The 143,822-nt window shown below is 44.4% G+C and overlaps 1 long non-coding RNA gene across 1 annotated transcript; it reads right to left on the bottom strand.

Moving 5' to 3' along the window:
• Positions 1-42,771: 42,771 nt before the first annotated feature.
• LOC135186433 (uncharacterized) lies at positions 42,772-108,055 on the bottom strand. Its single transcript, XR_010306861.1, has 4 exons — positions 107,912-108,055; positions 103,107-103,282; positions 44,460-44,585; positions 42,772-42,900 (listed from the first exon to the last, which is right to left on the bottom strand). It is a non-coding gene; the product is annotated as an uncharacterized LOC135186433 (long non-coding RNA).
• Between the last annotated feature and the right edge of the window lie 35,767 nt (positions 108,056-143,822).

The raw sequence follows: 143,822 nt of genomic DNA, 5'->3' as shown, positions 1-143,822 counted from the left end.
AATTATTGGTCCTCTTTTTGCACAGGTGGAAATAACTGTCAAAACATACAAAAGCAAACCCCCAAATTCAGCTCTGTGTAAGATAAAAGTCACTCCTGGTAAGTTTCTTGTTCGTGTTGCTATTCAAAAAAACAAACCACAAACACACAACTCCCCCAAGCTCCCAAATAAACAAAAACAAGAAGAGAAAACCAACCAACCAAACGAAAAACAACCCAACCAGCAACAAAACACCAAAAGAAAATCCCAATAAAAATAAATAAAACAGCAACACCTCTCCAAAAACAAACAATCAAACCCAAAACCAAACCCCACAGCAAAAGGGGTAAGGATGATATTGTGGGAGATGGCAGGTGAGAAAGTGCTGTAGGTCTGTGGCCAGAAACCTGTTTCATTTATTTGATTGTTTTTAACTCAAGCAGCAAGCTGTGACAGGCAAACTGGCCTGATGAGGCACAGAGGAATTTCAGGTGCTGTCCTGGCAGCTGAAGAGCAGCACAGCACTAGTGGGAAAACCAGCAAGGAAACACAAAAGGGTGGTGTAAAAGCGAGTGCTAAACAGATTTTTCAACCAGTGAGTCTGCTCTGGTGAGGCAGCTTTTGAGGCTCCATCTCAGCCTCAGTGAGAGCTGCTGCACTAGGACAGCAGCGAAACGAGACTGGTAATTATCACTGGCGCTTTTACAAGCGAGGAGCTTACAGTGCTCATGTGATAGCAAGTGCTGGTTGTGCACTGAGCAGTTTTCTCTGGAAGCCTTGGCTTTGTTTTCCCTTAGTCCTGAGAACAAAAAAGAAATGTTGCAAGGGAAGTGCAGAGCGAACCCAAAAAGAACAATGGAATTGTGCTTGATTTGTTTAAATCCGAAATCAAGGTTACTCAGAAGTACTACAGCTTTTATTTGTTTTATTGTTGTTGGGTTTTTGTTTGGATTTTTTTCTTGGGTTTTGGGGGATTTTTTATTTTTTAAGGTTGCTTTCAAGATTTTTTGGCAACATCTTTCTTTTCATTTGATGGTCCTGTCATCCCAGAACTGTATATGTTACTGATCCTGCCTGTATTCAAAGCTGTTATTAAGTGGAGTCTTTTAGATTTTAGAGAAATGATAATGGTTCCAAAGATGACAGAAAGTGGCAGCTGGTGACAAAAAACCCCCTTGATAAGACGACAACAGTAAATCAAACTACTGCCACTTTTTCGTTTCATGTTTGTTAATACCACCTCGCCTTTTGAAGTTTAAAGCAAGGTTCAAAAGAGCCAGGTGCTGAATCATAATATTAAAGCAAGTAAGGAGCTCCATGAAAGAGAGGAGATCTGAGAGGGGAAAGCAACAAACACGGCTTTCAACTGCCTTTTGTCGGCCTTTCTGCAGATGTCACCAGTTGTTATCCCCAGCAGAGGCTTCAAGCTTGTAGCAGTGCCTCTGGCTGATTCCAACTCAACGTTTCAAGTGTCAATCAAAAAGGAAGGACGCAGCTTAGGTCCTGGTCATTGTCCTGTGAAAAAAGCCAAGCATTTAACATTGATTTAGCTCCCTCAATATACAAAGATAGAACCAGCTTTGTGCAGTAAAAGGGCCTTTGGCAAGGTTGCTTGTAGAGCAATTCCATCGCATCCGATGCTCCTTGGTTTAGCTGTCACACTGCAGTGTCTGGAGTCCTATGAAAAGTTATTCAGGAATGAGTGAGCAAATTAAAAAGAAATAGCATGCTCTCCTAAATAGCAATGCAAGCTATAGAAAGTGCTCTTAATGTCATTTAGCCCTGAAAAGCATTTTTAATAGAAGTATTTTGTGCTTTTAAATGCCTTTTTAACAAGGAGAATAAGATGTTTCAGGACAAGAGGGGGGCCCTTGTGAAACCCATCTCCATTGGATTGGATAAGCAATTGTACTCACAAAGTGTCTTTGGTCAAGTGTTTGCTTATCTTGTTTCCAAGCCACTTACATTCAACTCCATCCACACATTGCATTATCCTTCCATATGGATATACAGAATGACCCCAAACCCAGTGAGAGCAAAAGGGCCCTGCCTGACTGAGAGATTCCCCTCACTCTGGCTTTCCCATCTTCTCTCATGCCAAATTCCTGCCCATTTCTCATAATTTTCTTAAAAACACCTTGGCAATTATTTCCTTCTCAGCCACTGCATTCCTCACCAGCTCTTGCAGGCACTGCCAGTTGCTTGGCACAGAGGTGGAAATGACAACTTAGTCGGTGGCCACACTTGGACTGTTTCAGCAGGTGGCAGGCAGTTTGTGCAGAATGTGGTAGAAACCACATCTTCATCTTTGGCATTGGAATGGGCTGCCCAGGAAAGTGGTGGAGTCACTGTCCCTGAAGGTGTTGAGGAAAAGACTGGATGAGGCACTTAGTGCCATGGTCTAGTTGATTGTCTAGGGCTGGGTGCTAGGTTGGACTGGATGATCTTGGAGGTCTCTTCCAACCTGGTTAATTCTATGATTCTATGAAATGCACTTTCTTTAAGTGTTCCAGAGAGGCCCAGCTTGCACAAGGTAAAACTTGATGGACCACCTCTGGTGAACGACACTCAAAGTCCTGGTGATACATTTTTTTAAGCACTTTTGTTGCACCTTTCTGGTCCCTTGGAGAATAAAAATAAAAGAAATCTCTGCAACAGCATCAGCTTCCTTGTTTTCCATTCCCCAATATGATCAAGCTTTTATTTCCCTTCTCACCCACAATAGCTGATTTCTCTTATGCCTCCACAACCTGTTCACTCCCAGCCCTCTTGCTCTTGATGTGGATGTGTTTTTAAAGATCACGTAAGTGAGCCACTCATTCTCCTTGCGCGTCGGAACAAAACGAGTGCCAGGAGGAGTTTTCTGTGAGCAAGTAGAATGAAGCACACCACAAAGCAGTTTCAAAACTTTTTGAATAGCAGAGCCACACAACACATCCTTGGAGGTCATGAGATAATGCGTTCAGGTTCTTCAGTGCAGTGAGTGTAATGTTTCTGGTTGTCATTGTATCCATTGGAAATGATGGCTCCTGGTCACCACGAGTTAGTGGATGCAAACAGCACGCTGTGTCGCAGCAGCCTCGCTAATGCAGCAACCATTGTACAGCCAGACATTCCTGCCTTGCCCATGAAGAGTAATTGCCTAAGTGTTTAATTGGGGAAAAAAACAGTACAGTCCTGGGAGTGTCAGGGATGTAGCTCTTATGAATCAACTCATAATTTCATTTATATAAGGAATCATTTTTTTTTCCTTCTATAATCACAAAATATCATCTTGCTTAAGTGCCTGTTATTGCCATTGTGCTGCTTTGAGGCTAATGGGAATATTTTGCTGAGAGAAATTAAATCCTTAGCTGTGAGAAGAAAGGAAAAAAAAAAACACCAAAAAGTGTCTTATATCCCTCATTCTTCTGCTGAGAAATGCAACTAGTCAAAATATAGATAAGACACTCACTGCTCACACATTGCTCAGTTCCTTCTTTCTAGTGGTCTGGTCTCTGTGGTTGCCTCTGCCTTAACTTTTTAATCTGACCTAACCCTTTTTTTTTTTTTGCCTTTAATCTCCTTGTCATCTTTTTTGACATCTCACCTCAGATCTCTCCAGATTTATCACATAAAATATATGTGGGTTGATCTGGTTATTTCTGAAGGGAGGGAAAGAAGGAGGGGAGAGGAGGTTTGGGTCGGGAGCCCTCCTGGCAATCTGATTGTTCTGGGAGGGCTGTTGTGTTTCTGTATTACTCTGGGGAGGGACTTTTTAGGTTATCAGGGAGTGACAGGACTAGGGGGAATGGAACAAAGCTGGAGGCAGGGAGATTGAAACTGGATGTGAGGAGGCAGTTCTTGAGCATGAGAGTGGTGAGAGCCTGGAATGGGTTGCCCAGGGAGGTGGTTGAGGCCCCATCCCTGGAGGTGTTTAAGGCCAGGCTGGATGAGGCTGTGGCCAGCCTGATGTAGGGTAGGGTGTTCCTGCCCATGGCAGGGGGGTTGGAACTAGATGATCCTTGTGGTCCCTTCCAACCCTGACTGATTCTATGATTCTTTTAACTTGTGTATAACCATATATATTTGTGTGTATAGATGCTTGTAAATTGTGCTAAGCTGTACAGATAAAGCTTCATTCCTCAACTTCCAGCTGAGTCTAGTTTGGGTGACTTCATAGCTGTAGGGGGTGGGTAACTTCCAAACCATCACAGGCATTGTTAAGGGCTGTGGCACAGAGAAATCAAGTTTGGTTTGTTTTTATTTTAGGTAGTGGAAAGCTGTATTCTGTTTCTTCATTAGCAAAACCTCAGCATGCATAGTCAATACTGAGCATTTTCACATGCCTGTCTTGTACAAATACTGTCTTTGGTCTAGTGATTTTTATCCAACTTCACTGATTGCAGACTGCACAATCTAAATTACAGACATTGTTGTCTTCTTCATTTGTCAGGCAAGAGTTTTGTGATGTTGCCTCCAGTCAACGTTTCCCAGAGCTGATGCAACTACAGGAAATATCAATACATTGGTTTGCAACTATTGTCAGTGTCTCTAGTGACCATTATGGCCCAACCTTGGATGTTATTTACTCAGCTAACAGAAGTCTTCAATCCCAGATTGAGCCATCTTTGTAATTAAATCTGTTTAGTATTCCAAAATTAATAGCCAAACCAGGAGGGACTCTCTCTTGATGGGTACTTCTGACAGCTATGCCCACTTACTCAATATGTCTCAGAGTAAGTGTTGCTTCTCAAAGCAATGAGCCTCTAGCTTCAGGCACCTGCCCTAATTCCAGTACCAAGACTGTCTGTTCTCAGCCCTTGTCCATTTACCATGGCAAAATTACCCAAGACAACCTTTCCAGGTCTATCTCTGTTTATCTGTTACACAGCACATGCCAAAGCAGAGAAGTATATTTGCTAGGAGAGGTAGATCACTGGGTCCCTGTCTAACAGCCACCTAACTGGGGATAGGATATCATGACAGAGGCACATAAACTGTGACTGGAGGAGACCTTAGGAAGTCTCTAGTCCAGCCCATCACTGAAAGTGAGACCATGCCCAACACTGCACTGGGTCGTGAGCTCTCTTAAAAGGTTCAAGAAGTTACTTTGCATTGAGTAATTAGTTATATAGCAGGCCAGAGAGGAGTGGGGAATCCCAGGACAACCCTGCCTGGTCTAAAGGATACACATGTTCCATAGCTTCACTAGTGCAAAGAGGATCAACCATTGGAGGACCCTCTAATGATATAGATGAGGGAAATCTTTGCAGAGTGAGAAGTAATGAGCAGAACACATCTACCTGCAAGCTTTCAGGCTCACAAATCCCAGTTCAAATTCAATACCAGACCTGAAGAAGGGATTGTGTCTGTCTTTCTCCAGCATGTTTTCTCTTTTACCAACTGAAATCATTCAGTGAATGAGACTGCATTTACAGAGTGCTTTTACTGCTTTGAAACACTATTGCCATCTGATTCTTTATACTGATCATCTCTATCAGATATATCCCATATGGCCATCATCAGCAAGCCACTGGTTGCACAGCATATGAAATATGTACATATATATGTATATATATACACACACACTCATATGCTTGTCCCATAGTCCCACTAGCTTCGTAGTTTTTGAAATAGAATCCATTTTCATTGTCCTTCTGCCTGCCAACATGCTGCCACTGGTACATTACTCCTCCATTCCTCTCTGACTTGTTTTTTTTCCTTGCTCATGCAAGAAGTCATCATTTTAACTAACAAGCTTACAGCTCTTAATGCTCTATGTAAGTGCAATAATCTTAAGTAAATTTCTCAGAGAGCTAATGTGATTCTGCTCACTCTTTCTTGTATGGCAGAATTAAATCCCAGTCAACCTTCTCCCTGAAGGTTCACTGGGTTTGCAGTTTGCTGTGTTACTTTCTCTGCCTAGGGCCACCGATACTGGATTGGTGCTCGCCTGCCGCTGGTCATCAGGTTGCAATTTCAATATTTGGGGATTCTTTTAATTTGCCTCCTGAAATTTATCCTTTTAAAGTTCAGACTAGTGGGTTTTTAAAAGGACTTCTCTAGAACCACAAGTATAAGAGAAACGTTCTTTTCTAAACAAATGAGTGAATGAAAGTTGCACTCTCCAGATATTCATAGACATGTAAAGTAAAAAGCACCATAGAAAGATGCTCACTGAAATTAAAGTGCATCTAAGGCTGCAATTCTGATAGCAAGTCTCTATCACGGAAAAGTACATGCATGTGAAATCTTTGTATAACATGAGAGCCCTTGACAAGCTGCATGGGTGGGCAGAGGCCAATGGCATGAGATTTAACAAGCTGAACAGGAGCCAGCAGAGTGCCCAGGTGGCCAAGAAGCCAATGGCATCCTGGCCTGGATCAGAAATGGATCCTGACCAGCAGGACAAGGGAGGTTATTCTGCCCCCATACTCAGCACTGGTCAGGCCACACCTTGAGTGCTGTGTCCAGTTCTGGGCTCCTCAATTCAAGAGAGATGTTGACATACTGGAAGGTGTCCACAGGAGGGAGCCAAAGCTGGTGAGGGGCCTGGAGCACAGCCCTATGAGGAGAGGCTGAGGGAGCTGGGGGTGTGCAACCTGCAGAAGAGGAGGCTCAGGGGTGACCTCCTACCTGAAGGGAGGTTGTAGCCAGGTGGGGTTGGTCTCTTCTTCCAGAAAACCAGCATCAGAGCAAGGGGACACAGTCTCAAGTTGTGCCAGGGGAGGTCTAGGCTGGATGTTAGGAGAAAGATGTTGTCAGAGAGAGTGATTGGCATTGGAATGGGCTGCCCAGGGAGGTGGTGGAGTCAATGTCCCTGGAGGTGTTCAAGCAAAGCCTGGCTGAGGCACTTAGTGCCACAATCTGGTTGATTGGCTAGGGCTGGGTGGTTGGATTTGATGGTCTTGGAGGTCTCTTCCAAAGTGATTGATTCTGTGATGCTATGGTGTATGAAGTCATACACACATGTGTGCCATATGTCAGATGTTAATTTTGCCTTTAAAAATATTAAGAAAAAGCCCAAATATTTTATCTTTAGTATAACACTAATAATTAAAGTAACATTAAGTATATCATAAATAAAATTATTACATGCTTTATTCAATTTTCACAGTATCACAGTATCACCAAGGTTGGAAGAGACCTCACAGACCATCAAGTCCAACCCTTTACCACAGAGCTCAAGGCTAGACCATGGCACCAAGTCTATTTTATTTTCTTGTTTTATTTTCATTTTCATTCTGATTACCAACAAAGTTTTCTCTGCATGTGAAAGGTGCCACAATGTGGCAAACTCTAAAGTGTGCTGAGATGTGTGTGATAGTCACACCTGCAGGAACAACAAACTATATTAATCACTGGCATTCCAAGTTCAGTTCAGCTGAGGATCTCTTCCCCAGTCTGTTTATTATTAGATTAAATGGACAAGAATATACTCATTTTCTGCTGAACTTTTTCATGACCTTGTTCTTTCTTCCTTTCCTTCATAGAATCATAGAATCATAGAATCAACCAGGTTGGAAGAGACCTCCAAGATCATCCAGTCCAACCTAGCACCCAGCCCTATCCAGTGAACTAGACCATGGCACTAAGTGCCTCATCCAGTCTTTTCTTGAACACCCCCAGGGACGGTGCCTCCACCACCTCCACCACCTCCCTGGGCAGCCCATTCCAATGGGAAATCACTCTCTCTGTGAAGAACTTCTTCCTAACATCCAGCCTATACCTACCCTGGCACAACTTGAGACTGTGTCCCCTTGTTCTATTGCTGGTTGCCTGGGAGAAGAGGCCACCCCCCACCTGGCTACAATGCCCCTTCAGGTAGTTGTAGACAGTAATAATTCCATTCCTCATACCCCATCCAAAATTTGTGCTGCAGAAATTCAATGTCCCTGCAGCTTTTTTCTGCCCCTTTCCCCCCCCCCTTCACTTGTATCTCAATTGCAAAGCCAACTAGATTTCATCATGGCTTATATGCTCTTCCACTTGCTATCTGTAATCACAGTCATTGTGAAACTCAAAGCTAAGTCAAGAATTGTTGCCTTTTTATGGCTGCCTCTTTTATATATGTTGTGTTGGAGAGCGGTCGTTACTGCTTTTTTTGTCATTATTTCTGGGCTTCACTCCATTAGCCAGTGAACAGGCCTTCTCTCATTGCCTCCCTTCAGTAAATACTGTAACATTCAGCTCCCTTTCAGGCCTGTGCTTTTAAAGAAAATCTTTGTACAATTAAAGATATGAAATTGCTAAATACAAGGCTGCATTCATTGTTCTCCCTTTTTAAAGGTTTAATCACACTTAATGGCTCTCTTGAAAACTTGAATTTTCCATGTTGATGGTTTTACCCCACTGAAAGAGTTTGCTAATATACTTTTCAAGTGTTTTCTCCTTAAATGAGCTATTCAAGAAGTTCTGTGCAGATTAAGATTGAGGAAGGATATATTCAGAAACAATTATGAAAAAGGCCTAGGGCTATCCAGTGGCAGAGCTTCATGAGCTCAGCAGCAGTCAGGAATAGAAAAAGAGAAAACAGTCCTGTCCAGCTTGGGTGGACACATCTTGAAATGTTTTGTGTTCCTCTTCTTTCAGACCAGTCTCAGACCAACTGTTCTTCCATCTTGGACCCTCCCAAGATGCAGCCCCTGGTTGCCACATGATGAGCATTGACAGTGGCATGAACTAGGCTGAGTGCAGAGCCCAGAGAAGCAGTAACGCAGGTCCTGTGTGTCTCTTTCCAGCCACAACCACTGCCGTGTTCTCTGAGAGCATCCCTCTGATGAGCTAGTAGCCACAGTGCTGCCCACTCAGAGGTGGAGCAATGTTCTTATGAAGAGGAGAAACATATCTGTGCTCAGTCTGAAGCCATCAACTTTCTGCCTGTGACTGACCAGCCAAAAGTATAGTCACTCCTACGAGACACAGACTGGACATCCATGTGCTCTATGACTTTGAAGTTTTGCTTTGGCTGTTCATCACATCTAGGAAAGGGCACAAGCCCTGGTAATCCTCTGGAAACTTCCAAACACAGCATCCCATTTACTCAGCAGCACAAATTCCTTTTTTTTCACCTGATGTTTCTGTCTTGATAGTCAAAGCCATGCAGGGTATTGGACTTTGCTTCCTGAGATATCTCATCTCCTTCCACCAACATGACCTCCCATGACATTTGACAAGAACAATTTGAACTATGAACCAAGAGGGGAAGTTTGTGAGCTTATGCAATGTAATTCTCACAGCTCCTGGAGCTGGACTCCATTATTTGCTTTTATCCTTTCTGATCTTCATTGGTCTCAATGTATCCAGAAATAAATGTGCACTTCCTTTGTTCCATACCTGTTTTCCCCCCAAAGTTTAAAGCAAACTGAGATTCCCAATCCCATTCACTTACACACAAAACCTTAAACAGAACAAGCACAAACCTTATAGTTCACTTTACAAGCTGTGGCAGAAGTAGAGAGACAAAGAACAAAATAATCTCTGCTTTTTTTTTGTTGTTTCTATGTCTAAATATTTGGCTGCCACTCAGCTACTTTGGTAATGGGGACAATATAAGTAGGTAGATGCAGGTCTAGTCAGATGAAGACTATAAATTAAATGTAGCAGGAGTATATTTCATCATGTCTGTCTCAGGGCTGATACCATAACATAAATTCTGAGATACTTCAGAATAGATAGATGAGATGTGCCACTCTCCACTTAAATATTTTGGGTTTGCTTCCAATAAAGTTAATGGAATTAGGATCAGCTCTTTATTGCTCCCATGCTATCAGTGAGTTTTCACTTCCCATCAAGCAATTCATGTTTTGTATTACATTGATACAAAAGCCTCCTTCTGCTCATCTCCAAGACAGCAGGTTTCAAGTTATTGGTGGGAGCACTCTTAGGGTATTAATGCTTTAAATTGAAGATCCCAGGCTTGGTTCACATGGCTCAGAGCCACCCACTTGGCCTCATTGTGAGCTCTCTGTCCTTACTGTATCTTGTGCAAGAGCACTTAGTTCTCAAGTGCTCTTCGGCTGGGGAGACAGAGGAGCACAGACAACTTCACATCATCTTCCAACTCTTTGTTGCAGTCCTAGGTTTGTCTGGAGCCCCTTCAGGCTCTGCTCACACAAAGTTTATTTGTGGCATCTTCGGGGCAGCTCTGCATTGGGCTCAGTTAAAACCATGGAGCAGCTACTCTCACTGTAGCAGCAAGAGATGCAGCAAGGACACACCACCACCACCAGGTATGCTCCATGATTACAGTTATTATATGAAACCATTTAAAATGATGTTGCTTCACTTGCACTCTTAGACCATTTGTATTTGTTCAGATTTGGAACAGGATTGCCCAGCAGAAGGCCTAATGGGATGGAGGCAGAAGTTCCCAGCCAGGACAGAGACCTAAGGCAAAAGTGGGCTGTCTGATCACCTGCCGTTCATGGCTTCAGTTTCTCTAATATCCCTCTCACTGGTGATGAAGTAGAATTTTCAGCTCAGGTATCCAAGTTGCTGTGATTTTAGAGACCTGCCAGTCATATGAACCTGAATAGTAAATGCTGCACACCTCTGCATTGCTTCAGGACATGTTAGATAAAACCAAATAGCTAGGGAGGATCGATGAGATCAGCTGGTGCACCTAACTGGTTATTACAGAGTGTGGTTTCTACATTTATGATGAGCCATTCCTGGAAGATTCGTATTCAAAACAGCAGCAAATAGCAAATATGAACTATCATTTTAATTGTAAACTATGTGAATGGAGAAAAAGGGATAGTCAGGCACTAGAGATTTCAGTACATGCCACCTTCTGCTACATTTGCACATCACCTGGTACCTGAAGTGATCCTACTTGGTCACTGGAACTGGCCACAAAAGTCCCAAAGTACATGGCCCTCTTTCACTCCAAACAAGCACATGTTTCAGAAGGTCAGTAATTTCAAACGCGTTGCTGAAGCCAGCTGCCAGATTTGCAATGGAGAGGTGAGATAGGACTGGAGGTGAGTGGCAAAACCCAGGTCTGGAACCTTTTCCCTCAGAGATGTTTAACAGGCACATTATTCTGTCAGGTTTCTTATGACTGCACTAACACTCTCTTCCTGATTCGTCTTGGAGTTGGCATTGCCAAGCGGTGCTTTGCCTTGTGTTCTGGTCCTGGTCCTGGCTTTCTTGTAGGCACTGCGCTGGAAAACTCAGCCCTTTGTCACCTCAAACCCACCAGGAACGTCACACGAGGACGTCTTTAAAAGCCATGTGATGTTCACTCAGTTTGTTTTCTTAAACACAGAGTGTCTCCAAAGTTACTGATTAATTACACCCAGTGCAAGGAGAACTATTGATTTCCCATGTCTGCTCCTGACCCTTTAAGATATAACAATGCAAATACATTGCTTAAAGAGAATATTTGTTTGTTCCTTGTACCTGTTAATATGTGACTTCAACACACACAAGAAAAAAACAACAAGCAGGTTTTGCTGGTTTTGTTTTGATCAACTCTGGCACGTTTGGCATTTCACAGAAGCAATATGCTAACATGCTACCCCTCATATCACACTCCACCTTTTCTGCTATACGCTCCATGGCTCTCCAGCACTGCCAGAGCTCACACAGACTGGTGAACCTGCAACTTTGCTGGCAATGTTTATTTTCAGAAGACAAATATTGTGCCAGCGTTAACTTCAATTAGGAGACTTATTTGACAATCTGACTACTCCATCTGATGCCTCAAGGGCAAATTTCAGCACTTTATGAAAGATGTTAGCCAAAGACTGATCTATATGAATAAAATATAGGGGAGAGAAGTTGTAATGAACATTTGAAAACAAGACTATCAAGAATTAATTGCAAACATTTCCATGCAAATATAAAGGTTTTGGTTTATATTTGTGATGACAATGTATTTGTGAAGGCCAGTGCATTCAGGAGTGCTGCCACACCAGCCGTTAACTCACCCTGCTCTGCCTCTCTATTACAAGCATCTCAGGCAGGTACAATCAGGAGCAGTGTGGCCAGCAGGACAAGGGAGGTTATTCCGCCCCCGTACTCAGCACTGGTCAGGCCACACCTGTGCTGTGTCCAGTTCTGGGCTCCTCAATTCAAGAGAGATGTTGAGATGCTGGAACGTGTCCAGAGAAGGGCGAGGAAGCTGTTGAGGGGCCTGGAGCACAGCCCTGTGAGGAGAGGCTGAGGGAGCTGGGGGTGTGCAGCCTGCAGAAGAGGAGGCTCAGGGCAGAGCTCATTGCTGTCTATAACTACCTGAAGGGAGGCTGTAGCCAGGTGGGGGTTGGTCTCTTCGGCCAGGCACCCAGCAACAGAAGAAGGGGACGCAGTCTGAAGTTGTGCCAGGGGAGGTCTAGGCTGGATATTAGGAGGAAGTTCTCGACAGAGAGAGTGATTGGCATTGGAATGGGCTGCCCAGGGAGGTGGTGGAGTCACCGTTCTGGGAGGTGTTCAACAAAAGCCTGTCTGAGGCACTTAGTGCCTTGGTCTGGTTGATCGTCTAGGGCTGGTTGATAGGTTGGCCTGGCTGATCTTGGAGGTCTCTTCCAACCTGCTTGATTCTATGATTCAATACAGTGTGTATCCCCCCACAGAGGGTTGATCCTGCAGCCCTGTGGCAAGGCATTCTTCCTGTCGGGTACCCTGCAGCAAGGCTCTGCTTTGCCACATCTCCACGGGTTCGCTCTGCGTTTACCACTTTTATTCATGTCTAATAATTTGATAAACTTATTTTGTGTCGTGTTTTGATTGCTTAATGCTGTTTTACTTGCAAAACATTTCCAGAGCATTTAAAAAGCTCCTGTGTTATTCCCTGAGAAAAAACTCCTATTGGAGGGAAACTCATCTGCTGCAGAGCCTGCACAAGTCCTCGCACCACTCAGGAGCGCAAATGGAGCTACATTTGACTCTCTTACAGCTCTTGTTCAGATAAAGCTCCAGATGACTTCAGTGGGAGGCTTGCTTGAGCAGGGACTGTTCTGTCTGCTCCTCACTGCTGTTGCAAGGTCATGGGGGAAAAGGTAGTGTCAGAGCACAAGAAAATATTTTCACATTGAGTGACCTGGTCTAGTGGGAGGTGTCCCAGCCTATGGCAGGGAGTTGGAACTGGATGATCCTTGAGGTCCCTTCCAACCTAAGCTGGATGTTAGGAGGAAGTTCTTCACAGAGAGAGTGATTGGCATTGGAATGGGCTGCCCAGGGAGGTGGTGGAATCACTGTCCCAGGAGGTGTTCAAGCAAAGCCTGGCTAAGGCACTTAGTGCCATGGTCTGGTAGATTGGCTAGGGCTGGGTGCTAGGTTGGAGCGGATGATCTTGGAAGTGTCTTCCAACCTGGTTGATTCTGTGATTTTAAACCATTCCATGATTCTGTGATTTTGATGAGGCCACAAAAGCTGGAATACTTTTCTGAACCAGTTTCATAGTAATTGAGAGCTGGGAATGATTCTCATGAGCGTTCAGCCCTGTATAAATGATTCAAAAAAAACATATAACCTTGCTATGTACATCTTAATTATCATCTCTAGTGCTTTATAGTAAAGATTCAATCCCCTATAACTCCTGCAAGGTCATGCTAATACCCTAGTTCTGATCCTTAGATGGTGGGACCCTGTGCACTGGTTTTCAGGCAGGTTCTATTTGCATTTGACTCTGCTCACCCTCCCTTATTTGACAGCCAAGCATGAATGTTTTTTTCTATAGACTTTAATTCAAAGGTCTCTCTGAGTACAGCAGCTGGGAATGTTCTGTTGGAATGACTTTCTGGGAGAGGGGGGATATGCCTTTTATAAAATCAGGGTATCTTTTAACAGGAAAATTTCAATTTTGTCAGAAATTTCTGAGTCTCTGTTAGGAAAAATCAAACTGATGGCTCTGTGGCTGCTTGGCTGGAAGGCCCCTGTCGATTTTGTTGTCGTCTGCAGGGAGAGAGCAAAATTGACAATAGTCTTCCAGGCAGGCAGCTGGGGAGATGCAGCAGGTCTGGAAGAGGGAGGAGGGGAGGTTGAGTGCCCTGGCGCTCTGCCGGCCCTGCAGCCCAGCTGCCTCCCCAGCAGCCAGGCTAGGGGGAAGGCAAGGAGGAGGAGGAGAAGGAGGAGGAGAAGCAGGCAGAGGGTGGCCAGCCTGCAGCAGCCTGCCTAAGAGGCTCCTGCCTCTCTTCCTTTTCGGCAGGCAGCTGGCAAGCCCCAAGAAATTCCAGTTTGCTTGCCTTGAAAGAGATTTTTGGTTGCTTTCTGCACATCATCTCCAAGGCGGGGGGGAATTAATTAAACCCAAAATCTAAAATCTCACAGTCTGAGGGCAGAAGGCAGAGGAATAATTTCAAAATCATTTTTTTTCCATGGGAAGGAATTTCTGTCATTCAGTCATCTCTACCTTATACTTGGTATTATACTGGGAGGAAAAAGAAATAAAAACAATTATATTTTTTTCCATAATCCATACATTGTTTAAAAGTACAGTGCAGGAAAGAAATGTATGTGTGTGGAGAGAAAGAGATGTGCATGTGTGGAGAAAAAGAAGTGTGCATGTGTGGAGAAAAAGAAGTGTGCATGTGTGGAGAAAAAGAAATGTCGTGTGTGGAGAAAAAGAAATGTATGTGTGTGGAGAAAAAGAAATGTCATGTGTGTGGAGAAAAAGAAATGCATATGTGAGGAGAAAAAGAAGTGTGCATGTGTGGAGAAAAAGAAATGTCATGTGTGGAGAAAAAGAAATGTATGTGTGTGGAGAAAAAGAAATGTATGTGTGTGGAGAAAAAGAAATGCATATGTGAGGAGAAAAAGAAGTGTGCATGTGTGGAGAAAAAGAAATGTCATGTGTGTGGAGAAAAAGAAATGCATATGTGAGGAGAAAAAGAAGTGTGCATGTGTGGAGAAAAAGAAATGTCATGTGTGGAGAAAAAGAAATGTATGTGTGTGGAGAAAAAGAAATGTATGTGTGTGGAGAAAAAGAAATGTATGTGTGTGGAGAAAAAGAAATGTATGTGTGTGGAGAAAAAGAAATGTATGTGTGTGGAGAAAAAGAAATGCACATGTGTGGAGAAAAAGAAATGTGCATGAGTGGAGAAAAAGAAGTGTGCATGTGTGGAGAAAAAAGTGTGCATGTGTGGAGAAAAAGAAATGCACATGTGTGGAGAAAAAGAAGTGTGCATGTGTGGAGAAAAAGAAGTGTGCATGTGTGGAGAAAAAGAAGTGTGCATGTGTGGAGAAAAAGAAGTGCACATGTGAGGAGAAAAAGAAATGCACATGTGTGGAGAAAAAGAAATGCGCATGTGTGGAGAAAAAGAAGTGTGCATGTGTGGAGAAAAAGAAGTGTGCATGTGTGGAGAAAAAGAAGTGTGCATGTGTGGAGAAAAAGAAGTGCACATGTGAGGAGAAAAAGAAATGCACATGTGTGGAGAAAAAGAAATGCGCATGTGTGGAGAAAAAGAAGTGTGCATGTGTGGAGAAAAAGAAGTGTGCATGTGTGGAGAAAAAGAAGTGTGCATGTGTGGAGAAAAAGAAGTGCACATGTGAGGAGAAAAAGAAATGCACGTGTGGAGAAGGCCAGCAAAAGAGCAACGTTAGTCACACTTAAAGAGGGATTTGGAGAGGTACACGGTGAGGGTAAATACCTCCTTTTGTGCTTCAAAGTGACTGGTGAGAGTGGCGATCCCGCTGACCCGCAACTCGGTGTCTTTGCCCACAGTTAGGTAATAACCAGAGAAAGAGTTGTCGACCAAATTCTGTAGAACCAAAACGTAAGCACAGCTGGGATTGACAAGCTGAAGCACAGCTGGGATTGACAAGCTGCAGCCTGATGCAGTTTGGAATGGCTAACAAATCCTAAAATTCAAGGATTTTTAGGGAATCAGCCATAGACCTTTAAGTAAAAGCCAGTGAGTGTGTTTTGCTATAACATAAATCATAAACCAGAAGCCGAGCTCCTTGCAGGCTGCTTTGCAGGCTGTGAAGCCCCTTCTATTGTGTATTTGTATGTATTTCTGCAGGCTTCTGAATGTGTTCAAGTTGTTTTCTGCTCCAGTCATGCTGACGAACGGCAGTACAGGCTGTAGCTATAATGACGGGAGGAAAACATATAGCCACTTCCTGACTCTGAGAAGTATTTAGCCCCGGTAATGAGTTCTGGAGGGCATCCTTTGAGATGTCACACGCAAACACACACAAAAGCACTCTCGTTGTTGCAAGACTCATTATTCTTATGATCCCAAGCAGATTTATGTGAAAGAGAAAGACCAAGAGTCATGAAAGCCTTGAATAATTGCGTTCAGTAAATCAGATAGATAAAGTATTTCAGCGAGCACCGTGGAAGGAAAAGCAAACAAACAAACAAACCAACGACACAAAACAAAGAAACAAAAGGTAAGTTCAATTATATTCCTCTACATTCCAACGACTCATCTATGGCTATCCTATAGACACCGTTCGGTACACGCAGGATATCGGCTTTGATAAACCACTGAAAGGTAATGGCATCGACAGTGAGCAACATCAGTAGATGTTAATTGTAGTCCCTCTGTTAGTATTTTATCTGGTAGGCTGTTCAAATAATTTATTAATGCTAACAAAGACAAGTGATTCGGAGGCTGCCTATTTTTTATTTCTTAGGAGTCATTTTATTTGATAATGACATTAAATATTAGAAACTATAACAGCTGGTGTGTTTATCCTTACTTGAGTGTATTAACCTCTTTAGCCCTTTTTTCCAGAAGAAGGATTCAGCATTACAGATTTGACTGTCAGCTGCAGTGCCTGGCGGCCCGTTGGATTGGCACCCTGACAGAATCGAAAGTCCAGTGCTGCAAGTAAACATGGATGACATTGCAGATAGATAGAACTGGCTGACTTGAGGCACCTGCAGCTGTTTGCACCAGAATAAAAGCAAAGGTTGTGGTCACTGGAGTGGAAAAACACTGAATTTACCTCTAGTTATTTTGCCTGGGAATTCTGCCGCACCCCCAACCCCCCCCCCCCCCCCAGCCCCTCCTTTTATTTTTTTCCCTGGTTGTACATTTTGGAACCTTTCCACTAAAAGCACATTAGGCTGAAATACCTAAGTGTAAAAAAAAAATCCACTAGACACCAGAGGGGTTTATAACATATTTCTGTGCCTCCTTTCTTACATTCATTGAACAGTTCCCCCACTAGTTTCTGCCTGGTAACGACTAGTGCTTTGCTGATGCAAATACTGGGTTGCAGAGGGATGCAAACATTGAGTAGCCAGAAACAATTCTCAACAGCTGATTTTTCAAATGTTGAATAGGCAGAAACACTTCTTAGCAGATGATTTTTGGGTTTTGTTGTTTTTTTAAAACATGGCAGTCACAAGGACTGCCACAAGTGCAGGAAAACAGCAACCCAAACCATTTTGTTGTGTGAAAAAGCTCTTGATCTCTTAAGTGCTCCTGCTTCCCAGGACGGATCCCCAAAGTCTTAGAGGTAAGGAAGAAAGCACAGGAACTCGGTAGCTGCTCTCACTGGTGTGCTGTGATTGATCAGCATGGCAAACTCGTAGCCAGAATATGCATTTCTGTAGCATTGAAGAATCTTGGCATGCTTTACAAAGAGCATTTAATTGCCATAATCCTCAGTTAAGGTATTATATCTAGTTCACCGATAGATAAACTGATGCACAAAGAGCTTAGGGGACTTGCCCAAGGTCACGCTCTGAGTCAGTGGTGAGCCAGTGACAAAGATGTGACTCTGGGTGGCCAGCTCGAACAGTGGGGGCAATGCCTTGCCTGCTTTGCCCAGCCCCAGCAGCATAGCCTCTCCCTCTGGAGTGAAGATCAGCAGCTGGACCAACAAACGAGTGGGAGAGGGGAGGGTAGATAGGTATGACAGAAATGAGGTGTTTGATGGCTGGGCTTTTCCCCTATGCCACCTGCATCCCTTTATAACATCAGATCATTTACATTTTTAAAGGAAGTGTATTCTTTTTCATCACAGGCCACTGGTGAGCCTAACGCTATCTTTTGTGTGGCACCCCCACTAACAGAGGTGGTGGAGTATCAATCACAGCTTTCCCTGGGGTCATACCTTACTATGCTGGCTCTTGATCAGAAAGCAGCAGATGGTTATTTACAAACAAAATAATCAAGACCTCAAGAAGATTGTGTGGTGCTTTTTTCCCTCTCTAAATGCTCCTACAGATGAGGGCAAAATAAGGTGAAGAGTTGCTCGTGTCCTCTTCTGCCAGCTTTCAAGGACACCGCCTGTCCTACCAGCACCTTTACATTCATTATGAGTTAAATCTGCCAAAGAAATACATGGCACCTGACAGAGTAGAGCTGCCTTAGATTATTTGGTGGCTCTCACAAGAACCTGGCACTCAAACCACAATGTGAATTAGTGCTAGATTATCATGCAGGAATATTGTGATCTATCTGCCACGCACTTACGTTTGCAATCAGTTCTTTACAAGCGATGCAGAGAGTGCCTTTGAATCTTTTTCAGTAGCCATGGTCACCCTCCTTCTTCATTTAGTGTTAAGTGTTATTCATTTACCACTAAAAAATGAACAAAAGAGAAGAAAGCAGGTGCTCTAAGTTTACTTTACAGCCAGCTGTCAGGAAGACACATTTTGCCTTCTGTTTTTTCTTTTTCCTTGTGGGTTGTTTGGGTTTCTTTTTGGTGGCACATAAAGGGGATTTATTGAAAGTGTTTGGGGGGGGAAAATATGAAGCATACATTCAATCAGTCTTTCCTGTGATCAATAAGGTTACTGAAGCAGAAAAAAATATCATGAGTCCTCACGGAATTTGAATCCCTCTTTGCTTCCTTTTATGTGTACTTAGGCAGAAAATCATCATGGAAAGCAAAAGTTGGGAAGCAAGGCTTAGCTAGAACTTGCAGGTTGGGTTTTGTTTTGAATTTACCAGGTAGCATTTGACCGACTGTTTGCTGAGTGTCAGGAGAAAGCACAAGCCTTTAGTACAGGCAGGATAATTTGTACTCACAGAGGTGTGAGTTCCTTGTGTTTCAGGCAGAGAAAACTCACTGGTGAAGCATTACTGATCTTGCTTTCAGAAGATACTGAGCCACAGTCATAGAATCATAGAATCATCCTGGTTGGAAGAGACCTCCAAGATCATCCAGGCCAACCTAGCACCCAGCCCTAGACAATCAACCAGACCATGGCACTAAGTGCCTCATCCAGGCTTTGCTTCAACACCTGCAGGGGACTGTTCTGTATTGTATTTGGGGTTTTTATGGTGTTGGTTGGTGTGATGGTTGGGTGTTTGGTTTGTTTGTTTGGTTTGGTTTTTGATCTGGATGATGATAGAATTGAGACAGGGAAAATAAAGCACATTGCCAAAATCACATATACTTTAATGGCTTTCCTGTTCACTTAACCCCACATCAACAATGTGACCTTTCTAGCCTGAACTATGAACTCCCAGGGTGTGGAGGCCAAAAGCAGGGTGGATCTGGCCTTGCTCCAGTGCCTATCACACAAAGGAAACCATGGGACATTTTGTGGGGTATTTTTGAAAACACTGGGTATCTTTTTCAAGACTCTTGTGCCCTAATTATATGGAAGTTGGCAATAGATGTGGTAACCAGTCAGCATCCGCCTCCAACAGAACTAACATACAATTAGCACTCGGGCAGTGACTGTTACTCAAGCTCTGTCTGCTCTAATCATGTTTCTTCAACACATCCTATATTTTTATCTCGTGTTCATTTACAGGATATTTACACACTCAAAGTCTGTAACATCTTTGTCCTATAAGGCAGAGAATTCTAATTGTTCTTAGTGGGAAGAAGATTCAGGAATTGCAAGAGACATAAGGGGAAAAAACCATAAAGATGTTCTAGCATTGGATGACCTAGAGGCAGATATTGTCAGTCCAGAACAGAAAAAATCAGTCTTCTCTGACCTCTTGTACAATGCAGGCCACTTAACCTCCTCAAATCAGTGCATTTTAAGTAGAGTGAATCACAGAATCATAGAATGGTTTAGGTTGGAAGGGCACTCAAGGATCATCCAGTTCTAACCCCCTGCCATAGGCAGGGACACCTCTCACTAGAACAGATGGCTAAAGGCCTCATCCAACCTGGCCTTGAACACCTCCAGGAAGGTTGTGGATCACAACCTCCCTGGGCAACCTGTGCCACTGTCTCACCACCCTCACTGCAAAGAACCCTTCCTTAACATCTAGTTTGAATCTCCCCTCTGCCACTTTAAACCCATTCCCCCTTGTCCTGTCATTACAAGACCTTGTCAATAGTCCCTCCCCAGCCTTCCTGTAGGCCCCTTTCAGATACTGGAAGGTCACTATAAGGTCTCCTCGAAGTCTTCTCTTCTCCAGGTGCAGAGCCCCAACTCTTGTAGCCTGTCCTCATGGCAGAGCTGCTGCAGCCCTCTGAGCATCTCTGTGGCCTCCTCTGGACTGGCTGCAACAGTTTGGTGTCCTTCCTGTGCTGGGGGCTCCAGAACTGCACACAGTACTCCGGGTGGGGTCTGAGGAGAGCAGAGCCAAGGGGCAGAATCCCCTCCCTTGCCCTGCTGGCCACACTGCTCTTGCTGCAGCCCAGCACACAGTTGCTGTGTGGGCTGCACTCACACTGTGGGCTCATGTTGAGCTTTTTGTCACCCCAGACACTCAGGTCCTTTTCCTCAGGGCTGCTGTCAGCCTGGAATTGTACTTGGTATTGCACCAGCCCAGGTACAGGACCTTACACTTGGTGTTGTTGAATTTCATGCTATTGGCCTGTGTCCACCTCTCTGGCCTGTGCAGGTCCCTCTGGATGCCATTCCTTCCCTTTCAGAAGAACATTGCAGCTTGATTTTAAAGTTTGCAGTGCCATAAAAAGTGCCACAACCCTTAATAATTTGCTCCAAAGGCTAATTATGGTCTCTGGGGGGAAAAAAAAAAGTGCACCTGACTTTTAATCTGAGTTTGTACCTGTAAACCTTCTAACATTCAGATCTTGTTATTTAACAGACTGAAGAGCCTTCATTTTAAAAATTACATTCCCTGTGGAGGCAATTAGTGTGGGATTATCTTGTTTCATTTTAAGCATGCAAAAATGAAGCTTCTTGTCTCTTCTTCTCTTCTTTGGGGATACTTCTGTAATCATCTGCGAGAAACATGTACTAGCAGAAGGCAGCCATTCATTGTAGCTATCTCCATACTAGATTAGTCACTCAGCAGAGAGAACTTTTGCATTGAATGAGAAGGGTTGACAAAGCAGTAAGCCTAGATTGTATTCCTATCTTTTAGATGTAGTAAGTTGGGCAAAATCAATCCCATCGTTCTGAACTTCAGTCAGCCCACTTTATTAGTCCTGCTCATCACATGAGTCTTCAGTTTCCTGGGAGAAACATTCAGTTCATTGAGCTCTTCATGATAAGCCATCTCCTCTTGGGAGTCTTCACCCAGTGCTTTTCAGATTATCAATATGTCCCTTGAACTGGGATTCACAATGGAACCCCATATGCCCAAAGGGGTGACACTGACGCCAACCTCAGCAGTAATATAAACCCACCCTGCTCACACCAGACATTCCCTGCTATACATTTAATAGTGGCTTTCTGTGGGCTCTGCACTGCCTTTCTCTGGACACACTCCAGCATGTCCACATCCTTCTTGTAATGGGGGCTCCAGAACTGGATGCAGTACTCCAGGTCTCACCAGAGCACAGTAGAGGGGGAGAATCACCTCCCTCCACCTGCTGGCCACACTTCTCCTGATGCAGCCCAGGATCCGTTTTGCCCTCCGGGCTGCAAGTGCACACTGCTGGCTCATGTTGAGCTTCTGGTCCACCAGCACCCTCAAGTCCCTCTCCTCAGGGCCACTCTCCAGCCAGTCGCTGCTCAGCCTGCACTTGTGCTTGGGGTTGCCTCGACCCAGATGCAGGACCTTGCACTTGGTCTTGCTGAACCTCATGATGTTGGCTTGTGCCCACCTCTGCAGCCTGTCCAGGTCCCTCTGGATGGATCCCTTCTCTCCAGCCTGTCTGCTGCACCACACAGCTTGGTGTCATCAGCAAACTTGCTGAGGGTGCACTCAATGCCTCTGTTCATGTCACCAACAAAGATGTTGAACAAGACTGGTCCCAGGACTGATCCCTGAGGGACTCTGCTAGTCACTGGTGTCCACTTGGACACGGACCCATTGGCAGCCACTCTTTGGATGCAGCCATCAAGCAAATTGATTTTAAATACAAATAGTTGAAATCGTTACAAATGTTAAACCCTGTTGGATCCAGAACCATTCTCTGCAGGACTCCAGTGGAGACACAGCTGGAGTTTCCAGCATTCACAATTACATATTGAGATGTACCAGTTAGCTTTTTTTTCTTCTTTCTTTTATTTTTTTCATCCATGTGATGTCTGCTGCAATGAATTTCAAGTGTTGTCCTCTCTTAATCAAAATGTCAGGTGGTACCAAATCAAAAGCCTTACAGAAATCTAGGTACATTGCACCAGTGCTATTACCTTTCTCAGCCAAGCTTGTAATCCCATAAAAATGATATCAAGCCACTTTGACAAGATCTATTTTCCATAAACGCATGTTGAAAGGCATTAATTATATTACCTTCTTTTAATTCCTTATTAATCAAGTCTCATATCAGCTGTTCCACTGTTTTGCCTAGGATCAATGTCAGGTTGACAGGCCTATAATTACTCAAGTCATCCCATTTAACCTTTTTAAATGTTGGCTCTATATAAGCTTTCTTCAAGCCTTCTGGAACCTCCCCAGGGCACCAAGTTGTTTTTTTTTTTAGAGTCATCATTAATGGCTCAGAGAGCTCCTTTGCCAGATCTTTTAAAATCCTTGGTTAGCTTCTGCAGCCTCTGTTATGACTCTATGTCATTATTGTCAGAAAAAGGTCTGGAAGCTCCACTAGACACTTACTGCATCTTGCAGTACCCAATGCCCCAGAAAACCAAGCTGCTTAAAGAAAGGAAAACAGAGAAATACTAATCCATTTTTCCCACTCTCTGCCCCTGGTCACATTAAATATTGTTTATTCACATGAGAGCATATAAATTCACATGAGCACTTGCCACATAGCCCTGCCTTGATTAAAGCCATTGCATAACCCCTCGAGCTCATGAAAAGTGGTAGTCACTTTCAAGGGGTGTCACGATTTTTTTCCAAGAAGCATGTTGTGGCAGACAGAGCCAAAGGCTTTGCTGAAGCCCAGGTAGACTACATCCACAGCCTGCCCCATATTCACCAGGCAGGTAACCTGATCATAAACGGAGCTCGGGTTGGTCAGGCAGGACCTGCCCTTCCTAAACCCATGCTGGCTGGACCTGATCCCTGGGCCATCCTGTAGGTGCTTTGTGATGACACTCAAATGCAGCATTGCACAGGTGAGGCTAATTTCATCAGAGCACCCCAGCAGTCTGACTAGATCAGTGATGTTTGCAATACATGATTTTCCTAACTACCACAAGAAAGAAAAGAGACAGGGTTATGCATATATAAAGTACTGTCTGAGAGAACAGCAAATAGCAGAACACTGAAAAAAAATCATATGGGCAATCTCTTTAAGTACTGAAATATTCCAAATATTCAGTTGTAGAACACATTTCCCAAACACTACAACTCACAAAAGGGGCCTTGCAATATCATCAGTAGAGGCCATTGCATTATCTTGATAAGAGAATTGGTGCTTTGGTGCCATTCACATAAAAATACCAGAGCAGAAGTGAATCTTGCTGTAAAGTTTCAATGTCCATGTTTACATCCACTTTCTTTACTAATAATTCATAACCCAAAAAGCTCTCTTGGGCTGCATCCAAAGCAGCATTGCCAGCAGATCCAGAGAGGTGATTCTGCCACTTGTCTCTGCTCTGTGAGACGTCTCCTGGGGTACTGGGTCCAGCTTTGGAGCCCTCAGTACAGGAAGGACATGGAGCTGATGGAGGAAGTCCAGAGGAGGGCCACAAAAATGATCAGGGGGTTAGAGCACCTCTGCTACAATGACAGGCTGAAGGAGCTGGGGATGTTCAGCCTGGAGTAGAGAATCATAGAGTCAGTCAGAGTTGGAAGGGACCACAAGGATTATCCAGTTCCAACCCCCCTACCATAGGCAAGGACACCTCACACTAGATCAGACTGTCCAGAGCCTCATCCAGCCTGGCATTAAACACCTCCAGGGATGAGGCTTCCACCACCTCCCTGGGCAACCCATTCCAAGCTCTCACCATCCTCATGATGAAGAACCTCTTTGTAACATTCAGTCTGAATCTACCCATTTCTAGGTTTGTTCCATTTCCCCCAGTCCTATCACTATCTGACAGCCTAAAAAGTCCTCCCCAGCTTTCTTGTAGGCTCCCTTATGATGTTGAAAGGCCACAATAAGGTCACCTTGGAACCTTCTCCTCTCCAGACTGGACAACCTCAACTCCCTCAGTCTCTCCTCATAGGAGATGTGCTCTAGTCCTCTGATCATCCTCATTTTGCTTCTTTGGAAGCATCTCCATACCCCTCTTGTAATATCATATCACAGAGTATCATAGAATCAACCAGGTTGGAAGAGACCTCCAAGATCATCCAGTCCAACCTATCCAGGTGGGGTCTCTCAAGTGCAGAGTAGAAGGGGAGGATCACTTCACTGGACCTGCTGCCCACACTTCTTGGATTCTGGTTGGCTTTCTGGGCTGCAAGACCACACTGATGGCTCATATTCATTTCATGGTTACCCAGGCAGACCATCTTCAGACAGACTAAAGAGTAGGCATTTCTGTGCTTCCATTCCCTGTGAGCTGGTGGACCCTGTGGCAGGCAGCAGGGGTGCACTCCGTTCGAAGTGTGCACGCCTGATTTAACTTTGCCAGTGGTTTAGCTGAGTTCTGCACTGAGGTTTTTGTGTGAGCAAGTAATAAAATGCACGGACAGCTTTCCACAGAAACATTTTCTGAGTTACTTGCATACTATCTGAATTCTCCACATGTTCATTCTAACAGGTGAAGCCCCCAAAGTTTTTGTTTCCGTTCGTTTTGGTATTTTGTTCTGGCATCCCTGAGATTAGTTAATGAATTAATTATTTTCTAAATGGCCCTGTGCCAGTCAAGCCTGTAGCCAGGAAGTGTGAAGGTAGGGTCCCTTGAAAAGCCAACCAAAGTAATTAGACCCAGTTCATGTGTGTGTGTGTGTGTGTGTATGTATACACAGCCGTGTACTTAGCATCTGGGTTGATGAAAAGCTCAACATGAGCCTGCAGTGTGAGTGCAGCCCAGACAGCAACTGTGTGCTGGGCTGCAGCAAGAGCAGTGTGGGCAGCAGGGCAAGGGAGGGGATTCTGCTCCCTTGTTCTGCTCTCCTCAGACCCCACCTAGAGTACTGTGTGCAGTTCTGGAGCCCCCAGCACAAGAAGGACTTGGAACTGTTGGAGCCAGTCCAGAGGAGGGCCACAAGGATGCTCAGAGGGCTGCAGCAGCTCTGCTCTGAGGACAGGCTACAAGAGTTGGGGCTCTGCAGCCTGGAGAAGAGAAGGCTCCTAGGAGACCTTCTAGTGACCTTCCAGTATCAGGAAGACTGGGGAGGGACTATTTACAAGGTCTTGTAATGACAGGACAAGGGGGAATGTGCTTAAAGTGGCAGAGGGGAGATTCAAACTACATATTAGGAAAGGGTTCTTTGCAGTGAGGGTGGTGAGACACTGGCACAGGTTGCCCAGGGAGGTTGTGGCTGCTCCCTCCCTGGAGGTGTTGAAGGCCAGGCTGGAAGAGGCCTTGAGTGACCTGTTCCAGTGGGAGGTGTCCCTGCCTATGGCAGGGAGTTGGAACCAGGTGATCCTTGATTTCCCTCACAACCTAAACTATTCTATGATTCTATATAGGTGGATATGCCTATATCTACCACTCTGGGACATGGTTTAATGGCTGTGATGGTATTAGGCACTTTGCCTTCTTGAACTTCATGCAATCAGCTTTGGAACATTTGTCTAACCAATATGTGTGTGCATGTGTAGAATATTTCAGTTGTTATTATTGATATTATTATTGTTGCTACTATTGATACTCCCCCAAAATATGGAAGTGTGAAACTACCACAGGAATTTTAAAAATCTTTAAATAAATTACTATTTCAGTGTCAGATCTTTCCAGATGGAATAGGTTTTTAATTGTAAAGGTGTGGTAAGTGAAAGAGAATAAGAATAAACTGACTGTACTGTTACAGAATCACAGAATGTCAGGGGCTGAAAGGAACCTCCAAAGCTCATCCAGTCCAACCCCCCTGCCAGAGCAGGATCTCCTATACCAGATCACACAGGAACACATCCAGGTGGGTTCTGAGTATCTCCAGAAAGAGAGACTCCACAACTCCCCTGGGCAGCCTGTTCCAGTGTTCTGTCACCCTCACAGGGAAAAAAATCTTCCTCATGTTTACATGAAACTTCCTCTGCCTCAACTTCCACCCATTGCCCCTTGTGCTGTCATTGGGCATCACCCAGCAGAGCCTGGCTCCAGCCTCCTGGCACTCACCTTTACATACACATAAATATTGATGAAGTCACCTCTCAGTCTTCTCTTTTCCAAGCAGCACAGCCCCAGCTCCCTCAGGCTCTCCTTGTAACAGAGATGTTCCATTCCCTTCATCATCTTTGTGGCTCTGTGCTACAAGAGGCACCCCCTTAGCTAGAGGCTCTGGTTGCCTGAGGATCAAGATCATCCACAGATGGCTGCCTCACTGAAAGTGCTGCAGCTGAAACAATCATCACCAAAGGTGGAACTTCCTTCTCCCTTGCAGGTTTGTTCACATGGTGATGAGCAGAAGTGAGCAAGTGGATTAATCAATAAACTGCATATATCTGACACTCTTAAATAGACTGATGTAGTAAAATTAAAACTCTAAGTTCTATGTTTAATACAGCATATATTTAACTTACAGGAAAGTCACTGTTGGAGGGAAAAATGACCATGGAGACAGTTAAAAAGGTATGAATGGGAGTAGCAATGACCTAAGCTGAATTCTTACCAGCAGTTACACCTATACAAACACCTATATATTATAAATTGGGGGATTTTCCTTGGTATCCATATTAGGTAGTTTGCCATTTTCCCAGGGCTGTTTTCATCATAATTGGAGGCAAAATACCTAGCTAGATAAACTATAGATTCATCAAAAGTATTTCCTGTGTGATAAATTTCCACTGTTTACCCAGTACCACAGTGATAACAGTATAGTGAGAAGGCTCCAAAGTGACCTTATTGTGGCCTTCTACTATCTTAAAGTGGCCTACAAGAAAGCTGGGAAGAGACTTTTCAGGATGTCAGATAGTGATAAGACTGGGGGGGAATGGAACAAAGCTAGAAATGGGTAGATTCAGACTGGATGTTCTTCAGCATGAGGGTGGTGAGAGCCTAGAATAGGTTGCCCAGGGAGGTGGTGGAAACCTCATCCCTGGAGGTGTTTAATGCCAGTCTGGATGAGGCTCTGGACAACCTGATCTAATGTAAGGTGTCTCTGGCATTGGCAGAGGGGCTGGAACTAGATGAACCTTGTGGTCCCTTCCAACCCTGACTGACTCTATGATCGTATAGTTCATACCTACCTGTTAACCAAGCCGAAGCTGTGCAGTAGTAATGCCTCCCCTGTCAAAAGAGCTTTGTTAACACCATTGGAGCAATCGGCTTTACCTAGGAGGCAATTGCTACCCTGAGCTAAACCAGACAAAGCTTCAATGCTGGCACTTTCTTGTTTACAGACTGCATCAGTCACAAATAAAAGTTGCCTTTTTGAAAGCTTTGGCAATTCACACACGTGGAAGAACAGTCACAAATCATAAATGTCACACCTTTGTCATCAGGATTTGAGGAAACCTGCAGGGGTCCTGTTTGGATGCAAATCCCAGTAGCCACACCTCCTGTGATTCACATCAAAACAACTTGAAAAAGGGTTTGATTTTGGCAGCTACTGTCAAGGCAAAACTTCCTTTCAACTCTTGCCATCCTAGTTTGTGCAAGGCTCTGTGTCTTCTGTACAGAGTTTTTACCTTCTGTCCTCCTGCACCTAAGTCTTTGCAACCTAAGAGGTAAATTGAAAGTCAGTGATAAGTGTTTTTTTCCAAGGTGAGCAGGTACCTTTACTGATCTCCAGTAACTGCTAGCACCTTGTGACTTACTGACAAAGTTTGCCTTGTCCCACTAACACCTCAGACAAATAAGATCAAAGAGTCATAGAATCCACCAGGTTGGAAGAGACCTCCATGCACAGCCAGTCCAACCACCCAGCCCTAGACAATCAACCAGACCAGGGCACTAAGTGCCTCAGCCAGGCACTTCAACACCTCCAAGGACGGTGACTCCACCACTTCCTGGGCAGCCCATTCCAATGCCAATCACACTTTTTCTGGGAAGAACTTCCTCCTAACATCCAGCCTACACCTCCCCTGGCACAACTTGAGACTGTGTCCCCTTGTTCTGTTGCTGGTTGACTGGCAGAAGAGATCAACCCCATCTGGCTACAGCCTCCCTTCAGGTAGTTGTAGATGGCAATGAGGTCTGCCCTGAGCCTCCTCTTCTGCAGGCTGCACACCCCCAGCTCCCTCAGCTTTTTCTCACAGGGCTGTGCTCCAGGCCCCTCACCAGCTTTGTCGTCCATCTCTGGGTGCTGCATTTGCCTTTTGTCAGGGCTAATCTATTTTTTTTAAACCTGATTGATATATTGTAGGGTTGATGGGAAGAGCCATGGTAGCAGCCCCGGTGAGTGAAATTCTCCTCAGCTGACAAGCCTGGCTCATTCACACTCCTGCCACTTCTCCATGTAGTCCCAGAGTTGCTCTCAGCATGGTGGGAAGGGCAGGAGCCAGAAGAGCACCACTTCAAACTAAATCACGCATCTCTGTCCCAACAGGGAATTAACAGCACAGGTCTAGGACTGAGTCTGACTCCCACAATGAGCTGTGTGAGACATCCTCCCACAGATGCTGAGTGCCCTCACCCAGCAGGGCTCTGTGCGTATCACCTCATGGCACCAGATAGCAGAGGGAGCTGGGTGAACCGTAGAGGTCTTGATGGGACTCTCAAGGAAATTAGTGCTGGGGAAATTCAGTATGACACAGGAGCCTCCCCAAAACACTCCCACCCCCTGCCAAACACCCACCTCGCTGCAGGTTGTATATTCCTCCTCCCAAAGCAAACAACACGTTAAAGCAAGCAAGTTGACTTCAAGTTTCCTCCTCTGCTATTTTCCTTCTGTCCTTCGGGCTGGCACTGCTCAGCCTCCACATTCAAGCGCTATGCGTTTCCTCTGGAGCACATTTAAGGAACACAGAAATGATCATTTAAGTGCACACTTGACTTATCTATCCTTAAGAACACAAAATAGACCTAGGGGAAAAAAAAAAAGACGGTGTCTGTATGCTCATTAAAACACTTTCAGCCCAGGGCAAGGATTTGATCAAAAGGATTCCTGCCAATGGAAGGGCATGCTGGAGCCATTGTAAGAAGTTGTGTGCGAGTGTCTGCCTTCCTTTCCTTTTCTTTCTTGTGCCCTGTCCCTTCCACTGCCATCTCCAATCTCTTTTCTTCCAGCTGGGGGAACAGAAGAGATTTTACTTCCTTGATGACAATTGTGTCCTTTGAGCAGCCAAAGCAAAAGGCACTTTGAGTTCAAATGAGACTGTGACTTAAACCAATATTAGCCAAGACCAACACATGTTTATTGTAATGTAAGTAACCTTCATTCTGATCAGCAGGTTTTCCTCACCCCACTGCAGTTTTACTCATTGCCTCTTTCATTCTTCCAAAATGAATAAATGAAATGGCTGCACATTTTTATTCACAGCAGTGGGTTTCAGAACTTCAAATCAGAGAGGCGTTTTGATTTTAGATATAAACTCCAGAGGAAACAGTTTCAACCAGAACTTTCATATCCTTTTTTTTTTTTAACCAGTTTAAGGTAACATCAAAACTCACCTTCCCCAAAAAATGAAACCTCACAGCATTCTTTTAATTCAAATTAAATAAAGTGTCATCCCTGTGTCCTCTTCCTTCATATTTAGAGGGAAAGAAAACTATCCTGCCCATACTTTAATGGTTTTGTCTGCAAATCCTAAATGTTCTGCTGCTGCAAATTTCAAATGATCTTATACAGCTAAAGTCTCTTTGGTGTCAGCAGCCGCCCAGGTAGCAACACAACCACGAGAACGCTGCTGATCAGAACAATGAATGCCTGATCTACAGATGTCATATCAAGGTAGAAATCTTGATGAGCATTGTAGTGGCATTACAAAGTGGATTACACATGCTGTATCTGGGTCAGAGAAGGAGTTATTTCAGTGTGGTCAACAAAGTGCTTCTGAACAAACTTATTTTTCTCCATTTCGAGAGATATGCTTTTGTTCGCTACTTCGTCTTGCATCTATTAGCAATATTCTCTCTGTACTCCTATATCAGGTTGCAAGCAAAGTTAAAAGGAAGGCAAAATATCCCTCTGCCTGGGGTTATGCAATTTCAGAGGCGAGCTCCAGCTCCCTGCTCTACTTTCCTTCATGACTGAGGTGCCAGCTGCTGCTTCCCAGGCACTTATTTAAGTGTTAACATCACTTCAGAGAGGTTTTTGCATGGTATGCTCGAAGTGTCTGTCCCTGTCTTCATTCTCCTCCAGTGAGAGGATACAATCAGGAGTTTCATGCTTTCTGGTTGTGTTTGGTGTCAAGGAAACAAATATAGCAAGGTTATAAGGTCCTCAAATACTCCAGCCCAGGAGCAGTTTTAAGTACTGAAACACTTGATTTTGGATGTGTGGGCAAAGATCTCACTGTACAGCACAAAACATGACTCACCTTCAACTATCTTTCCCAGAAATGGACAACAAGCCAAAGGCTAAGGTACCTTATCTACAGGGCAGACAGATGAAGTTGTCCTGTGCAGGGAATGTGACATTTCAGAGCTGTTAGTTTGCAGTACTGTGGGTAGGAGATGTATTATTTTCCTTCTGTCTGTATGAACCTCTTTTCTTGTCTTAATTTGGACAGTTTTTCACTTTTAATTTTTACAATATTTAATGCAGACACAATGTAGCTATTGACAGCTGGTATCTCGTGTTTCCAAATACAGTACTGCTGCTAACAAAATCAGAAAGCCTGCCTGTCCCTGCCAGCTGTGCTGGGGCTCCCAATGCCAGCAGCTCTGCAGTTCTCAGCATGCATTCTGAGCCTCCTGGCTTCCCAGCCCTCCTCTGAAGCAGGGCAAGTGTCTTGTGTCTAGCCTTGTGCATGCTGAAACAATTCCAACAAGGTCACCCTTGTGCTGGAAAGAGTGGCTCTGCTAAGCATGTTTGCCCCTCCCTTGAGCTCCTTACCTAGACCTCAAGCTAGGGATGTAACTTAGGGATGCACTAGGAATTACATCAGATAATCCAGCGACTTCCATTAAGGGCTCTGAAACTTATTCCAAGTTTTAAATGTGTTGAGGTGGAACCTCAAGTTGCAGCACAAGAGGTTCTACCTCAACACAGAGGGGAACTTTTTTACTGTAAGGGTCACAGAGCACTGGCACAGGCTCCCCAGACAGGTTGTGGAGTCTCCTCAGGAGACTTTCAAGGCCTGTCTGGATGCATTCCTCTGTGATCTGTACTAGATTGTGTGGTCCAGCTCTGGCAGGGGGGCTGGACCCAGTGATCTCCTTGGGTCCCTTCCAATCCCTAATATCCCGTGAGCCTGTGAAATACTTGGAGAAATCTAGTTTCATGACCAAGTGTTACAGTGAGCTCAGTTACATCTACTTTCATAGGGGTCATCCCCACCAAAACAGCTAGCCTGAAACAGCAAAGGCAGATCTCAAATTGAAGCATTGGCATAAACTCTGAATCTCTTAAAACTAAAAGTAGATATATGACTATATATATAACAATATTGAGAAAAAGTGGTTTGCTTATCCAACCTAATTACCAAACTAATCCCAGCCCTCCTCTGAAGCAGGAGAGGTATCTTGTGTCTGGTCTTGTGCATGCTGAAACAATTGCAGCAAGGTCACCAGAGAGTGATACCCTTGCGCTCTGCAAGGCATGTTTGGGCCCCTTGAGCTCCTTACCTAGACCTTAAGCCAGGGATGTAATTTAGGGATGCACTAGGAGTCACATCAGATGATCCAATGGCTTCCATTAAAAGGCTTTGAAACTTATTCCAAGTTTTAAATACTGAGAGAAAGCTATCTTCATGATCAAGCATTACAGTGAGCTCAGTTATATCTACTTTCATAGGGGTCCTCCCCACCACAACAGCTAGCCTGAAACAGCAAAGGCAGATCTCAAATTGAAGCACTGATATAAACTCTGAATCTCTTAAAACTCATGGTAGATATATGACTACATATATAAATATTGAGGAAAAAGTGGTTTGCTTATCCAACCTACTTATCAAACTAATCCCAGCCCTCCTCTAAAGCAGAACAGGCATTCTGTGTCTAGCTAGTTTCATGATCAAGCATTATAGTGAGCTCAGTTATATTTACTTTCATAGGGGTCCTCCCCACCACAACAGCTAGCCTGAAACAGCAAAGGCAGATCTCAAATTGAGGCATTGATATAAACTCTGAATCCCTTAAAACTCAAAGTAGATATGTTACTACATACACAAGTATTGAGAAAAAGTGGTTTACTTATCCAACCTAATTATCAGACAAATCTAATTGCACAATTTCTATTTGGGTTGGTATGTTTGTTGGTTTGGTTTGATTTTTTGTTTGATTTTAGTTGTTTGGTTGTTTTTTTTTTTCTATTTGGTTTTAGGTTTTTTCGTTGTTGTTGGATGGTGATGGGGGGGTTGGTTTGTGGTTGTTGTTTGTTTGTTTGTTTGTTTGTTTTGTTAAAGAAAAAAAAATCAGAGGGCACCTGCTTTGAAGCATTGGGAATCTTAACATCACAGATTCATACATTTCCATAACAGCCAAAAGTAAGGTAACTGAAAGCTGTAATTATCAAGACTAATCATTCCTGACTGAGAAATATGGACTTGAAAAAAAAAGGGAAAAAAAAAATCACAAACTATAGAAATCATCAAGTAAAGAAAAAAACTGTTCCAGAGTGTAAACACCTGAAAGCAAGCAAAAGTGTTTCTTTTCCCAACTGCTATTTTACGTATCAAAATCTCTGAACTCCTAAGATTTGCCATGTGAAATCCTATGATGGTCTAAAGAAACCTTTGCTATAGTTGTTTCTCCATGATGACTGTGTATTAAAGCAGAGTATTGGTATATGGATCAGATACCTATCACCCAGCCCTATCCAGTCAACTAGACCATGGCACTAAGTGTTAGGTTGGACTGGATGGTCTTGGAGGTCTCTTCCAACCTCGTTGATTCTATGATCCTATGATTCTATAACTATTCCATCATCTGAGCTTTAACTTTGACCTTAAATAACTTGTTTAAGGAGGGAAACCAAAGCCACCCTACCACCACCACTTATGTTTTAACAAAGCTTTACCACATATATAAACAAATGGCACAATTTGTTTCCATTAGGAAGATAAGCTTTCTTCAAAGCAGTTCGCTGTTTAAGGCTTTAAATTTTGCCAGCACTTGCACAAGGTTGCAACAAACCTTGACTTATTTACAGAGAGATGCTGAGTGCAGATAAAACCACTTAATAATCCACCAGTTCTTGCTAAACACATATTCCTTCCATGCCCCCTCTGCAAACAGGTATGGCAGCACTCTTCTTCAGCATATTCTTCAATTACTTAGACCTCCTTTTATTTTCCTAGAAGCTCTTTGAACTAAAGGCTTTCCAAACCAGTTCAATGAATAGGGCTCATTTCTTTTCTGAACAAAACAATACTGAAAGCGTTTAGGGTTGAAAACATCTATTTTGATGGTAACGATGGAAAAGAGAACAATGACAGCATAAACAGACCAAAAGTTTGATTTCCTTTGGTTTGTTGCCCCATTCAAGAAAAGGAGCCAGGTGGACTCTCAGATTTTTTTAAAACCTAGGTTAGATTTGCAGCAACAACAACAGCAAACAACTGCCTTGAATGCCCAAAGCGTTAAGGAGTAAATATTCCCAGCAACAGAAATATCTGATCTCTGCTTGTCTGAGTGCATTCTAGCTTCTCTGTTTGATGAGGTCTCCTCTCAGTCTCCTCTTCTCTAAGCAGTACAGCCCCAGCTCCCTTAGGCTCTCCCCATAAGAGAGATGTTTCTTTCCCTTAATCATCTTTGTGGCTCTGTGCTGGACTCTCTCAAGCAGTTCTATGCCCCTCTTGAACTGGAGGGCCCAGAACTGGACACAGTACTCCAGATGCGGCCTCAGCAGGGCAGAGTAGAAGGGCAGGAGAACCTCTGTTGGCCTACTAGCCACAGCTCTTCTAATATACCCCAGAATGGCATTGGCCCTCCTGGCCACAAGAGCACATTGCTGGCTTATGGTAAACCCCTCAGCTAGGACTCCAGGTCCTTTTCCCTTTCACTGCTTTCAGACAGCTCAGTCCTCAACCTATACTGCTCCCTGGGGTTGTTCTTTCCCAGGTGCCAGACTCTACACTTGCCCTTGTCGAATTTCATTCCATGTCTCCCTGCCCAACCCTCCAGCCTGTCCAAGTCTGGCTGAATGGCAGCACAGCCTTCTGGTGTCTCAGCCACTCCACCCAGTTTGGTGTCATCAGCAAACTTGCTGACAGTGCCCTCTGTGCCCTCATCCAGGTCACTGATGAATACACTGAACAGAATTGGTGGCAGCACTGACCTCTGTGGGTCTGTTTGCTTCTTGAATGGCATGAGATTGGTTTTGTTGTTTTAAAAAATGCCCAGTGTTCATTTCTTCTTAGCATTTCATTTCATTTCATGTAGTTCTCAAGCAGCTCTGTAGTATGTCTCTCCTCTCTCCTTAGAAATGTGCAACTAAAAGTTGTCTTTTGAACCATGTCATGGGCCCTTCGAAGTCAAAGGAAAGTCTCTGTGTGCCTCTGTCAACCTCTTATTCCAGTACTCACTATGCCTTTCCTAGTGGCAGTTGCACATCACTGCCTCAGCTATTTCAGTCATGCCACACTTCCACCATAAATGTGTCACTCTGCACCTGGACACTGCCTCTGCCCTGAGGACAACGGTGCTGTCCAGTCAGCAAAGGAGGAATCACCCTCCACCTCCCTCATTCTCCCTTCCCTGGAGAATTAAAGGTGATAACCACTTACAAAGACATCTGGGAGGTAAAATGGTTTTGACTTGTATAGTTTGAAGACTCCCAGCTTAAATAAAGTGTGCATTCCCCATGTGTGCCAGGTGACCCTGTGACCTGGCAGGTAAGGCACAACTCTGAATCCAAAAGACTTTCCACCTCGTTATTAACCCTGCAGGAAAGGTGTGAGCACTTGGAGCATTAGTCATCACACACTGTACAATAGATTCCTCTCCCCATTTACTGCCCTGATCATTTCCCAGGGGAAAAGCATCTCTCTCCCCACTTGAAGTAAAACTGAACAGGATGAGCCCTGTTTTTTTTCCCCCCCTTCAAGCTGCTAGCAGTGAAAGGAAAGCAATCAGCGGGGTCTGTTTGCAGACACAGTTTGAGAAAATCCCCCTCTTCCCCTCCCGCAGGCTCCACGCACACAAGGGCTGCACGGGAAACAACAAACACTGCTTTAGTCATTCCCTCCGTGCTGCCAGCTGCTGAGGGTTTGCATAAGAACCACCCTTGGACTTCAGATTGTTTCTTAAAACACCTCTCACCCCAAATCTTTCAGCAAACATGCACTGGACCAGTGCCTGTGAGGCTGGTCAAATGCCTCTTGCTGGTGTGCCCTGTCACCTTCCCCACCATCATCAGCCCAGCAGGCTTGCATCTCTCACTCCACCAGCATACAGCACACCTAGCACCTGATAGAGACTGTATTTTTGAAGCCTTCTGACTGTACTGAAGTTGTGCAGATCCGAGGCAGAAGCTCAGGCTTAGCTGTATCTTTTGTGATGAAATACTTCAGTGATGGTGGCATCTAACAATTTCAGCTACAGATCAAGGCCTGTGTGGCATTGTAGGGCCAAGTAAGACAGCTTTGCCCCCTGGAAAGAGCCAACAAGTCAGGCAGGAAACAACTCACACATGAAAAAAAAGAAAGTGGGCAGGGTGAGCCAATAGCAGAGCCCCAACTCTTGTAGCCTGTCCTCATAGCAGAGCTACTGCAGCCCTCTGAGCATCTTTGTGGCCTCCTCTGGGCTGGCTGCAACAGTTTGGTGTCCTTGTGTTGAGAACTCCAGAACTGCACACAGTACTCCAGGTGGGGTGTGAAGAGAGAATCAGCCCAGATAACAGGACTGTTGGAAACCATTTCAGACAAAATCAAAACGATCCCAATTTTCTGTAGCTGATGCAGTTACTCTGCTCCCTCTGAACATCCTACTGTACCAAAGACCTTTACTTTCTGCCTTACTCTTAAGTTGACTGTGTCAACTTTGTAGCCCTCAACCCACAGGAAGTTAGCTTGACAAAGGAAGGCAAGATAAAGAATGATGACACTTGAATATGGGTCTCCAGGCTGAAAACTCTCTGCCAGGTTTGTGTATTCTGTAAGCATTGCCCCAGGACAATTTTCTAGGTCTAACACGATGAACTCTATTGTGAGGCTTTGCAGCCTAACTTTTTTGGTTTTCCACTTTGGGATTTGGTCTCTGCCTTATATCTCTTCATTGCTGCTCTTTCCCTACCTACCTATCTCTACACATAAGCCGAGAAAGTAGATAGAATTTGGCATACAAGTAGAGGTAGGGCACATGGAAATACACAGGGTGAGCTACCCCCTAATACTGAAAACCACGATTTTGCTAGTGTACTAAAACCAGAGTGCCTAATACATTGGACAAAAGGCTATTTTCACAGCATTCACTCCAAATTTACAAATGCTCATCTTTGTAACCACCCATGATGATGAAGGCAATGAGAACTAAATGCATATTCCAAAGCGTGAGGCAGGGTCCTAAATATAACTCCTCTGACATTACACACTGATGTCTTTCAATACCCACAGAAATGAGGCAGCTGTTCAAGCTAATATTGCTTATGTGTGAACAAGCTTTCCACGCTGTATTTTCCAATTCACTGTGTTTTCCAATTCTCTTATTCTGATAATTCACATGAATTTGAGAAATAGCCTTTGACTTAGTTGCAACTACCACTGCATTTGGAACCATTAATGCTCAGTAGGCTTTTCTCTGTGTAGACCATCAGCTACTGATACATTTTCAAGAACACTCTTGACAATACTCAATCAGAAAACAGAATCATTTTGTACTGTGTGTTCGTATATATAGATGTGTGTCATATATGTATGCCTTGGATGCTCTCTATTTTGCTTCATATTAATCAGTGAGTGACAAAAGGGGAAAGATTTGATAGCAAACTCTTTCTTCAACTTCTTTCAACTGAATGATCTTGTCAGAGCAATGCCTTTCATCAGCACTAACGCTATTGATAGGTATTGAAATAGAAGGCAAGGGACCAACCCAGACAACCAGAAGCCCAGTGGATATGACAGTAATGAAGGAGCTAGGAGACACCAGTCTGAGTCCCTGTTTTTCTTAATATAATCAGGGGCCTGGCATCCTACAACCTAAACAGTTGCTCTGATACTGCAGGCTGAGTGTGAGCTTCCTCTGTCCCCTTCTAGATGCATTCAATCTGGGCTTCTACATCTGAGCTCATCATCCATGCCACCTTATGGTTGCTGGAGAGAAGCAGGAATCTTTAGCACATGTTATTTAAGCTGTAAGTATGACTCTTGCTCTCCATCAGCTGCAAGTGGAGCCAGAGGGAGTGAATCAGATGGAGAAGCCTGCCCTGCACAACCTGCAGCTGAGGAAGGACCCTACTGACCGCTCAATTAACTCTATGAAATGAAACAGTTTGCAAAGGAAAGACAGATAAGATCATTCCACCACATATAGGTATGGTCACTTCCCTGGCTAGGGACTGCCTTTCCCAGGTGCTCACATCAAAAGATGCATGGCCAGCAGATCGAGTGAGGTGATTCTGCCACTTTGCTCTGGTGAGGTCTGCAGCCCTCAGTATAGGAAGGACGTGGACCTGATGGAGCAGGTCCAGAGGAAGCCCATGAAAATTAGCAGGGGATTGGGAGCACCTCTGCTACAAAGACAGGCTGAGGGAGCTGGGGGTGTTCAGCCTCAGGAGGAGGAGCCTGCAGAGAGACGTAATAGCAGCATCCTAGTACCTAGTACAAGAAGGATGGAGTAGGACTGTTTACAAAGGCCTGTGTAGATAAGACAAGGGGTGATAGCTTCAAACTAGAGAAAAGCAGATTAAGACTGGATGTTAGGAACAGGTTCTTTACCATGAGGGTGGTGCGAGACTGGAAGAGGTTGCTTGGAGGAATGGTTGGAGATACTCAAAGTGAGGTTCGACAGGGGTCTGGGCAGCCTGGTCTAATTGAGGGTGCCCCTGCTGACTGCAGAAGGGGTTGGACTAGAAGACCTTTGAAGGTCCCTTCCAACCCAGACCATTCTATGATTCTATGACTGATCCAAAATCATCTGCCCTTCTCTGCAGTGCGCAGGCCACTTTCCCAATATGAATGTTCTGTGCAATGCCATGTCCTAGCCTGCTCCCCTTCTTGACTTTCTTGCACTAATCCGAGGTCAGTGATACACTTCATATCTGGCAGCCCACTCATTAGTAAGCCCACACCAGACTATGGGCTCGTATTTTGGTTCTCACTGAATTTTTCAGGTTGCAGTTAAACACACTAACTTCCACAGGCTTCACAGGTCAGCCTACGTTGGGAACAATCAGGTACTGCCAAACCATTTCCCGTGACTGCCAAAAAGTGCAATATTTTCCATGCTAGGGGACTGTTATATCACCTGTGATGGTTAGTGGATTTTATTACTTATCAAGCAAAGTACTTTTTCCTCATCTACTGCTGCTAAAAGAGGAGAAATAGCTCATCTCTTCCTTAATACAGTGCTGCTAGTCCAAAAACTCTTTCCTTCTCACCTTCTGGGACTTTTGCCACCGAGACACCTATTTCTTCAGACTACTCATGCCATAAGAAATAGAAGGCTATGCTTTAGAAGCTCTGGAGCATTAACCGATATACCTGAGAGGGACAAGGTGTAAAGGTATTATAATAGCTGCCAGAGATAACCACATAAATTAGAGTGGTGTCATGGCTGCTCTAAAATATGCAGGTGTTCATGACCCCCTCTGAACTCTCCATTAGCCAAGGATCATTGCAGCTATTAGCCTCTGCTGCTGTATTCTTTCTCTAGGCTGAACTAGGATGAATTTCAATTGCGGCTCCATTCCGTTCCCTTCCCTCTTTATGGCTTCTTTCAAGAAATGCCTCCTATCACATTTCAAACACACTACAATATTCCAGTCAAATTTCACTGGGACAACTTTCAGTTGCTTAATTCCTTTTTTCTTCTGCCTGAAGTGTTTGTGTCGCCTCCTCGTGAGCATTTGCTTTGTAGTGATAGGTGGTGTCACTGGATCCTAACTACTCCCTAACTTCAACTTAATCGATCAGACTTGGCACATTTCCTAGAAGTAGGACCTGAGTAGCCTTAGACTAAGCAAGCTCAGACGTTTAGCTGGCCATGGGAGATGGCAATCTTGCATTACTTCTGAAAACCCATTCCTCCCCTTCGCTCCTGCATCGCGGCTGTCCCAATCAATAGCTGAGTAATTAAAATCCCTTGTGATCAATGTTCTTGTTGTTTTACAGACTGCTCTTATCTGTAAAGACATTTCCCAACCTAATTTTTTTTTTTTTTTTTGGCCTGGCCTAGAGGGTCTGTAGCAACATCCAGAAATAACATGACTGCATTTATTGCCCTTCTTCAGCTTCTGCCCAAAACAGTTTCTGCTCTGATAGGCAAGACGTTTGTAGTGTTTCCTGCTCTGGTGATGGATATATACTGCTGTCTCTGCTGTGGCTGAAGAACACAGCCTGTTCTCTTCAATAAGCTTTGCACCTTCCTACTCTGTTTCCAGTCCCTTCTAGCTCACACGTTCACTTAGCCTTGAAAAATGAACTTATTCACTTATTAATATGCTCATAGTGTATGTATAGAAGATATTTTCTCCTCCTATCATTGCTTTTCATTCTCATTATCTCCTACAATGACAACCAGAAAATACATTGCTGAGAGATCCATGCATTCCCTCTTTTAAATTCTTCTCCTCCTACACCACTAATCTAAAAAAATAGCTAGATCATTTCTTTATTAGTGGACAATCTGTTTGTTCCCATAGGGTTAGGAGCAATACAGGCCATCTCTCCTTTGCTGTTTTGTTTTCTCTCTCTTGTAGTTTACAATTCCCCAGCCCTCTTGCATCTCCACCCCTCCAGATCTATTCACTTATTTTTGGTAAAATTAACAACTTACATACTGGAAAACACCATTATGCTGCTTTCTTCTTCCAATTGCTAGCTAAGGGGTGTAAGACTTTTGCAATACCTGCATATCTTCTTTCTACACAGAATAGAATCATAGAATCAACCAGGTTGGAAGAGATCTCCAAGATCATCCAGGCCAACCTAGCACCCAGCCCTAGCCAATCAACCAGACCATGGCACTAAGTGCCCCAGCCAGGCTTTGCTTCAACACCTCCAGGGACAGCCACTCCACCACCTACCTCCCTGGGCAGCCCATTCCAATGCTAATCACTCTCTCTGCCAACAACTTCCTCCTAACATCCAGCCCAGACCTCTCCTGGCACAACTTGAGACTCTGTCTTCTTCTGTTGATAGTTACCTGACAGAAGACACCAATCCCACCTGGCCACAACCTCCCTTCAGGCAGTTGTAGACAGCAATGAGCTCTGCCCTGAGCCTCCTCTTCTGCAGGCTGCACACCCCCAGCTCCCTCAGCCTCTCCTCCCAGGGCTGTGCTTCAGGCTCCTCACCAGCTTTATCGTCCTTCTCTGGACACATTCCACTACCTCAACATCTCTCTTGAATTGAGGAGCCCAGAACTGGATACAGTACTCAAGATATGGCCTGACCAGTGCTGAGTACAAGGGGAGAATAACCTCCCATCATTTATAAAAACCAACATCCATCATGCCTGACTTTTTTTTTTTAGAGCTGTTTTATCTTTCATAGCCTAATGACTGAAAAAAAAAATCCCCTGCCCCTTCCCTTGGAAGCATTTGACTTGCGTGCATTTGTGCATGGATTTTGTGTTTTAACCAGCAGCCACTATCTGCAACATCAACTCTGCCATCAACACTTCTCTGATCTAATTTTGCTGCAGATTTCCCCACGCTTATTGCATCATTTTGTGAGATCCTGTCTTCTGAATCATTAAAACTCTGGAAAATGTACTGGACACTGGCACAACTCCCCTGTTATTACACTTATTTCTTCCTTTACTACCTCTTCTCAGTTACTCAGTCACTGCTTTTTATATACTCCTGCTTCTGCTGGAATAGAGCTGAGTCTGCTGCACAAGGCTGTTCTTCCATTGCACTCATCCTGCAACTCACAGCTGGTTCTCCTCCTCCTCTGTCACTCCTTCGGAGTATGAAACCAGCCATCTGTCATCAGTGAACCTCTCATATTCATTGATCTTCCTCAGCACATCAACCTGTCTTTGTAATTCCACTCTCTAGTTTCTGAGTGATACAGCTAACTGGCAGCACATGCACACACACAGAGTATTGTTTTGTCATTGCCCATCCCCACGTTCAGAACTGACATCAGCTGAAAAAAAAAGATCTCTTTAGCTTTTGGTTTCTGAAGCCAGGGTAAGCAGAGGATTGTTACAACTCAGTTACAGACAAAAATGCACATTATTTTACTAAATAATGAAGAAGCAAGAACTCAAAACTAGGGTGAAAGATCCCTGTTATTGAGGAGGTGCATTTGTGTGTAGCACAGAGTCAAGAACTGCAGCTGCTAGAGAAGGTGCTGCAACAGATTACAGAGCTCCTTTTCCCCTCTAGCACAGGGCAGGGTACAGAAACAGATTCTCAGACTGCATCATGTTTGAAGGGACTCTGTCTGACTGATGCAGACCCCTTCCTTTTCAACACCTTGCCCAACTCCTTTTCTAGCTAAACCTGTGGCTGTTTTTCTTGCTCTTTAATTGCAAACTCTTGGCCTGTATTTGCACAGGACTAGCACAGCAGGACCTGCCTCATGGTTAGTGCTAGTAGCCACAATGGTGTGAGAAACCTCAGCAATAACAATACTCATACTCAATTACTGTGAGGTCAGACCTCCCATAATGTAATTAAAAGCAGGAGGAGCTACTACTGGTTTGTGCTTCACAGAGTTTTGGGTTTGTGGTTTTCCTAATAGGTAATGCTTAGATCCTGACTGTCCTTATTCCACTAATTCAACTCCATACTGTTTGTGATGGGCTAGGAACTTACACACACACAGAGCGACTATTGGAGTTTACCAGACTAGCTCAGATGGCTTGGAAGTAAGGTGAAGCTATATTTACAGCATGTCTAAGTTTACAAGCATATATACACAATACATTTCCAAGTATTGACAATTACAGACAAATTAGGAAAAATAATACAGAAATCCAAACTCCCACAAGGACAGAGGGAACTGCCCAGAAAGGGCTCAAAGCTATATCTTCTTTCTCCCTCTACTTTCCCAGATAGACAAACAAAACAACCAGCAAAGCTTATGTTGTTTTCTGTTAGCCAAGATTAGTAGAAAAGTGGAGTTAAGAGGCAGCAAATAGATCCAGCATCACAGACCAGAGTAGGACAACGTGCTGACATGTTGGCTTTTTATCCCTTTCAGCGAACCAATGAATAACACAGACTTCATCACTATTTTCTTCTCACAACCAATGATCTAATTTCTCTCATTAAAATATGCCAATCAGCCTCAAACTGTTCAATATGGAAATAAAGTTAGATGGAAGTTGTATCTAGGCATTCAGGTTTCTTTTATTCTTAAAGAGTGTGATGAAGTCCTCTGTTTCGTGTGTTCAGCTCTGCTGAACTTGGTCAGACATTAGGATGAGAATGACTTCTGATTCTGGGCAGCAATGAGGAGATCTATGTTCTGAAAACAGAAACCCATGAAAACATAATCCAATGTCTTTCATCTGCCGCTCACAGAATCACAGCATCAACCAGGTTGGAAGAGACCTCCGAGATCATCCAGTCCAACCTAGCACCCAGCCCTGGCCAATCAACTAGACCAGGGGTCCTCAAGCTTTTCAAACAGGGGGCTGGTCACTGTCCCTCAGACACTGTCCCTCAGACACTGTCGGAGGCCAGACTATAGTTTGTTGGGGGCTGGATTGTAGTTCGGTTCCAGCCCAGTCCCAGTGGGTACCTGAGAGGCCAGAGAGCAGATGCAGTGGCAGGATGGATTGAGGACCCTGGAGGGCCCTATCTGGCCTGTGGGCTGTAGTTTGAGGACCTCTGAACAAGACCATGGCACTAAGTGCCTCAGCCAAGATTTTCTTCAACACCTCCAGGGACAGCAACTCCACCACCTCCCTGGGCAGCCCATTCCAATGCCAATCACTCTCTCTGGAAAGAATTTCCTCCTAACAGCCAGCCTAGACCTTCCTGTCATAACTTGTGTCTGCATCCCCTTCTTCTGTTGCTGGTTGCCTGGGAGAAGAGACCAACCCCACCTGGCTACAGCCTCCCTTCAGGTAGTTGTAGACAGCAATGAGCTCTGCCCTGAGCCTTCTCTTCTGCAGGCTGCACACCCCCAGCTCCCTCAGCCTCTTCTCACAGGGCTGTGCTCCAGGCTCCTCACCAGCTTTGGTGCCCTTCTCTGGACTAAATCACACTTCTGTCTAGAGTTTTCTCTACAATAATTGATGACATCACATTAATAAAACCCACAGAGGCAACGCAGCTACTTCAAACTTCAGGGACCTGTTAACAATCATTGCGAAGTTCTTCTGTGTCAACCTGCCTGCTGCATGTGAACATTCCATCCCTCTGTGAAAAATCCCTGTGACATTTTGGCAGAAGATATTTATTGCACAGAAGCATTGGCTGGTTGTTATTTAAACCTTAGATATCTTGTCTGATTAGGGTTTTTTTTTCCCCCTCAAAATGCCAAAACTGATTAAAACATATGATCAACTAATCTCTGTCAAATTCCATCATTATGCTAACAGGCCTTTGCAGTTGTGTAATGGGGAAAAAAAAAAGGGGGGGGGGGGGGGGGAGGGGAATATTCTAATACCCAAAGGCCTTGTTCTGCACATCTATGCCTCCTCTTACTTTCTTTTGAACCCTGGCTCTAACTGGTAGCCATGAACTTGCTAACTCACCTGCAGAAACTAGAAGAAAAAACTGAGCCCTTGAGGAACATAATGCTTTGACACAATTCAATTTACAAAGTACAGAGAGAAACTCTTGCTTCTGTGGATGAAGTTGTGAGGAAAAGCAGCCTCTCCAGTCGGGCATTCAAGCCCTCTTCATGGCCAGGGCTTTGGCCAAAGGTCCTTCTCTCTTTTGTCTTTTCTCCAGGGCTACTTCACTATGTTTCTCCTCTGTCACACTACACTCTCATCATCTGCAAAGCACCCAGATCCTTACACTTGCAACCAGAAAATGCTTTGGACTGCTTGGATTCAAGTTGATTGCCTTTACCTGAAGCCTAATTCCTTAGGTGAAGTCTTCTGTTGTCTTCATCTGTCTCTCTTCTCAAGAAAGTCTATGTAACACCAGTGATAGGGAGCCAGCAAGCCCATTTGCTTTAATGAGGTCAGCAATTGCCTGCAGATGAAAGACAACATGATTGCAGCCATTAGCACATTCCAGCATGACAAACACATATTATAAGTGAATGTTTTAGCAAAAAATGCTGGATTGACATTTTTGCCAAGTGAGGTTCTCTCTTGACCTGTAAAGTCAATCCTACACACGCGTTTGGTACACTTTGTGCTTGCCACCTACTCAGGCATTGGGCAGCCCCTGTGGTCAGTTTATGGCATCCTGCCTTGGGCTGCCTGTCTTTGTGCCTGTGCACCTCTCTCTGGGTGGGAAACTGAAAAAGAAAAGATTGTTTTCAAGAAAATATTTTTTCTGAACTTGTTCACCAGACCCCCATAAAAACTGTGACTTTCATTTGCCACTCAGAGAGTCATAGAACCAAGCAGGTTGGAAGAGACCTCCAAGATCAGCCAGTCCAACCTAGCACCCAGCTCTAGACAATCAACCAGACCATGGCACTCAGTGCTTCATCCAGGCTTTTCTTCAACACCTCCAGGGACGGCGACTCCACCACCTCCCTGGGCAGCCCATTCCAATGCCAAACACTCTCTCTGCCAACAACTTCCTCCTAACATCCAGCCTAGACCTCCCCTTGCACAGCTTGAGACTGTGTCCCCTTGTTCTGTTGCTGGTTGGCTGAGAGAAGAGACCAACCCCATCTGGCTACAGCCTCCGTTCAGGTAGTTGTAGACAGCAATTGTTGTAGGCTAAATTCAAATGACAATTTCCTCCTCCTCAGCTGATTGCTTGTTAAAAATAAATCTTTCTTGTTTCCAAAGTTCTCTTCTCACTTTGAAGACCAAGAGCTTCTGACTTTTCCCACAGTTTTTCTGCTAAGGAATCAGCTCCTGAGCAGTCATGCAATTTGACTGACCAAGATTGCTCCATGCCTAGGCATGGTGACACTCAGGCAGTAAGAGAGCTCTTGCAACAAAACATGAATGGTAAAAAAACCCCACTCATTCATGACCAGAAGTGTTAGAGGTAATGTGAGAATAGATTTCACACAAGAGCACAATGACAGCACAGTCACCATGTGTGTCACCCACAGAAACATAACCCATGTCCCATATCCATATCTAATCTTTCCTGCATGCATGAGTTGAACCCAGAGTTCTGAAGGAACTGGCTGATACACTTGGAAAGTCACTCACCATGATATTTGTAAAGTCCTGGCAGTCAGGCTCCTGAAGATGGGAAGAAAGGAAATATTACATTCACTTTTTTAAAAGGTAGAAGAGAGGACCTTGGAAATTACTGACCTGTCAGGCCTCTGTGTCCTGGGAGATCATGGAACAGATCCTCCTAGAAGCTGTACTAAAGCTCATGAAGGGCAGGGAAGTGACTCAAGACAGCCAGCAGGGCTGCACCAAGGGAAGATCCTGCCTAAACAATGTAGTAGCTTTCTATGATGGTGTTACTACATCACTGGACAAGAGAAGAACAGCAAATGTTATCTATCTGGACTTTGGCAAAGCCTTAAACACAGTCCCTCATAACATCCTTCTCTCTGAACTGGAGAGATATGGATTTGATGGACAGACTGTCCAGTCAGTAAGGAATTGCTTGGATGATCACATTCAAAGGGTCAACAGCTCAATATCCAGATGGAAATGAGTAAGAAGTGGTGTTCCTCAAGAGTCTGTTTTGGGACCAGTGCTGTTCATTATCTTCGCCAATGATATAGACAGCCAGATTGTGTGCACCCTCAGCAAGTTTGCAGATGATAACAAGTGAAGTGGTGTAGTTGATAAGACTGAAGGACAGGATGACATCCAGAGGGACCTGGACAGGCTGGAGAAGTGGGCTGGGTTGAGGAGAATCTCATGAGGTTCAATAAGGCAAAGTGCAAGGTCCTTCACCTAGGTTGGGGCAATCCTCAATATCAACACAGGCTAGGGGATGATGAAATTGAGCTCAGCCCTGTGGAAAAAGAATTGGGAGTATTGGTGGATGAGAAGCTGGACATGAGTCAACGATGCTCACTTGCAACCCAGAAGATAAATGACATCCTGGGCTGCACCAAAAGAAGCATGATGAGCAGATCAAGAGAGATGATTCTGGCACTCTACTCTGGTGAGACCTTGCCTGGAGTACTGTGTCCATCTAGGGAACCCTCAACACATTCAAGATCAGACTTGACATGGCCCTTGGCAGCCTGATCTAGTTGGAGGTGTTCCTAGTCATTGCAGAAGGATTGGACAAAATGACCTTTGAGAGTCCCAATGCAATGCACTCAGTGAACTGCTCTCATCAAAATAAACAAACATCTCAGAACGGCTATGATCAGTCCAAACAAAGTTTCCTAAGCTCTTGTTAGACCTATGTTGGATTTTCTGCTGAGATCAACAGCAGATGCTCAATTAATTTGCCTAATGTAGGCAGTTGACACCATAAGAGATGCTGTAAGGTGGCCACTACTGCTCTAGAAGGTGTGGGTCTCTCACAGGCTGACCATCATGGCAGCTGTCCCTAAGCTGGTACTGCAGTTAAACACAGATGTCTCTAATGGCAGGATAAGACTGGGTTTGAGCAACTCAATTTTTCCTCTGTGTTCTAATGCCTGTTGAGGCACAATCCATCTGTGGGGGAGGGGACATTTTCACCTTTCGTCTCTAGGCTCAGATATGTACTGTGGCAATGAGCACGTGAGGAAAACCAGAGGGAGATGTGCTGTAACAAGCTGTGCCAAGGGCTCTTTCACAACTCACAAGCCAAGCAAAAATGAACAAGAGATTTGGGAACCGATTCTTTTCTATCGCTGCAATTCGCTCACTTCCTCAAAGGCTGAGCATGCTACAAATTGAGCCAGCTCTAGCACCATGAATACTTGTTTGGCTCAAGACCAGCCAGCACAGAGTGAAGTAGGGCCTTCTGCTAACTGGGGACAAGAGCATCTCTGTATTGCTCCCATGTTTACAGAGAACAACCTCACTTCTGAGTGTGTCTCGCCTGGGATTGTACTCATTTTTCTGCCACATTAGAGCAAACATACTGGAAGGCCACTACAAGGTCTCTTCAAAGTCTTCCCTTCTCCAGGCTGAAGAGCCCCAACTCTTGTAGCCTGTTCTTATAGCAGAGCTGCTGCAGCCCTCTGAGCATCTTCATGTCTCTCAACTGGACTGCCTCAAGTAGTTTCATGTCTCAAATAGTTTCATGTCTCTTCCAACCTGGTTGATTCTGTGATTCTGTGTGGGCTGTGGTTGGTGGAGGTAGCCAAAGCTGGGAAGAGCTGATGGGCAGAACAGTTTGATGAACAATTTAAATGCTTTTTTCTGTTTTGTTGTAGTGTAGCAACCTTAAGCTCAGTCATTGACCTTTTTTAGTGTGCAATGGCATACATATATTAAAGATAGGGAGCTGCACATCTAGTTCTGCCTTAATTAAATATCCTGTTGTAGAATATTATAGAATCAAACAATCAACCAGGTTGGAAGAGACCTCCAAGATCATTCAGTCCAACCTAGCACCCAGCCCTAGCCAATCAACTACACCATGGAACTAAGTGCCCCATCCAGTCTTCTCTTGAACAGCTCCAGGGATGGCAATTTCATTTTCACACATAAAGATTAAACCACATAACCTATGTGGATGCCAGAGACCTCAAAAAAAGAATCTCTGTAAACCTTGATGTGAATGCTAAATTGGGCTGAAAACTTCCACTCCAGAATTAAGGACCCACTTTCCCTGTTAACTTGCTTTTCCCCCAGTCAGAGAGTTTTGAGTTTGCTCCAGACAATGCCTTTTCTGGAAGGCTAAAATATGTGATGACATTCTTACCCTGATTCAAAAAGTTGTCCAGAAAGAGAGTGTGACAGGACACAAACTGGATAACAATGAATTTTCAAACAGTGGGAAAGAAAACCCCTTTGGTATTGCAGATTGCAGTCATTTGAGGATTTGTTTTACTGCAACAAATGCAGTAAAACAGAGTGGAGAGAGAGAAAAACCTAAGCAGAGAAATCAGGTTGGTGTATGAAAGATGGGACCTCATAATCTCCATCTGCTTGTGGTGCCTTGAACATATATATTCTAGTTTCCAGAAATGTATGCTAACCAGTGGGCTGTAAAGCAGGACAGGACACTGGGAATATTCTGTTACAGCTTTTTTCACCACGTGGGGAAGACTTTGGTGTTCACTTGGCTGGAGGAATAGAAAACCATAACTCAGAAATTCTCTGACCACATCAGAGTCCTAGCCAGTGTCTTAGAAAAAATAAAGCAGGATGGGACTCAGGGAATAGCTTCTCCTGTTTAAATTCAACACAATATGCATGAATAAGAGCTGAGGTGACCACTCAGAAGGCCACCTTATAGTGGTCTTCCAGTATCTGAATGGGACCTACAGGAAGGCTGGGGAGGGACTATTGACAAGGTCTTGTAATGACAGGACAATGGGGAATGGGTTTAAACTGGCAGAGGGGAGATTCAAACTAGATGTTAGGAAAGGGTTCTTTGCAGTGAGGGTGGTGAGACACTGGCACAGGTTGCCCAGGGAGGTTGTGGCTTCTTCTTCCCTGGAGGTGTTCAAGGCCAGGTTGGATGAAGCCTTGAGCAGCCTGTTCTAGTGGGAGGTGTCCCTACCTATGGCAGGGGTTTGGAACTGCATGATCCTTGAGGTCCCTTCCAACCTAAACCATTCTGTGATTCTATGTTTCTCTGATTTTATTTAGGATTAGATCTGAAGTGGTTGCTTTTATGGGAGTGAAAGAATGTGAACAGAGAATGAAAGGAAAGTGAGTTAGAAGTAAGTACTTAAGACTCTCAGAAAAACAATGCAGTAGGAGCAGATATAGTCATAACAGAAAGTATGAGAAAACAGCCAAAAAAGGCTCCAATGCTGCTTTGGATGACAGAAATTGCAAAGGACTCTCCCTACAGAAAACTGTACGTGCCAATCTCTTTAGCACTCCCAACTTACAGCTAACGTGGGTCATCAGCAGCCAATCCATTTTTGGACAAATCATGATGGAATTCCAAAGCTATGTGTAGGAGGAGCAGGTCTGAGCAAGGCTTATGTGTTAATCATCATTGTGACAAAAGGCATCTATGTGATCTTTAACACTTGGACACAGGCTCCATGTGACATGGTGGACGTTACAGAGAGATGATGAGTGTGACTCTTATTTCGTTATCCATGTGCTCATGTGAATGGAGAAGCAGTTCATGCAGCCATCTGCTCTCACTGTGCAGTCATGCAACAGGGTTTTTTTCAGATCTCTGTCTTCTGACTTGCCCTCTGTCTAATTTTCTGTCTTGTTTGAACTAAGAAGGACAAATGAGTGGAAAGAAATGTTCGCTTTCATCTGGCAGCTCAGAGTACCACAGGAGTGTATTTATATGGGTATCAGCTAAGGATCAATTTACAAGCATGAAATGGGACAGAGCAGCCTTAGAGCATCTCCAAAAGGGCTGAAGAGGTTTATTTTTGCTTCCCTCCCTTTTCACCTTCACTCTTATCTTGGCATATATGCTTAAAGAGGAGTCAAAAATAGTGATAAACCCAGGGTGTATGCAAGCTCTTCAAAGCAGCAAACTGATACAAAGCAATCCATATTTTGACTGCATTAATCCTGTCAGTCTTTCACCTCATGATAAATAATAAGTAGATAATGTCTCTTATCACATCTCTTGCCTTTGTTTTGCAGCTAAAACCTACTCAGGTCTCCAGTTCCTGCATATAAAGGAGCTTGCACACTGTCTTCCACAACAAGCTCCTAGCAAAGCTGGCAGCTCATGACTTGGACAAATTCACTCTGGTATGGGTCAAGAACTGGCTGGAGGTTATTCTTCCCCTGTACTGAGCACTGGTTGGGCCACATCTTGAGTGCTGTGTCCAGGCCCCTCAATTCAACAGAGATGTTGAGGTACTGTAACGTGTCCAGAGAAGGGCGATGAAGCTGGTGAGGGGCCTGGAGCACAGCCCTGTGAGGAGAGGCTGAGGGAGCTGGGAGTGTGCAGCCTGCAGAAGAGGAGGCTCAGTGCAGACCTCATTGCTGTCTACAACTACCAGAAGGGAGGTTGTAGCCAGCTGGGGGGCAGTCTCTTCTCCCAGGCAAACAGCAGCAGAAGAGGAGGACACAGTCTCAAGTTGTGCCAGGGGAGGTGTAGGCTGGATGTTAGGAGGAAGTTCTTCCCAGAGAGAGTGATTGGCATTGGAATGGGCTGCCCAGGGAGGTGGTGGAGTCACTGTCCCTGTATGTGTTCAAGAAAAGCCTGGCTGGGGCACTTAGTGCCATGGTCTAGTTGATTCTGTAGGGTTGGGTGCTAGGTTGGACTGGATGATCTTTGAGATCTCTTCCAACCTGGCTGATTCTATGATTCCATTCCAAGAAACCTGATCTGAAGGCATAGATTTGTGCAAAAAGATTAGCTAGATGTAGACCCTATGGTGTCTCCAGGAGCTCCTCTCAATCTATATACTTTCCATGCTGGATAGACAACTCACTAATGACCTATATGCCAATCGTTTTAAGGAGAGGAAAGGACAGGCTCAGGGATGAAAAGAGACAACTAGAGAGTTATAATTCATGTTTTCATAGAGCTTTTAGACTGGGATGCTCCTGAAATTCATTTGTAAAACCATGTGAACTTTCTCACTGAAGGAATATCAGCAGTGATACCATTGTGGGAGAAAGAAAAGATCTCAAGCTTTGAAAATACGACCCTAAGTGCTTTGCTTTATACTATTCAAGTGGATTTGAAACTTGGCAAAATGAGTTTGTCCCTACTTAAAACCACAGATTAGATAAGTATGAAAATATTTTCTCTTCTAAGTTATCAGCTATTGGCTTCTTTTTTAATTAGATTCAAGTAATGTAACAAAGGGCAATTTCCATAACATTTATGCTAACCATTTTTTACATTTTACACTACAAAATTATTCTGACTTTTTATCAGGACATGTACAGCATGCACATTGCCTTGATGCTGATTCCTCTGAGAGAGCAGCAAAACAGAGGTACCTGTTAGCTGCTTTGTATCTTGTCTTCAGAAGGCTACTCAGAAAGACACCATCTTGGACACCATAATCTTAAACACAGCTCTGTAGGCTTTTGCTGATAAGTTGTGCTGGGGGAGGAATAGACTTGATATGAGGAGGAAGTTCTTCACAGAGAAAGTGATTTGCCACTGGAAGGGCTGCCCAGGGAGGTGGTGGATTCACTATCCCTGGAGGTGTTGAAGAAAAGCTTGGATGAGGCACTTAGTGCCATGGTCTAGTTGATTGTCTAGGGCTGCGTGCTCTTGGAGGTCTCTTCCAACCTGTTTGATTGTATGATTCCATGGTTCTATTCTATGAAATAATTTGATTTCTGAGAATGTGTGACTGCATTGTATCAGTTTCTACTTCTTAGCCTGGCACTTATTTAATTGTAGACACACTTTGCTCTGGATTGTTCAAAGTGAGTAGATAGCTGATCCTAAGACTCATACCAGTTTTCTTTACTAGGAAACTATTACAAAGAATGATGAAGACCAACCACCAGTTGTGCAAGCCCTGAGTTGTTTCCTGTCTTCTCCCAATACTTGAATCAGTTCTGGGCTCCTCAAGAGAGATGTTGAGATACTGGAACTTGTCCAGAGGAGGGCAACAAAACTGGTGAGGGGTCTGGAGCACAGCCCTGTGAGGAGAGGCTGAGGGAGCTGGGGGTGTGCAGCCTGCAGAAGAGGAGGCTCAGGGTAGAGCTCATTGATCTCTACAACTACCTGAAGGGAGGTTGTAGCCAGGTGGGAGTTGGTCTCTTCTCCCAGGCAAGCAGCAACAGAACAGGGGGACACAGTCTCAAGTTGTGCTAGGAGAGGTTTAGGCTGGATGCTAGGAGGAAGTTTTTGACAGAGAGAGTGATTTGCATTGGAATGAGCTGCCCAGAGAGGTGGTGGAGTCACCATCCCTGTAGGTGTTCAAGAAAAGCCTGGATGGGGCACTGAGTGCCATGGTCTGGTTGATTGTCCAGGGCTGGGTGCTAGGTTGGACTGGATGATCTTGGAGGTCTCTTCCAACCTGACTGATTCTATGATTCTATAATTCCCACTAAGTCTGAATGAGTGTTGGCTGGTATTTCACAGATGGAGCTTTATTCCATTCACCAGAGAACTTTAACTTAGCAGGGAATGCTTAGTGAAAACATTCATGGCATTCATTTTCAGGGGCAACATTTGAAACTAAAGAAATTATATCCTTGAAATAAAAGGAAAAGTGAGGAGTGGTTTATATCATTATTTAGTGAAATGTAACAGAAAAAAACTAAGCATGAAATATTTATAAATTCTGCTTTGAAGCCCCCTATAAAACTGTGACTGAGTTTCTGTAAAATGAATATGCAGTCCATGGTTTCAAAGCTTACTGTATCAGGTTCTCAAGGTCTTTTAAAACAATTCGTTTTTACTTCAGACATGAAAAGACAGAATGAGTGTAAGAAGTCTAAGAGAAAGCTCAATTCTTTACATTTCAGGTTACTGTTTAAGTTTACTCTATTTTATTGATCATTTCTTTGCTAATTCTAAAACCTACTGCTCACATCTGATGTCAAGCACTAGAAAAAGTTAATTTAGGCTGTATTTAAGGAAGTAATGTATTTTTTAAAAACACATATCAGGAATTTAGGAGAAATCCTACAGTTTAAAATTAAAGCATCTAGAACACATTGCTCAACTTTGTAGTATCACATAATCAACCAGGTTGGAAGAGACCTCCAAGATCAGCCAGTCCAACCTAGCACCCAGCCCTAGCCAGTCAACCAGACCATGGCACTAAGTGCCTCATCCTCATCAACAGTCTTTTTTTGAACTTTCATGGACAATGACTCCACCACCTCCCTGGGCAGCCCATTCCAATGCCAATCACTCTCTCTGCCAACAACTTCCTCCTAACATCCAGCCTACACCTCCCCTGGCACAACTTGAGACTCTGTCCCCTTGTTCTGTTGCTGGTTGCCTGGCAGAAGATCCCAACCCCACCGGGCTACAGCCTCCCTTCAGGTAGCTGTAGGCAGTAATGAGGTCACCCCTGAACATCCTCTTCTGCAGGCTGCACACCCCCAGCTCCCTCAGCCTCTCCTCACAGGGCTGTGCTCCAGGCCCCTCACCAGCTTTGGCGCCCTCCTGTGGACACCTTCCAGTATCACATCTCCTCTCTTGAATTGAGGGGCCCAGAACTGGATACAGCACTCAAGGTGTGGCCTGACCAGTGCTGAGTACAGGGGCAGAATAACCTCCCTTGTCCTACTGGCCACACTGTTCCTGAGCCAGGCCAGGATGCCATTGGCTCTCCTGCCCACCTGGGCACACTGCTGCCTCATGTTCAGCTACTATCTACCAGCATCCCCAGGTCCCTTTTAGACTGGCTGCTCTCAGCCACTCTGTCCCCAGCATGGTTGCTGCTTAGGGTTATTGTGGCCAAAAAAAAATTAGAAATAACACTATCCAGAAGATACCTTCTCAAGAATCTTCTGATCTCAAATGTTATTTTTATTGTTGTTAAAGTTGAACCCATTATAAATGTCTCCTCCATGACACAAAGGACCGTGTCTCCACTCAGCCTGAATCAGTGGCAATAGGCTTGTTAAAATCAAAATGTTTTATGTCAGGCCTGTTAAAAGTAATGAAAAAAAAAACCAACTCCAAAACAAGAAAAAAATGCAAATTTGAGACAAAATCTCCCATTGCTGAATTTTCAAAGCAAATCCAATCTACTGCAGGACAAATCACCACTTTTCCACAGTATAGAGGGATTTTCTTTCTGAAGGGATATTAAACTCCTCAAATGTTGTGCCCTATCTGAAGCCCTGAGCTCCTCTGTTCACAGCAGAACATCTGAGAAGCAGTAGTTCTTTGTTTGACAGAAACTAAATCCTCAGCAAACTGGGGATGCTCATCCTCCCTTCTCAGAGTTTGCTTAGAAGCTTTAAGGTGTTTTTCTGCTACTGACTTTGTTTGTTTCCGTCTCAGAGACGTTGATTTATTTTTCCATTCTCTGAAAGGAATGGCAGTGAACATGGCTGGAGGTTTTTTTCTACTTAGATATTGCCTTATTACACCAAGACAACTCTGAGCACCAGCCTCATCAATTAATATCAGCACCACCCTGAGAATGGTGTTTGCTAAGAAACTGTTGCTACAGAACAAGCAAAATGAGGACAAAACATTGGGCCAAATGCTAGGAGAGGCAGAGGGGAGCCAGGATCTGTGGATCCTGGCCCAGGGAGCACAGACGGGGGAGTGCTGTCTCCCTGGCATACTCCCCTCCTCTGCAGAACCACTCCCCCACCCTGAGCTTTGGGCTCTATACCTGGGTAGGAGGGGCTGTGCCAGGATGCCAATCACAGACCATATGGAGCCTTCCTCCATGTGCAAACTAGCACAGCTGAACACTGATTCAGCTAGGGCTGTGAAACCACATCTCAAAAGAGCTCTGTGGTACTTTGGAGCATTCCTGTGTCTAACCAGGGGTGAGGAAGTCTTGGAAGAGACCCTTAGAAACAGCTCCATGAAACAGCAGCCCTCCTTATATTTAATAAATGTGACAGGAAATACCAAGCTCACCTTCCCGGGTAGCACACACATTGGGTACCCTGCAAGCTTTAATTGCTGCTGCTGAAGTGCTGCTGAACCAACAGCATTTGGAGAGAAAAATCAGAATTTTCTGTGACATTTGCCACAGTGTTTTTCTTCATCTGGATGGATGGATGGCCACATCTTGAGTATTGTGTTCAGTTTTAGGCACCACAATACAAGAGTGATGTGGAGGTGCTGGAGCAGATTCAGAGAAGGGCAATGAAGCTGGGGAAGGGCCTGGAGAATAAATCTTATGAAGAGTGACTGAGGGAGCTGGGGATGGTTACTTTGAAAAAGAGGAGGCTGAAGGGAGACCTCAATGCTGTCTACAACTACCTGAAGGGACATTGTGGTGAGGCTGCTGCTGATCTCTTCTTACAGGTAGTTGGAGACAGAACAAGAAGGAATACCCTCAAGATGAGACTGGGGAGGTTTAGATTGGATATTAGGGAAAAGTTTTTCCTGGAGAGAGTGGTCAGGGACTGGAATGATCTGCCCAGGGAGGTGGTGAAGTCACCCAGCCTGCATGTATTGAAGGGTCATTTGGACGTGGTTCTTAGGGCTGTGGTTTAAGGTGAATCTTGTAGAGTAGGGTTCTAGGTTGGACTTGGTGATGGGGAGGGGCTTTGCCAACATGAATTATGTGATTTCCAGCCTGTGATTCTGTGATTGTTTCATTACTAAACTGAATCAAAAGGTTCCTCACCACAGCAAAGCAAACATGAAGAAAGATACTACCTGTCTCTAAAAGGTGGTGCCAGTTTATGCATGTTTCTGTGATTCTGTGATTTCTGCAAAGAGGAGAGGTTGATCAAGGGACTGTCTTTTCTTTTTATTAGCACACAGGCATACATGTATGCATGACTCTGTCTATCTTTCATCTGTCTATTTATTTTGCTTTCTCTGTGGTCCCATATTCTTGCAGCAATCCCACTCTAAGTGCTGTCTTCCTGACCTTTAGCACTTGGTTTTCTTGATCTCCATGAGTAGCAACCCAAGGTATCTTTTTTATGCCATCTGTAGCAGTGAATAGCAAAGAGAAAACTATGTGCTTTGACCAGTGAGGCATAAATGCCTTTTTGGGCCATAATCATGAGTGTGTGTGTGTGTGTGTGTGATGACAATCAACTGCTCATGGAGGGCTTTACAGACTAACTAGCAAGGCTGAAAAAAATAAACATGAATGGAGAGGGGAGGAGGGAAAACAAAGGCTAAAAAGGCAGGAGAAAAATATTTCTTTAAGATTCCACAGAAAGATACAACTCACTTCTTACCTCCCAATTCAGTGCTCTGTATATCTTAGCACACAGGCTTGGCTGCTTTGCTGCTACAACACACCACTTATCGTGCACTTCAAAGCTGAGAACAGTATTTTCTTTGCTACTTTACACAATCCCATAAACAGGAATCTCTCTGTCTGAATGTAAAAACTATCACCAGGCATGCAGTTGACCCAACTCTGCCCAGATGTTGCAGCGTGGTTGCAAACTCTATGTCAGCTGTTCTTTCTGCTGCTCACCATGCAGCCAGCCTGTTCATCTGGCCATATGGAAGATCCATGGGAAAAAAAATAGAGAGAGAGAGGAAGAAAAGCTATTTGTGCTTTGGTATTGAAAGTAGGAATAATACAGCCTTCAAGATTTAATGGGTACTCAAGCTGGCTTACAAATAACCTGCTTTGTCTGCATTATTTTGTCTATGTCTTCCCTTATGAAAAACAAAGAATGGAAAATAAAGATCAAAGATTGCAAATGCAGCTTTGTTTTTGAAGCCAAAATGCTTTTCTCCCTTCAAACAATAGGAAAGGCTTCTACGGATGGGCTTCAGGCTCACAGTGCACCTTGGCCTGTTGGAGCAAATGAAAGCTCCCCAAGAAGTTTATCAACCCTCCATGCCTTTCCACATCCTCTGCTTTCCCCACAGACATGGAGGACAACAACACCTGAGGTTCTGTCCTCCTCCTACTGGAGGTTATCCTGCCAGCCTGCAGGCAAAGCCTTCTGCACAGCAGAAATAGCAGTGGTTCCTCAGGGAGGTACACAGATTTTGAGAAATCAAGATTTTCTGTTATTTAGGATAAGGTGGAAGCTCTCAGTGTGATTCCAGACGTGACTGAAGCCAAGAGGAGTTCTGAAGTGGCAGCTAAAGCTTTTCATCACACTACACTATGCAGTACAACATAGGTCACAGCTCATATGCTGGAGATGATGGCTCACAGGTGGGAAAACCACCAGGGCTAACATGATCTGGAGCTGCAGCTATGTCAGTGCTGGGATTGGAGTGAGCTTTCAGGAGCTTGGATAGAATCATAGAATCAACTAGGTTGGAAGAGACCTCCATGCACAGCCAGTCCAACCTAGCACCCAGCCCTAGCCAATCAACCAGACAAAGGCACTAAGTGCCTCAGCCAGGCTTTCCTTCAACACCTCCGGGGCAGCGACTCCACCACCTCCCTGGGCAGCCCATTCCAATGCCAATCACTCTGTGAAGAACTTCCCCTAACATCCAGCGTACACTTCCCCTGGCACAACTTCAGACTGTGTCCACTTGGTCTGTGGCTGGTCGCCTGGGACAGGACAGGCAATCCTTGTTGACACTTGAGGCAATCTAAGCTCATCGCTTCAGTACTAAACTCACAGTCTAAAGCTAAACCGTGCAAAAGCGTTTTCTTCTGTGCAGAAAGTACCTCACTGTGTCAAAAGTAAAGTCTGTGCTTCTAACGCTGGGGGCGTGCAGGTATCAAACGCTCCTAGAGTCCTCAGCGGTGCAGGGCTGGGGAGGGGGAGCCCTGCAAGGACATCTTCACACGCGTGGGCACCTGTTTGTAGGCAGCTCTGTGCGCTGCGTGTGAAAGAGTGCGCAGCGCTACACGGGCTCAGCTCTCAGACGTTCGGTGGGTTTGGCCCTGGCTGCGCTGTCAGCTGCTGTCACTTTCTGTGCCGTGCGGCGTTCATAAGGCAGCAGCTAATGGGGCGGGAGCGTGGGGAGGGATTCTGGCCGGGATATTCATTTGGCCGTCCTCATGCAAAAGAGTGCAAAGATGGAGCAGGAAAATATTGTAAAACTTAAGCTGATACTCCCACTAATTCAAAGTGGCAGTTTTTAAATAGGGCTGCTTCTGTTTGTCACTTTCAATCATAGAACGCCGATAGTGGTACTTAGAAGGACTTAATAGTCTTAAGAAAACAAGCCCCCCCCTCCCCCTAGACCAGAACAAAGAGAGCCATATTGTCATGCCTTGAGACACATCAAGTGTGCTGTGCAGGGGGGGGTGGCCGAGCGGTTCCTTCTCAGCCGACACAAGTGAAAGTGACAACTTGTCAGCTCTCTCGTCCTCTTCACTTTGTGTCCTGCCCTCTTTCTTGTGCTCTCTTGCATTCCCCTGTCTGCTGTCCTGTTTCCACTCCTAGTCTTCCAAAGAAAAAGACACTCCCGTGTCAGTGTCTTTTAACTACACTTTGTTTGTGTACACCCTCTTCCTGAATTGAAAAACAGCTCCTTTCCCCACCAGCTCTCGTGTATCCACCGGACTTGGACCTGAGTTGAAGCAACACACACACACAACTTCATAGAATCATAGAATCAACCAGGTTGCAGGATAACTCCAAGATCATCCAGTCCAACCTAGCACCCAGCCCTAGCCAGTCAACCAGACCATGGCACTAAGTGCCTCATCCAGGCTTTTCTTGAACACCTCCAGGGACAGCGACTCCACCACCTCCCTGGGCAGCCCATTCCAATGCCAATTACTCTCTCTGACAACAACTTCCTCCTAACATCCAGCCTAGACCTCCCCTGGCACAACATGAGACTCTGTCCCCTTGTTCTGTTGCTGGGTGCCTGGCAGAAGAGACCAACCCCACCTGGCTACAGCCTCCCTTCAGGCAGCTGTAGACAGCAATGAGGTCTGCCCTGAGCCTCCTCTTCTGCAGGCTGCACACCCCCAGCTCCCTCAGCCTCTTCTCACAGGGCTGTGCTCCAGGCCCCTCACCAGTTTCCTTGCCCTTCTCTGGGCACGTTCCAGTATCTCAACATCTCTCTTGAGGAGCCCCGAACTGGACACAGTACTCAGGTACTTAGGCTTACTCAAGGAGGGGAGGCATTCTGGCATGTAGGGAAGGCAGAGTAAGAGGCATAGTGCCTCATCTCCTTCTCACAGGCCAAGCTCAAAACTAGCAGACCTGCTGTGAGGCAGTATGTTCTGTGCAACATCCATGCCACTTGTAGTCATTACTTGGAAATCCATCTCACAAGATGAGGGTCAGGTCCTTGTCTTCATGCATACTCCTGGTCTTACTCAAAGGTCAGCAGTGTGCTGCCTGCTCAGGTTTACACTGCCTGGTGACCAGGCAAGCTGAAGAAACAAATAAAACAGGAGATGAAAAGTGAATAAAGTTTGCTTTCTTTATGCTAGGTAGGATTCCCAGATTGTAGCAAAGGAGGTGAAGCTCTGATCTGCACAGGTGCAAATGAAAAGTGAATAAAGTTTGCTTTCTTTATGCTAGGTGGGCTTCCCAGATTGTAGCAAAGGAGGTGAAGCGCTAATCTGCTCAGAGGCAAATGAAAAGTGAATAAAGTTTGCTTTCTTTATGTTAGGTGGGCTTCCCAGATTGTAGCAAAGGAGGTGAAGCTCTGATCTGCTCAGAGGCAAATGAAAAGTGAATAAAGTTTGCTTTCTTTATGCTAGGTGGGCTTCCCAGATTGTAGCAAAGGAGGTGAAGCTCTCATCTGCTCAGATGGATGTGTCAAAGTAAAACCCAGGTGCATCCTCCTGAATACCCTTTGTCAGCTCCCTTCACGACTTGTTCAGAACCACTGCCTGAATGACTTTGCTCAGCAAAGACAACAAACACCAGCAGAGGCTGCCGTGGGAAACCTGCAGGCAGCAAGCACAGGGATACAGGGAGGGGTGCGGTGTCTCAAGCACCACCAAGGAGCTCTCTCAATACGTAGAGCATGTTGATAGGGCTGGAGAACTACACAGCCAGGAAAACAAGGAGTTCACCTGAGAGGAAATAGGGATCACATCAAATTTCTCTCACATTCAAATAACTAAAGAAGCAACAAACAATGTAGCAAAAATTTCATTCGAGTCGGAACAGAGAGAGAGAGAGAGAGAGAGAAGCAGATTGGCACTGCGGAGCGCAGCTAAGTCTACCAAGCAGAGAAGAAAGTGCGTGCATGTGCGTGCGTGTGTGCAAATCCAGGAGGGGGAGTTAGATAAGAAAGAACGATTAGGTTCTTGCCTGAAAGCAGTTAAGCTGTCATCTTAAGCTCACTCTGTTAGAATTATTGCTGTTTATTCATAAGACTACTAAGGAACAGATGTTCACCTGGCCAAGCAAACCTCCTGAAAGGAAGATGTCCATATGTGGCAGTGATCAGAGCGTGCTCTGATTCTTAGAAAACAAAGTTTTGTTTCCTGGTATTGGTGGAAGCTTAGTAAAAGAGTGGGAGGGAGCAAATGAAAGGTAGAGGAGCTGAAGAGGAAAAACAAAGGGAGAGAGAGTGCAAAGACACAAATAAGAGTGAAGGTGAAATTATGAAAGCTAGAAGGAACTCAGGGGCATTTCTCTAACAACCATAAACGAATTTGTAAGGACAATAGTTACACAAGAGACAGGACACTTAAAAGAGCACAAGCAGGAAGAAGAGAGAGGAATTTCTTTTCAGAGTTTCTTTCTTTAGGTCGCTTCAAGTTAACAGATAAAAAAAGGGAAGCAGTGTCAGTTCTTTACTTCCTAATGCATTTTCTTTGCTTAGCCCTTTTGTCTTATTTATCTAATGGATTTAGAGCACTGTCATCCTTTCGTGCTGAACTTTCCTGAATCAGCCTTTATAAACCAAAAGAAAGACATAAATCTGTGGGTACCTTAGAGGCAACAAGAGTTTCATCCCATCTAATACTCAGGGAGTTGCTTATGTCGTCTCAGGCATAAGCAATCAGAACAAGCAGAAGAGCAAAAGCTCAGGGAGGAAAGGTGAGGGAGGCTATTTAGGGCTGAAGAAAGACTATAGGAGCCTGCATTAACTGGGATCCTGCTCCCTCTGAACTCAGCATCTAGCAGCTCAAGGTGTGGGGCTGAGGAGAGCCTGAGAGAAGGCTCCCTGTTCAGCGTGCCTCCTCACACAACACAGAAGAAGGACACATCTTGCTGGCAACGAGCATTTTGGACCCACGTAATACTGTAGGGAAGATGATCACGTTCCCACTTAAAACAATTTTAAACTAAAAAAAGCTTATTCTATTATAGCATTGCATAAGCATCCCTGAAGGAGCTGCTGCTTCAATTACAGCTTTGCAAGAATCCTGTTAGAAGGCAATAAGCCAAACTGTTAAGTTTTTTTTTTTTTCACCCAGCCTGGTCCCCTGGTGTTCAGAGCAATGGGTGATGAAACCGTAGCCTAAACCATGTCAAGCTGTTCTGCATGCTCTGTAGTCAGTTGGATATTCCTTCTGCTGGAAAGATCACTAATTATTCAGTCAACATTTGCCTGAATAAGGCCTCAAGATTTTGTCCAAAGACAGCAAATGTTCCTTCTTGATTATTTTTGCAAATTAAATGAGAAGAATTTAGAAAGAGAGCATATGAAGCTTATTTGTAAGACAGATGTTAAACAGACTAGCAGCTTCCCAGTATCCCTTCTAATACTTATCCCCAGTACCAAAATATATTCCCTTAGCCCTTATAATGATACAGGCATACTTAAACTGATAGGATCCAGAATGGCTTTACAGGTCAAGGAACATGGAATTATTTATGCTACTAATAATATTTTGCATCTAATTCAGGTCATTTTGGAGTGGCCAGAAATTCTTGATTAATTAATTTGTTCACTGAGAAATGCAGTTTTGAGTCAACCAAAATTAACATGGGGTGGGGGAGGAGAGGGAAAGAAAAAAGACATTTTCTAAATGTCTTTTATAGCTATCTCTATATATACACTATTGGTTTTGATGCAATGTTTTGTAACTAAAGGAAAATGCTATTTTTCAATTTTAAAGGGAATTTCTTCCTTTTTTTTAATCATAAAATGGTTTAGGTTGGAAGGAACCTCAAGGATCATGCAGTTCCAAACCCCTGCCATAGGTAGGGACACCTCCCACTAGAACAGGCTGCCCAAGTCCTCATCCAACCTGACCTTGAACACCTGCAGGGAGGAAGCATCCACAGCCTCCCTGGGCAACCTGTGCCGGTGTCTCACCACCCTCACTGCAAAGAACCCTTGCCTAACATCTAGTTTGAATCTCCCCTCTGCCACTTTAAACCCATTCCCCCTTGTCCCCTCATTACATTAATTGCTCATTGTAAAATATATATTTTTTTAAGTGTTTACATAATTGTCAAGGAGAACATATTTTGTATAAGCTGACCTGCAGTAATACTTTCTGTCTTTGGGAGATGCTTGGGCTAAAAATGGAAACAGGTTTGCCTACAACTCTGAGCCAGCTGAGCCTTTGAGCTGCCTTGGGACAGCACTCTGACTTGCTTATGGTGAGCTCAGGGTGTTCCATTTCAGCACAATGGGACAGAACTGCAACTTGCTTATGGTGAGCTCAGGGTGCTCCATTTCAGCACAATGGGGCAGAACTGTAACTTGCTTATGGTGAGCCCAAGGTGCTCCATTTCAGCACAATGGGGCAGAACTGTAACTTGCTTATGGTGAGCCCAAGGTGCTCCATTTCAGCACAATGGGGCAGATGTGCAGCCAGAGCCTTCCCCCGCCACCCAGATGCACTTCACCTGCTTGCAGCAGCCTCTGCAGTGCATGAGATACAGCAGCTGTTAGCGTACAAGTTAATGAACATACACTGCCTTTCTTCCCAGCCCAGCCAGCAGTAACAGCCGTAACAGATTTCAAGATATGGCATATCAGAACCATAAAGCAACTATTTGTTAACCCTGGAGCGAAGTCAAAATATTACTCAGCAATGTTAGGAGCAACAACTGGTAGGCAGCAAAAATAGATTTGATAGCTTTTGCTTAATGAAGTGCATCTGCAAAACAGAATGTAAACGATAATGAGTGGGCATTCATCTCGAGTACTGTGTCCAGTTCTGGGCCCCTCAATTCAGGAGAGATGTTGAGATACTGGAACATGTCTAGAGAAGGGTGACAAAGCTGGTGAGGGGCCTGGAACACAGCTCTGTGAGGAGATGCTGAGGGAGCTGGGGGTGTTTAGCCTGGAAAAGAGGAGGCTTAGGGCAGACCTCATTGCTGTCTACAGCTACCTGAAGGGAGGCTGTAGCCAGGTGGAGCTGGTCTCTTCTGCCAGGCAGGCAGCAACAGTCTCAAGTTGTGGCAGGGGAGGTCTAGGCTGGATGTTAGGAGGAAGTTGTTGGCAGAGAGAGTGATTGGCATTGGAATGGGCTGCCCAGGGAGATGGTGGAGTTGCTGTCCCTGGAGGTGTTGAAGAAAAGCCTGGATGAAGCACTTAGTGCCATGGTCTGGTTGATTGGCTAGGGCTGGGTGCTAGGTTGGACTGGACGATCTTGGAGATCTCTTCCAACCTGGTTGATGCTATAATTGCATATGAGCTTTTGATCTCTTTGCAGACACAAAGAGTATTTTCCCACTTGCCAACTCTGCCTGTTCATCCCAAGACTTGACAATCAAGCTGTAATCTCTCTGCTATTGAGTTTCAGGTGCCCAGACCTTACTGGATTCTGCACTGATATGCAAGCCCAAGAGAGTCTTGTTTGCTCTTCCACAGCTATGCTGAATGTTGAAACACCCAAAGAGATTCAACTACACAAGACTTCAGTAGTCCTGCTGGCACACAGTTTGCTTTCACTATGTTTGCTTTCACTATGATGAGTACGAGGGCATTCCTTTTATGTGGCTGCTTTGTTACATTTTAAACCAAAGCACTTTTTTTACAGGGAACAGGAAGAACGCTGGGCCTGAGGCTGCTGCAGTTGTACTAACTTCAGCAAGGTCCCACCAGCTTACACATGGTGAGAAACCACCTCAGAAAGCAGAGCAACAGACATTATGGGGAAACGTGGGAGACTTAAGTTCAAACTTGCAGACTGTGTGCACTCTTAACTGAGGTGAGTCATTCCTCTGACACACACAGGGCTCCAACAAGCTCCAAGACCTATAATGAACTTGTCCAGGCTCAGAATATTTGACACTGAATCTGTCACAGACCAGATTACTACACTGTCCTACTTCTGCATACATGGGGTCCTTATCTTAGCATTCTTATGTGCACGTCTTGAAGACCATAGCCAGGGCTGTCAGCACGCAGAGGCGAGAGATGATGCTTTGTTAAGGGGAAGGCGCTCCCTGAGGAGCAGTTCCTGAGACCCTGAGATATGGACAACACAGATACATGATGCTTCCAATAGCCTGTAAAAGCAGAAGCCTTGGTTGCTTGCTTTTTAAATTCATATTAGGTCAAATAACTTGATTTTTTTTAGTCTGACCAGTAATTATACAAAAATAGCCTATTCCATCTGGGCATTAGGGTAAAATAATGGATAAATACTGAAATACTGAGTGATTTCTGTCACGTAACTACTACTATATTGGGGTATGTGCACTGAAGCACATATTAAACCAATATTTAAAAGTGAGGAAACCCAAAAAATGTGAAGATTATCTTTTTATATTGAGGGTTTATTTAGACACACAGATGAACTTGTGCATCTCTCTGAGTCAGTAGTTTTACTGTGACCATTCAAACCACTCTGAAATTCACCAGCAGCACTGCTGATGCCCTGGTTTTGTCTGTCATAGAATCATAGAATCACAGAATCATAGAATCAAACAGGTTGGAAAGGACTTCCAAGATCATCCAGTCCAACCTAGCACCCAGCCCTAGACAATCAACCAGACCATGTCATGGAGAACTAAATCTTATCACTTCCTGCCTGTTTTCAGTCAGCTTTAACTATGCTCCTTCCAGCAGCAATGTTTCTTGGATCATTCTTGATAACACTAGTGAAAGGAAATGGTCTGGAGGAAGAAGAGGCTATCATGGCATTTGAATTTCCCAAGAAATGTACTCACATATCAGATTGAAATGCTTGTGAGCAATTGCTTTAACACCCTGGTTCCTCCTCCCTTGCTGATTAGCACATCGTCACTGCCCATTGCCTTTGTCCCCTCCTCACCATTCTTTCTCTCTTACACTACATATGACTCTTTCCTACCACATCCACCTAGCTTTGAAATTAGAAAACTTCTCCACATTTCTGCAGAGTCCATCTATTTTAAAAGTGAAGCAAATCAAATCTCACAGCAACACTTCTTTCATTTTACTCTTTACATTTTCCTCTTTGACCTGAATCCTGTCAATTTGAAAACGTCTTCTTTGACATCCATACCAATTCTTTATCTACCAGTGTATCTCATATTGGAGGTCTCTTCCAACCTGGTTGATTCTATGATTCTATGATTCTAACAGGGCTGGAACGGGGACCACAATCAGCAGGGTGTGGGCTGCAGCTTGTAATAGGAGCTAGCAGGTATGCAAAGGTAGCTCAAGACAAACAGATGCTCCTGGTCATGTTTTTTTGTGATTGGAGCAAAATCTTAGGAAAAGGGAGCTGGTTATTAGGCTGGATGTTAGGAGGAAGTTCTTCACAGAGAGAGTGATTTGAAAGAGACAGCGTTGCCTTCAGTCAGCATGGCTTTAAATGAAGTTACCAAACACTAGACAAGTGGCTTGAGGGTGAACGAACATAGACACAGAACTGGTATTTTTCAGGAGAACTATAGGGCATTTACAGCCCAGAAAGCCATAGCTCAGTCTGGGATGCTTCAAACTTGAAGACTAATTTTGACTTGACATGGGAATGGGTTGTCCAGGGAGGTGGTGAAGTCGCCATCCCTGGAGGTGTTCAAGAAAAGCCTGGATGAGGCATTCAGTGCCATGATTTAGTTGACTGGCTAGGGCTGGGTGCTAGGTTGGGCTGGATGATCTTGGAGGTCTCATCCAACTTGGTTGATTCTATGATTCTATGATTCAAACCTGCTTACTGACCTAAGAAGTAATCTTTTGCATGATAGGAGATCAAAAAGGGTTCTTGACAATCAGATGAGTTGTATCTAGACCTTTCCTCAAGCAGTTTTTCATGGCTTCTCTTTAAAACTCCAGCAGATGATCTCTTCTGTGCACCTACAGGCAGTATCTGCAGTAATATCACCAGTCTCTTAGCCTTTTTCCTTCCTTCAGACTCTGCTTTATGATTTTATTCTCTTCCAACTGCTAAAACCAATCAAACCCATAGACATGCAATTTCCCAGATCCTCCCTAGGTGTATTTTCTTAACTAGTAGCTGAATTCCACGTAGCCTGGTGCTGCAGAATACACCAAGGTATCTTTCCCTGTGTTGCATGACTCTGTTTCTGAGCAAAACATACATGTTATATTGCTGCCACATGAAGACAACCTTCAACACGTTAATGGACTATAGACCAATACTTATCTGATGTTGCAGACAGCCTGAAACTATATGTTTGAGAGGTTTGGACAGTCCCATGCCGAAGCAACATTTGACAATTTAAATTACACCATTATTAATGACTCCATTGATGATCATTTTAGCAGAAGCATCCAGCCAATGCATTTAATCCACAGTCCCAATCTGCATCCCATGCCTTCCCAGGTGCCAAAAGCTCCAACTGTCCCCTACCCAACTGCCAAAGACTTCAGCTTCCCCATGGCAACTCTTACAATGCAGTTCTGCATTTTCATTAAAACACTGAACCAAGCAGGGAGTGAATGTCAGGAAAATAGCATCAATTAAATTGATTTCAGTATCAAAATAAATAATACCAATTGTTTTATTCATTTAGGTACATAATTGAGTGAGGTTTTCTATAAATTTAATTTAAACAAAGCTGCTATTGAACTCCAGGCTGCTTCGCCAGAAGGCTGCAGGGACTAAGGACCCCACCAAAGAATTATTACAGCCTGTAAACCCCACATCAGAAATAATGCTTTAAGATGCTAAACTCCAGCAGTGTATGCCATTTAATTTTCTTTCATTTGAACAATTTTTAATACAGTCAACCGTGAGCTGATAAATGTTATGCTACGAGAACCTTCCTATAAAGTCCAGACTCCTTCCAATTCATAGCAGCTAGAAATCTGTTGCCTATCAGCTGTCTCCTTAGCCATGCATTCTCCTGTGAACAGGGTCTTACATGGGCCTTCCTGGAGTTGCAGAATCATAGAACGGTTTAGGTTGGAAGGGACCTCAAGGATCATCCACTTCCAACCCCCTGCCATAGGCAGGGACACCTCCCTCTAGAACAGGTCGCTCAAGGCCTCATTGACCTGACCATGAACACCTCCAGGGAGGGAGCAGCCACAGCCTCCCTGGGCAACCTGTGCCAGTGTCTGACCACCCTCATTGCAAAGAATCCTTTCCTAACATCTAGTTTAATCTCCCCTCTGCAAGTTTAAACCCATTCCTCCTCTTCCTGTCATTACAAGACCTTGTCAATAGTCCTTCCTGTACTGGAAGGTCACTGGAAGGTCACTATAAGGTCTCCTCAAAGCCTTCTCTTCTCCAGGCTGCAGAGCCCCAACTCTTGTAGCCTGTCCTCATAGCAGAGCTGCTGCAGCCCTCTGAGCATCCTTGTGGCCCTCCTCTGGGCTCGCTCCAACAGTTCCATGTCCTTCTTGTGTTGGGGCTCCAGAACTGCACACAGTACTCCAGGTGGGGTCTGAGGAGAGCAGAGCCAAGGGGCAGAATCCCCTCCCTTGCCCTGCTGGCCACACTGCTCTTGCTGCAGCCCAGAACAGGGTTGCTGTCTGGGCTGCACTCACACTGCAGGCTCATGTTGAGCTTTTCATCACCCCAGACCCCCAGGTCCTTTTCCTCAGGGCTGCTCTCAGCCATTCCCCACCCAGTCTGGAGTTGTAATTAGGACTGCACCGTCCTTATGCTTTCTTTCTGTTTTGTACTGACATCTGACTGCATCTCATCTGAACAAGTTGTTTTGCAAGTCTTCAGATGTTTTAATTTCTTAATAACCTTTTCTGGCATGATTCTTATTTCTTTCAGTTTCTTTCTCCTCCCTAGGGAAATTTATATTTCTTTCTGACACCTGTGTCTGCCACCACAACCTTCCTTTCAGAGCATGAAAGCAAGGAATATATTGAATAGTTGGAGCAACACCTACCTTTCCTTTAAATATTTTTTCTCTGCTGTGTGTTAGAGCACCTTCTGTTTCTTTTTCCTTGTATACTTCAAAAAAAGTCATTATTTTCCACAACCTCCTATGCAGTCTTCTTTTTTATTCTCTGCCTTTGCTTTTCTTATAATTTTGAACACTTTCCAAAGTTCACCTCATAATCTTTCTGTTCTTCCCCTGTACTTGATGTTTAATACCTCACATATCCCTCTTTCATATCCCTGATTATTTTGGGGAGAGGTCTTGTTCATCATAGCATTAATATATTTCTGTCAAGCCTGCCTGTCTGATGGCCCTTGGGCACATATTCATTTCAGTTCTGCATTTCAGTTCCTCCTCAATGTTCTTGTCCTCTTCCTTCTTTTTCAGTCAGCTCCTCACACAGACTCAAAGTCATGCTGAAATTTTGGAAAACAATGTCCAAGTCCCAACAGAATACTTGCAACAATCAAGACCATTGTGATAAAGTCACCCTCTCCACCCAGTGACTGGCTGGAGAGCAGCCCTCAGGAGAGGGACTTGGGGGTGCTGCTGGACAAGAAGCTCAACATGAGCCAGCAGTGTGCACTCACAGCCCAGAGGGCCAACCAGAGCCTGGGCTGCATCAGGAGAACTGAGATCCCACCTGGAGTACTGCATCCAGTTCTGGAGCTCCAAGGTGACCTTCTTGTGGCCCTCCAGGATCTGAAGGGGGCCTACAAAAAAGCTGGGGAGGGACTTTTTAGGCTGTAAGGGAGTGACAAGACTAAGGGGAATGGAGCAAAGCTGAAGGTGGGGAGATTCAGGCTGGAGGTGAGGAGGAAGTTCTTCAGCACGAGAGTGATGAGAGCCTGGAGTGGGATGACCAGAGATATGATTGATGCCCCATCCCTGGAGATGTTTAAAAGCAGGCTGTATGAGGCTGTGGCCAGCCTAATCTAGGGTAGGGTGTCCCTGCCCATGGCAGGGGGGTTGGAACTGGCTGATCCCTGTGGTCCCTTCCAACCCTGACTGATTCTATACCAAGGGTTCAGCCAATTTTGTGCCTTTGGCAGAGTAAAGATCAACAGAGATCAAACTGGAAGCAGAAGCATCTTGTGGGCCACTCTGTCCAGAGAAGACTCATTAGAATGAAGCATATCTCTGCACTGCCCTGACGCTGCTATATTCCTTTCATATATGAGGAGGTGGACAAGTGGATGGCATAGAGCTGACTGCATCAAGGTAGTAGTTTATCAAGGAGAAACATAGCTCAGTGCCATGATTGCAATGGAGTGGAGCAAAAGCAAGTTTCTTGGGCCAAGAGTATGTCTCATTACCTGTCTTGAAGTACTTTAGGCCACCTAGACTCAGAGCTGAATTTGGAACTCATTAAAGGACATTTTGAAAGGTCTTTGGGTCTGCACAATTTTCAGCAGCAATGCCCAGCCACCAAGGGCAGAAAACAAAAGCTTATGATTGTGAATCTGTGCTTTTATCTCCACTCACTCTCATTGAAAACAGATACTTTGGCTGTGTGAGCTGGGGACTGCTAAGCGAGTCAGCAGATGTGGAGTTCCACATGCAGCAGTTCACCCCTGGTACCTCTCTAAGTCATGCTCCTCTCATCTCCCCTAGCCTTGACATACCAAATAGCAGTACTCATTCACAGCCTCCCTACAAGTGCCTGTAATGAACATGCAACACTCACTGCCTACGGCTCCTTCACCTGTGATAAATGGACTCAGCACCATGAAAGTGATTTCATCTTTATAAAAGATTTCAAAATATAATGGACACCATTTTTTATTTCAGATATCATTTCTCTGTTCACATGGACAGAGCACATCTCTGACTGTCACAGCTCTTCTGAGGCCAAAAATATCTTCCACAACCGCTGCCCCACAATCAGGTTCTGCCTGGAGACCAGTTCTAGCCTCAGAGCAATCTGAACCACTCACCTACTGCACTGCAGAGCAAGGCAATGCTCAGGAACTGGGAATAGAGGGGCACAGCTTTTTTCACATGCTCCAGTCAGCACTCAGAGTGACAAAGTGGCATACAGGAGAAGGTTTCCCAGTTGCTTTCTTACCCAAAGTGGAGACAGGAAAGAAAGTCACTATCAGTGCTACATTCACACTGCTGAGTCAGCATAAACTCTGAGGGCCCACACTTGTTCGCATGCATTGACACAATCCTTCACAAACTAAACTTATTTTGAGACTAGGTTTTCTTGATGGACACAGTGTAAAAGGACTATCAATATCATAACTCTTGTAAGAATATAGAATCACAGAATCAACCACGTTGGAAGAGACCTCCAAGCTCATCCAGTCCAACCTAGCACCCAGCCCTAACCAATCAACCAGATCATGGCACCAAGTGCCTCATCCAGGCTTTTCTTCAACACCTGCAGGGACAGTGACTCCACCACCTCCCTGGACAGCCCATTCCAATGCCAATCACTCTCTTGGGCAACAACTTCCTCCTAACATCCAGCCTAGACCTCCCCTGGCACAGCTTGAGACTGTGTCCCTTGTTCTCTTGCTGGTTGCCCGGGATAAGAGACCAACCCCACCTGGCTACAGCCTCCTGTAGATCCACTTTGGATACTGGAAGGCCACTCCAAGGTCTCCTCAAAGACCCAACTCTTGCAGCTTGCCCTCATAGCAGAGCTGCTGCAGCTCTCTGAGCATCCTCATGGCCCTCCTCTGGACTCACTCCAACAGTTCCATGTCCTTCTTGTGTTGGGGGCTCCAGAACTGCACACAGGACTCCAGGTGGGGTCTGAGGAGAGCAGAGCAAAGGGGCAGAATCCCCTCCCTTGCCCTGCTGCTCACACTGCTCTTGCTGCAGCCCAGCACAGGGTTGCTGTCTGGGCTGCACTCACACTGCAGGCTCCTGTTGAGCTTTTCATCACCCCAGACCCCCAGGTCCTTTTCCTCAGGGCTGCTCTCAGCCATTCCCCACCCAGCCTGGAGTTGTGCTTGGGATCGCACTGACCCAGGTGCAGGACAGTATCACAGTATCAGTATCACAGTATCACCAAGGTTGGAAGAGACCTCACAGATCATCAAGTCCAACCCTTTACCACAGTGCCCAGGACCTTACACTTGACCTTGTTGAATGTCATGAGGTTGGCCTGGGCACACCTCTGCAGCCTGTCCAGGCTTGGTGTCATCTGCAGACTTACTGAGGGTGCACTGATTCCTCTGTCCATATCACTGACAAAGATGTTAAACAGCACTGGTCCCAGCATTGACTCCGAGGGAGCCACTTGGCACTGATCTCCAGGTGGACATTGTGCCTTTGATCACTAATCTCTGAGTGCCACCATCCAGCCAATTCCTTATACAGCAGTGCTCCATCCAGCAAGTCTGTGTTTTCCCAGTTTGGTTACCAAGATGTCATGTGGGACAGAGTTAAATGCCTTACTCATGTCCACTGCTGACCTCTTCATTCAGTTAACTGTGTCCACAGACATTTCAGCAACAAATGCTTGACTAATGCAATAGGTGTAAAATAATCAAGACTCCTGGAGAAAAAAAATCAAATCTTCAGCCTAAGTGCATTGAAAAAACAATCTTCAAGTGAGATGGTGCCTTGCTGCCTCCTGGAAACAAGGAGGGTGGTTGTTGAGGGAGATGTAATATGGGTCACGTTTGACTTGAGTGAGGCTAGAAAAGCCCTACTCACTGTCACATCTGCCCACCCTCTCTGAACAGAAGCAGAAAAGGACAGTGTACATTCCTCCAGCCTTTATGGCATGCAGAAATTCACCATCTTTCCTAGCTACTCCTTTTTGTCTCCTACAAAGTTCAGATTGACCCCTAAGGGCACTAACAAAGGAAAAAAACGCTTCACAGCATTTTCCCATCTCTATTGCTTTGGGGTATGTGTAAGATGAGATCAAGTCAGTATTACATGAGAAGCATTCCTAATTCAGTCTGCAGTCTGCAGGCAGACTTGGATTTGACAATCTATTGCATTTTAAACATAAGCACTGTGAAGTGAATTCAGGAGGCACTCTCATCACATCAGCTGGGCATTTGCCATAGAGTCTTCTTGCGGGCTGGTGGGGGAAAAAAAGGGAAGATTTCATTATCTGCCTTTGGCTGTCTCCATCCTGAAAACTGTGAGAAGCCTGGTGTCTTCCTGCAGAGAGCAGAATCTGCTGCTGCTGCTGCTGCTGGCTGTCCTCCTCTTTCTGATCTGCCCCAGGAGCAGGGCAGTTGGCAACCCAGAGGTGCAGGCATGCCCCTACTGTCATCACTGCCTCTAGTCCTTGTAGACATGTTCATAAGACTGCTTCTTGGTAGAGGGTCACCTTTAAAAGGTCAGAATAAGCAATAGCATCATGCACTGAAGTGACAAGCAGTTGCTGGACTGTACTAAGCAGCGTAGGGCCCCAAATCTTAAATCTGTAGGACAGCATTCATATTTGCAGTTGCAGCTCATAGAATCAACCAGGTTGGAAGAGAACTTCAAGCTCATCCAGTCCAACCTATTACTCAGCCCTATCCAATCAACCAGACCATGGCACTAAGTGCCTCATCCAGGCTTTTCCTGAACACCTCCAGATGAAGAGAAGAGTTCTCCTTCCCATAATGAAAAACTCTTCAATGCCACAAATGCTATGTGTGTCTATTTACCAGAAACCCCTCAAATCAGAATGCCACAGGCACAGCCACAGATGTTGCTCGGGAGAATCTGTAAGCAAAGAGAATCTCTTGTCTTGCTTTGATCTGCCCTACACACATGCCACTCCTTTAAGGTAGTCCTTTTATCACTGCTTTCAGAAGGGAGGAACAGACATGCACAGGAGTTTCCAAAGTCATCAAGGAAAACCGTGAGGTAGCAGGAACTGGATCACAAAAACAGAGTCATGTTCCCCATGTCCTGTTGTCAGTATCTCTGCTTTTACAATTGCTTTTCCTTATGCTGTTTTTCCTTCCTCCCACTCCTCACCAAGTTGTTCTCTATTTGCAAAAGGCCTGGCTAATGCTTGCATTCACAGATTTTAAGGCCAGAAGAAACCACAGTGAGCCAACAAGCCATGCTGTAGGGAATCAGAGAAGGGTTTAGGTTGGAAGGGAACTCAAGGATCATCCAGTTCCAACCTCCTGCCATAGGCAAGGACATCTTCCTCTAGAACAGGTCACTCAAGGCCTCATCCAATCTGACCTTGAACACCTCCAGGGAGGAAGCAGCCACAACCTCCCTGGGCAACCTGTGCCAGTGTCTCACCACCCTCACTGCAAAGAACCCTTTCCTAACATCTAGCTTGAATCTCCCCTCTGCCAGTTTAAACCCATTTCCCCTTGTCCTGTCATTACAAGACTTGTCAATAGTCCCTCCACAGCCATTCTCTAGCCCCCTTCAGATACTGGAAGGTCACTCCAAGGTCTCCTCGAAGCCTTCTCTTCTCCAGGCTGAAGAGCCCCAACTCTCATAGCCTCATAGCAGAGGTGCTCCAGCTCTCTGAGCATCTTTGTGGCCCCCCTCTGGACTCACTCCAACTAGAAGTATTTCAGAGAAGTTAGTTAAAATACTGGCTACTGCTCTACTTTTATTAAAGAATTTTAGGAGCAGACAAATGATAGACAACTTAGATATCAAATTGGCCATAGATATACAGTGAAATTGTACGTTGGATTTCCTCAGAGAATCAGTTTCTGACCTGCTACTTGGAACACAATAGCTTTAGAGATGCCTGCCTCTAAAATGCTGCCTGTGTATTGTACCAGTCCTGATATTAAAGAACTCATTAAATCCATAGTGTTCCATAAACAGCAAAAATTACATTGCCACAACATCCACTACTTTGATCCTGAAAAGGGTCCTGGTGTTCATTACATATCTGGGAGCTACATTACTGTTGCACCAGGTGAACATCAAGTGTGTACAAGCAGACAAGATTCAGAAATTGTTCTCAGAGTGCTGCATCTGTCAAGGAAAAAAAAAAAACCAACCAAAGCACAAAGTATAATTTTATGTCAGAAATAAGGTAAAATTGGAGTGTTACAGACTGTGACATAATACAGGGAGACCTGCCACCCAGCCATTGCTCAATTGAAGTCAGCCCTCAGTAAGCAGGGGTGGCTTTTGCCCCACATAGATGTTATTTAACATGCTGGTGGTTCCTCCCTTAGCTCAGGTATATCTACACAGTGCTGTGCAGACAAAATCCAATCAGTTTTGCTGAATAATGACTGGCTTCTGAACTGAAACCAACACACAGTTCAATTCTCACATTCGCAGCTCCCACTGGAGTATCTGTGTCCTGTGTGTCTTGCAGCTGCCTGCAAGAAGTACTTGTCCATTATTTGGAAAGTGAGCTAAGAGATATAAGAAAAGCTCATCAAAGAGGCAAACCATGTTGCATCTGCAGTTAAAACATTTTAAAGGATCACAGTTATTAGAAATTCAAGTTTTTCAAGTATTAAAAATAAATCTTTAATTCCCCTACAGCTTCCTAGTATCCAGAGTATTTTATAGAAACATCTGGATAAAGGAATAAAGGCAAATCCATTGTGTTTCTAGACATTCCTGGAGCACTGATGTTCTTGAGATTATGCTATTGGATTACTGGTATAAAAATAATAAATATTTTCAGTACTTAAAGCTGTAATGCTTTATGTTGGATTTGGATTTTGGTCTCATTTTAGTAAAAGGTGGATGGAGATTCAGTCTCTTCCTTAGCCAGAAGGATGTAGAGTATTTATTGCTCAGTGACCTATATTTTTCTCCTCTACAATATTTGAAAAGTTATTTAGCAACTTCCCTGCCCTTCAGTCAACCTTTTAAAATAGCTGTCAAGGCAAAAAAAAAAAAAAAATATGCTTAAGCATCTGTTCCCCATTCTTGTGACACATGAAAGTGAGGGTTTGTTAACCTATACTAAGAACGACATAAAACACCCCAATCTTCCCAAGATGCATTCACTTGTTTACTGGTTTTCATGGAGGGCAAAATCACATCAGAAAAGAAGCTGGATCTCACGAGGAAGGCTGAGAGAGGCACTGAAGGGAGTTTGCTGGCTCTGTTTTCACAAGCTTTTGCAATATTACAAATGTATTTTCTACAGGTCATGAAGCTAACCAGGAAATTGATGATATAACTGGCTCAGGCTCCTGTTTGTTAACAGGGAATGTATACAGCCCGTGCCAGAGGTCCAAGGATTAAACAGTTATAAACTTCAGGCTGTGCCCAGAGTGTCACTCTACCATAAACACACAGTAGAGTTACGCACCCAGCCTGAGTCTTTCCCTGCATGAAAGGGAAGCACAAGGTGCAGCAGCACAGAGTGGACTTTCAAAGCCCCACTTGGGCAAGGTCTTCACCCTTCTGGCTTCCCATTTCTCTGGGGAGCCAGCAGTGTGTTGCAGCAAGTCCTGGTAACCAAAGACAGCAATGCACCAGCCTAAGCCTGGTGGCTCCAGCCCAGTTCTTTCACTTTATCCCCTTTCCTGCTCACTCTCCTGTTGTTGCCATTTTAATTTTTTCCTTTTTTTTTTTTTTTTTTTTAACATGCAAGTTGCCATGAAAAATTTGTTAATGAAATATTTGCTTAGAAGTCTGCTCTGGGCTAGGCTGATAACCTATCTGTGTTTGAGTTTAGCTTCCCATATTCTAAATACTCATCTTCTCTCTGTTTAGCTTATTGATTGGTTTGGCAGGAAAAGCAGCCTTCTCATCAGTGACCAAGGTCAAACCAAACAAAAAGGGACGGGAGGGGGGGAAGAAAAAAAAAGATGGATGAGCTCAGCAAGACAGCAGTGGAATATCTGACCCCCTGCAGCTTTCCTTCAGGAGACGAGAGGTCCTGATGTGCCCAGAGCCCTGCTGGCTTTCACAAGGTCACAAGAAAGCCCTGCCACCGTTAGAGCCAGGATTTGTATGTCACAGGAGAGCCTAGAGCTACGAAGCAGGTAGAACCAGCAAAGGGAAAAGGTGGATGAGGCCACCCGGAGGCTGGGGCCAAATGCCTACAGGAATAGTTCTGAGACCTCTGGTGCAGAGTAAAGAGGATGCTGAGTCGAGTATCTCAAAGATCTAAAATTAGAAGCCTGAAGTCCATGTCTACATATGCAACTAAGAGTTACCTGCTCCCAGAGGTGCCTGAAAATGTTTCAGAGAGCATAGCAGCTACACAAGAACGCAGAAGCCAGTGGTAGGTTTTTCATTTGAATATGACTTGGTATGGGCTTGCAGATCTAATTTTCAAACATAGTTTCCACATTTTGGCCTCAGTTCCACTTCTAACATCTAGAAAATGAAATTTATGTGGAACACAAGTCAGGGAGTTTACAAAAGACTAACCCAGATACTTAGGTATAGAACCACAGTGGATACCTTCCTATCATATCAGATTCATACAATCATAGAATTAACCAGGTTGAAAGAGACCTCCAAGATCATCCAGTCCAACCTAGCACCCAGCCCTAGCCAGTCAACTAGACCATGGCACTAAGTGCCTCATCCAGGCTTTGCTTGAACATCTGCAGGGACAGCGACTCCACCACCTCCCTGGACAGCCCATTCCAATGCCAATCACTCTCTCTGGGAAGAACTTCCTCCTATCCAATCAACTAGTTCAGCCTTATTCGAGGGGAGTTTTATTTTACTCTTATGCCCTTATTGCTAGACAGGACTTCCTACCTAAAAGTGCAGCTGAAATCAATGGAAAATGTCCAGAACTGTATAAAACTAATTGGAAAAAAACTCAGTGTAAGTTTATTCTGCACTACCTGGCCACCTGAAAACAACCTGGAAAAATATTCCTATATTTATGTAATTCAGTTTGCAATTTCACAAAAGATAAGTGCAACTTAAAGAGGGAAGTTTATATCACAGCTAAGCAAACTGACTGGACCAGACTGCACCTTATGGCAAATGTAGGTTCTAGTGCTGTGCACAGCACAGCCGAGGTCTGCTGAAAGGAAGCTACAACAGAATAGACCTGCTAAGTAAAGTAGCTGGCAACACTGTTAGCTGGTACAATACATTCATGTTGGTGGCTTGACAAATGAATGAGAGGGTGCCAGAGGCTAGTAATTATGTGAAACAAACTAACTGTTAAATCCTGTAGTCCATACTCAATATTTACATAGTTCTGAGTTGTGGGGAGTTTAGCTTGATAAATGCAAAGGAAGAGAAGTAAAAGCGAACTATATCTATTTCCAGGTTCCTGTTTAATATTGTAGCTCTCCCTACCACTAAGGAACTAGTTCTGTGAGCAATGTGTTGTTCAGAGTATATTGGAAACAGTATTTTAGCAGAAATACTTCAGAATTTAAAGCACATGATTGAGGTGGTTGAGAAATTCAGTTTCTCTAGCCCAGCTGGACTGATGCGAGAGGGGAGACCAACTTCCTACCTGCCAGCATTCCTGTAGAGAGATTGGCTGCTCATGGCTTGGCTGAGCACACTGTCTCCTGGGTAAAGCCCTGCTGGACAGGAGGGCCCAGGGAATGGTGGTCAATGGAGTTAAATCCAGTTAGCAGCCAAGCACTCGCTAGTGGGGTTCCTCAGGGACCTGTGTTGGGACCACTTCTTTTTAACATCTTTACTGACAACCTTGATTCAGGCATAGAGAGTGTCAGCAGTGAGGTTGCAGATGACACCAAGTTAGGTGACAGTGTTGATTTGAATGGGGGTAGAGAGGCTCTTCAGAGAGATTTGGATAGGCTGCATCAATGGGCCAGCATTAATGGGATGAGTTTCAACAAGGTCAAATGCCAGGTCCTGAACTTGGGTCACAGCCACCTCAAGCAATGCTACAGGCTTGGGGCAGTGTGGCTGGAGAGCTGCCTGGCAGAAAGGCACCTGGGGAGTTGCAATAGAGAGGAGCTGAATACGAGCCAGCAGTGTGCCCAGGTGGCCAAGAAGGCCAATGGCATCCTGGCTTGGATTAAAAATGCTGTGTCCAGCAGGAGTAGGGAGGTGGCTGTCCCCTTGGACTCGGCTTTGGTGAGGCCACACCTCGAGTGCTGTGTTCAGTTTGGGCACCGCAATACAGGAGAGATGTGGAGGTGCTGGAGCAGGTCCAGAGGAGGGCAACAAAACTAGAGAAGGGCCTGGAGAAGAAACCTTATGAGGAGTGACTGAGGGAGCTGGGGAGGGTTACTTTGAAAAAGAGGAGACTGAGGGGAGACCTCATTGCTGTCTACAGCTACCTGAAGGGACATTGTGGAGAGGCTGCTGCTGGTCTCTTCTCACAGGTACTTGGAGACAGAACAAGGGGGAATGGCCTCAAGCTGAGGCTGGGGAGGTTTAGATTGGACATTAAGAAAAAGTTTTTCCTGGAGAGAGTGGTCAGGGACTGGAGTGAGCTGCCCAGGGAGGTGTTGGAGTCACTGACCCTGGATGTGTTTCAGGGTCGTTTGTATGTGGTGCTTAGGGCTATGGTTTGAGGTGAATCTATTAGAGTAGGGTTATAGGTTGGACTTAGTGATCCTGAGGGGCTTTGCCAACCTGAATTCTGTGATTTCCAGCCTGTGATTCTGTGATTCTGTTTTGTTACTAAACTGAATTAAAAGGCTCCTCACCACAGCAAAGCAAACACGAAGAAAGATACTACCTGTCTATAAAAGGTGGTGCCAGATTATCAAGGAAGTGATTAATTCCACATCCCAATCCAGATGTCCTAAAAAAGGCCACATTTGTCAAGGGATGCAGAAAGCAGAGCAATCTTTTTGCACACAAGACACTGCAAACAAGGTTAGCTGACAACTGTGTGGTTTGCACAAGCAAAGGCCAAAGACTGTACAAGTACACAGACCTCTATTTTTAGCAAGAGCAAATTCCTTTGGTGGACCAACTCTGAAATACATCACAGAGGACAGTTTTGAGGATGGGGTGCAGAAAACACCCCTGAAAATCAGGCCCTGTCGAGATGCACCTTTGAGAGCTCTCAGAAGCACTAGTTGGTTTTCATCCTTTGAAGTGAAGGGACCCGACAGCCCTGGAGGGTGGCAGGAGGAAGCTCGTGAGACAATTTCAAAGGTCTCTCTAATAATCTGGGCCTATGTGTATGGTGCTGATTTCTAGTGAGGAAGATTTACTCAGGATTACCCAAAGAAGATGGAAAACTGGGTAACAAGATCAGAAGAAATGTGATGTCCCTAAATAAACCAAGGCTCTGCTGTCTGACATGTGGATTTAGCTGCCCTTTGCCAAGAGTGCTTTAATTTGTATCACTGTAATCGGGTTAAGAATTATTGTAGCCAAAGTAATTAGCAGAGAGCTACCAACCAGCTTCTTGACACAGAAAGCAAACGGGCTTCTCCTCCAAGTGCCTGCCCCCATGAGGGCTGTGAGGTAAAGAGCAGAAGGAGGGAATTAGGGGTGACCTTGCATTAATGAACAGGAACATGGTCCTGGATCAATGGGCAAAGTTGGCATAGCTCAGAGAGGCAGCATCAACCATGTCATCGAAGTATCTCTGATATCCATGGGGGGTTTTGCAATGGATGCTTATGCAAAAGAGGTAAAGACAAATGAGGCTTTTGCAATGGAAAGAAAGAGCTATAGGAAGGGAGAAGGAAGGTGTGAGGATGCAAGTGAAAAATAAACAGAGAGATTGTTGTGGGGTAGCTTATTTAAAGAGTCCCTGCATTTGCATTATTGGATTAAGCATTTTGACCATAGTTTGTAGAATTTATTTTGGCCAAAAATGACTAATATGAATATTGGCCTCATGCCTGAATAAAGGAATGTAGTTTCTCTCTCTAATCAGGTTGCAACAGATAAAGGCTAAACAGAAATGAGTAATTCTCCGTGACTCAATATTACATGGGTTGTATTTTAAGAGCTGCATTTCAAGTGCATTTCTGGTGGGTTCTTTTTATTTCAGCTGTGCTATCTTTCACTCACCCTTGCTTCTCTGTGTATCATCCTGGCTTGGAAACTGGGAATAATTTTCTTCTACAAGCCTGGTGTACTTTTTTAGGAGTCTCTCCCTTGCAAGAGTCTTTCTGGCAGCAAAATCAATTCAAGTATTCAGGAGGCCCCTAGTGGCTTACAGTTTCAGGGGAAGTTTCCTCTGAAGCCTAGCCTGTGAAACTAGGAGAATACACAGAAGGTCAAGGAAATAAAAAGGACTCCCCCACTTGTTGATTAATGCCATTGACAATAAATAGCAAAGCTTGCTTGGTCTCTGACTTCAGTATCTAGGAATTCAGCCTTCAAGGCCTGAGATACATTTACACTGAACACTCAGAACGTGCAGAACAGAACAATAGGGTCTAGGCTTGTTGGTGTCTTACATGTTTCTAAGCACATACTGGGAAAGAATTACAATGTGATGAGCTGTCTATTTGAAACAGCTGTCAAAGGAGAGCCTATGCCAGTTTCATTTTGATCCACAAGTGTAGATGCTTTCTATTACTAACACTAGATTCTGCGATAGGTTTCCAGTGTGGTGCGTGGGTACGTAATTCCCCATTTGCAACTCCTTACCCAGTTCTCACACCAGGCTGAGCATACAGGGCTGATCCTGACTGGGGTAATTGGCATTAAGTCAAGCTATCTCCATTTCCAACAGCTGAGGTCCTGGCCCATAGCCTACTAGACACAAATACATAATATTACATATTAGGTGAGACCCTGGATCACCTGTATGCTATTTTTACATAGGGGGGTATTAAAAAGTGAGAGAATAGAAATCATGAAAGGACTTGAAGTCTTGCTATTCCTCTGAGGAGTTTTGTCCTAGACAGTCAGTTCTTTCTTCATCACATATGTATTTCCCTTGGCCTATTTTTATATGTCATAGGACAGTTGAAGAAATGTCCTTAATTCCCGGCACTTTGATTCACCTCCACAAACTAAGCCTTGTTGTAGGTGACTTAGCAACCACGTGATCCACCTATTATTAGAACAGAGTTAGCCCTCCAACCCCCCAAACTCCTGCCTCCCCTTGTCCTTATATATATCTGTCTCCTAGCAGAAAAGTGGCACATGACCTCCTATCCTCAAGAATACTTGGCACAAGTCCCCGCTTCTCAGTCGAACCTATTGTTCTAGGAGAGAATGACACAGGCGTGCAAGAGTCTTGCTGACACTTTTGACTTTAAACATGAAATGCCATTAATCAATCAGCTGCATCTGTTTGGAAAAATTAAGTGGCTAGAGTCAAGGCAAACACAATAAATAATCCTTAAGCAAACAAGACAGAAAATAAGGGAAGAGGTGGTTTTGATTTCTTATTACTTCAGATCCGTTTGATTTGTCTTTCACATCCTCCTTACAAATATTAGGCTTACCAAGTGTACAATATTAAGATAACAAACTTGAAAGGCCTATGCAAAGTACTGCCACCAAATTAAAGGTGTTAAGCTTGCAAGATAGGAGTGTCTGCAATGGAATTTACACATGGCATGGCAGCAGAGGCCGTTTGAATTCACAGATGTGAACCAGACCAGACTAGCAAAAAGGTTGTGCCCAGGCATCACTTGAAAGGCTGATTTCTCTTGCTATCCAGAAAAGTTGCAGATGTGATTTATGGTCTCAAGAACCTTTTCATTCCCCCTATACATGCTTCAGAGACTTGGAATCATTCCTGATGGGTGGTAATATCCATCTAAATCAGCATTTAGTGGAGTTTCAAACAACCTATATTTTCTTGCACGACGGGCACCCACATAAACAGCCCTTCAGTACCTCAGTGCCTGCTCCTGTCACTTCTGTTTGCAGGAATGAAAGGACAACTACTAAAGTACACCAAAGCCACCTTGTAGTGCCCTAGTGGGAGCCTATCTCTGGCAAGAGAGAGAAACAAGGAGTATTCGTGGACAAAGCACTGAGCTCAAGCAGATCCCTGGCCACCACACAGTCTAGTGTCACTCACTGCACAGCCTGAAATCCAGCTTTATTTGTCCCTAAAACTGGTTCAACACACAAGAAAAGGTGTGAAATGCTGTTGCCAGTGTTTATCACTTCCCCAGAGCATCAGCCTCACTCTCATGACCCCAAGAAACTGAAAGCCTGGTTTAAGCAAGCCGCAGAGATGCTTCATCTGCCTCTTCATCTCTGAAGCTGAAAAGTGCTAGCACTCATGTCTGGTACAGTTTGGGAAACATAAAATCAACCAGCTTATAGTGTAGGCACATAGAGAAATTGACCAGAATCCACTCATTCATTTTACACAGGACATTTAAGGAGAGCCATTTCAATCTAAGTTGATGACATGCTCAAATTTCCATCTCAGCACTGAGAGAAGCTCTAAGAAGCATTTGTCTGAATGGTGTAAAGTTATGAAATAACAGATATTAATTTGTCAGAATGCTACAGGAGCAGGGGTATGAAAAGACACTCACAGAAGCAAAGCATTGAGAATGAGGGCTATTGACTGCTTCAACAAGACCAAATGCAAGGTCCTACATTTGGGTTGGGGCAACCCCAGGCACCAGTACAGGCTGGGCAGTGTCTGGCTTGAGAGTAGCCCTGAGGAGAGGGACCTGGGGGTGTTAGTGGACAGGAAGTCAAATATGAGCCACCAGTGTGCACTTGCAGCCCAGAAAGCCAACCAGAGCCTGGGCTGCATCAGGAGAAGTGTGGCCAGCAGGATGAGGGAAGTGATCCTCCTCTACTCTGCAATGGTGAGACGCCATCTGGAGTACTGCATCCAGTTCTGGAGCCCTTATTACAAAAGGGATGTGGAGTTGCTGGAGTGTGTCCAGAGAAGGGTCACAAGGATGCTAGAGGGCTCATAGCAGCTCTGCTATGAGGACAGACTGAAAGAGTTGGGGCTGTTCAGTTTGGAGAGGAGAAGGCTTCAAGGTGACCTTATTGTGGCCCTTCAGTATCTGAAGGGGGCTACAAGAAAGCTGGGTAGGGACTTTTTAGGCTCTCAGGGAGAGACAGGACTAGGGGAAGTGGAACCAAGCTAGAAATAGGTAGAATCAGACTGGATGTTAGGAAGAAGTTCTTCAGCATGAGGGTAGTGAGACTCTGGCATAGGTTGCCCAGGGAGGTGGCAGAAGCCCCATGCCTGGAAGTGTTTAAGGCCAGGCAGGATGAGGCTCTGGACAGCCTGATCTAGGGTAGGATGTCCCTGCGCATGGCAGGGGGGTTGGAACTAGATGATCCATGTGGTCCCTTCCAACCTTGACTGAGTCTATGATTCTATACTGAAACAGAACAAGAACTATGTATTTGACTTTACCAAAACTACTTGATTCAGCTCACTCTGAAATCAGAATCTCTTTTGCTTCATGAGCTGCTTAATAATCCTTTTAAAAACAAGATTTCAAAATGATAATGTCACTTTGAACTCAACACTGGCTTTGTACTGGCTGAAATGTGTAAGGACAAAACACTTCTACTTTACAGGAAAACAAACAGAAATTCACTGTGAGGAGGGAACTAATCTACAGATATTTTTGGTCTCTTACACAATCTGCATTTCAGAGTGAATTTCCTGTTTGCTCAACAACAAAGCTTGTCAAACTCTACATGTTCCTGGAAAGCAGCATGTACACATAACTGGGCCATGGGCTGAGATTCAGCTGACATGAGTTTAGCTCTCAGCTCTGCTAGTGTCCTTACAGAATGCATTTTACCTGATATGCTGCTCTTCCCCTTTCCACCATCCCATTTAAGGCAGAAGCACTCCATTGCTCTCATGTGTTTCTGCCATACAATCTGACACAACGTTCATGTTACCAATAATAATGTCTGCATAAAGAAGGGTTTGTAGGAAGAGCTAATATCTTTTATTAGGCTAGCTGATATAATAGACAAAAGTGAAGAAGTTGTGAGGTTAAGAGTCCTTCACTTGCGCTACAGTGTAAGTGAATTCTAGAGAACATGCATTCCAGTTCCAGCAGCATCACTGCTACTGGATAGATAACTAGACAGAAAGCTCACTACACAAAATGAAGTGCTCAGTGGAGATGTCCCTGATCACTTCTGCCAGAAACAACAGAAAGAGCCATGCAGATTTTTTGCAGGAGATAAATGGTTAAGAAAAGAAGAGTGAAGAGTCTTCTTTATATTCCCAAAATCTTGGGCACGTGTAAACTGTGCCTCCAGTAAGGGCTCTCCACAGCACCAACATCCCAAACTGCTGCCAGTCATTTCACTAGCACTTCCCTTGGGCAACTGCTATCACAGCTGTCACTGGATTCACAAGCCTACTGCAGTCGTGAGTGACACAGTGGATTTTTTTCCAGTGGTCACTTTGCAAGTGAGGGCAAGAACACTAAGATTTTCTGATCAGGGCCATTACATGTATGAGGTCCTCTATATATCAAGCACACCTGCCAGCCCAGGCCTTGTCAACTCGACAAGCATAAGACAAGATAAATGGATCACAGAAACAAAAACTGTAGCACAGAACCACAGAAACATGCAGGTTGGCAAAGCCCTCCCCATCACCAAGTCCAACTTGCAAATCTACTCTAATAGATTCACCTTAAACCATAGCCCTAAGCACCACATACAAACGACCCTTCAACACATCCAGGGTCAGTGACTCCAACACCTCCCTGGGCAGCTCACTCCAGTCCCTGACCACTCTCTCCAGGAAAAACTTTTTCCTAATATCCAATCTAAACCTCCCCAGACTCAGCTTGAGGCTATTTCCCCTTGTTCTGTCTCAAATTACCTGTGAGAAGAGACCAGCAGCAGCCTCTCCACAACGTCCCTTCGGGTAGCTGTAGACAGCAATGAGGTCTCCCCTCAGTCTCCTCTTCCTCACACTAACCATCCCCAGCTCCCTCAGTCACTCCTCATAAGGTTTATTCTCCAGGCCCTTCTCCAGTTTTGTTGCCCTCCTCTGGACCTGCTCCAGCACCTCCACATCTCTCCTGTATTGCGGTGCCCAAACTGAACACAGCACTCGAGGTGTGGCCTCACCAAAGCCGAGTCCAAGGGGACAGTCACCTCCCTACTCCTGCTGGACACAGCATTTTTAATCCAAGCCAGGATGCCATTGGCCTTCTTGGCCACCTGGGCACACTGCTGGCTCATATTCAGCTCCTCTCTATTGCAACCCCCCAGGTGCCTTTCTGCCAGACAGCTCTCCAGCCACACTGCCCCAGTCCAGGTAGCCAGGACTTCTGGTAAATAATGGAAAGTGGCCTGGCAAACACATCTGCCACCATACCTGTATCTGTCACCATAATGTTCCAACCAAAGTAGCAACTCCAGTAAGACTAATATGGTCATGGCATGCAAGACAGCGTAAGCTAGAAGCCCTGACAATACTGCACCATATTCCTTTGACTGTGCTGATACTCTAAATAAGCTCTTTTCTGTAAGAACAAGAAGTTCAACCTACCAGCCCTGATCTTTAAAAGAGCCCATTAAGCCATAAGCCCTCTTATATCACAGGTAATAAAACATACTCAGGATCCTGAAGTTCACTACAAGAAGCATTCAAGGGTTTTCACCCAGAAAAGCCAGAGCCCAAGCCCCAGCAGAGGATGGCATTCCTATATGTTCATCTCTGCTTTGCCACAAGCCTTTCACAAACTTCATTGCTGCCACACAGCTCTCCTGAAACAGGAAAACTGAGGTTACACCGAGTTTAATTTAAGGAAAGAAACCTCCCTAATGGATACTGAATCACTTCAACTACTACAGTAATCATCTCCCTTTAAAGATTACAGGCTGCTTAAGGTTTTCCTGTCATTTGCTGTAGTTTTAAAATCAGAGTTTATCAAGTCAGTTATTGCTGAATGTCCCATGATGGGCTCATGGGACTTTTGAATGAACACACCCAGAGTCAACAGCAAAAAACACACAGATCTTTTGCAGTACTTCTTACTTGACATGGCTGCATAAAACCTAATGTCCAGCTAGTGAGACAGATGACAGGAGCAGTCCATTGTGATGAAAAGGAGGCTCAGGGGTGACCTCATTGCTGGTGGCAACTACTTGAAGGGAGGTTGGAGCCAGGTGGGGGTCAGTTTCAGCAGCAGAACAAGGGGACACAGTCTCAAGTTGTGCCAGGGGGAGGTCTAGGCTGAATATTAGGAGGAAGTTCTTGCCAGAAACAGTGATTTATTTGTCAGTGGGCTGCCCAGGAAGGTGATGGAATCACTGTCCCTGGAAGTGTTCAAGAAAAGCCTGGATGAGGCACCTAGTGCCATGGTCTAGTGGATTGGAATCATGGAATCCATGATTCCATGTTCCAAGTTTAGCTCCATTCCCCCTAGTCCTATCACTACCTGACATCCTGGGGTGCTTAGTGCCATGGTTTAGTTGATTGAATAAGGCTGGGTAGTAGGTTGGGCTGGATGATCCTGGAGGTCTCTTCCAAGCTGGGTGATTCTATGACTCTATGGTTAAAACACTTGGCACATCATGTTAGAGGACCTTTTTAAGAGGCAGAAAACGTTTTTAGGGGGCTAGCATTTTAAAGCATGAAGCCCAAGATAGATTGGTGGCAACTCCACCACTGAACAACACATGAAATCCTCAGTTACTTCATGGAAAAGGCCTCTAAATGTGTTGTCTCTGTCAAAGCTGAACCAGGTGACAGTCAGTTTGTGATACACATAGTGGTAATTAAACCTTTAAAAATCAGTATCAAATTCCATTAAGTCTGTCCAGATTGTGCTGCTTTACAATCAGCGTTGTGTCAGAACATGAAAGAGCCTTTTAGAATCATATAGAGACCAAGCTTCCTTCTCATCTACAGCAGATTATTCTAGAGACATTCCCATCGTGTTCCCTGGAGTCATTCCAAAGCTACATGAGATTAATGAAAAGGAGAAGAAAAGAAGGGGGGAGGAGGGTGGAAATCAGCAGTAGGAACACTGATGTTAGAAAGATCTGAGTTTTGATGAGAAGGCTCCGTTTCCAGGAGTCTCACAGCTCAGACTGGCAAGGCACTTTGCTGCCTTCTGGAAGAACTACAGTCTCCCAGTGCTTCAGCTGCAATCAGACACAGATCTGGTGGGGAATACAAAACACTGACTGGTACACTCTTTGCCAGCACGACCCATCAGTGGCTTTCCATGAACTGGACCAACTGGAGATCTCTTAAGAGACACAGACTTCTGTCTTATCTCAGTCACGTTTGAGCAATTTCTGTTTCTATCCTGAGCTCAGTTATACCCAGATATGTACTTAGTCATTACACCAAGTTCACATAGATTCATTTCCCTCCATTTGGTATATATATTAAGTACCTTTGAACTTTCACCTAACCAGACCCTAACAATGATCTTGGAAGTCTCTTCCAACCTGGTTGATTCTATGATTCTATAATGCTAATGGCCTACCCTAGACCTAAGAGTCTAATAGTGTACACTGAGGCACAGGTGTCACTGAGATACAGGAGTGCAGATTTCACAACAGACAATGAAGCATTCAAGGAAAAGACTTACACATTCCCAGTGGAAGTAAATTTCTGCCTTTACTATTAACTTTATGGTTTAAACACTGATTTGAGAGGCTATAAGCTAGGTGCAAGGCAGTAGTGATTTTTGTCATCTTTGTGTCAAGAAGGACAAGGAGCTGCTTGAGAAAAGCCAGCACAGAGCCACAAATATTACAGAATCATAGAATCAACCAGGTTGGAAGAGACCTCCAAGATCATCCAGTCCAACCTAGCACTCAGTCCTAGCCAATCAACCAGGCCATCCTGAACAGGGATCGTCTCAAGTTGTGCCAGAGGAGGTCTAGGCTGGATGTTAGAAGGAAGATCTTCCCGTAGAGAGTGATTGGCATTGGAATGGGCTGCCCAGGGAGGTGATGGAGTCACTGTCCCTGCAGGTGCTCAAGCAAAGCCTGGCTGAGGCACTTAGTGCCATGGTCTAGTGGATTGGCTAGGGCTGGATGCTAGGTTGGACTGGCTGATCTTGGAGGTCTCTTCCAACCTGGTTGATTCTATGATTCTATGGTAATTGCAGAGGGCTACTTCATTAAACCTCTCTAACCTGACTGTCTTGAAGTTCACACTCTGAAGCCGAGCTGTAAGGAGTGCTCTGGGAGGTTTGTTGCTTGGGACTTTGCAAAGGAAATTAGGAAGGGCATCATCAAATGCAGGATAAGGAGCACTGTACCAGCAAAGAGACAGCCTGGGTGATCTAACAGGTCTTTTCCATCACTAACATCCTGTGTCTAGGAACAACCCATTTAATTCCAGGCCAGTCATTTATTATGACAGAGAAGCAAAGTAGAAGGACATATATTCTAGCGAGGAAAACAGTATTTTATTATGCCAGCTGAACTCAGAGGACAGGCAGTGAAAACATTCTTTCATTTTGTACCATTAGCTCAGCCAGGCCTCTGCAATGTAACATTCTGTCACTTTCTGTGGATTAGCTCATTTACAAAAACGTGCTGGTTTGCTCAAATTAGCACAGAGAGAATATTACGCTCCTCGAGCTGCTGCAGCACGACTGTCAGTAGGTTTATGTAATGGATTGTTTTCCTGCAATCCAGGATAAGGGAAATATTTAAACAATAACTGCCATGGGGAGTGTGGACAAGGCAATAATTACTTTCCACGCTGTTAATAAACCTCAAGGCTGCTGGCCAAAGTATATTTGCACTGAAGGAGATGTCTATGGAGATTACATAGGAAATTTTAAGACAGGCAAAGGTCAGGAAGCCCATCTAGGTCTGCTTCCTCTGTTGCACTAACAAGCTGCACCCTCCTCCCATAGCTGTTCCCAGAAAGGTGGGTTTTTTTAATCAAGCACTGTCTGGTGTTCACTAGTTCCTTCTTTGGTGTCCTCTGCTGAATGATTTGCTTAGTACACCAACTAGGGGCAGCCATAATTTGGTCGTTATCCATTTGTTTCCTGTTCAACTCCTGTTTAGCAACATCTTAGCTCTAAAATCAGGATGTCCACTCCACAGGAAATGTCTCATTTCTGTAAAAATAAGATTATTTAGGAATGATTGAAACACTTCAAACCTAAGAGATCACTCAAAGCTCAAGCTCTGTAGCTCAACTCAGCTTCCAGATTGCTGTACTCCCAATTGTCTGCCAGCTCCAGCAAGCCATGTCGGGAGCCTCACATCCCTAAAAGCCAAGCTGGGATTTTTCAGTTTTCCAGGGCTCCTGTCACAGCAGCAAATAGATAAGCCTTGGCTAAAATTAGAGATCTCAGAGCTTTGGAGCAGCAGGTAACCAAAAAGACAGGCTAAGGCTTTCCAGTGGCTGTAAGATTCAGTAGCAGCTCATGATGATATTTGTGTAAGTAGCTCAGACTACAGAACTTTCCATCTGCAATGGGGCATACAACCTGTGACAGCAGTCAGACACCTCAGATCCAGCACAGATCTCTCCCTCCTCCTGGATGTTCATGTTCCCACTTTGACCACTAGTCTGCAGAACATTTCTTTGCAAACCTCTCTTCACTGCCATATTCTCCTCTTTTTGCAGCAGAATGAGCCAAGAGTGAATTTGCTGATAGTGACACTAACGAAAGTCTCCTCTCTGGAGATATTCAAAACCAGCCTGGATGCATTCCTCTGTGATCTGCTCTGGGTGATCCTGCTCTGGCAGGGGGCTTGGACTGTGTGCCAGTTTGAGCATGAACCCAATGTCACCTGGGAGACAAACTGTTTCCTGTTTTCTGACCTTTTTTTTCCTCACCTACATCTGAGACAGCCAGGACAAAGTGTGAACTGAACTTGTAATATTCATTATTGTAAATATTGGTTTTGATTAGGCAGATAGTTCTCGGCAAAACTCTGAGTGAAATAGGCAGGGGTGGATTGGTTGGACTGGATGATCTTGGAGGTCTCTTCCAACCTGGTTGATTCTAGGCTTCTTTTATTGTGCTAGTTTGAGGCTAACTGGAATATTTTAGTGAGAAAAATTAGATTACAGGTGGTGAAAAGGAAACGATGGTGATGTCTGCTGCACTCATAGGCTTGTGAGGTGTATAAAAACAAGAACACAGAACATGGAGAAGGCAGAGCAGGAGAGTCAGAGTGTGTGTGTCTCTGTCACAGGGGGTGCCCTGGGCTGCTTCTGTGTAACTAATTGTTTTGCTTTCTAACTCCCCTTGCCAATCTTCCAACCTCACCTTGCACATAAGATAAACTCTGGGATAAGGTAGAGGGGTGGAAAGAAGGTGGAAAGGTGGTTGGGAGCCCCTCCTGGGGACTCTGGTTTCTGGGAGGGCTGTTGTGTTTCTGTATTACCTTTAACTTGTCTACTTCTGTCTATAGCTAAAATTATTGTAAATACCTGCTTGTACACTGTGCTAAGCTGTGAATAGAAAGCTTCGTTCCTTAATTTCCAGCCAGATGAGTCTAGTCTGGGTGATTTCATAAGAGTAGGGGGGTGGGTAACTCCCAAACCATCACAGACTGGATGAGCTTTTGAGGTCACTTCCAGCTCCTGGAAAAGTAAGTAAATAAATAAATAAAGAGCAAAGGCAGGTCTTCTGCACCATCCTCTTTGAGTTATGCCATGCAGTTTGCTGACAGATAAAGCTTTGTCTCTACTGGTAAATTAGAAGTACCAGGGACGGTTCTCTGGCACTCTGGCCAACTGGCATAAGACAGATTGTATCTATGCCATTAAACTCTCCTTGTTTCCAAAACAGGGTGACTGCATCCAAAACACCTACTGGGAAGAGTCTCTGGGCTGTGTTAATCCCCAGCCATGCCAGGGAATTGTTTTCATACTGGTTGGTGGCAAAAGGCAAAGCTTTTTCTAGTAATTTAACCATATAGACAAGCAGATTCCACTGCCTGGCACTACGACCTGAAACTACCTGATATACTGAGACAGGTCATCCCAACTGTAATTTACCCAGGCTAGTATTAAAAGCAGTGAAAAGTTAACAGCTGCTCAGTTTGCCCACAGAACCAGTGAGCAAGGCTTTAAAAGGAGATTGTCAGTGCTCTCTACACACTGGGAGGGACTGGCTATGCCCACAGAAGTCTCCAAGAAAATGTGCTTCTAATTTAAAAGCTGTGTCAAAGAAATTACTGCTAATAAAAATTGAAAACGGATGCCACGAGCTACAATCATAGAATCAGCCAGGTTGGAAGAGACCTCCAAGATCAGCCAGTCCAACCTAGCACCCAGCCCTAGACAATCAACCAGACCATGTGCCCCAGCCAGGCTTTTCTTGAGCACCTCCAGGGATGACAACTCCACTACCTCCCTGGGCAGCCCCTTCCAATGGCAAATCACTCTCGCTGTGAGAGATTTCAACTGAGGCAACTTACTTAGGCCTTCTCTCACTACAGAAACAGCTAGTCAGGCAACTATTTGTGAGCAGAGAACATCCCCCTTGTTCACATAAGCCAGCACCATAGAAGCAACTGGGAAGAAACACATGGCAGGTGGTCTGTGGCCAGACTCAACCTACCCAAGTGAAGGACATGAAAAAATTCCTATTACCTCATCAACTCCAGAATGGCTTTCTCTTTCATCTGAAGTGCCCCAGGTAAAAGGAGGACCCATCTGTAGCTCTCAACTCTATTGCATTCTGTGTTGTGCTGCTGGAGCAAGCATCTTCATACCAGCTGACAACTGAGCAGAATGAAGCACAGCTGAATCCTATTCCCAGGACACTTCCAGTATTCTGCCTTATGCAGAGAATGGAGAGAACACCTGGTGCAGGAGGCAGATCCAGTAACTCTTATCCTTAGAGAATCTTCATTTTCAGATAAAGTTGTCACTAAAAATTGTCAGATAATAGCTGAGAAAGGCCTTAGGAAATTAAAAAAAAATAATAATCTGGCCTCATAAATCTAGGCTGAGAAAACAGCTCCAGAAACCTTTGGGAGATTTTATAAGGGCCCTAGGAACAGCAAAATAACACACTCAGAGTATTGCATCAGACTCCATTTTCCATTCGTTCAGCATTACTGACTTCTACCAGCTAAGAATGAAGCCTCAGGCTTTGTCAAGACAATCTCTTTTCTGTGAATACCCAGGAACATCTGTAGAGTCATAGAATGCTTGAGGTTGGAAGGGACCTCAAGGATCATCCAGTTCCAACCTCCTGCCACAGGCAGGGACACCTCTCACTAGAACAGGTTGCTCAAGGTCTCATCCAACCTGGCCTTCAACATTTCCAGGGAGGTTGTGGAACACAGAATCACCAAATGGGATTGAAGATCAAAGATCACATTCTGTGATTCTGTGCTGCACAGCCTCCCTGGGCAACCTGTGCCAGTGTCTCACCACCCTCACTGCAAAGAACCCTTTCCTAACATCTAGTTTGAATCTCTCCTCTGTCACTTTAAACCCATTACCCCTCATCCTGTCATTACAAGATCTTGTCAATAGTCCCTCCCCAGCCTTTCTGTAGCCCCTTTCAGATACTGGAAGGCCACTATAAGGTCTCCTCAAAGCCTTCTCTGCTCCAGGCTGCAGAGCCTCAACGTTTGTAGCCTGTTCTCATAGCAGAGCTGCTGCAGCCCTCTGATCATTTTTGTGTCCTCCTCTGGACTCACTCTAATAAATAATAATAAATAAATGGCAAAATGCAACATTTTAAAGGTAATTTACTAAAGGTTAGAGATATATTTCTTCTCTCATGAGACATTTCCCTATACACCTCTGCATAGTCATAATTCTTTCTCAATGAGTAAAAGAATCTTGTCTTGAAGCCCTGGTAGTTATCAGGACCATGGGAAGTCATCATTGCCTTAAACTTATTCCCCACAACAGTTAAGTATTTCCCTTATTTCAAGGCTTCAGGAAAACGAGACATACATAAATCAAGCAACTGAAAGCTAGCTGTGACTTCAGAAGTATGCTATGGCCTCTTCACATCCACTTGGCCAAGTAAAGTTCAGTTTCCAGACAAACTGGTTCCCAGGGAGGCTGCAGAACGCTTCACAGAAGCAGCTCAAATGGGTGAGTAGAGGCCTGACGTGAGAGACTGGCTTTGCTTTCAGCCTCTTCAGTTCAGATGGCATGGTGATAAGACATTATTTTTCTCAATTAATATCCCATCCTGCCACTGTTTGCCAGACTTCGAAGGTCACAAGGCAGTCCTGTGTCAGCCTGACACCTTCTCCCCTTCCCCATATTTCTTCTTCCTCCCTGGGGAAATTTATGTCCTCCTGTGGCATCTGTCCCCTGTCGTCCTTTTGTGAGCATCAAGCCACAGCATGCATTACATTTAGAAATGTTTTCTAACCATAAATAACCTCTACCACGTCTTAGAGGCCTTATGCTCTCCTGCAGTGGCCTCATGGCCCTTGCACTCTGGAAACATTTCTCATACCTGTCTTACCCTCCTATACAGTCTTCCTCTCGTTCTCATCCTTTGCTTTCCTCATCACTTTTTTGCACTCTTAATTTCGTTCTGCAATCTGTCTGCTCTTACTCTGTTTCTGGGGTTTGTATCTTATGCTTGGCTCCCTTTTACACTTGTTCTCCTGCACCAACCTTTTGAATGTCACACAGACTTCTGTCTTCCCTGGAACACGCAGCTCAGGTAAGCTCACCCATCTCACTCATTTCCTTTATGCTCTTCCCTTCGTTTTAGTCTTCACTGGCTGAAATTAAAGTACTAACCCCAGTGGCTGCATATTCCCCAAAACTTTAGCAACCCCCACCTCATCAGCCCCCCTTTCTCAGCCCCTGAGGCTGGTGTGGAGCAACTGTTCAGCATGAGAAACTAAGCTGGGGAACTGGGAGTGCATTCATGCCAGTACTAACTCACATTTGCTCCTTCACTTCAGCCTCCAAATCCAGCACTGTCAGACCACTGCTGAATGCAAAATGCTTTTCTTTTCTGGATTTTGACACAGAGACATTTTCCCTTCTGCCATTTCCCACTTGCCACTATAAACTGTAATGCTACTGTGGAACTGAGTTACACAAGTAAGTTTGCAGGTGACATCAAGGTAGGGCCAGGTGTGGATCTGTTGGAGGGTAGGAGAGCCCTGCAGAGGGACCTTGGCAGGCTGGATGGGTGGGCAGATGCCAATGGGCTGAGATGGAACAAGGCCAAGTGCAGGGTTCTACACTTTGGCCACAACAACCCCAAGCAGCACTACAGGCTGGGGACAGAGTGGCTGGAGAGCAGCCAGGCAGAGAGGGACCTGGAGGTGCTGGTAGAGAGTAGCTGAAATGAGCCAGCTGAGATGTATAAAAGCAAGAACACAAACATAGAGAACACAGTTGCTCTCTGGCTTTGGCTGTCTCCCTTCTCTCTCTCTAACCTACCATCTGTGTAACTAATCCCTCTACTTCCTAACCCCCCTGGCTGATTCTCCAAACTCACCTTGAATGTAAGGCAAAGTCTGGGGTAAGGTGGAGGGTGGAAAGGAGGTGGAAAGGTGGTTGGGAGCCCCTCCTGGGGACTGGTTTCTGGGAGGGCTGTTGTGTTTCTCTATTGCCTTTCACTTGTATATTTCTGTCTATAGCTGTAAATATTGTAAGTACCTGCTTGTATATTGTGCTAAGCTGTGACTGTAAAGCTTCATTCTAATTTCCATCTGCTGAGACTAGTTTGGGTGATTTTCTTCAGTGTGTGAGGGCAGGTAACACCCAAACCATCACATCCCTTATTACATTTCCAGAATCTTACCAAAAACTGACTTTCCACTGGTTTCACTGACAGCAACAAGCTGCTTGGTCTCCCTTCATGCTCAGAACCTCTTCACTGCCTGAGCACAGTTTCAGCCTTGTCTTTTCAGTGTCACTCTCAGAAGGAGTGGATTTGAGCAGAGCAGAGGAATCGGTTAGCTGGCAGGTAGCTAATGCATAGCGTATGCACGTGTTCAGTTCAGATCAAAAAGTGATGTTGCTAGTGATGTTGTTTTCAGCACTTGATCATCCAAAGACATATCCTTCCTCTTCACCCCCTCATCAAAATGTGACAAATTTAGTCCTGTTAAATACTAGAGACAGTGAAATCTTCTGACTACAGCTGGTGATCAGATTATGCCCTAAAGCATAATGACTGATGACACTTGTGCCTTTCATCTCAATTGCTGGCCTCTCTGCAACTCACCTGCCCCATTCTTCTGAGAACCTACTGCAATGGGCAAAATATGAACTTCAAATTGTGCTCTGATAACTCAGTGTATTTTTGTATTGGTAATTATCGAATCCTGAACTGTGCTGTAAAAGAAGAGAGAACATTTTCAGCAGAAGTGCTGGTAAATGGCATTAATTTCCCTAAGACTTCCAAGGTTACAGGTATCAATAAACCAAATGGGCACTTCTTAAGCATAATCTCCTGAGGGTTTAACATACATAACCTGTAGTGTCACCAAAATCAAGAGAAGACACCTTTGCACAAGGAAACCCAACCATTTTCTAGTTAGTTAAAAGAACTTAACTTTGAATCGATTTACCTTTTAAGAAGCAGGGAAAAAGGCTTTGTTTGGTTGTTTGTTTTTAAACAGAATAAAACATTCGAGGAAAAAAAACAAAGACATTTCAGTTTTAAAGTGGGTTAGGAAAGAAGGAACCATCAGGCAATGAGTAATGCTGTTGAGGTGTGAAAGCATTTCAAAGATAGGAATGCAGGAATTACCAGGGTGTTGTAGACCCAGAGTCTAAGAGGTAGAGAAGTACCCTGTCTGCCACACCGGATTAGATCTGAAGCTCATCTGCTTCCAGGAGCTTGAACCAATGAATCTCTAATAGCGGATCAGTGTTCAGCAGATCTCAGGTCAGACACAGCATATTTCATCTTAAATCTTTGACTTTAGCCATTATGTAATTTTTAGGAAATTCATTAGCCAAATAAGAACCCAGTCTAATCTTTAATCTCACTGAATTAATGCTCTCAACAGCGTTCTGTTGCAATGATCACTACAATTTATATGCTTTTCCCCCTATATGCTTTCCTGATGTTTGTCTCCTTCCTAAGGAAGACAACTTTGAATCCTTTGGTTTATTCTCATTAAACATTATTCCTCTTATCCCCACTGTCTTATCCTAAGAGTAAAGAACGCTGAGGAACGTCCCTGTGCTGAGAAGCAGCTCCTTCTGACCTTATTTAGGACTTTGTAAAAGCAGCATTTCCCTTTCTTGGCTGAAAAATTATGCTGAGGAGTGCACATACTTTGTAAGAAGAAGCTATTTAAAGACAGAGGAGAGTCATGGCTAACAAATTGTTGTCTTTGTCTTTTCTTATGAATGTGACCTCAAAAATCGCAGGTGACCCAAGTGCAGTTACTGACTGGTGGGAAGTAGCCTGTCACAACCTAGGAATAGTCCCAAGTGCAGGTGAGCAAATACAGGATTCACACAGCCATGGGGAATGATACCAGGCCATTTAATTATGAGCTAGGTCTTCCCATATATGTTTCTTTTTCACTGTCTCTACACTGCAGAATCTCATCTAATCCAGCCAAAGCAATGCACTGCGTGCACTTCTGTAGATTGCAGTTCATCAGACTGTGCCACCACAATAATGTTCTCTCCTTTAAACTCTTGGAAGTAACTGACAACGTTGGTTTGTGACCCTATTTCCTAAGGACACCCAATAGATGCTCTCTTTTCACACTGAGAATGAGCTCTATATTCCCTTTTACTTACCCAGTGTCAGAGAATATTGTGATTAGTTGGCACTACTGAGGCTGACTGCTTACACTTCCCCATCCACTCACGACTTGGCATGCTTGGTGGCTTTCTTAGCTGTACAGCACACTGACATCAGCCCAGATTGGTAATTTGGGGTTAATTTTTGTCTTTTTGCATGTCTGGTGGTTCTCAGGCAGCTGAGCTCCAGACCATTAATCTCTTCCACACCTGCTTCTCAACAGCCTTCAGTTCACAGAACTCTTGCTACTGACTCAATTCGGTTAGGTGACCTAACAATGTAAAGGTGTTTGCTACCAAGGCCAGTCTCTGGAGTCTGCATTTGACTGATCTTTAAGTAAAGCTTTTGATTTGTGTAATTACTTTTTTTCCTTATGCTTCTGACTGTAGGGATGTCGGGAAATCCCCCATTGCTGATTTGCTCTCTCATTGCCACTGGTTCTAAGATGTAAGGGTTATGTACTTCAGCCACAGCTTTCCAAACTGGTCTTCACTGGTTGTCATCAATTACCCATTTCTGTTCTTCCTGACATCCTACCCATCAAAATTTCCTTCTTATTTGCTAAACCTTCACTTTTGGTGTAATAAGCAAGCATGGAGATCAAACTGCTCTACACTAAAGATCACAGACAAGGAATTAAATATTGTATGTTTTTCATTCATCTTTAATATCGTTACAAGTCTGTTAAGGGATTTGTATCCATTGAACAAAAAGGCTAGAGGCATTACTGCAGCTGAATTCAGAATGCTAAATGTTTAACAACAATGCTGACATTACAAAAGCTGAAATCTCTGATCTCTGCTCTTGAAAGCTATTCAGGTTGGCTGCAGAGGAAAACTATGTCATGGGCACCTGGGCATCTGCATTTTATTCTGTCTCAGTGACCCTCTCTCAGAGGAAGTGAAGCCATAAGGTCCTGTTCCAGTAACAATGAAGAGAAACTAATGAAGAGCTGGTTTATAGCCTTTTCCCAATCCTGATGTCCTGTCTGTGTCTGGAGGGCAAGTATAAAACATGTTTTTCAGTGCTACAGAAGGAAGTACAAGTAATTAGTCCTCACCAGGCAATTCACACATGAGGTTAATCAGGCCCCTTGCTGGTTTTAAAGCAGAGAGGACAAACAGCAAGCTGAGTGCTCAGTGAGACAAGGTCAGCATGAGAGTGAGGGCAGGCAAATGGGAGCCTGTGTACCTCAGCAAAAAAGGGATCTGGGTGAATGTTTTTAGGGAGCCTACCCTGGCCCTGTCTCCTATCCATCATCAGCTCTGCAAGCAACGGCAAGAGGAGCCTGAGTCAAATGGCTGTGGAAAAAAAGGCTTGCAGCTCCACAGAGGTGCTCCCTCAAGGACCCAGAGAAGACACCACACAAACCTCTCTCAATCCTTAGATCCAGTAGCCCACTACCACTCTTTCATCAGTGGTGGCACTTTGGCCTCTCCTGAGGTTAGCTTGCTTGGCTCAGAGCACATAGGTAAGCACATCAGGGACAGACCAAACAGGGAACTGTTATTTCTCTGTTCAGAAATATCACAAATACATTTGTTTGACTTGGAAGAGCTGGGAGATTTCCCTCACCTAAATATCTCACAAAGGTTGAATATGGATTTTCTTTCTGAAGCATAGCTTTTATTCCTTCAACTCACACACACGTGAAACCAAGATGTGATGTCTTGTGCAAACCAGGAGTTTTGTAGTGAGTGGCAGAGGGTGTCATGGTGCTAAGCTTTGCTGTGGGGCTCTCAGTATGGCACAGCATGAATGGGTGCACCATGGAGCATGTGCATTTTCCAGTTCATTGCTGAGTTTGGCCACCATTAGAGGAACTGGGCTCACTACAACTTAGTAACTATTATAAGATAACAAAATGCTTAAGTACAAACTGTCCTTTGAAATTAGGCACGTTTCCTGATTGCAAAGCATTTCCCTTCCACTACCTTCTTGAGCTTTCTTTACCAAGCAAGCCTATTAGCAGTACCATAAAGGTCCTGCTATCTCAGTTCACAGAATCAGTCAGGGTTGGAAAGGACCACAAGGATCATCTACTTCCAACCCCTCTGCCACGGGCAGGGATACCCTACCCTGGATCAGGCTGGCCAGAGCCAGGAGCGTCAGAATTAAGGAACTTCTGTCCAGTGCTTGCTTTCAAAAGCTCAGGAGCTACAACTTTGATTTTAAAATCACCTGTCTTTTTAAATATAAGGTTGCCAGATGGAGTAGCTCCCTGGCTTTATAAACACAGGGTTGCCTACTCCTCCTAACCAAACTGCAGAGACAGTACTGTCTTCTGCAGAGGAACCCCACAGGGTAGTTTTTGAGCTAATAAAACATTTTTTACTATTTCTACAAGACATTTGCAATGCTTTCCTTTAAACAAGTGTGACTTGACTTAACTTTGTAACAGGCCTTGACAACTGAATGATTTTTGCAGTGGTATAGTGTTCAGTTGGTACTTTACAACCTTGGCAAGAGTTCCTTATCGCTGATGTATTTCCCTCAGCAGTATTTTCTCACACTGCCTTCTGCCCCTCTCAGTTAGAATACTCAGGTATAAAAACTGTATACATTTTCAATAGTTCCATGCTCATTTTCAACTTCTTGCAGCAGCAAACACAGTCCAGTTTACATAGTCCTGCTGAGAAGCAGAGGAAGAAAACCTAACCTCACACTTTTCTGTAGACATGAATACGAGCTGAGATGTTTCCTCTCCCTCTTTCAGTCATTGTTCACATAGTAGCAGGCTTTTCCTCTTCATTCCTTTATTCATTCTGAATAGTGTTTTACTCCTCAGCTAGTCCCCTTGACTTCAGTGGTACTCCAGAGTAAATGATTTGTCAGTGGGGATCAGACTGCAAGGTCAGGGCCTCAGATTGTGAAATCTTCCTTGCCTGGCATACCATTGTAAAGCACTGTGAACACCTACTGTATGCTGAGGTGGATTGCCATCATAACAGCGTCCATAGTGCTGCAGACTTCCATAGTGCTCTTCAACAGGAAGATTTTTCAGTCCACAGCCCTCAACCTGCAAACTAATCTCCAAAAAGAACTCCTCAGCCCTGTACAAAGTACCACTGGATTCAATGGGGCTCTAAGCAGATGCAGCATATTTCCTGTGTGACACAGATGGAAAGACTGTGGGTTTAAGGGATAAAACTTGACAAAACCACTTCTACCCTACAAGAGTGGCTTCTGCTGCCTAGGAGAATTTATAGAATCATAGAATCAATCAGGTTGGAAGAGACCTCCAAGATCAGCCAGTCCAACCTAGCACCCAGCCCTAGCCAATCAACCAGACCATGGCACTCAGTGCCTCATCCAGGCTTTTCTTCAACACCTCCAGGGATGGCAACTCTACCACCTCCCTGGGCAACCCATTCCAATGGCATATCCCTCTCTCTGTGAAGACCTTCCTCCTAATATAAGTGAGAGAGCTGGTCATAAGGGGTTTGAAAATTACAATGCTCAAGCAAGTCACAATTCTCTGCTTTTTAGCTCCCTCCTTAGACTGGATCTGTACACAGTGTGATGCTGATTCCTGCACTAGTCCTTTAAGCTTCAGTCCAGCAAGGAGCTTGTGCTCATGTTGGTTTCAGCATGTGGATCTGTGCCATTGCCATTATTAAGCCTGCATGAGTGTCTGCAGTTACATGCTTAGCTGTGAGTGTTCTTTGTTTCTGAAGGCAGAGGAGATGCTGGCTTGGAAGCACCAACCAACACAGGCCCACCTCTCATTTGTCTCACTTTTATAACTTAGAAACTCTTCCTTCACTTTGGTAATAATGTAAAGCATCAACTAAAAATTGCAATGCATGCATTTCATTTGAGTTTTATTGCCTTAACAGACAGCATTAGATTACAAAAGAGGACATTTTTCTTCTCAGTTTTAGCTTATTCTTATGATTTATGACTAGATACAGCGAGAGTTCATAAACTTCCCTGACCTGCTGACAGTTTTTACAGGCTCCTTGATTTATTTCCATCTCAAACTTAACAGCTTTCATGTGACTGATATTCCTAGAGTCCTGGCATGGCTGCAGCACAGCCTGTGAGAGCTCCTCTAATCTCCATGTTACTAATTTAAATGAAGTCTTGGTCTGTTGTCTAAAAAAGACATTTGTCATCTCACGGAGGTTTACAGATCCTCTTGTAATGTAATGTCAGACACTTCTGAGATATGAGTTTTATAGAGCCTCCTGATATTGAGTGCTGTAAGACACACCAAGGTCACTTCAATATGCCAAAGAGAAGAAAAAAACCACAACATTTGCAAAACAAGAGAAGAGGAATTCCTAAGGAACTACATTCTATCGAGGACGATTAGGAATGATTTATACCATCCGTAAGTACATTTCAAAGATAAATCTGGTACTGGGGAGGAAGAGGGGGGCAGGAGGGGAGGTGAAACCTGAAGCCAGAAAAATCCACAGACATCCACCCTACAACTCTGAGTTCCTGATGAAAACAAACAAACTAAAACCAGAACCAAAAACTCATAGAGAAATATTCTCACAGTCACAGAGGCTGCAGCATCAACAGTTTCCTAGCATGCTCTGAAGCTACTATGCTACCTAAGGCTGCTCTTTCAGCAAAGATGCAGCTGGCACATTGTGCACTTTCCAAACAACAACAAAACAACAAACAAGCACCAAAAAAAAAACTAAAAAAAAAAAAAAAGCCCAAACCAACCAAAGACCAAAGTAGTAAGGAAGAGAGAAGGGTAAGAGAGCGAGGATGACGTATGGAAAGTCGCTGTTGCTCTAGGCTCATACACCATCCAGCTGAAGACAGAAAGATATCATTCCTTTTCCCCCAGGACATTCATAAACTGTCAAAAGGTAAATGACACAGAAGTCAGGTGGAAGAAACCTAACTGGAAAACATCACATGGCTTTTCTTCAACACCCATGGATCCAGGAGAGAAAGAAAAACCCCTGTAAAAATTTGTGGAGTTTTGGAGGTTCTCCAGGGAGTAGGCTTTAGGCATTTGAGGTCAACTCTGATGAAGCCTTGGTCTGACAGAAATTTGCTTTTGTAATATTTGTAGATCAGATAAGAACTGACAAACAACACTAGGTTATGACACGCTGGAGATATGAATGCAGGTTGCCCAGATCATACGATTGATTGAACTCTTTTATTTTTGCTGAAGAAGTTTAGCTAGTGTTGTTGGCAACACACACAGAGCACTAAATAAAAGCTACATACAGTAGCTTGTCAGAATTTATAAAAGAGCAATCGACATTTGCTTTACTGTCAAAACATCAGCCTACAAGTTTCATCTCTTTGGAAGCAGAATCTGGGAAATAAAAGAATGCTATACAGCATAATACCTTCAAATCACAAATGCCATGGTTAAGTCAGAACCAGGAATGAGAGCTGCTCTCATGCAATGAGCTCTGCATATCCTGAAACAAAACAACATGCTTGTGAGTTCCCTTGCAGCAAGCCACCAGAAGCAGTTGCTGTATAGCAACTGTTCAGTATCTTTACTGATCATCTGGACCAAGAGATTGAGTCCAACCTCAGTAAGTTTGCACATGACACCAAGCTAGAAGCAGCTGTGGATCTGTTGGAAGGTAGGAGAGCCCTGCAGAGGGAACCTGACAGGCTGAGGCCAATAGGATGAGATCGAACAAGGTCAAGTGCAGGGTTTTACACTTTGGCCACAACAACCCCAAGCAGCACTACAGGCTGGGGACAGAGTGGCTGGAGAGCAGCCAGGCAGAGAGGGACCTGGGGGTACTGGTAGATAGGAGCTGAACATGAGGCAGCAGTGTGCCCAGGTGGCCAGGAGAGCCAATGGCATCCTGGCCTGCGTCAGGAACAGTGTGGCCAGCAGGACAAGGGAGGTTATTCTGCCCCTGTACTCAGCACTGGTCAGGCCACACCTTGAGTGCTGTGTCTAGTTCTGGGCTCCTCAATTCAAGAGAGATGTTGAGGTACTGGAAGGTGTCCAGAGAAGAGTAACAAAGCTTGTGAGGGGCCTGGAGCACAGCCCTGTGAGGAGAGGCTGAGGGAGCTGGGGGTGCTTAGGCTGGAGAAAATGAGTCTGTCTACAACTACCTGTAGGGAAGCTGTAGCCAGGTGGGGTTGGTTCTATAAATACAGAAACAAATGTGGATTTGTCACACAGCTTCCTGTTCTAGAGTCCAAACACAGACAATTGCACTGCAGAGAGATATGGAAAAACAGTATCACCAGGACTGTACAGCTCCTTCAGCTGTAGTGCAGCAAAATGAATTCCTAAGAACACTCTGGGACTTTGTGCCTAACTTCAGAATTTGGAGGCATATAGGAATTAAAGTTCAAAGATATCATTCACTGAAGAACCTCTAAGATTTCTTTCTACTCCTCAGAAACATAAAAAAGCCATAGAGCACACAGAATAAAAAGGTCTCAACACTTACCTTTCCAGGATTACATGATGTTTTCAATGGAAAAATCACATCCTCTTTCGGGCAAAGGTTCACTTTTCACGCAGGATCCATTGGATCCAAACAAACACTGCAGTAAATCAGCTTTGTGGAACTAAGTTTGTTTTCTCTTGCTGGTCTATGTCTTGAGAACTGCTTTTCAGCCATTTCTGTAGGAGAAGAAATTAGTTAATACCCTGGTAGGTTAAGTTTTATTCTATAGTCAGTAAAATCAGAAACGAAAGACCAGCATCCCATGAGCTACCTCTTCTCACTTTTATAAGGACACAGAACACTTCTGCAAGGACAGACTGATTCTCAGTAAGACTAATTCCCTGATGAATTTTCTCAGTAAGACTATTTCCCTGATGAATTTAAACACATTGCTCATTCTTAATTAACACATTACTAAACAAGTACTTTTGTTTCTACTTATATATCTGTCATTACTTATGAAGATATCTTACAATAAAAGTCCCTTCTCTCCCTGAGCAGTAAACTCACCTGCACCAAGCCTCTGGAGAGCAGGGGGGCCAGTGGGTCTGTGAAATCATAGACTCATAGAATCATAGAATCAACCAGATTGGAAGAGACCTCCAAGATCATCCAGGCCAACCTAGCACTCATCTCTGGCCAGTCAACCAACCATAGCACTAAGTATCTCATCCAGGCTTTTCTTGAACACCTGCAGGGATGGCGACTCCACCACCTCCCTGGGCAGCCCATTCCAAGGCCAATCACTCTCTCTGGCAACAACTTTCCCCAAACATCCAGCCTATGCCTCCCCTGGCACAACTTGAGACTATGTCTCCTTGTTCTGTTGCTGGTTGCCATCAATGAGACTTGTAAATCCACAGAAGATGTACCTTCACAGACATCCCTTTCCTCACTTCTTCCCACAGTCTCATCAAGGGGACAGCAGATCTGGGCAAGAGGTCAAGGACAACATTTTTTCATGCCTTGTTTCATTCCTAACTTTATCTCACATTAGCCTACTACTGCCTGTTTGGAAACAAGTAATATCTGCATTTCGAGTCACATGGAGCAAATACTGGTTTTGGCTGTAGGACTCTGCATGCCCTCCTATAAAAAGAGTTGAGGTCTGTGCTGGAAGGCCAGTAGGCCTATTAGATGTCCTGGCTTGCCCCACCTTTCTGCTGATGGGGGAAGCAAGGGCAGGAGAAAACAAAGGCTTGGGCCATTATGTCCCCTCCCAAAGTGACAAACAGGTTCCCACAGGTGTTTAGGTACTTGCTGGTGTCTTGCCCAAATAAGGGTGAGCAAGCCCTGGGGTCACCTAACATGGTCAGTTTGGCAAATGCCATTCTGATTGGTGAATCTCTGTGGCCAAAGGAGCCTTTGCACTCGGGCAAGTAATATAAATGGAGCTAAGTTGCAAGCAGTTGTGCTGCCTCTGCCTAACTGCACTGCCTTAGTGTGTGCTGCTCTGCTCTACGTCCTGTTCTGCCCTGCCTCATTGCTCTCAGCTTGGACAGTGTGGAGGTGTTGAAGGCCAGGTTGGATGAGGCCTTGGGAGGTGGGACATATGGGAAGTGTCCCTGCCTATGGCAGGGGGTTGGAATTGGATGATCCTTGAGGTCCCTCCCAACCTAAACCATTCTATGATTCTATTTCAACAACATACATATCTAGAGAGTGATGTTAAAAATCCTCGCTGGTTACTTGACAGGATCTCACAAAAGGAAAGCTTGAGGGGGAGGAGGAAAAAGGAGAAGGAAAAAACCCAGCTCTCAATTGTGCAGTGTCTTTTCTGTGTACCTCAACTGCATCCTTTATACCAGCCTTTCATCTTCCCAACAGCTAACTCAGGGCATATTTACATTAAAAATAGAAGTTGGGTTTGTTACAATTTGTTGAGACTGCAAATCTCCAAACAAAGGTGGTGGTATTCCTTCTCTCTGTGCAGTTTTCACTTGGCTACCAAATGTAATCTAACTGACCCTTTAGAATAGCCTTAAAAAATCAGAAACAGTGCTCTCCTTGAGAACTCATGAAGGATGAAAGATGATAGCTTCTGCTTTGTTGTCTATGGTTTACTCAATGAAAGGTAGAGAAAAGGAAACTTCACTAGTTGTATACTGATTGCTTGGCTTTATTTCCTAGAACAAAGACACTATTCCTTCAAAGAATACAACTGGTATCAGAGGAAAATGGGTTTAATATTTGACATGCATATTTAACACTGTGGCTGGATTTTGTTCAAGTGAAAGGAATTTATCCATGCCAATTAAATAATTCATTGTGTGGTTCAAAAGACCCTGATTAGAGTTACACCACAAACCATTCTGCTTCTCCTGCTTTAATTATGAATTTATAGTTAAAGCACAGAGTTTCAGGGCTGGGTTCCACTTCCCACTCTGTGATGGGGGAATTTCCCTTCATCTCAGCCTTCTTGGGCTACAGCCTTTGCTTCTGCAAATTGATGGAAGCTCAAAACCCAGAAAGACATTCTGCTGATTTACACCAGCCATAAATTTGACCTCTTTAGCAATGAAAAGATGGGAATGAAGATACACTTCATGTGTCAGAAGAGTTACTTTGTGGATGCTGGGTGAAGCATTTAATTCTTTGTAACAAAGTAGACCAATACCTAACCTCAACAATACAAACAGTATCACTAAAATCATAGAATGGTTTAGGTTGGAAGGGACCTCAAGGATCATCCAGTTCCAACCCCCTGCCATAGGCAGGGACACCTCCCACTAGAACAGGTCACTCAAGGCCTCATCCAACCTGGCCTTGAACACCTCCAGGGAGGGAGCAGCCACAACCTCCCTGGGCAACCTGTGCCAGTGTCTCACCACCCTCACTGCAAAGAACCCTTGCCTAACATCTCCTTTGAATCTCCCCTCTGCCACTTGAAGCACATTACTCCTCATCCTGTCATTACAAGACCTTGTCAATAGTCCCTCCCCAGCCTTCATGTAGGCCCCCTTCAGATACTGGAAGGCCACTCCAAGGTCTCCTCAAAGCTTTCCCTCATGCAGGCTGCAAACCCCCAAGTCTTGTAGCCTGTCCTCAGAGCAGAGCTGCTGCAGCCCTTTGAGCATCTTTGTGGCCCTCCTCCGGCCTGACTCCAACAGTTTGCTGTCCTTGTGTTGAGAACTCCAGAACTGCACACAGTACTCCAGGTGAGGTCTTGTCCTACACTTAGCTGATGAACAGCTTGAACACAGAAATGCATTTCAGGAACAGGACAGCAAATTCCACTGTAGAATTTTCTTTCCTTTTTCTCCTTTCTATTTGGTTGAATGTTCTCACTCTTTGAGATCTACAGAAATAATATTGCCTAGATCATCTCTGAAAGCAGTATCTTGCTGCCTTTGCTATGGCTGTTCTTCTTCATCAAGTGCTCTAACTAACACAGGAGAAATGTCTATTTCTTCCTGACTGGGCTAAAGTGTGAGGAACTGAACTTCAAAGATGCCAGGCCAGATTGGATAGCAAACATCAAAAGCTTCTGACTTGTGCTGAGTAAACTTTGTGTTCTGACACACGAGTTCTTATCTGTTCTGTTCCACACTTGAGAGGGAGAGAGCTGAATCTAACCAAATCACATTGGATTTTCTTACAGCTGTCAGCTTGGAAAAATATCAGGGTGCAAAGGAACCACTTAAAAACAGGGTGGGGAAAATATGTTTTTGTTAGTTCCTCAGCAACACAATATTGCCAAGATGGTGGCTCCTGTGAAAATTAGGAAGTATTAGTTACAAATCACACTGTTATTTATTTATAGTGCTCTGTAAAGGACTTCCCCTCCCTCCCCCCCCTTCTTGTAAACTGAGATATTATGGAAAATCTGTTCTTTCAAACAGGGTGTTTACACCACAACTCTTCTGCATGTTTTGTCAGCAGCTTATTCCATTTGTTCATTCTCATTTCTGTTTTGACATTTACTTTGCTAGTTACTGCCATGAAAAAAATGTAAAACAGAATCATAGAATCAACCAGGTTGGAAGAGACCTCCAAAATCAGCCAGTCCAACCTAGCACCCAGCCCTAGCCAGTCAACTAGACCATGGCACTAAGTGCCTCATCCAGGCTTTGCTTCAACACCTCCAGGGACGGTGACTCCACCACCTCCCTGGGCAGCCCATTCCAATGCTAATCACTCTCTCTGGCAACAACTTCCTCCTAACATCCAGCCTGTACTTCCCCCTGCACAACAAAAGACAGAGAATGAGGGAAAGGGAAGGGGAAGGGGAAGGGGAAGGGGAAGGGGAAGGGGAAGGGGAAGGGGAAGGGGAAGGGGAAGGGGAAGGGGAAGGGGAAGGGGAAGGGGAAGGGGAAGGGGAAGGGGAAGGGGAAGGGGAAGGGGAAGGGGAAGGGGAAGGGGAAGGGGAAGGGGAAGGGGAAGGGGAAGGAGAGGAGAGTCCTTTTGTTGAGATTGTTAAAGTCATTTAACAAAATTAGAAATTCTATCCCGCTGCTATTAATTACACAGCTTTAAGAATAGCTTTTTAAAACCTCAGCCTGCTTGTTCATAGCACTCTATGGCAGTGTGGGATGCAGGAAACAAGTGTGTTTCACTCCACCTTCTTCATTATTCAGCTACAATGCATTTACCACATGGATCCTCCTACTCATGACAAAGTCTTAATTACATTGATGATGCTCCATTCTGATGAAGGATTGAAGTTCCAGTAAGGTGACAAGGAAGTTTCATATCTCCTGGGAAATGTAATTGCAACATCTGCTTGGAATCAAGCAGCAAGCCTTTAGGTTTTGTAGTTTTATTCAAGGATTTAGCCTCTGAACCTAGAAAGTCTGAGTGCTTACCTTACAAGATTGAAGCCCCAGGATGCATCATTTCACAGCAGTGAAAGAAGAGATAGTAGAGTACCATTTCATATTGCCATGGAGCACTTGCTTTCTACAGGTACTCTACATGAGTTGGAGCATGTGCCATCTTTCCATTACAACTGAAAGGTAACCTGTCAGAGATAGAAGTGACAGAACACAAAATGTAAGCTTCTCTTATTACAGTATTTTCACAACCAAGCTGTGTGGCACAGTCAACTTGCTAGAGGGAAGGGATGCGTCCAGAGGGACCTGGACAGGCTGCAGAGGTGAGCCCAGGCCAACCTCATGACATTCAACAAGGCCAAGTGCAAGGTCCTGCACCTGAGTGGGTGCAGTCCCAAGCACAACTCCAGGCTGGGTGGGGAATGGCTGAGAGCAGCCCTGAGGAAAAGGACCTGGGGATCTGGAGTGATGAAAACCTCAACATGAGCCTGCAGTGTGAGTGCAGCCCAGACAGCAACTGTGTGCTGGGCTGCAGCAAGAGCAGTGTGGGCAGCAGGGCAAGGGAGGGATTCTGCCCCTTTGCTCTGCTCTCCTCAGACCCCACCTGGAGTCCTGTGTGCAGTTCTGGAGCCCCAACACAAAAAGGACATGGAACTGTTGGAGTGAGTCCAGAGAAGGCCACAAAGATGCTCAGAGGGCTGCAGCAGAGTTGGGGCCCTGCAGCGTGCAGAAGAAAAGGCTTTGAGGAGACCTTGGAGTGGCCTTCCACTATCTGAAGGGGATCTACAGGAAGGCTGGGGAAGGACTATTGGCAAGGTCTTGTAATGACAGGATGAGGAGTAATGTGCTTCAAGTGGCAGAGGGGAGATTCAAAGGAGATGTTAGGCAAGGGTTCTTTGCAGTGAGGGTGGTGAGACACTGGCACAGGTTGCCCAGGGAGGTTGTGGCTGCTCCCTCCCTGGAGGTGTTGTAGGCCAGGTTGGATGAGGCCTTGAGTGACCTGTTCTAGTGGGAGATGTCCCTGCCTATGGCAGGGGTTTGGAACTGGATGATCCTTAAGATCCCTTCCAACCTAAACCATTTTATGATTCTATGATTCTATCTCCTGATCCAGAGGTCAGAGACCTTCTGAGCCACTGCAGCCTACTGTACGGAGCTCCCACCTTTGATAAAGGATAAATTCCAACACAAGCACAGGTGTCTGAGCACATGGCAGCAGTAACAGATGCAAATGCATTGCCACTGCATTTGTTACAACGAGTTGCATCAGAAACCCTTTCAGCAGCACTCAGGAGGTGAAAACACAAGGTGAAAAATGGTTACTGTGAGGAGCTCAGGCAGCACAGCACAGTAGTGACTGGAGATGGAAACCAGAAAGGAACAATGATGCCACGAAAGACTCCATGGGGACTGCAGACTTTTGGATTGGCAAGTACTAAGAGAGAAGCATCATATTTTGACATTCCTTCTCACTCAGTGACAGGGGAGAAATTCTGTCTACATCACAGTATAAGAAGCATCCTATGGAATACTCAGGTCTTCCAATATTTAAAGGCTCATTCGACAGAAATGGCTTTTTTGGGAGTGCATGTGTCTGAGGAAGGACATAAGAGCAAACAACTCATCCATAATCAGGGTTTGACATGAGAAGATGTGTTACTGTATTTTCCAGCTTGTTGTAAATTTACTTCCAGTGCATTCCTGTCTTGTGCTTGATGCCCTGCAAAAGGCAGGCTTGGAATGATTGAATTAAGTAAGTGAAACAATATTAAGAATCTCGAAATGAATTCAGCCTTAGAGTAATCAAAGTAATCCTGAATCCTAGTGACAGACTGGGAATTTTACAGGGTGATTAGATCCACCCTAAGGCTTTTAGACAGCTAGGATATGGCTTCATTCTGAAGTCAAACACAAAATTAATACAAAGCTGTCTTTACAACGCTTACTGTGCTCCTCCACAGAGGGCTTGTTTTATTTTTGGTACTACTCAGGTGGTTAGGAAGACCTGCTTTGGATTCACTGACATAACTGAGATAGTCAGGCCACACCTTGAGTGCTGTGTCCAGTTCTGGGCTCCTCAATTCAAAAGAGATGTTGAGGTACTGGAACATGTCCAAAGAAGGGCAATGAAGCTGGTAAGGGGCCTGGAGCACAGCCCTGTGAGGAGAGGCTGAGGGAGCTGGGGGTGTGCAGCCTGCAGAAGAGGAGGCTCAGGGCAGACCTCATTGCTCTCTACAACTACCTGAAGGGAAGCTGTAGCCAGCTGGGGTTGGTCTCTTCTTCCAGACAACCAGCAAGAGAACAAGGGGACACAGTCTCAAGTTGTGCTGGGGGAGGTCTAGGCTGGATGTGAGGAGGAAGTTGTTGTCAGAGAGAGTGATTGGCATTGGAATGGGCTGCCCAGGGAGGTGGTGCAGTCACCATCCCTGGAGATGTTGAAGCAAAGCCTGGATGAAGCACTTAGTGCCATGGTCTGGTTGATTGTCTAGGGCTGGGTGCTAAGTTGGCCTGGATGATCTTGGAGGTCTCTTCCAACCTGGTTGGTTCTACAATTCTATGATTCTTATACTATGCACCTCCAGTTCTCTGATAATGCAGACAACAGATTGTGAATAAATTGTCTAACTCAAATGGAAATTATATGTCCAGGATATCTTTTTCCCAGACTCAGTGGTGATGTATCTGGGAATGGTGAGGAGTATCTGCAATCATCATTTTTCCTTCTGAGTAGTGTGATATGAACTGTACATGTGCAGGTCTGCAAGCTGGGTTGCAAAGCCAAACATCACATGCAACCTCTGTATGCTGCTTCTACAGCCTCACAGCACACGGAATAGTTTGTGGAGACATATTATTCCCCTGTCTCAGCTAAGATGCTTTTGGTTCCCTTCTGACAGAAAATTGGTTTTGATTGAAAAGAAGTGGAAAGAAATAACCATACATTCCCTAGCCTACGTTTGCTGATCACCTTTGTTCCTGTTGCACTGGAATCTTTTTTAATTGTCCTTCTTTTAAGATTGCTCAAAGAACTCTCTGGAAAGACAGACAAACAGTGGCTATTCTCTTTAAGAGATCTTCTGCACTTGTCTTTTCTCACACTCCTGTACACAACAAGCAGAGAACGTACTTTCAGGCTTTCTCTTTAGGTGATGAAAACCAGCCATGAGAAATAAAAGTACAATACACACAGTATGAAGTGATAAAATGACTCAAAGTTCTAGTCCCCTGCTTCTCTCCCCACATAGTCTTTCCCCTCTAAATACCTCTCCTTTCTCTTGGAACATTATTTCACCTTTATCTGCAACCTTTGCTATCTGATTCTGAACAACTCCTACCTCCACAATGCCTTTGTGCAACCAACTCTTCTCCTCAGCACTGAAAGAAGCCTTAAAATACAAGAGCCCCATCTCTGCTTGCTAATCCCCCTTTTTTCCTTCCCATTATGCTGCTCTTTCAGCTTCAGTCAGTCCTGCCATTTCCATGATCAGTTCCCAAGAGGACCTCAAATGAGGTCCCAGGTGAGACATGTACTATTCTTTTCCTGGTCACATCATAATAAGTTTCATGTACTTTTCCAGGCTTTGAAGGTTCAAAGCATTTTCTATTACTCATTAAAAGTGAAGTCAGTGGCTAATGTCGCTAAGCTAGGTTTGGATAAAGGGCCTAGGTCTGCTGGAGGCAGATGGAAGGAAGTGCTTGAAGAAACATTGCTTAGTTCAGGAAAAGCTACATCCAATCCCACTGAAAATAAAAAGGCAATTTTCGTTTTCCCCACAGATTCCATGCAATCTATTTGTTAAAAAACAATTCAAGATATTTACAGTGTCTGCCCCATGCTTGGATTAACAAAGTGAAACCATCTCCATAAGCACTTGCAAAGAAAAGTCAATGCATGGATACTACAGAGAGATGGCTTTTCTACATCAACCTTTTCTAAAGTGCTTGCTGCCACACAGAACATCTGAAGTGTTTGAACTTGTGCAATTAGAACAAGTTGTCAGGGACACAAAAAGCTTTTCAGAAGAGCACAGAAGCTGCCCGTGTGTTATCTACCAGTGTCATATACCTTCAACCTAGGAATCATCAGAGCCCAGGCAGCAGGATATGAAATAAAAATCTTCTATGCCAACCATATTTCAGCAAGCTGCAATTTTTTTTTCTCTAATAAACCCTCTTCCCTGCAGTTTTTCCTTCTGTCTCTAAGTTCTTCTTTCTTTGCTCTTTGCCCTCTATACTTTTTCCATTTTTCTCCCATTTCTTTGTCTTGCCCCTCCTCTTCCCTTATTTCTTTTCCCTTTCTTTCTCTACTCTTTCACAGCATATGTTCTCTCCATATCCCAGTCCCTCCTCAGCCCCAGCTGATTTTCTTCTTTCTTCCCTTTTTCCTATTTTTTTCTCTTTCCTTTACTCTTTTACCTGAATTGGATTGTTGCAAGTCTCTATGCTGAGTCAAGAAGCCCTCACTTCCAGGCTCATTCCAGTAGACAAACTTCTTTCCCACCACAGAAGCCACACATTATTACAGAATTTATAATGAGATTTTTTTTTTTTTTCAAGAAAAGCAGAAGACAAAAACTTCTTCTAAATAAATATTCTCAAAGATCCAGTGCTTGGAAAAGAATGTAGAGCTTTGGTCCCATGCTCTGTGAAAATAAGGTCCAGTTGTGGGAGTCAGATGGATGAATTTTCCCAAATTTTGGCAATGGTTGGTGGCTGGCAAAGCCTCGAGGGTAGTAGACTTCTGGTTCTGGATTTTGCACATTGGCTTTGTTCTGAATCTGAACAAAATGTCAAAAATTTGAAATGTTACATTAAAATCTCACTTTGATTCGTGGCATTTAGATGTGAGTGTACAGCAAGCAAAATTAAAACCAAGACTGTCACTTAAAACAGGATTAGAAAAGCATCTTTACGTTCTAAATACTGAAATGGGATGTTCTACCTAGATTTTCTTCTGCAGAAAATTTTCATTCATTGCAGAGGATTTTTCAAAGGCATTCCAAAATTGGAGGTTGGAACTGTGAATAGAGATCTCAGAGAAAGAGTACTGAGATTTGAAATGCTTTGCATAGATACAGTCCTTGCGTACACATTGTTGTTCTGCAGTGCATAATGACAAAGAGGATCAAGTACTACCTTAGTCCTGGCATCCTGTAGATGTAATTGAGCTAGCTTTGAGTTAGCTAATGTGGCATCTACTAGTATAAAAGTTATGGCAAAATTCATAGATCCTTGTGACCATAAGGAAATAGGAAGATAGTTTACCCTCCTGTATCCGAGCTTCACAGTTTAAAGATAATATAGAATCATAGAGTTGTAGAATCATAGTGTCATAGAATCATAGGGTTGTAGAATCATAGAACTGTAGAATCACTAGAATCATAGAACTGGAGAGTCATAGAACTACAGAAACATAGAGTCATAGAATTGTTGAATCATAGAATGGTAGAATCAGAGAGCCACAGAGTTGTAGAATCATACAGTCATAGAATCAGAGTCGTAGAATCATAGAACTGTAGAATCACAGAACTGTAGAGTCATAGAACTATAGAATTGTAGAAACATAGAGTCATAAAATTGTTGAATCATAGAATCATAGAGTCATAGAGGCAGAGAATCGTGGAATCATAGAATTGTAGAATCATAGAACCACAGAACTGTAGAATCATAGAATTATAGAATCATAGAATGGTCTCTGTGCAGTTCTGGGCTCCTCAATTCAAGAGAAATGTTGAGATATTGAAATGTGTCCAGAGAAGAGCGCCAAATCTGGTGAGGGGCCTGGAGCACAGCCCTGTGAGGAGAGGCTGAGGGAGCTGGGGATGTTTAGCCTGGAAAAAAGGAGGCTCAGGGCAGACCCCGTTGATCTCTACAACTACCCGAAGGGAGGCTGTAGCCAGGTGGGGGTTGGTCTCTTCTCCCAGATGACCAGCAACAGAACAAGGAGACACAGTTTCAAGCTGTGCTGGGAGAGGTCTAGGCTGGATGTTAGGAGGCAGTTGTTGGGAGAGAGAGTGATTGGCATTGGAATGGGCTGCCCAGGGAGATGGTGGAGTCACCGTCCCTGGAGGTGTTGAAGCAAAGCCTGGATGAAGCACTTAGTGCCATGGTCTGATTGATTGTCTAGAACTGGGTTCTAGGTTGGCCTGGCTGATCTTGGAGGTCTCTTCCAACCTGGCTGATCCTATGATTCCTGATTTCCACCCCCTTGCCTAGGCAGCTGGATGGAACTTGCTTGAATACAGATATTGTAAATGCTGATGATGGATGAGATGACACAATTTGAAAAGGTTTTTTCCCCCCTAATTTGCATAATAATAAATACATAAGAGGAATTAACTAGCAGGGTTTTTTTTTTTATCTGTTTGTTTTAATTATTTCAAACTGTAGTGTTTGCAAATGTGATCGACACTAAACCTTTATTTAGACTGTGCTTTGAATAAATGTATCAACATCAAAATTAGTCACCATAACCTAGAAATCACAGGATGGGTTTGGTTATGAATGTTGCAAGTGCAATATTAAGCTTTCCAACAGAATTAATTCTTCCTCTGTGAGACCTTGGGAAGTTCTGTATTTCCAATGCAGAGTAAGATTTGCACTTTGGAACAGGTTTTGGCAAGAGCTTTAGTTTCTGAGAGCAGGATTGCAACCAGTTGAGGAACACCCTGGGAGACAGAAGGTTGTCAGTTATATTCCCCATACTGCATACGTGGACTCTACTACAGTAAGTGAGGTTCTCAGTAGTACAACTGAAAATTTGGCTTCTCACTTCTTTCATCACTGGGAGTTGGTTGCTTTTTTTGGTTGTTGTTTTTGAGCATCCAGAAAAAGCCTTTATGTAATTACATATTTTTTTATGGAAAGGGGGAGAGTTTTGTTTCTAAATACCTGCTAGCACAAGCAGAATCCAAAATCTGGAGGCTGTCAGCTATTCCAGAAAGCTTTCACTTTATGGCTTCTTTTTTTCTTCTATGAAGCTCCTTTTAATCAAGGCCCAAAAAATCAAGATGATGTTCTCCAAAGATCATAGTTTTCTATATTGATCCTGCCTTTGTTATCTCAGTGGCTTATTTGTTAGACAGCAAAGATATGACTAGGCATATATCACTGTAGAACAGAGGAAGGTTCACTGGGATTGATGAATAAGCAAAGGACATGCTCCTTACCAAACCTAGCTGTCCACACAGCAGGGCTAATGTTAACCAAGGAGCACATTACTGTGATTCCATCAGAATGTCCTTTTATTTATTTAACTTTCCCATTTTCATTTCTTATTTGGCTAAAATAATTGCCTGTGAGAAGCTTACTCTGTGTAGGCTGGAAGCATGCAGAAACCCAGCCTTTAGACTGGAATATTTACGCTAAGCCTAAGCATTAATGATGTGTAATGGCCAGACCATATTTGCATATTGAAATGATCTCAATTAAAATCCTTTATCAGATGACTTCAAAGAGAGAACCTCTCAAACTGCAATATTTTTTTCCCCATGAAACACAGCCTATTAGGGATGAAATGTGTTTATCTGCATTTCTAAAGACAAGCATTTTAGTGTTGATTTCATAAGTAATAAAAGATGTATCTCTTTCCTTATCCTTCATACCACAAAATTCTTTTATCTTCCTTTGTAGTACACTTCCTGAGCCCTGAACTTCTTTGAAGGACAAAAACATATAATAGTCCACAGAATCTGAACTAAATAATGTCTTGCTCTTCAGTATTTTTACTTATCCTGAAAATATAAGCACATTACAGAGATTCACAATGTCTAAAAGAGATAAGAGACTTCTAGGGCTCTCTTCACTCACCACTGGAAAACAATCATAGAATCATAGAATGGTTTAGATTGGAAGGGACCTCAGAGATCATCCTGTTCCAACCCCCTGCCATAGACAGGGACATCTCCCACTAGAACAGGTCACTCAAGGCCTCATCCAACCTGGCCTTCAACACCTGCAGGGAGGGAGCAGCCACAACCTCCCTGGGCAACCTGTGCCAGTGTCTCACCACCCTCACTGCAAAGAACCCTTTCCTAACATCTAGTTTGAATCTCCCCTCTGCCACGTTAAACACATTACTCCCTGTCATCACAAGACTTTGTCAATAGTCCCTCCTCAGCCTTCCTGTAGGTCCCCTTCATATACTGGAAGGCCACTATAAAATCTACTCAAAGCTTTCTCTTGTCCAGGCTGCAGAGCCCCAAATCTTGTAGCCTGTCCTCATAGCAGAACTGCTGCAGCCCTCTGAGCATCTTTGTGGCCTTCTCTGGACTCACTCCAACAGTTCCATGTCCTTTTTGTGTTGAGGGTTCCAGAATTGCACACAGTACTCGGGTGGGGTCGGCCAAGAGCAGAGTAAAGGGAGACAACATTTTCTCACTGCATTGGGTTTGCCTGAACTGGAGTTAATTCTCAAAACATCCTTCTGGTGCTGTTTTGCAGCAGAAGTTGATAACACAGCAGTGTTTTGACTACTGCTAAACAAGTATCTAGGCTGTGTTTTTCCCACATTTTCCCACCCAGAGAGTATGCTGTGTCCCCTTGTTCTGTTGCTGGGTGCCTGGCAGAAGAGACCAGCCCCACCTGGCTACAACCTCCCTTCAGGTAGTTGTAGACAGCAATGAGCTCTGCCCCGAGCCTCCTCTTCTGCAGGCTGCACACCCCCAGCTCCCTCAGCCTCTCCTCACAGAGCTGCGCTCCAGGCCCCTCACCAGCTTTGTTGCCCTTCTCTGGACACCTTCCAGTACCTCAACATCTCTCTTGAATTGAGGAGCCCAGGACTGGACACAGCACTCAAGGTGTGGCCTGACCAGTGCTGAGTACAGGGGCAGAATAAACTCTCTTGTCCTGCTGGCCACACTGTTCCTGATCCAGGCCAGGATGCCATTGGCTCTCCTGGTCACCTGGGCACACTGCTGGCTCATGTTCAGCTACTATCTACCAGTAGGTCTCTTTCTTTCTGAATCACTTCTATCTTTTAACTGCCTTACTTGCTTCTGTTATATTTTCTCCTCTCCTCTGCCCATCTAAGAGGAGGAGTGACAGAGCAGTTTTGGTGGGCATTTGGTCCCCAGCCAGGGCCAAACCACCACACTCACACTGTAAGGTGTGATAACCTTGGACTCACCGATTAGGGATAAACTCCCCCAAATTATCTTAAATATGTCACAACAGAGTGTACACAGGGAAGCAGCTGCCACAGATCAGCTGCTCTGGGCTAATTACCAGGTATGTTCTCACAGTAATGGTGAGGACACTTCCTCATCTTGCAGTGTAAACTACCTTCCATTTATGACAGGATAAGAGTATAGAGAGCTTAGCTACCAGACAGCCGCTGATTTACAGTAACTTGCTCCCTTGCGTATGTACTCTTGCTCCCCAGCAAATATGAAGTAAGTTGAATTAGCTCACCTTGAACTTAAACCATTTTCATTATTTGAAATCATTTGTTATCTCATGTCAAGGGTCTTTGACAAAACAGGAAAATGAAAGCTATTAAAACAAGTCATTTGTTGTTGCGAGCAAGTGTAGGCAAGGGTTTGTTTTTATGTAAGTTAGCAGAGAGGTGGAGTAGAAAGAAAGAAAGAAAGAAAGAAAGAAAGAAAGAAAGAAAGAAAGAAAGAAAGAAAGAAAGAAAGAAAGAAAGAAAGAAAGAAAGAAAGAAAGAAAGAAAGAAAGAAAGAAAGAAAGAAAGAAAGAAAGAAAGAAAGAAAAGAAAGAAAAGAAAGAGAAAAAAGAAAAATGTTAGTTTTAAAATACAGAAAAAGTCTTAGATGCTGCCCTGCAGTGCAATTATGACACTCTAGTCTTCATTTTGACCATGAAATTTAGAGTTATGCAGTCCAACTGAAAATCAAAGGCAATGTAAAACACTGGATGAGATTTAGTATAAATTCCCTCTAGAACCAAATATAAGAGGAGGCTCAGGAGTGACCTCATTGGTGTCTACAACTACCTGAAGGGAGGCTGTAGCCAGGTGGGGTTGGTCTCTTCTGCCAGGCAACAAGCAAAAGAACAGGTCACTCAAGGCCTCATCCAACCTGGCCTTCAACACCTCCAGGGAAGGAGCAGCCACAACCTCCCTGGGCAACCTGTGCCAGTGTCTGACCACCCTCACTGCAAAGAACACTTGCCTAACATCTCCTTTGAATCTCCCCTCTGCCACTTTAAGCACATTACCCCTCTTCCTGTCATTACAAGACCTTGTGAGTAGTCCCTCCCCAGCCTTCCTGTAGGTCCCCTTCAGATACTGGAGGGCCACTATAAGGTCTCCTCAAAGCCTTCTCTTTTGCAGCCTGCAGAGCCCCAACTCTTGTAGCCTGTCCTCATAGCAGAGCTGCTGCAGCCCTCTGAGCATCTCTATGGCCCTCCTCTGGACTTGCTCCAACAGTTCCATGTCCTTCTTGTGCTGGGAGCTCCAGAACTGCACACAGTACTCCAGGTGTCTGTTGCACCACACAGCTTGGTGTCATCAGCAAACTTGCTGAGGGTGCACTCAATGCCTCTGCCCATGTCAGTGACAAAGATGTTGAACAAGACTGGTCTCAGGACTGATCCCTGAGTGTGCTAGTTTGAAGCTAGCTAGAATGTTTCGGTGAGAAGAACTAGATTACAGGCTGTGAAAGGAAAACAATGGTGATGTCTACTTCCCTCAGAAGTCTCACTAAGGAGTCTGAGGGACTCCACTTGTCACTGACCTCCACTTGGAGGAGGCCTAATGCTCCTTGATTTTATTAGCATGCAGGGATATTCCCAGTGCCTATATCAGACTAGGATACACTTCCATATCATCTTTATTTAAAAATGCTTTTTTGCTGGTGTGACTCCTAGAGACGGGCCAGAGAAACAGCACAATACAGTGCTCTTTAAACCTGCGTGACTTTTTTGTTTTCCTCCTAAATATGCGAATACAAGTGCTATGGCCTTCTTTGTAAAGATATTTACACTACAAAGCTGAGAGTACTTTACAGCACCCTGCAAATTTCCATAAATAACAATTGGCCATGAGAGTTTCTTTTCACCTATTCCATAGAGGGGGACTTCCAGAGAAGAGCCAGAAAAGGTGGAGCTCACTTTAAAATGCTCCTCTTTTTCATTTCCAATACCCCGCCTAATTCAGCTGGGCCAAAATCTCACTTGAAGTGAGCTGAAGTAGAAGCTTTTTGTATGTGTATGGAGCCGTATCCAGCTGGGAGAGCAGTTAAATGAATGCCCATTCCCTTAACTCTGGGCATGTAAATTCAAGATGAAGAGGGCTGTTTTGACATTCTTGGCTGGGAATCACTCTCCGCACCTATACTTTAATGCATCTACTGTACATGGTAGTTTGGCTGGTTTCTCTCACTACCATCTGTTCTGATGGCATGGTGCCTGCTCACAAGTTGAATGATATATAGGTGCCAGGCGACAATGCGCTTTGATGGGCAGGCTGCACAACACTGCAATTGTCATCTCTGGTGCATCAAGACCGCTCTGTGCCGGCAATGAAACAGTGGCACTTTGTACCTCCAGACACTTGTTCACACCTGTTGATGCTTACTTGCCAAAAGAGGAACCCTTGAACAAGGGAATCTGCAGGCTTGCTTAACTCCCTGCTAGAAATTAGCATTACCTGGAAGAATATTCAGCCCCTGGCTCAAACATCATCCTGTGCTTCAAGCAGACACTGAGTCATTGCCTGGAATATTTCTTTGGGCATTCACTCTAATGTTTTCCTAGACCTGTATGTCTGAAGGGAAAAAGAAATTATCTGCTCATTAAGATGAAAACTGGATCAAGCAAGGCTCCTTCCTTCCATGGTCTCAACCAGAGCAAAATTCTATGCAAATCTCTCATTTTTCTCACATCCCAGCTAAGAGCTCAATTCTGCTTTGCTGCTATCAGGCAAAAAAAGGCAGAAAAAAGAGCAGAGAAGACTCCACCAGTAGCACATTGTGAATGGTTTGGGAGTTACCCCATCCCCCCACGAATTCACCAGACTAGACTCAGATGGCTGGAAATTAAGGAATGAAGCTGTAGTTACAGCTTAGTACAATAAATACGCTACATATATATACATAATACATACATATCATAGAATCAACCAGGTTGGATCCAAGATCATCCAGGCCAACCTAGCACCCAGCCCTAGACAATCAACCAGACCATGGCACTAAGTGCCCCAGCCAGTCTTCTCTTCAACATCTCCAGGGACAGCAACTCCACCACCTCCCTGGGCAGCCCATTTCAATGCCAATCACTCTCTCTGCCAACAACTTCCTCCTAACATCCAGCCCATACCTCTCCTGGCACAGCTTGAGACTGTGTCCCCTTGTTCTCTTGATGGTTGTCTGAAAGAAGAGACCAACCCCACCTGGCTACAGCCTCCCTTCAGGTAGCTGTAGGCAGCAATGAGGTCACCCCTGAGCTTCCTCTTCTGCAGGCTGCACACCCCCAGCTCCCTCAGCCTCTCCTCACAGGGCTCTGCTCCAGGCCCCTCACTAGCTTTGTTGCCCTTCTCTGGACACTTTCCAGTACCTCAACATCTCTCTTGAATTGAGGACTCCAGAAGTGGGCACAGTACTCAAGGTGTGGCCTGACCAGTGTTAAGTGTGTGTGTGTGTGTGTGTGTGTATGCAATATACACAAATATTTACAGTTATATACAAGTTAAAAGTAATACAGAAACACTTAATCCCTCCCAAAACAATCAGACTTCCAGGAGGATTCTGACCCAAACTTCCTCCTTCCTTTCTCCTCTTTCCCTCCCTTCAGAAATAACCAGATCAACTCCTGTATATCTCACATGATAAATCTGGAGACATCTGAGGTGAGATGCCAAAAAGACAACAAGAAGGTTAGAGGAATTAATGTGTTAGGTCAGATTAGAGTTAAGGCAGATGCAACCACGCAGACCCCCAAGAGAGAAGGAGAACCAGTGAGAACTAACTGAGAACTAACTTGTTGACTGTTATGAGCCTGGCTTGGAAGTACAGAGGGAAAAGCTGAAAGACTTGCAGAAGTCCTCTCCAGCCTGCATTATGGCTAAATGCACTTGGTCAAAGGAAGAAGATCTGTTAAAGACATCAATCCCTGCTCTGCAGAAATAATGCCAATAGTTTCTAGTTTCCCTGAGCAAAGCTTAGGTCACCTGGGGGCTAACCACCCAAGTCTTGTGTACTTTACAGAGATACCTAGTAGGAAATATGAGAGATGCAATCATGTGAGCTACTGCATATTTGCTGCCAGACATTACCAGGTAGCTGCTATTTCATTTCTATGAAATATCATAACTATGTAAATAACTCAAGTAATAGTTGTAAATGGATGACTGTACTAAGGGAGGTGGGGGCAGGAACCATAACTGCGCAGCTGCTATGGCTGTGAAAATCCAACCTTAAGCAGCCTAAACATTCATTTTACAGTGTACACCACTGATTATTTAATTACATCTAAACTATAAGTCAGACTCACTAAAAACCCCAGGGAGTAAATTACAAACATCTATGAAGCAATGTGCATGCATACACCCTTCCTTGACTTTAAAAATTATTGTTTTCCAATGAGCATGGAGGATTTTGTTCTATTCCTGGTCTGCAAAACATCATTATATTACAAACAGGTAAATATTTCTAAGTAATATTAGATGTGCGTGGGAGCATCCATCCTCAGCCTTTCACTCTGGACTCTCAGTAAAGGTTCTTATCTTTATGTATATTTGAACAAGATCTACATATGCTTGATCTCAGTATGAACCTCTGTATGACCTGATTTTGTTGCCATGGCCACCAATTAGACCAGCCTTGTTGACTGCAGAACAACAGTCAAAGCATCTCTATTAAGTTCTGAAAAAGAATGTCATATTTCAGCAGCACACTACAACATCTTATGCTTCTGGTAGCATTTGTTTCTTTCATTAGCTCTATATTTAAGCATTTAGCTTAAAAGAAAGCATAAGCAGAGAGGCAAGCAATGGCTATAGCACTGGCCAGAAGGCTTCACTTACTTTTCACTTCTCTTAATATCTGGTTTGTTTTCCAGGTTTTCTCCTCAAGGAATATAGAAGACAGACAAAGACTGTGGCAGTATCTTTGCTCCATGTGAACACTTAGACTAACATGCTCCTTTAGAGGAGTCTGTCAGTGTTCTCCCAAATACAGTTTGGAAAAACCATTCTGCCTTCCAATTTGTGACAAGCCAGTACTGAAGAAAGACCAAAAAAAAAAAAGAGAAGGCAACGAACTTGCAATGTACTCAGTTTACATCCAAACAAATAGAGGTTGGAGGATAGCAGAGTTCCATGACTAAATCTTTTATTTCCCAGGCTTCCTCTTTAGAAAATAATTTTCTTAGCATTGTTTTCATAAAAGCTTTCAAATGCACTAAAATAATGCAGAGAAATTGGCTTTTATTTTGAACAGGATTTCTCAATATGTACTGCATCTCCTGGCATATCTATTATATTAACTCAAGCCTTAATGACACAATGGTTAAAAACAGAGTACAGATGTGTATAAATGAAAAATGTAATAGATTTCCCTCTTAATGTAATAGAATTGGCACCAGGTATTGGAAACAGGAGTGAAAGTAGTCACTCAAGCATTGTGTTTGCATGTTATTTAAATACAAGTGGTTGAGGTATAAGTACCTCTAAGTACACCTGAAAGAGATGGTGCCTTGTAATCATTGTTTCAGCAATTGACAGTTGTTTACACAACAGCAGCACATTCTCTACTGATTTGAATAATAAACATGTTTAAACACCAGCTGGATAATAGAAGGATAATTGAAACATAGTTTAAAGCTCTGATTTACAGGCATTGTGGCAACACTTCTTTCTGGTACAATGCTATACTTCTGTGCAGCCTCTTGAAAAAAATTAACTGGGCATTGTTTCAGGCAACATTGGTATATATTTAACTCGATTAATCTATCATGCATTGGTGTGCCTGCACAGACAGACAGAACAAGGAACGCACCAGCCAAACTCAAGTGAGGCTCACACTGGTGACCACATGCTACTTGTGATACTTGGATTACTGCACTGTCTCAGTTCTAGTTTAAATTTCCCAGAGACTCAAATATAGTTAATAGAACCAATAAAATTATAGGATGCCTTTCTCTCTCTCCCCCTCTTTTTTTCAAAGAAAAGGAGTTAGATGTAGAGAGGAAAAGGTAAAGCAACCCAAATAAATAGTCTCACTTTGATTTAGAAATTAAAAGAGAAAAAATGAACCATTAATATAAGGCATTTGAGGTAAGGGAGTTACAAAGAGGCATAGGGAAGGGAAATGCATCTGTGTTTATTGAGGCATTAGGCACAGCATACTTGTGAGGGACCTGCAGTATTCCCCCTCTCCTCCTTTCTCTGGCTGTGCTCAATAAAAACTTCTTACCTAGCTTAAGCACAGGCTTTAACCTTGTTTTGAATACACAACTTCTTAGCAGAGTCCTTTGTCCACAGAAAAGGAAGTTCAAAGCACTGACTGAACAACTACCTGAGGGGTGGTTGTGGCCAGGAGGAGGTTGCTCTCTTCTCTCAGGTGGCCAGCACCAGAACAAGAGGACACAGCCTCAAGCTACGCCAGGGGAAATTTAGGCTGGAGGTGAGGAGAAAGTTCTTCCCTGAGAGAGTCACTGGACACTGGAATGGGCTGCCCGGGGAGGTGGTGGAGTCGCCATCCCTGGAGCTGTTCAAGGCAAGATTGGACGTGGCGCTTGGTGCCATGGTCTAGCCTTGAGCTCTGTGGTAAAGGGTTGGACTTGATGATCTGTGAGGTCTCTTCCAACCTTGGTGATACTGTGATATATAGATAGATACACACATACAACCAGATTGGTGGCAATGGGTTTTGTCCACCTCATGGACTGACAGCCACATGGTAAAAGAAAGAGTGGCAAGAACAGGAGGGTGGTGCTGGCAGGCAGGGAGGCAGGGGAAGAGAGAAGAAAACAGGAAGTTCCCCTGTTTTTCTAGGGGTCTAGACAGGAAGTAGGAGCAGGCTAACCACTACACCTGCAGTAAGGTTCAGACCCACCCCTGTGTAGGAGTTAGGAAGACCTGGGTTCAGGGTCAAGACCACTCCTTTTACATGCTGTTGGGTGGACTCTTACGTTGCACATGCACTTCCCAAGTGCGGGCTGTAGTGCTTACAAAGTTTAGTCTAATGAATCACAGAATCAATCAACCAGGTAGGAAGAGATCTCCAAGATCAGCCAGTCCAAACTAGCATCCAGCCCTAGACAATCAATTAGACCATGGCACTAAGTGTCCCATCCAGGCTTTGCTTGAACACTTCCAGGGACAGCAACTCCGCCACCTCCCTGGGCAGCTCATTCCAATGCCAATCACTCTCTGTGTGAAGAACTTCCTCCTATTATCCAGCCTACACCTCCCCCAGCACAACTTGAGACTGTGTCCCCTTGTTCTCTTGCTGGTTGCCTGAGAGAAGAGACCAACCCCCACCTGGCTACAGCCTCCCTTCAGGTAGTTGTAGACAGCAATGAGGTCACCCCTGAGCCTCCTCTTCTCCAGGCTGCACATCCTCAGCTCCCTCAGCCTCTCCTCACAGGCTTATCAGTAGTCTTTCCTCAGCCTTCCTGTAGGTCCCCTTCATATACCAGAAAACCACTATAAGGTCTTCTCAAAGCCTTCTCTTCTGCAGGTTGAAGAGCCCCAAGTCTTGTATCCTGTACTCATAGCAGAGTTGCTTACATCACATAAACAGTATGTGTGAGTTAACTGCTGATGGAGTAGAAAGTTATTGTTTATTAATTGTTCTTCTGTATTTGTTAACATTTGCTCTTGTCTAACGCACGATGAAAATGCATCTTTGGTGGCACAGCTTGCCCCAGTTTAGATAGATCTATTTGATATGTGAAAGACAGCTTCATTTACTGTCCTTGACATAACTAACCATACATTAATGCAAACACATCTTCCTAACTAGACTTACTGTTTGTTTGGAATCTTTCTAGATGGGCTTTGATCTTATAAATTTGTAATGCTGCTTACTCTATTTTAAATTAAAGTGGTTCTTTCTGGTGGAGAATTCTCCACTACCTTTTTTTCTCTCTTCTTTTTTTTCTTTTTTTAACAAAAGAGATAAGTGTTTTCATTCACCTTCTGTGACTCACAGGCTATTGAGTAGCACTTGTGGTGTTTAAGTGTCACGTTACATGTATTATAACTGATAAAGAAATGTTATGTTCTTTCTGTTCCTAATATTCTTGAGAAACTCTTTAAAACAAGGTGTTTGGATTCAAAGTGTCTGGTAAAATATATTTGAATTAACATTATTAGCTTGTTTGAAAAAGATCAAACAGCAGCACGGATCCTGCTCATTCAGTGTGATCAGAGAATCACAGAATAACAGAATCAACCAGATTGGAAGAGAAGAGACCTCTAAGATCATCCGGTTAGAAGAGGAGGCTCAGGAGTGACCTCATTGCTCTCTGCCTGAAGGGAGGCAACCAGCAACAGGATGAGGGGACACAGTCCCCAGTTGTGCTGGGGGAGGTCTAGGTTGGATGTTAGGAGGAAGTTGTTGGCAGAGAGAGTGATTGGCATTGGAATGGGCTGCCCAGGGAGGTGGTGGAGTTGCTGTGCCTGGAGGTGTTGAATAAAAGCCTGGATGGGGCACTTAGTGCCATAGTGTAGTTGATTGTCTAGGGCTGGGTTCTAGGTTAGCTTGGATGATCTTGGAGGTCTCTCCCAACCTGGTTGATTGTATGATTCTGTCAGTGTTACAAATATGGCCAATTTGAGTATCACATAACATTTTTAGAAGTCTTTCAAAGACTTAATGAATTTGGCAAATATTTAGAAAGAGAATTAATGTAATACATGTAAAGATCTGCACATATTTGATAATCTTGAACCAATTTAATAAATCCTGTCCAGTTTTAACAAACATTGGATTAGGGTTAAACTTATTACAGACTACAAATTAATAATGAAAATATTTAATGTGAAGTGTGTATAGAGTGCTTTAAAAGTTTTAATTGCTTTCCAAAGATCAAGAAAACACTTGCAAGCTGTATTACTGTTTTAAAAACTTTGCTACCCAGGGAAATATGCACACAACCCACACTGTTAGCAGTGTGACTGCTTCTAGTACCCTATAATAACATGGTTTTGTTTAGTCTCCCACAACCAAAACCTTGTTAGAATTGTGACAGCATTAGAATCACAGAATCAGTCAGGGTTGGAAGGGACCACAAGGATCATCCAGTTCAAATCCCCCTGCCATGGGCAGGGACACCCTACCCTAGATCAGGCTGCCCACAGCCTCATCCAGCCTGGCCTTAAACACCTCCAGGGATGGAGCCTGAACCACCTCTCTGGGCAACCCATTCCAGGCTCTCATCACTCTCATGCTGAAGAACTTCCTCCTCATGTCCAGTTTGAATCTCCCCACCTCCAACTTTGCTCCATTACCTCTAGTCCTGTCACTCCCTGATAGCCTAAAAAGTCTCTCCCCAGGTTTTTTGTAGGCCCCCTTCAGATATTGGAAGGCCACCTGGGAGCCTCCTCTTCTCCAAACTGAACAGTCACAACTCTTTCAGTCTGTCCTCATAGCAGAGCTGCTGCAGCCCTCTGATCATCCTCATGGTCATTCTCTGGACATGCTCCAGCATGTCCACATCCCTCTTGTAATGGGGGCTCCAGAACTGGATGCAGTACTCCAGGTGGGATCTCACTAGAGCAGAGAAGAGGGGGAGGGGGGGAGGGAGAATCACCTCCCATGACCTGCTGGCCACACTATCAGAACCTAAAATCAACATGACCATAACTTGGGTGAAGATAGGACAATCCAACATGGGGAAGAGAGGGAATAACACTTACTGAATATGTCAATGATGAATTAATAGAGGAAAGCACAACTAGAAGCATACTCTTATATCTCTGAAGTAGTTTGAGGCATATTGGAATGTTTCAGTGAGAAAAAATAGATAGTAGGTTGTGAAAAGGAAACAATGATGATGTCTGCTGCACTCATAGGCTTGCTGAGATGGATAAAAGCAAGAACACAAAACACAGGTAAGAGAGAGTTTGTGTGTCTCTGTTGCAGTTGGTGCCCTGGGCTGCTTCTGTATAACTAATCCTTCTGCTTCTAATCCCCTTTGCTGATCCAAACTCACCTTGCACATGAGGCAAACACTGACATAAGGCCAAGGGGTGGAAAGAAGGTGGAAGGGTGGTTGGGAGCCCCTCCTGGGGACTCTGGTTTCTGGGAGGGCTGTTGTGTTTCTGTATTACTTTTAATTTGTCTGTTTCTGTCTCTAGCTGTATAGATTGTAACTATCTGCTTATATATTGTGCTAAGCTGTGAATACAAAGCTTCAATCCTTAATTTCCAGCTCGGCTGAGTCTAGTCTGGGAGATTTCATAGGAGTAGGGGGGAAGGTAACACCCAAACCATCACTCCATTTAAAAAAATGAACTGACTCAAGTGTGCTAGCTGTGGTCATTTGGGAGTTTTAAAATCTGGGGAAATTTTACAAACAGATTAGTCTTGATACAAAAGTTCTGGGATTTTTAAATTGGATTTGGGTTTTTTAATTCAATCATTGGATGTTCACATAATATCTAAGTCTGCTGGAACACCTGAGTCAAGGATGCTTGGTTATGGGCCTATATTTCTTAGAAACATAGAATCATACAATGTCAGGGGCTGGAAGGGACCTTGAAATCCATTCTATGATTCTGTGGTTCTATGATTTTTACCCTTTATATCAACAAAAGTTCAGCTATAGACCTACCAATTATAGAATCACAGAATGCCAAGGGCTGGAAAAGACCTCAAAATCTCACCCAATCCAACCCCCTGCCAGAGCAGGATCACCTAGACCAGATCACACAGGAACACATCCAGGCAGGTTTTGAATATCTCCAGAGATTCCACACCTCCCTGGGCAGCCTGTTCCAGTGTTCTGGAGTGATCCTAGAGGTCTTTTCCAACCTGGTTAGTTCTGTGATCTCAATGCAAACAGAGCCTGTAGAGTTTGCAGAAATCTTCCATTGCTCTCCCCCGGCAGTGATTTCTCTGCATCATCATCCCGGGATGTCTTAGTCTCAGTAAATGACTCTTCTAACAGAGTTGTTTCAGGCACTTAAGCCTGCAATAAAACTGTGTCAATTTTAACAATCTCTCAGCAGACCTTTAGAATGGATTCTGTGATCCTAGTGCAATAGCCCTTGCTCACCTTCAGGTACAAAGCAGCAAGAACTGCAGTTCACACAACTGCTAATCTGAGCACCAGCACCACTGCAGGGAGGGGCTTTGCACCAGTAGAACAGATATGTACTTTCCATCAGCATAGCCCTCTGCACTGCTGTAGAGCAATGCCTAACTAAAGCTTTCCTGAGTAAATCCTGGCAAAGAGAGCAAGTCCTGAACAGATCGTCATAACCTGTCAGCTACAACTCTCTGCAGGACAAGCATTCATTCCCCACACTTTCCTTTAAACACTTTGGCCCTTCCCAAACAAACTGGAAAGGCATTTTGCTTGGCAGGAATAGGGTTAACTCTCTGATTCACCTGGACCACCACCAGGTATCAAACGATATCCTCCAAACAGGAAGAGACAAAGCACTGCTGAGACTCCCCCATCAAATACAATAGAACATGAAGGTATGGCTCAGTTTTTAGCTCTGGCATCCAATAACGAGTCAGAACCCTGAGGACATTGTCTTCCTCAGAGATGTGAAATGCAAATGAACAGTAACATTGACAACTCAAGACCAAGCAGAAAACAAAGGACTTGAAAGCTACCTGGAAAGGTCTTGTGTGAACACACAGCTTTTTAGATTTCTCTCTCTTCTGTTTTTGTGTGGCTGTTTTTTTGTTGAGGGGGCAAAAACATTCATTTCTGTGAAGAAGTTAGGTGGATAATTTTACTGGTTGCTGGAGTCACTGAGGATGTTTTAGCAGAAAGAAAACCTTGAGGTAGTAGCCTACAGAAATCAATTTTAACAGTGAAAGTCATCAGGACCCCAGAAAAACTGGTTCAGCATTAGTAGTTGTGATGTTTGAATCAAAAGAGACAAACTCACTTTCCCAAAAACTCAGCCATAGCACTTCCTAAATTATTTTCTTTCTTGAAGACTTGCTCCTTAAGATGAGAAAGTGTAAGTTAAATCTCCCCGTCTGTCTCTAGAGCACTAAGAAAGCCAAAGTAACACTGCTTCTGCCTGGTTAATTCTCCTGCATGTTGTGTGTTTGTACTCTTTTATAATAGGACTAAATATCTGGGATTAAAAAAAGCAGTATAAACCTTGGTTTGCAGAGGCCAGGAATTATTCTCAGGAAACAGAGGATTATCCAAAAGTGATGTAGATTGTGACAGAAGTGGTTTGGTGACACCTGTTTGGTTTTCTCAGGAAGCCCCTCAGAGATGCTAGGCACAAGGGGGCCATGCAGATATGCTAGCTGCCCAGAGAATCACAGAATTGTCAGGGCTGGAAGGGATCTCGAGGATCATCTAGTTACAACCCCCACCATGAGCAGGGACACCTACCACTAGATCAGGTTGATCAGAACAACATCCAGCCTGGCCTTAGAAACATCCAAGAATGGGTCTTGAATCACCACCCTCATGGTGTAGAACCTCTTCCTAACATCTAACCTAAATCCATCCTCCTCTAGCTTGGATCCATTTCCCCTAGTCCTATCACCACCTGACATTCTAGAAAGTCCCTCACCAGATTTCTTGTAGGCCCCCTTCAGATATGGAAGGCCACAAGAAGGTCTCCTCAGAGTCTTTTCTTCTCCAGACTGAATAAACCCAACTCAAAGCCAGTCTAAACCTCCCCAGCCTCAGCTTGAGGCCATTCCCCCTTGTTCTGTCTCCAAGTACCTGTAAGAAGAGACCAGCAGCAGCCTCTCCACAATGTCCCTTCAGGTAGCTGTAGACAGCAATGAGGTCTCCCCTCAGCCTCCTCTTCCTCGCACTAACCATCCCCAGCTCCCTCAGTCACTCCTCATAAGGTTTATTCTCCAGGCTCTTCTCCAGTTTTGTTGCCCTCCTCTGGACCTGCTCCAGCACCTCCACATCTCTCCTGTATTGCGGTGCCCAAACTGAACACAGCACTCGAGGTGTGGCCTCACCAAAGCCGAGTCCAAGGGGACAGTCACCTCCCTACTCCTGCTGGACACAGCATTTTTAATCCAAGCCAGGATGTCATTGGCCTTCTTGACTGCCTGGGCACACTGCTGGCTCATATTCAGCTCCTCTCTATTACAATTCCCAGGTGCCTTTCTGCCAGGCAGCTCTCCAGCCACACTGCCCCAGGCCTGTAGCATTGCTTGGGGTTGTTGTGACCCAAGTGCAGGACCTGGCATTTGGACTTTTTGAAACTCATATGTACAGTCACATCTCCCAGGTGTTTGTTGTTTTTTTCTTCCTTAGCTAGACCACTCAGAGGTAAACTGGGAGGTTCAAACAAACTGTCTCTTTGTTGCATGTTGGAGTAACAAAAGAAAACAAAGAGAGATTTGATGGCGGAGCAGACAATTCAGCAGGGTGAAGCACCTGATATTGGTGTATCTAGTAGCTGCCTCATGTGTGTCCTAGAGCAGACATACACACATTTCTTTATTCCAGCAAGAGAGTTTTTGAAGGTTTTGTCTCTTGATCTTCCTCCTTCTTCCTATCCAACAAGATTAAATTCCCTTGTTGACACTAAGGTTCTAGACTGAAAGCCAGAACCTCAGATGCCCACTCATAATCCTACAACCAACTATTTCTACTAATGTCCTCCTTCCTACATTAGATTGACTGATTCATGAACTGCTCAAATTCCTGTTTATCTGTTTTGCACTTGAAGCCTATCACTTACTACATATGCAACAGAGAGAGTGATTGGCTGCCCAGGGAGGTGGTGGAGTTCCCATCCCTGGAGGTGTTCAAGAAAAGACTGAATAAGGCACTTAGTGCCATGGTCTGGTTGATTGGCTGGGTGCTAGGTTGGCCTGGATGATCTTGGAGGTCTCTTCCAACCTGCTTGGTTCTATGATTCTATGAAAAGCTGGCTGACCACAAAAGTCAGACAGGTAAGGAGCTGGGCTGAATGCCTTGTCCCCAAAAAACAATTACCAGAAGTGTCTGACTGATGTCAAATGATGAATTGCTCTCTCCTGGCTACACTGATGATGAAGGGAGCATAGACACTTGGCTGAAGTGCTCTGAAGATCTTTGTGAGGACCAGACATTTCTCTGCCTTATACTGCAAGGGCAAAGTCAGGCTCTAAATAGGGCAGTCTGAATTTAGCCCATTCAGCCCAGGAGGTCTCCAAAAGCTATGTGTGTTCCTAGTTCTCTCTTAGGATCTGACACTCAGAAAAACATCATGCTATGCAAACAGCACATCTGAGCAATCCCATGTGCTTTGCCTATAGAACGGACCTAAAAATCCCCTGAGAACTCCATGGCACAAAGCAAGCACCGTTTAGCAGATATATCACTAGACACAAATGTATTTAATCCCTTTCCCAGTAATGCCCTTTGAATTTGTTAGAAAGTATTTGCAGAGAAAATGAAAGGAGCCCCTGGCATAAGGAGTCCTCGGAGAGTGAGCTATGCACTGGCTAAAGGCTCTGCTGATCACAGTTGGAAGGACAGCCTGACTTTATCAGAAGGATCAAGGAGAAGAAGAGATGGAATATGGGAAAGGTTGGAGGAAGATAAAAAGGAGGAATTTATCCATCAAGGTCAGCTAATTGGAGAGAAGTTTCTGCATTGGGGTGGCTGGAAGCTGTTTAATCTAAGCCAAAATTTTACCCTTTGGAACCTCGTGCATTCCTCCTGTAAGGCTTTTATACTGCCACAGAAAAGAAGGCTCTATTTTGGTCCTAAATCATTCTGGGGCAGATTTTTCTCTCCATATGTTTGCATAAATCTACAGAGGGCAATGGAGTTACACCACCACATGTTGGTGTGAGATCAGAGGCAAGCTCAGTATCTCTCACCTTGTCTGACAGACTCTTTGACCCATTTCCCTCTTTTTTACTCTGTCAGCGTTCCAAGGTCAAAGACTGTGCCCAAATCCAAAGCAGATAGTAGCTCAGATGCTGTATTTTAAAGACATAGGCTCCCTTTTCTAAAAAAAATGCATTATTTAAAATACACTTTCCTTTGTGTCAGCCTTACTGCTATGTCCAAATGATCTTGACTTGGGCTAGGAGGCACACATGTTTCTGAGAGGAGGGATCTCGTTTCCTTCGCACCAGTTTCTGTGGCAGCATCGGCATCAGCATCATCTGTTTATTTCTGCCCTTGATCGCATCCTCTGAAAAGCTGGCAGATGTGAAACCTGAGCTACCCATGGGCCTCCACACATCCCATAGTAGTAGGTATTCAAAATGGTTCAGATCATCTCCAGTTTCTCTGTGGATCGTATATCTCCTTCAGAAAAAGGGTGGGGAGCATATGTGCAAAAGAGAGAGAGATAGAGAGAGACGACAATAATCATAGTCCTCTTTCACAGAAGGGAGGGGTGAGTGTGTGTGTGTGTGTTGGGGTGGGGAGGGAGCAAGAGAGATTATATGCAGAAGAATAGCAGCAATGTAGAATGCAGGTCAGCCTGCATTAACTGTGTGCAAAAGTTTCCTAGTGAGAATATTTCCTTTTGGACGATTTAACAAACGTAAGCTGGATCAAGTCTCCATTATGCAAGAAATATGTTATGTTTCTTCTCGAGCTATGCACAAATGGCTGGGAAAAGCTGGAGGCAGTCCCATTCTATAAACTGAAATCAGAAATAAATTGGAAGATTTATATATTGGAGGGGCAATTCTTCAGCTACATTGGTTTAAATATGGGGAAACGAATGACTAAAAGCACTCGCTCACGGTGTTTTATGAAGCAGATCTAATGTGCAGGTTTTGTGACCTGCAGTGACTTTAACTTCTCAGTAAATCAAAAAGCTTAACAAATATTAAGATGGCAAAGATTACCTGTGTGTGCCAGATTTTATCTTTTATCCCTTATCATTTAGGAAATGAAAAGCTTGAGTCGGAAATCAGACAGCCAGTCACGTGGTGCGGGCGGTCTGGCAGCCCCGCAAGACAAGAACCTGCAGGAGACACAGAAACTACACAGCCACTGATTAGTTTTCAGTCCTTAAGAAATGACTCCTTTTATTGTTATTATTACTTACAACCAGCTTTGGAATCAGAGCAATTCCTTTCTAAATTGCACCGCGATGAAAATTCATTGTCGCAAGCTAGAGGAAGCAGCTGGATGCATAGCTCAGCTCAGGGCCAGGCTTAAGGACAGCTTCAAATATGTGGCTTCTGTGGTGTTGAGATTTGGGGGTACACCACACCGGCTTCGGGTTGACAGCACAAAGGGCAAAGAGTTCTCTTGTTTCAGCCTTGGCCCAGAGTGGCAGGAAACTGCCTGTCAGATGCTACAAGAGGGATATGGATGTGCTGGAACATGTCCAGAGAAGGGCCACAGGGTGATCAGGGGGTTAGAGCACCTCTCCTGAGAGGACAGACTGAGGAAGTTGGGGCCGTTCAGTCTGGGAGTCAGGGTTGGAAGGGATCACAAGGATCATCTAGTTCCAAACTCCCTGCCATGGGCAGGGACACTTCCCACTAGATCAGGCTGGCTATAGCCTCATCCAAGCTGGCCTCAAACATCTCCAGGGATGAGGCTTCCACCACTTCCCTGGGCAACCTCTTCCAGGGTTTCACCATCCTCATGGTGAAGAACTTCTTCCTAACATCCAGTCTAAATCTACCCATTTCTAGCTTTGTTCCATTCCTCCCTGTCCTATCAGTACATGACAACTTAAAAAGTCTCTCCCCAGCTTTCTTGTAGGCCCCCTTCAGATACTGAAAGGCCACAATAAGGTCTCCTGGGAGCATTCTCCTCTCCAGACTGAACAGCCCCAACTCCCTCAATCTCTCTTCCCAGCAGAGCAGCTCCAGCCCTCTGATCATCCTCATGGCCCTTCTCTGGACACATTCCAGCACATCCACATCCCTCCTGTAATAGAGGCTCCAAAACTGGATGCAGTACTCCAGGTGAAGTCTCACCAGTGCACAAGGACTACAGCTGTTTTAGTAGCAGGGAGATGATGATAGAAAGCACAGAAAATAACATCTAATTTGCCACTGGAATGGTAGGTGGTGGAGTCACTGTCCCTGGAGGTGTTCAAGAAAAGCCTATATGGGGCACTTAGTGCCATGGTCTGGTTGATTGGCTAGGGCTGGGTGCTAAGTTGAACTGGCTGATCTTGGAGGTCTGTTCCAACCTGATTGATTCTATGATTCTTTTAGCTCATACAAAAAAAAGAAATGAAAAAAAGAAGAAGAATAAAAGGAGAGTAAGAAGGACAAGAAAAGTATTCAGTGTCACAAAAATACAAGTGAGTTGACACTGTTATTTCCCGTGGAACTGTCCCTCCCTCTCAACCTGAAATAGTCCATCACCCAGAAGCTGAAAAAGTCAAGTCCACCACTGTCATTAATACTCCTTGATGTACACTGGTCACAAAAAAAGAAACAATCACAGAATCATAGAATCAACCAGGTTGGAAGAGACCTCAGTAGATCAGCTTCATGCCAACAGCGTAAGCCATTCATCATCAAGCAGCATTTGCCCCAAAGTGTAATGCAAAAACATTATATCCAAATTAAATCACCAAGACCTTTGCAGGTAAACTGGGAGAGAAGATCACTTATTAACTAATAAAAGCCAGCAATTAGCAACAACAAAACAACTGAAGAATCAAACTTCAAAGACAGAAGCTGTGGTAACATACATGTTACGCAAATGACTTTGTGACAGGTCAAATATGCATTAGTCCTCCATTCCACCAGAGCTATTCTAAAACTGCAGTGGAAACTCAGCATTAATGACCAATATATGTCTTGAAAGCCAGAGCTACAGGTTGGGGACAGAGTGTCTGGAGAGCAGCCAGGCAGAAAGGGACCGGGGGGTGCTGGTAGAGAGTAGCTGAACATGAGGCAGCAGTGTGCCCAGGTGGGCAGGAGAGCCATCGGCATCCTGGCCTGGCTCAGGAGCAGTGTGGCCAGCAGGACAAGGGAGGTTATTTTGGGTGATAGGTTGGACTGGAAGAGCTTGGAGGTCTCTTCCAACCTGGTTGATTCTGTGATTCTATGATTCTCTGAAAAGGATGGAAACAGAAGTCTCCAAGATTGTGCAGATAGCACTATGAAATCTTTTCATATTGTATTATGTATTTGCTATTATTAATTAATAACATTTTTATTGAATCCTTGCAACTTCCTTCTATTTTTGAACTTCTGGATTCAACACTAAGGGAAGTTGTGAGCTGTTGCCCCAGAGCTGCAGTGTGAACAGAACAAACCCTGTCAATAACTAGCAAAGGGCTAAAAGGTACCTATGCAATCTGCTCTGTGCAAGGAATACTGTGCAGCTTTTTCCTGCCAAAAGCAGATTGCAGCTCAGCAAGTCAGTTTTCTGCCCTGCTCTCCCTGACTTTGGGAAGTTATTTCACTGCTTCTCACAGCATGCAGTCACCCCTGCCACACACCCAGCCTGACACCCCTAGCCAATGGAAGGCATATGAAGATGAGAGCAGCTTGTTTTCGATGTCCTACTCACTTTTGCCTCCCATCTACCTTGATTGCTCTGAGGTAAACCCTTGCTCTTCATACCAAACACAGGGCATCTGTTTCAAACTAAGTCTGATCAAAGGAATTAGCTGACACCTGTCTTATTTCACTTCCTAGCCCTGGGCTCCAATGGAAGGTACTGATCACTAAAGGTTAAGAGAAAAGAAGACAATCCTCTCCCACAACCAAACCAAAAGAAGCACACACAAAAAAAGTCCCACAAAACCAACCCTGCAGTGTACAGCCTCATCACCACTTCACTCCAAGGCCTGAAATGACTTGTAAAGACACCACTATTAGTTTGTGATTGGGTGAACTCCTCTGTTTTGCCAGGTGGTGGGACAGCTGCTTGCAGCACATGCATCTGAGCCTTTATTTTCACAATCTTTATTTAAATTATATAAGAAAGGACACCACCATATTACTCTCTGCTCCCACCCATTAGCAGAATCAGTTTTAAAGGGTGTTTGCTTACCTGCTGCTGACCTTGTAAAAGCTCATGAATAACACATTGTTGATCAGAATCAGAAGCTGTGGCATGAAAGGAGGGAAACTGCAGAAACAGAAGAAATGAAGAAACAGGGATCAGTGCTGGGCCCAGTCCTGTTCAATACCTTTGTTGATGACCTGGACCAGGGAATAGAGTCTAACAACAGTAAGTTTGCAGATGACAGCAAGGTAGGAGCAGGTGTGGGTCTGTTGGAGGGTAGGAGAGCCCTGCAAAGGGAACATGACAGGCTGGATGGGTGGGCAGAGGCCAATGGGATGAGATTGACCAAGACCAACTGCAGGGTTCTACACTTTAGCCACAACAACCCCAAGCAGCACTACAGGCTGGGGACAGAGTGGCTGGAGAGCAGAAAGGCAGAAAGAGACCTGGGGGTGCTAGTAGGCAGTAGCTGCACATGAGGCAGCAATGTGCCCAGGTGGCCAAGAGAGCCAATGGCATCCTGGCCTGCATCAGGAGCAGTGTGGCCAGCAGGACAAGGGAGGTTATTCTGCCCCTGTACTCAGAACTGGTCAGGCCACACCTTGAGTGCTGTGTCCAGTTCTGGGCTCCTCAATTCAAGAGAGATGTTAAGGTACTGGAAGGTGTCCAGAGAAGGTCGAGGAAGCTGGTGAGGGGCCTGGAGCACAGCCCTGTGAGGAGAGGCTGAGGCAGCTGGGAGTGCTTAGTCTGGGGAAGTGGAGGCTCAGGGGTGACCTCATTGCTGTCTACAACTACCTGAAGGGAGGTTGTAGCCAGGTGGGGTTGGGCTCTTCTCCCAGAAAACAAGCAACAGAAGAAGGGGACACAGTCTGCAGTTGTGCCAGGGGAGGTCTAGGCTGGATGTTGTTAGGAAGTTGTTGCCAGAGAGAGTGATTGGCATTGGAATGGGCTGCCCAGGCTGGTGGTGGTGGTGCTGTCTCTGGAGGTGTTGAAGAAAAGCCTGGTTGGGGCACTTAGTGCCATGGTGTGGTTGATTGTCTAGGGCTGGGTGCTAGGTTGAACTGGATCATCTTGGAGGTATCCTGCAACCAGGTTGATTCTATGATTCTATGTTAAGCAGATACAAGTAGAAAGCTCCCCTGTTCTCTGTGATGAAGTCTGAGTGAAGAGCATGGCACGTGGATGAAGACTTTTACAAGAACTACGAGCAGCGGTGATGCGTTCTTGCTAGCTGCAAGGTGAGTCAATTTAATGATGAAAGTTCTGCTATTAAATGGGCTTTGATAACTAAACACATTGCTATTTCTTCAGCTCTTATTATAATTTAATTTACCTATTCATTTTTCTGTTCTTTGAATTCTTGGTAAAACGAATAGCTGGCATCTCCTAAGCTTGCTCCCTTTTGTATTCTTGCCAATAGAATAACATCACAGCATTTTGCAGTAATACTGTTTGGGCCATTAGAGACAGAAAATGTCAAGTACTTTTTATATGCAATTGCAATATTTGTTTTTCTCACCATTGTTTCTAATATCCCCTGAGAACCTTGAAAGTAACATTATTTCCTTAACAAGTTTGGCCTTTCTTCCTTCTACTTAGCAAATCATTTTCCTGGAGCCTCATTACTTGCTGTTAGAGAATACAAGCGACTGCCACATACTTGCTGTTATAGAGTACAAGCCACTGCCACAAAATATTGCTGCTCATGTGTGTCTGGGTTAGTGAAAAGAGTCTAGAAATAAATAAGCTTATATCTTGTTGGGTTTTTTTTTTCCTAATTTGTTGACAGTCTGCTAAGGAGAACAATGGAGAACATTTCCCCAGATCCTGAGTTGTTTATATCTCAGTTAAACTTCTATTACACTTCAGTAACCTCTTAATATTTTGATCCTTAAGCTCTAAAAATGTGCCTGTGATGTCAATCCTGTCCCACCTTGTGTTATTTAAAACAAAAGGAGCAATAGTACATGTTGAGAAGTCTCACAGAGACCTCTTTAAATTTTCAGAAAGGCAAGTCCCAGTAGACAAACATGTATGGGAGCTCAACACGATAGACAGAAAGCAGGGCGTAGTAGAGAGGTGTTAGTTTATCAAGTGGATCAAGTTAAGTGGACTCCTAGTGCTAGCTTTCATTTTCTAGATAGAAAAGCTTGGTGATTTTGCTTTGTTTTCTTCAGCAGTTTTTTGGTGGGTTTATTCCACTGTTTTTTTTCCCAGAGCATGAATATTTTCACTTAGACATATCAGTTATCAAATGTCTTTCAGTTGTTCAATGCTAAGAATTATATTCCTCAGAGTAGACCAGACACATTAAACTCCTTAAAGTCCCTTAGTACATGGCATGTGGGTTTTAAAATCATTCCATGGGGCTCCATTGGTTTAAGCTCTAATCATTAGGCCCATGGGATAATCACAGGTGTGTGTAACACAGGGACCTGGCTTCCAGTACACCAGCCTTTTGCTTCCCTGTAAACCTAAGTATCACAGAATGTCAGGGGCTGGAAGGGACCTCCAAAGCTCATCCAGTCCAACCCCCCTGCCAGAGCAGGATCACTTAGACCAGATCACACAGGAACGCATCCAGGCAGTTTTGAATCTCTCTAGAGAGGGAGACTCCACAACTCCCCTGGGGAGCCTGTTCCAGTGATCTGTCACCCTCACGGGGAAAAAATCCTCCTCATGTTTACATGAAACTTTCTATACCCCAGCTTCTACCCATTGGCCCCTGTCCTGTCACTGGGCATCACCCAGCAGAGCCTGGCTCCAGCACACATATTTATAAACACTGATGAGGTCACCTCTCAGTCTCCTCCAAAGCAGCCCAGCCCCAGCTCCTTCAGTCCCTCCTGATAAGAGAGACATTCAATTCCCTTCATCATCTTCGTGGCTCTGCACTGGACTCTCAAGCATTTAGAGGACTTCAATCTTGGGTTGCTCCTTATCTATTCCCTTTTTTTTTTTTTTTTTTTTTGGCAAAGAGAATCTCTTTTCAGGCTTTCTCCTCTGCAGTACAAGTGGCAAACCAGGCAAAAGTGGTTAAGACAGGAATTTACCTGAGACAGCACATCTGCATACCTGCATTTCTGGACCACCTATTTCCATCACACAAGAGACTGAAAGCTCCCAGCTCTTCTTTCTTTCTAGGATGTGGCAGGAGGAGGGAAGGAAGGAAGCTGAGCTGAAGTGTTTATGGGAGGTAGTGTATGTAATTGAATCTCACTAGCATGCACACAAACTGTCCAGGATGCTATTTGCACAGGCAGAGGGACAACAAAGAACAGAACACCCTGTTCGCATTTCACAGCCCTTTATTGGTTTCCTCTGAATGCTGCTTTCTAAAGAAGGCACAGCGGATAAGTAACTCATCTGACAGGCCAGAGGAGTCACAATGGCTACTTAATTATGAAACTCTTCTAGGCACTTATGTATTAATTCATGGTCTAATGTGGTGTCAAGCTGAGATGACTAGAGGTTAACATATTTTATTAGTCCCAATTGTCACAAGAATTTCATACAACCATCTGGGTTGCAGAGAGATGTTAAGATCAAGTTCACCACTAGACCATGTCTATATGCATTACATATACAGACCCACAGAATTGTCAGGGTTGGAAGGGACCACAAGGATCATCTCATTCCAACTGCCCTGCCCTGATCCAGACTGGGATGCCATTGACTCTCCTGCCCACCTGGGCACACTGCTGCCTCATGTGCAGCTACTATCTACCAGCACCCCCAGGTCTCTTTCTGCCTTTCTGCTCTCCAGCCACTCTGTCCCCAGCTTGTAGCACTGCTTGGGGTTGTTGTGGACAAAGTGTAGAAGCCTGCACTTAGACTTGTTCAACCTCATCCCATTGGCCTCTGCCCACCCATCCTGCCTGTCAAGGTCCCTCTGCAGGGCTCTCCTACCCTCCAACAGATTGACACCTGCTCCTAGCTTGGTGTCATCAAGTAGAAGTTAAGCATGCTTTGTCTGAGCAGCGAGCAGCATGGCACTGCTCAGCCAGGTAAACAAGAAGTGCCATAAGACATCCATGCTAAGGACCATCAGTAAAACACATCTCAAGACAACACGTTGAAAGAGACTCCCAGCTCTTAGCTACAAATTCCAATGTCAGACTCATTTTCCTGAGATGCACCTCCACCGTATCCCTGATGCTGCCAGTAGCACTTCCTGCTTCCCATAGTCATGCCAATGTTTCCCTACAGAGCTGTACTGATCTGGGGACACCCTGCACAGTATCACCCTTTGCTGCTAGAGCAGGGCCACTTAAATTCTTTGTGACTTGTTTTTCCCCTCCCTACAAAAGGGATAAAACTGCAGTCTTGGCAGAGATCTGAGAACCTTAATTCACTAATGTCTATAAACCCCTCTGAGGTTCTTATTCAGAAGGCACCGCAAAAATGCAAAGTATTATCACTGATTCAAACTGACCTTCCCCTTGAAATATCACCATTTGAGCTATAATTCCAAATCCTGACTCTAACCAAGTGCTACGCTGTGGGATTAACCACATTAATGCTTAAAGCTGTTGCTCTTTTTTTCTCCCCCCAGTGTTCACAGGCTAATGCTTGTAGGGGTCTAATCTTGGACAATTCCTTAATGATACAGATTTCCAGATGAAAATTACTGCTACATTTTCCTGACTTCTGACAGATTTCAGTCTCGCTGCATAAGCAATGTTGGAATGTTATTTAATTATAAATATAGCATTTTCAGGATGGTCTTTGGTAATTTGAGTGTATCTCTCTGTTGTCTGCACACAAACTGTAAATCATTGTATTAAGAGTGATTACACACCCACTGACACAGAAAATTCATGATCAGGTTGTGAGACATAAGAGGTTTACCAGATTGAATGTGGCATGGCCACACACTCCACAGAATTTATTATTGTTTCTAATCAACCCTCCTCCTCTAAACCAAGATCCCTTAACTGAAGGATTCTCACAATACTTAAGAAGGACATTTCAAATGGATGCATCTTTAGCATACACAGCCAGAGCCAGGAATGCTGTGCTCACATTTTCAGGTACAAGGTTATAGCTAGATAGTTGAGGTTTTATTGTTAGGTTGAAGCTGGCATCATTTGTCCAGGGCTAGGATATGGTCTGAGTATATGTTGACTGGTTTACACCAGCAAAACACCCCAATCCGTAGAATCATAGAATCAACCAGGTCAGAAGAGACCTCCAAGCTCATCCAGTCCGACCTAGGACCCAGCCCTAGACAATCAACTAGACCATGGCACTAAGTGCCCCATCCAGGCTTTGTTTGAACACCTCCTGGGACAGCAACTCTACCACCTTCCTGGGCAGTCCCAAGTTGTGCCAGTGGAGGTCTAGGCTGGATGTTAGGAGGAAGTTGTTGCCAGGAGAGTGATTGGCATTGGAATGGGCTCATTGGAATGATCTCAGAGGTCTCTTCCAACCTGGTTGATTCTGTGATGATGATGATGATAATGATTATTACTACTACTATTATTATTATTGTTATTATTAAAAGAATAAATAGTCTTGAATCTTGTTTATTTGGGACTTGTGATAAATAAGCAGACCAGATGTGTTGTAAAAGACACACTGCTGATCTTGCCAAATGTGGCTAAGGCAGAAGATTTATCCTCACAGAAGCCAGGGAGCCACAGCAGCAACATACTTGTTAAGATCAGGCATTCTGATGCTGTTGTGCTAATTCTGGTGTAGAAAAGATCATTCCTGGAGAGGTGACAGGCCCAGCCAACCACACACCTTCCTTGGGTTGGGCAGCCATGTTCCATGGAAGGCAGGAAGCAGGTCCATGTCCATTCCTACATCCTGATGTACTTGTGGTGTGAAATGCTGCTCTGGCCACCAGCCTGTTTGGCTGCTGCAAGCGATCAAGGGCTGACTGTTCCTAAGGGTCCCTGGGGATCCCTTCAGTGCTCAGCAGCAGTGCCAGGTGCAGCTCAGTGCAAAGCCATCCTACCTGACACATGATTTGGGATTTAAGATAAAAGGGAAATTTGGCCCTTGCAGCAGAAGCAGTAAGATAAACCTCCGTGGTGCACTGTGCTGAGCTTTGGGGCACACATGCCATCAGCGTGCTGCAGAAGCACCTCACAGAGCAGAAATTTCTCTCATGAGAAATAACTGCAAGGGACTTGGGTTTTCATTCACACAGTAAGCTCATCGTTTTTAGGGTGCTCAGAAACTTGGCATTTCAAGGAATACCCAAAGGACAAAGACTATATTTTGTTCCAGAATCCCGGACTACAAAAGTCTGACAAAGGGACAGACAGAGGATGAGGGAGATTAACAGGCCAAGTAGGTCAGAACCAGTGTGATTCTCAGGCCAGTACAACACAGCACATTGAGAAAGCTTCCAAGAAGCGTAAACAGGAATGGATGTTTGAGACAATGAATGCCCTAATTGGACAACCATTCTCACTGCTTCCCACAATTAAGGAGAATCATGGATAATTCTGCCAAGATATTGATGGACAATGTAAGCATTGGCTTGAAAACTTTTGCAATTTAATGAAGCAACCCCTAGACAGTTGTGAGTTTCAAGTGATCCAAAAATAAACATAACAGAAAACAGCCCAGTGATGCTTAAGTCAGAAAGTTACAAGACTATTATCTACCAAATCTTAATAACTTCTCACCAAAAATGCTACAATGCAGAGCTTTTCCCTCCATGGGTTGGCTTCATCAAGTTTCTTTGGTTGAAGGGAAGAAACCAGAGAGTTGTGGTCAAGGGGATGGAGTTTAGTTGGAGGCCTGTAACTACTGGAGTCCCACAGGGGTCAGTACTGGGACCAGTTCTGTTCAGTATGTTCATCAATGACCCAGATGAGGGCACACAGTGCACTGTCAGCAAGTTAGCTGATGACACCAAACTGGGTGGAGTGGCTGCCACACCAGAAGGCTGTGCTGCCATTCAGCCAGACTGAGACAGGCTGGAGGGTTGGGCAGGAAGAAATGGAATGGAATTCAACAAGGGCAAGTAGAGAGTCTGACACCTGGGAAAGAACAACTCCAGGGATCAGTATAGGTTGGGACTGACCTGTTGGAGGTCAGCAAAGGGGAAAAGGCTTTGGGGGTCCTAGAGGATGTGAGGTTGATCATGAGCACTCTTGACCAGGAAGGACAATGCCATTCTGGGGTGGATTAGAAGGACTGTGGCTAGTAGGTCAAGAGAGGTTCTCCTGCCCCTCCACTCTACCCTGGTGAGGCCACATCTGGAGTACTGTGTCCAGTTCTGAGCCCTCCAGCTCAAGAGGGACATAACATTTTTTTGAGAGATTCCAGTGCAGAGCCATGAAGATGATGAAGAGAATGTAACAACTCTCTTACAAGGAGACACTAAGGGAGCTGGGGCTGTGCTGCTTGGAGAAGAGAAGACTGAGAGGTGACCTCATCAATGGTTATAAATATGTGCAGGGTGAGTGCCAGGAGGCTGGAGCCAGGCTCTGCTGGGTGATGCCCAATGACAGCACAAGGGGCAATGGGTGGAAGTTTAGGCATAGGAAGTTCCATGTAAACATGAGGAGGATTTTTTTTTCCCTGTGAGGGTGACAGAACACTGGAACAGTCTGCCCAGAGGAGTTGTGGAGTCTCTCTGGAGTTATTCAAAACCCACCTGGATGTGTTCCAGTGTGATCTAGTATAGGAGATCCTGCTCTGGCAGGGGGTTGGACTGGATGAGCTTTGGAGGTCCCTTCCAGCCCCTGACATTCTGTGATTCTATGATTCCCAAACCTTGAAAGACTGGTTCTGTTCAAGAAGACAAAAGTGCAGCTGCATATTCCCTTTAAATTAAGAAAACAGAGATAACATTTGCTCAAATAAAAGAGGAGTAATTCCAGTGACAGTCTCACAAAATGGCTCACAACTTCTGGACAGATTGATCTAGAGTGATTAGAGCATATATGTCATGAAA

Source organism: Pogoniulus pusillus, chromosome 25 (assembly GCF_015220805.1).
Source record: "Pogoniulus pusillus isolate bPogPus1 chromosome 25, bPogPus1.pri, whole genome shotgun sequence".
In the NCBI taxonomy this organism is placed as follows: domain Eukaryota; kingdom Metazoa; phylum Chordata; class Aves; order Piciformes; family Lybiidae; genus Pogoniulus; species Pogoniulus pusillus.
Note: the sequence above shows the minus strand (reverse complement) of the source record. Positions and strands in the feature narration are given on the sequence as shown.